Raw genomic sequence first — 144179 nt, forward strand, 5'->3', positions numbered from 1 at the left:
CTGATAATCGTCTGTGCACTACACTCATGACGTTCATCCGACTCTACAGTGAAATACTGCTTCAGCACGTGCTTAGGGCACTACTGAGGTCTTGGAGGAATGTAATATGTAGATCAACTTATAGCTGAACAAATCGTGCAACTTTTATAGTTCGTTTCCTTGCGAGTGATCACATTCACACGAACATCTACTGTATATCGGGCAAGGAGGCATTATCTCACTCACTTACCAGTCGTAGAAATTAGATTCCTGCCATATGACACGCGTAGTGTGGATTAACGCCGTGTACGACACACCAGACATGTTTTCCGATGGAGGATTCGGTTGAGTTGTCGCCTTGTCATCAAACGTTTGCGGTTCCCATTCGAAAGCCACTTCCTTACGGCTGATAACTGAGTACTTGTGCAGAATCAACTGTCATTATAGGTCCCGAGATTACACCTCACTGTTGCAAACGAACGTTACATCACAACACAGACATATTTGAATACAGCGAACAGCGAAAAACAAAAAAAAAAAAAAAAAAAAAAAGTAGCGTGAGGGAGGTTTGAACAAGGCTCGCCCGTGTCGTAACCTAACACCGTGGCCACTTTCTTTTCTTATCTGATTTTGTTCGTTAATGGTCGTTTCATTTATACTTTGCGACGTCATCCGGTCATCCGCAAAACATCCGCGGGCGTTGTGGTTAGATAAGTGACGTTTCTCTTACGACATCACTCGTCGAGAAGCCGCATGTGCAGCAGTAGCGGCACAGAAGGACGGCGCCTCGTTTCTATAGAAGGAGAAGGCGTTCGCGCCTGACAGTGTATAAAGCTGTCGATGACATTCAGATTAAGGCCCCTTGTCCACGACAAGAATATTCGCCGGACCGGCGTTTCTGGCGGCCGGTAGAAAACCGGACGCCCTTGTCCACGGAGACGGCGCCGGAAATACTGCAGTCGAGTTGTGTGCAACGGAGCAGTAGGATGGATAACAGCGACCTTTGCACTCTCGTTGCACTATATTATCTTTACAAAAAGAAACAGCGTCGTCGAAGGAAGTATTGGATGCATCCTGTGCTGCAAGATCGATTTAAATTTGGTGCCTTCAGTACGCTACATGAGAAACTACGACAGGACGACACAAAGCACTTTAATTTTTACAGGATGTCAAAAACAACGTTTGATAAATTACTGTAAATTTTACAAGCTCATCTGCAACATGAAGACGCCCATATGTGAAACTCCAAATCTCCTACTGAAATGCTTGCAGTCACACTGAGGTAAGTACCCAATTGAAATTTATTTATTAGAAACTATTAATTTGCTGTATCAAAAATTAAGACCACAGTTTATAAAACGCTCTTGATAAAAAAGTAGAATGACAGTGAATAGGGTTTTCTTATTTCCATTAAGATGAAAGAAGGAATGTTCGATTTAGAGTTACTTTCCAAAATCAAATGTCTCGGAAATGTTGGATACGGTGGATGCAAGACTTGCATACGTTTCCAAAGACATGTCTTCATTAGGTGGCCTTGTACAAGAGGATACTTGATAGTGTTCTGCAGAGGTGTACGCCGAATAGTTGCTATCTTGATTTGGCCTCGGTGTATGATACGATGATGTACCACCAAAAGTTTGGTATTCCTGTGAGGCGTAGTTCCAGGAATCTTGAGCAGATCTGATGCATGTTTCTGTATTGTGGTTTCGACCTAATTCCTTTTATAAGTTTCATGATTTCGTACTGGAAGTCTACGATATCATCATCGTTAAATGTATCTACATTTGGGGCAATCCCCCTAAAAAAAGGCATACTTCTACTGTGGCCCTGCTCAATAGAGGCGTCAATGATAAGTCATCATTTTTCTGTCCAACTCATTTGTAGCTGTTTTGTTTTTCTGCGGCTTTTCTTTAAATTGGTGACAATATTTTTCAGACTGATTGTCAGCGGGGTTTACCTCGCCACTATTATCCGGCATATTTGGTGAAGTTTCTCGTCTGTCTGCTATCTTTTTAAGAAAATGTAGCTGCTCGTAAAATACATATTTCCGCTTCTTGCTTGCCCCAGAACCGCTCTTATTTACTCCGTTTAATTTCCTATGGCATTTCATCCAGTTATCTCTTATGTTTGCACTTTTTTAACTACCATCTTTCCTGAAAAGAAAAGAAAGCCGAAGTAGAATCAAACCCACATATTTTTCTCATTTCAGGTACCTTGCAACAGGAAATACTTTCACCGATCTCCATTACAGTTTCAGACTGGGAATAAAAACAATTACTAGAATTGTACGTTAGGTTTGTATGAAGATGTGGTTGTTATTGCATAACACATATAGGCCCGTTCTGGAGGAAAGTGACTGGCTGAATATAGCGCGTCAGTTTGAAAACACTGCAAAATTTCTAAACTGCGCAGGGGCCATTGATGGTAAACATGTCAGAGTTATCAAACCACAAGAAAGTGGATCAATGTTTTTCAGTTATTCGTTAGTCCTGATGGCGGTATTGGATACAAATTATAATTTTATTTATGTGGATGTCGGTGCCTATTGTGACTCAAGTGTTTTGAAAGAAACGTCTTTATGGAAAAAGCTGCAGATCAACAAACTGAACCTACCTCCTCCTAGGGCATTCCAAAATATTCCAGGGGAGTTGCCTTGTGTTTTTGTTGCAGATGAAGCGTTTGCATTGCATAATAATTTACTTCGTCCCTATAGCCATGTATGGAAGTGAAATATGAACGATAAATAGTTTGGACAAGAAGAGAATAGAAGCTTTCGAAATGTGGTGCTACAGAAGAATGCTGAAGATTAGATGGGTAGATCACATAACTAATGAGGAAGTATTGAATAGGATTGGGGAGAAGAGAAGTTTGTGGCACAACTTGACCAGAAGAAGGGATCGGTTGGTAGGACATGTTCTGAGGCATCAAGGGATCACCAATTTAGTATTGGAGGGCAGCGTGGAGGGTAAAAATCGTAGAGGGAGACCAAGAGATGAATACACTAAGCAGATTCAGAAGGATGTAGGTTGCAGTAGGTACTGGGAGATGAAAAAGCTTGCACAGGATAGAGTAGCATGGAGAGCTGCATCAAACCAGTCTCAGGACTGAAGACCACAACAACAACAACATATGGTGGGCGAGATCTTGATATCATTAAGCGTATTTTTAACTATCGCTTAAGCAAAGCAAGACATGCTTTTGGCGTAATAGCCAATAAATGGAGGATTTTTCACCGACCTTTAAACGTCTCCATTGATTTTGCGACTGACATAGTGAAGGCTTGTACTATTCTACAAAATTTCATCCATAAAGAAGAGGGTCTTAATACTGTGTGTGCGGATACTATAGGTGTGGACTCTGACCTGCGAGAACTGCCACGTACACAGGCACTACGAGGTGGCGTGTCAGCGAACACTGTCATAAATCAGTTCGCTAATTACTTTGCTTCTGAAAATGGGAAAATTCCGTGGCAAGATAAGTTCGCCTAATGTATTCATATTTTATGTGAAACAAACAATAGTATCTACATCTACATGATTACTCTGCAATTCACATTTAAGTGCTTGGCAGAGGGTTCATCGAACCACAATCATACTATCTCTCTACCAATCCACCCCGAACAGCGCGCGGGAAAAACGAACACCTATACCTTTCTGCTCGAGCTCTGATTTTTCTTATTTTATTTTGATGATCGTTCCTACCTATGTAGGCTGGGCTCAACAAAATATTTTCGCATTCGGAAGAGAAAATTGGTGACTGAAATTTCGTAAATAGATCTCGCCGCGACGAGAAACGTCTTTGCTTTAATGACTTCCATCCCAACTCGCGTATCATATCTGCCACACTCTCTCCCCTATTACGTGATAATACAAAACGAGCTGCCCTTTTTTGCACCCTTTTGATGTCCTCCGTCAATCACACCTGGTAAGGATCCCACACCGCACAGCAATATTCTAACAGAGGACGAACGAGTGTAGTGTAAGATGTCTCTTTAGTGGACTTGTTGCATCTTCTAAGTTCCCCGCCAATGAAACGCAACCTTTGGCTCGCCTTCCCCACAATATTATCTATGTGGTATGTGGTGTCACCGCCAGACACGACACTTGCTAGGTGGTAGCCTTTAAATCGGCCGCGGTCCGTAAGTATATGTCGGACCCGCGTGTCGCCACTATCAGTGATTGCAGACCGAGCGCCGCCACACGGCAGGTCTAGAGAGACTTCCTAGCACTCGCCCCAGTTGTACAGCCGACTTTGCTAGCGATGGTTCACTGACAAATTACGCCCTCATTTGCCGAGACGATAGTTAGCATAGCCTTCAGCTACGTCAATTGCTACGACCTAGCAAGGCGCCATTATCAATTGCTATTTATCTTGTGATGCATGTACCGTCAGACCGATGTTCACCAATTATGGATTAAAGTAAAGTATTCCGGAAGCTAAGTACTTTTTTTACTAGACTCAACTCCTTTAACTGTTCCAGACCTCACGCCAGCCTGCGTGAGCTTAAACGCGTGCCTTTCGGCTACCTCATAGTGGCTTGGCTGTCTTGACAAGTCACAAAAGTTTGACGACGAGGATTTTGCGTTCGTATTGATACAGACTGATTTACTTGTGTAATGGCTTCGCCACCATCTCCAGATGTACTGTCCGAGTTTTATCACTTACAGAACCAGCAGACGCAGGCCTTACTGGATGCCCTTGGACAGCTCGTTCAGGGTCAACGTGCAATGCAAAACGATGCGGCCGCCGCCGCTCCACCGCTCCCGCAGCCACACCACGCAGTTGCACCACCCTTTCGTCCTTTTGATGCGGCACTGGAAAGCTGGACGGAGTGGTCACGCCAATTTGGATTCCATGTCGCCGCCTACAGAATTCAAGGTAATGAGTGGCAGCCTTTTCTCCTTTTCGCCGTGGGCGTCCAGACGTACCGTGTGATAGTGAAATTATTTCCCCGACGCAACGTACCAACTCTGTCCTACGACGAAATTTTGTCTGCATTAGATGCATATTTCAGAGAATCAGTCAATGTAGTTGCAAAAAGGTATACCTTCTTTCGTACAAAACGTATGGCCGGTCAAACTAATCGGGAGTGGGTTGCAACTTTGCAAGGCCTTACTAGGGATTGTGCTTTTGAGTGTCAATGTGGACTCCCTTATTCAGATACTATGGTACGTGATGCAACTGCACAGAACGTTTCTGATGTTCGTATATGGGTACAGATTTTGAAACTAGTCAATCCCTCCCTTCATCAAGTGATGGACGTATTGGATCGGCAGGACACACTTGACTTTGCTCAGGAATCATTTGCAACTTCGCCACCCGCCTGGCTCTCAGCCAGGTGTCCCGCGTCGGCAAGCAAATGCAGTGAAATCATGCCCGCGGTGTGGTACTAGACATTCGCGTGAGAATTGCCCGTCACGCCAAGCTATTTGCTTTTTCTGTAATAAAAAAGGACATGTTCAAAGTGTTTGCCAGAAAAAGCTCCGATCGGATGCTCAAAACCATTCCTGGCCCTATGCTTCGCGCCGGAATCGGAATCGAACCAAGGATACTCCGGCTCGTGAACCGTCGCCCATGGAAATTCATGTAGTTCATTCTACTCCGCCCAGTGCTACTCTCTCTAACAGTGACTGTGTTTGTCCCACAAATAGTGTGTGTCAACATCGCCGGCATTCCCGTCAAGTCGCAAGTGATTCTGTACCAGTGTCAGTTCACGTTGCACGAGACAGTCGCTCTTGACGTCAGCAGGACAATAAACGTTTTGTAGACTTGGGCATTAACGGCAAAGTGATACAATTCCAGCTCGATACCGGAGCTGCAGTTTCACGGATCAATCAAGACACGTACAAACAGCTGGACACACCTCCGTTGCGTGCCGCAAATGTTAAGCTAACTACATATTCAGGTCACGGGCTCCCTGTGTTAGGACAGTGCAGCATTCTTGCAGCATACAAGGGACAAACAAAACTTGTGTCATTGTACGTCCTTCGTTCTTCTTCTGCAGTGAACTTGTTTGGTTTAGATTTATTTCAGTTGTTTAACTTGTCTATAGTCCATCAGGTCCTGTCAGTGAACCAGACTGTGCCTTCAGCCAGTGTTTCTCGTCTATGTGAAGAATTTGCAGACATTTTTGCACCGGGCCTTGGTTGCGCTAAGAACTATAAAGCACATTTGGAACTGAAAGTAATTTAGAAAAGCGATTTAGAAAAGATTGCTGTATGGTGTGGCAGGTGGCAGTTGACGCTAAATAACGAAAAGTATGAGGTGATCCACATGAGTTCCAAAAGAAATGCGTTGGAACTCGATTACTCGATAAATAGTACAATTTTCAAGGCTGTCAATTCAACTAAGTACCTGGGTGTTAAAATTAGGAACAACTTCAGTTGGAAAGACCACATAGATAATATTGTGGGGAAGGTGAGCCAAAGGTTGCGTTTCATTGGCAGGACACTTAGAAGATGCAACAGGTCCACTAAAGAGACAGCTTACACTACACTCGTTCGTCCTCTGTTAGAATACTGCTGCGCGGTGTGGGATCCTTACCAGGTGGGATTGACGGAGGACATGGAAAGGGTGCAAAAAAGGGCAGCTCGTTTTGTATTATCACGTAATAGGGGAGTGTGTGTGGCAGATACGATACGCGAGTTGGGATGGAAGTCATTAAAGCAAAGATGCTTTTCGTCGCGACGAGATCTATTTACAAAATTTCAGTCACCAACTTTCTCTTCCGAATGCGAAAATATTTTGTTGAGCCCAGCCTTCATAGGTAGGAATGATCATCAAAATAGAATAAGAGAAATCAGAGCTCGAACAGAAAGGTTTAGGTGTTCGTTTTTCCCGCGCGCTGTTCGGGAGTGGAATGGTAGAGAGATAGTATGATTGTGATTCGATGAACCCTCTGCCGAGCACTTAAATGTGAATTGCAGAGTAATCATGTAGATGTAGATGTAGATGCAGAGGTGTGCAACAGAGACTTCGGTACATCTTATTATATGTCTACAAAGCTCTTGGTTGTTACGACGAGGAATCATCGTAAAAGAAATGTGTCGGAAGCTGTATCAGTATGAGTTAAAGGAGCTCTTTACTGTAGCAAGATTAAAGTTGTTCGTGACGGTACACAGTATTATAGAAACGAAGTAGACAGTTTACTCTTCATTGCTCACCCTTGCTACAGTACTTATATCTCTGGCATAAGAGATTTTCGTACATACTTCACGATAAAGTATAGGGGCTGCAAAAGAGAAATTAACTGCGGTAGACATCCTATTCTTACGTAGCTGCTGTTGCCGTAACGGGCGGTTAGCAGTTGCGCGTCTTGTTATTCGGACTGCCTGTAACTGTCCTATGTGTAGCAGCTCTGAGCTGCACGTATGTACACCCCGTGTGCCCAGTTGCATCCGTACTCCCCAAAACCTGTTACGGTCTGTGTGACAAATGGTACTTCAGGTGCAACTGTCTTCTACCACTCTTCCTGTTTCGTTCGCGAATACTGCGTCGTGAGAATGACTGTCGTTCAGACAACGTACATCAGCTGCGAATTTTTCTGATTGCATCGTCGTGGTGTTTTCGCGACACGTGCGTGGGACGAACTTATCAAGTTGCACCAGTCTTCTTGCCAAGTACGCTTTCGTAACATCAACAGAAAATCTGTAGGTGATCCAAAACATCCTCTCGTACTTCGTTTGGCACTGGCGTTTGTTGAGGTCTTCCGTAATGCTCTCGCGTTCTGCATTTCATCTTCTCTCTCTCTCTCTCTCTCTCTCTCTCTCTCTCGCTCTTAACGTAGAGGAAGGTATCAGTCATCATAGGGCTCTGACAGCATCTAGGACGACAGGTCCTACAAGGAATGTTAAGCAAGGTAGGAAGATACATTTGCTCAGCATGGGTGACAGGATACAAATTTCAGAATAACTCAGGAGTTAGCATTAAATGTTCAATGATGAGGGCGAAGCTGTGGAGAACGAATGGAAAAAAATTCAAAGGCATCGTTCAGTATGCCCTAGACAAGTACATTCCGAGTAAGGTTCTAAGCGATGGGAAAGATCCACCATGCTTTAATAGCCGTGTCAGAAAAGCGCTACGTAAACAAAGAGAACTTCATCTCAGATTCAGGAGAAGTAAAAACCAAGCTGACAAACAAAAGCTGAACGAAGCGAAAATGAGTGTAAGGAGAGCAGTGAGAGAAGCGTTTAATGATTTTCAAAGTAAGACGTTGTCAACCGACCTATGTAAAACCCTAAGAGATTTTGGTCCTACGTAAAATCAGTAAGTGGGTCGAAATCATCTAGTCATTCTCTCAGCGACCACACCGGTTCAAAATGGTTCAAATGGCTCTGAGCACTATGGGACTTCTGAGGTCATCAGTCCCCTAGAACTTAGAACTACTTAAACCTAACTAACCTAAGGACATCATACAAATCCACGCCCGAGGCAGGACTCGAACCTGAGACCGTAGCGGTCGCGCGGTTCCAGACTGTAGCGCATAGAACCGCTCGGCCACTCCGGCCGGCGACCACACCGGCACCGAAACAGAGAATAACAGAGAGAAGGCCAGAATACTGAATTCGGTCTTCCGAAGCTGTTTCACCGCGGAAGATCGTAACATTGACCCTCCTTTCAGTCGTCGTACGAACATCGAAATGGCAGATATTGAGATAATCGATCGCGGAATTGAAAAGCAGCCACAATCGCTTAGTGGATGGAAACGCTTCAGGACCACATGAGATACCTATAAGATTCTATAAAGATTATGAGAAAGAACTTGCTGCACCTCTAGCAGTAATTCAGCGTAGATCGCTTGAGCAACGAAAGATACCTAACGACTGGAAAAAAAGTCAGGTCATTCCCGTTTTTATGAAAGACCATAAGACAGATCCACACAATTATAGGCCTATCGTTGACGTCACTTTGTTGTAGAACTATGGAACATGTTTGATACTCAAGAATTATGACGTTTTTGGAAAATGAACATCTCCTCTATAAAAATCACCACGGAGATCCTGCGAAACTCAGCTCGCTCTGTTCCTCAATGAGATCCACAGCGCAGTGGACAACGGCCCGCAGGTTGATGCCGTGTTCCTTGATTTCAGTAAAAGGCATTTGACACCGTCCCACATTGCCGTTTAATGAAAAAAATACGAGCTTACGGAGTATTGGAGCACACTTCCAATTGGATTTAAGACTTTCTTCCAGATAGAACTTAACACGCCGCTCTTAACGGAACAAAATCGACAGATGCAAAGGTAATATTCGGAGCACCACAGGGAAGTGTGATAGGACCGTTGCTGTTTACGATATATACAGAGGGGTCCAAAAAAATGTATCCACTGTTTAAAAGTCCATAACTGGCAAACTAATTGACGGAGTTGTCTCATCTTTGGTAGTGTAATAGCTTATAGTTCCGGCAATCGCCACACAAGTGTTGTATTGCGTTGTTTTGTTTTGTCAGATGACAGTCGCCAGCTAGTCAGTGTTTTGTTCTTAGTTGCATGGCTGGCGCAAGGCTTACATTCGACGAAGGGAAGTCAGTTTTGAAGGGGTATTTTAAGTACGAAAACATTAATGAAGTTCAACGGAAATGGCGAAATGAATATCAAACAGAGCCACCGACACGTTTAACGATTCGTCGCATTCGAGACGAATTTGAAGCCGAAGGCTGTGTTAAAGATGTACACAAACAACGATGTGGACGACTTGTAACAGTAACAAGTCCAGCAAACTCCCCACGCATTATTCGCGAGTGGAACAGCGTTGGAGGGATCAGGTAGCGGTACCGAAAGTACCCTCCGCCACACACCATTATGTGGCTTGCTGAGTATGATGTAGATGTTGGAGAGACGAGGGGGCCTCGTTCGGCGTCTGTTTCCGTCTCCAGCGAGCGCTCGCCCCCACTGAAATGGCTGTCGGCAGCTGCTTATCAGCAATGCGTCCCATCTGTCAACATCCGAGGTCGACCGCCAGTGCCGCCCTGCATTTCGCAACCGCCTCCCGGCGTTCTGGCGCTCTTGTAGGCTGCGACAGAGCCACGGAGCTGCGAACGATGCAGACAGCGTGTAGACGACAGCCGTACCTCAGTGGTGCGGGGCAAGTCGACACGGACAGTTTTACCAACACCGACTCAAAGGAAGGCCTCGGCGCTTGTTGGTGACGCCACGTCAGCTAGGCACGGCGAACGCCAGGTCTGTTGCAGGCATACTCATAATGGTGGTGTCTCCCTCTGACACAGGAAAATGTGAAACTATTAGCGGTAGTTGACCAACACACATTGTTCTGAGAAATTTCTGCAGTCAATTAATTGTGCAATTCATTACACTTCTTAACAAATAGTGTACTCCTGAACTTAAATTTCAACCTGTTTTAAGGAATGACATACAAAAACAACTTCATGGTCCAGCACCAACAGAATTCGTGCTTCTTTACCTTATTTGTTAATCTCAGGAAGTTACGTTATCTTGCGATTGTACACGTTGGGGGAGGGGGTGGGGGACAGAATAAGAGGCAAAAGAGAGATACTTGTTTTATCAAAAAAAAATTTTTATCTTATAAAGTTTCTCCTTTCATTTGCGAGAGGGGAATATTTAATGCGCATGTTTAAAAAAGTTTAAGCTCAGCAGCATTTTCGATGTACGAAGCTATTTTGTTTCCAGTTTAGAATCCCTTTCGCTGAAAACGACTGTAATATAATGACTGGCAACAGTTGAACATTTACACATGTAAATTAGCTCACATTTCCAGTGACGATGTCAAACGAAAATAAATAAATAAATAAAAGAAACGAGTTCATTGTAAGGGGGTTGGGGTAAGTTTCGATAACAAAATGGATCAAGTAAATATAGTTACTCGAATGTAAAATTTCCGAAGCATGCAATGGGGCAAAGCATCTTCTCATATTGATCTACGTTTGTTTCGACAGGATTCAGTAATACAGAACTATGATCTTCAGTTGTAGCTTTACGATAGTAAGAAAAATGTTTCATCTAAATAAAACTGCAGGATCCAAAACAATACCAAACATTTTGTCCAAAAATAAGAGATTTATAGTGATAAGCACGCCCAGGCGTTCTGCCTGCAACAGACCTGGCGTTCGCCGTGCCTGGTTGACGTGACGTCACCAACAAGCGCCGAGGCCTTCCTTTGAGTCGGTGTTGACGCTTGGGAGGGAGACAGCCTCAGTCTGGGCTACAAAGGCCACTTCAGTTACGGCGCACGCGCGCCTCCGAAATTTGGATATTATCCTTCCGTCGTCTCACGCCACAGGTTTATTCTCTCAGATTTTTGAAAACTTTTTTTCACTTATATTAGTAACACAAACTTTCCCATGTGAGTAATGAGACGAAAAACAATTTTGTACATGTTATACAAAAATAACGCGCGTTTACATTCCGATCTAAAGTTAATCCTATGTCATAGGAAGAAGGCCAGTCCGACAAAACTTTTGATTTTTCGGTGTTAAAACTTACACAAACGGAAATTTTACATTTTGTAACTACAAGATGAAGCTGTTTTTAGTATTCATGAACGGTTGTAACGAGGAAAAGGAATGAGGTTCAAAACGACGAGAGGACAATCAATACGGGAGGCCGCGCGCATGCGCTGTGGGCCAGTCAGTCTCCCGACCTGACAGAACACAAAAGAGTCCCGAAACAAACTGCTCGTCTCGACCTTCCCTACACCAACGTGGTGCGCTGTAAACGCTTGTCATTTACACCCGCTATATACTGCAAACGGAATTCCCTGTAACTCTCACTTATTGTACTCCCAAAACCGTTACAGCGCGTAAAGCGTGCAGAAAGATTAGAAGAAGGTCAGCGTTGCCGTAATATTGATGGTTTATTGATAGCAAAATCGATTTTCAATCACATAGTGATCATCTTCAGTGCTGGAAGTTAAAAATTTCACACAGCGATCAGTGAATAAAAAACAAAAGACAACAAATACATCAACTGTTGGAAAGAACATACCTGTGGTGTACAAATTAAACTCATAACCCCGGGTATCAAGTTATTATCAGTAGCCAAAGCTTATGAAACGATCACAATAACTGAAGCCGCTGTTTACATTCAGCTATACAGCAGACCTTGGTGTGAGAGGGTCTTTGAACGCCCTCCATGTGGCGTGTGTCACGTGAAGATTTAACAATACTTTATTTGGCAAGAGATTACCACAAAATACCAAAGTGCACTTGAAAATCATTAATTGAATATTTCAAATTTAAAATTGTACATTAAAAAACGCATAGCAAAAAAGAAAGGGGGAATGCACATCTTGCCAACATACACTGGCGTGTTATTTTCCAACAACTTAAAAAACATGTAAGAATAAAAATCAACAGGTAAAATTATATGGTGTCAGATTACAGGACTAGTAAAGAAGAAAATATACAAATAACATGACATCAAATATAATAGAATTTGTCATAGCACAGTAACCGCCATGTGGGGTAGGAAGTCAGAGATACAAAGTTCTTAACTTACGTAAAATATTACATTGAAACCAAGAAGTCAAATACATAAACAGTGGTAATTATACAATATATGTCACGATATAACAGGTCGAAATGCCATGAAACACATTTCGTGCTATAAAAATTTTTTAGGGTGCAGACTAACAATTTTTTATCGTATTTAACGACGTGATGATACACACATCTCATTCACCCCGTTGGGACATGTAAACATTTTATAAATATTTCTGAGGCTTAATTACAAAAATCATCGTAATTATGAAAGCAGAATGTTTCAAAAGCACATTGTGGATGCAGAGGTCGTTTAGTGCAGTCGTGAGTGAAAACTACTGTTACAAATTGCAAAGAATTAGCTATATGTTGGCTAGAGACAAGTGTACGAAATACGCTAGCTTAGTAGATACCTCCACTATCACACCTATTATTTATAGAAAAATTTCTCATATGATACAAACAGAACTTGGGTATAGGGAAACAGTGTTCTCCTTAAAGCGTAAAAGCTTTGTCCCAAAAAAATACATCGCACTCTACTTATACACTTTTGCACAAGCACTGGGTTAGGACCCATCATACACTTACACTTGATACAACAGAACTGAAAACTGTCAAGCAAACTGTTTTGGATACTCATATGAAGGAGATAATTTCATTACATTCCTTATAGCAGCAGTGGGACCCATCATAACATGAAACCTGATTTTGAAAATACCATATATCCAAAGTAGGCCATAGATCAAAAATCCAAGTTGTGGATAAGTAGTAATAGACATAGTACATCCAGAAAAAAACGTCATAAGGTAGGAAACGTAACAGTACAAATTATTCCCAAAATATACATCGTCACCCTTAAATAATTCCGTACTGGAGCGGGACTGACGGTTCAAATGTGGTACACTGGTGTATCGGACATTGGTTTAAGATAACTTTAAAACGTTTGAAAAAAAATCTTGCTTCGTATGCATTTTAGCTCCAAAAAACACGTTCTTCTTGGTTTTTATTCAAGCACGCCTCTTCGATTCTTTTTCGCTTGTCCAAATCGGTTCAAACTTTGGAGGGAGGTACACAAATGGTTAAAGTCAAAACGAAATTATTTTTGTGCAGTAACCTTTATCCCTTTTCGAGATACGATGGTTTAATGTCGAGCTGAATGTAGCACGTAAAATTCATTCTTGCGTGAACAGAATGCTCGGAAACGATTTAAAGTCAATCAGACAAATAAAATAGGTCTTCTTGCGATAAAATTGAAAACTCGCTTTCAAAAATTTAGCTTTATTCGGATTTTACGCGCAAAAAAAAAACACTTTTTGTGGTGTTTTCTTCTCGCGGGGCTCTTCCTTGTTTCAGACGTGTGTGAGTCGGTTCGAATTTTGTAAGAAGATAGTCAAATACATGTAAATAATCGTCGCGTATTGTTTTGTGAAAGCTTAATTCGCTGCGACGATATAAGCGAAGAAAACAGAAAAATTCTAAACTGGATGAGTTGTGACCCAAATCAACAGAAATCTACATCGACTGCCAAGCTTTCGCGGTCTAATGTCAAAATTATGGTAGAGTAAAAGTGGGGAACCAGAATCAAAGACCGAGCGTGGTGCTGCAGTGGTTAGCCACTGGACTCGCATTGGGGAGGACAACGGTCCAATCCCGCGTCCGGCCATCCTGATTTAGGTTTTCCGTGATTTCCCTAAACCGTTCCAGGCAAATGCCGGGATGGTTCCTTTGAAAGGGCACGGTCGAATTCCTTCCCCATCCTTCCCTAATCCAATGAGACCGATCACCTCGCTGTCCGGTCTCCTTCCCCAAACAACCCAACCCCCCCCCCCACCCCCCAATCAGAATCAAAAATGCTGCTATCAAAGCACGAAAACAGGCGAATATGTCCTGGGCAGAGTTAGGACTGTAAAAGAAGGGAACTAGCTTTTCGACTTATCTGCCAGTTTCAAAGACGTTTAAATCAAAACATCGGGACACATTCGCGCTTTTTCACCAGTTTACCCTTCTCCCTCGGCGCTGTGAGTTCTCCTAGACGCAAGGTGTTGGCGCACCTGCGCATTGCTATTTATAGGTCCAAGGTCCTGATCTTGTGTTCAAATGGTTCAAATGGGTCTGAACACTATGGGACTTAACATCTGAGGTAATCAGTCCCCTAGAATTTAGAACTACTTAAACCTAACTAACCTAAGGACATCACACACATCCATGCCCGAGGCAGGATTCGAACCTGCGACCGTAGCCGTCACGTGGTTCCAGACTGAAGCTCCTAGAACCGCACGGCCACAGCGGCCGGCACCTGTGTTCAAAATGCAGAAGATTCACCAGCCATAGGAAACAATATATTTTATCATATGGCTGAAGGCCATCTTGTAATATTTGAGAACGTATTTCTGGGCGGGGATAAAGTTTCTGGATATGAATTAGTTCCTGGAGGACGCTAAAAAAGTTTTTTGATTCCTGGTGTAGGGTGGGTGGGTGAGTGGAGGGTTATTTTTTTCCCCGAGGAAATGAAAGCCCACCCTGTTTTACATCTGTGGCGAGGGGGTGGAACAACAAATATACGCAAACGAATCTGCTTCTAAATACCCGTCTACAATAGGAAGTATCCCAGAGTGGGGATGAACGTTACGTCATGCTGCACGACATGACAAACGCCATGTCGGATGACATGGTCGTATGTGTCATGTTATACGACATTACGTCATTTATCATGCACCATGCTACGTTACTTGACACGATGCATCGTATTACACGACTTGGGTATTAATACGAACTATTAAAAAAGCACGGATATCTGAAAGTTTCAAAGACGTTTAACTCAAACTGTCGTGACATAAGTCGGACAGTTAGTTTCCTTGTTTTAGATCCCTAACTCGGTCCAGGACATACTCGCTATTATTGTGCATTTTCCGTTCCGATAACAATACGATCTTCCGATTTCGTCCCGTTAAGAACATTTTCAGTTGTGTGTGGTAAAAAGTGCTGATTTCGGCCACAGATGTGGTCCTGTGCTCGGTTCGTACTTTCTCCACTCAACGAGAGTGCGGACCTGTGTCGAATGCCTTCCTGAACTCAACGCAGACGGCACAATGCTCCGGATCTCACGGGGGAAGAGGCGGAACTGTTGTTTGGCGAGCGCTTTGTGCACTGAATCTTCGTTGAATTTTATAGAGATGTTCGTGTTCCGTAACTGATAGGCGTCACCAATGTTATTACACGCGTCTGTCCTACGACCTTTCTTGAAAACGGGAACGCCCTGAAATTTTCTCTATCAGTCGATTTGCTTCTTTCTCCAGCGATCTGCGTACGATAAACTGATATGGTAAGAAACTGACAGGAGAAAAGGAAGCCATTTCAAGTAACCTCTGCAGAACTTTGGAGTCGTCCAGTCCAGTACGACTTTAGTCAGTTTCGTATTTCGAGATCACTTACCTCAACAACTGCCATTTCGGAGTTGTGTGATTTTCGAAAGGAGGAGCCGTACTAACTTCTTTCGCTGTCCGTCATCTTGCGATGCTGATCCAGAGTGGTCAGGGAGCTGCTAGATACGTGGATTCGATCCCCTTAGTGACTTTATATAAGGCCAAAGATTACTGGAATTTTGTTGAGATAGGTTGGCAATAATATGTTAACGAAATCATTTACCACTTCTCACATTGCTATCCTCACAGTCACTTCGTAAGTGGGCTGATTAGGTTTTTATGTTGGTAACGCCACGTAGCGCTCTGTCTGAAAATCACTGACTCTGCTGTGTGCAGTCTATGGCTGGTTGGACTCATTGTTGGAATATTTGCTATTGTAGTGTTGGACAATTGGATGTGAACAGCGCGTAGCGTTGCGCAGTTGAAGGTCAGCCGCCAGCAGTGGTAGATGTGGGGAGAGAGATGGCAGAATTTTGAGGGCGGACGATCTGGACGTGTGTCCATCAGAAAGAGTAAATTTGTAATAGTGGATATCATGGACTGATATATATATATATATATATATATATATATATATATATATATATATATATTCATGAAAGGTATAGATTATTGTTAGTCAGGACCATTCTTTTGTAGGGATGATTGAAAGTGAGATTGCGTTGCGCTAAAAATATTGTGTGTCAGTTTAGTGGTGATCAGAATAAGTAAAGAGAGAAAAGTCTGAGTACGTTCAGGTTTGCTCATCTGTAAGAGGTTTATCAGCACAGTCATTTATAATTTTTCGAAGGGAACGTTTCAACTTTAGCTTCATTCACCTATTCTTAGTCGTCTATCACTTCGTTGAAATCTGCAATGAACCCATCTTTATCTTCGTGGCAACTTCCTAGTACGGCACTGAACCATGGCGGCTCCCTCCTACCCCTCACTACTTCCCTCAGCACGTAGTGGTCTATTGCGTATCGTACAGTTTTTATGAATTTTACCCATTCGTGCTCCACGTCTCTGACGTTAGGAATGAGTATTTGATGACATCTCAGACACCCTGGTACTTACTTCCTGTAACTGAATAAACAAAAACACGTTTTCCCACTTATCGTTTCAACATGCATAATGCCGGATGCTACCGCAGCTTTATCAACACCCGTGACCCCTGCCATAAGTCGTTCAAAAAGTTCCACTAATCTTCAGATAATAAGTTCAGAAGAATACAACGTGGATAACTTTGTCGGACATTTTCAACGGCACGGCTCTCCATTCTAACCCCCCCCCCCCCCCTCCTTATAAATCAGAATGGTCGTGCAACAGAACTGCGTCTTCTAGTTTTCTCTGGAACGGTATGACACATCGATTCCTGCACTGGATTGTGACACCCGGATATCCCTTGTGAAGCTTCTATGTCATGTCTGTCTGTAAAATCTGGGTCGTAATTTTCCTCTACACTTTCGTAACAGAAGCACCTCATAAGCTTTAGACTGCCATGAACGACAAGACTGTTTGGCAAGACAGAACAAGCTTCGTGCAAAATGTGGTGACGTATGCAACTTGTTGACTGTAGGCATCTTTCGTTCACTTTATTCACGCATTACGTGTAGCAGTACATTGTGCCTTCAATAAATGTGACAGGGAAGCTTTTCAGAGGGAAAGCGGGAGAGCAAAATATTTCGCGAGATATTCAAGGTTGTCTTTCACAAGCCGTATTCCCGTACATAACGGCGAGCGAAGTATTTTTACAGGAAAAAAGTACCGACTGTGTGAGAATCAACGGCTTCTTATGTCGGTCCACTACAGTCATGATATAGAAACCGAGGCTACGTGAATTACTGTCTCAACACATCCAGAGAACACACTGGAGTTCTTGAAAAGATGTGACATGCGTGGCAGTATTTATGAAATGTAATACTCAAATGTTAAATGATAAGTCTGCAGTTATTATAATTTGATACGGAACTTTAACACCGTATCTACAGGGTGTCCCATTTATCTTGACAGGCCTAAATAACTGTTTGTCCAGATGCAAATTAAAAAATGTTTCAAGCAAATGTTCTTAAGCTGTCAGGGGAACATCAATCAGCACGATTGCCTTCGTTGTTGCTTTGTTTTTTACAAAGATATGAACAGCGGTATGACTTTTTAAATAACCCCCTGTATTTTTTATTCGGTAGTTCATTTCCTCTCCTAAAGACCTATTCAGAAAATGTATCGCAGTGTGCCATTCACTGAAACTCAACGTCATTAATTACATAACATAACACTGACTTTGAGCCCGGGATCACAAACTCGTCCACTTGCTGCAGTCGTCAGAAAACAAATGAAAACCAAGTAAAAACATAACACAAAATTGCCCAGGAGTAGAACTTACAAAGGTGCTCAAGTGGTGACCCTGGACCTTGATACACTGGTGCACTCGTTGAATGAAAGAGTTACTTTCTGCTTCCAGTGTTGCCCGCTGAAGAGAATTAGAAGCAGGCACGATACTTTCTTCCATGTCCTCTGGAGTTGTTGGAATATCGCGATAGACAACGTCTTTAATGCATCCCCAAAGAAAAAAGTTCAGAGGATTTAAATCAAGAGACCTAGCAGGCCAAGTAACTGTTCCTCCTCGACCAATCCATCTGACAGGATGCCTTCGGTTCACGCAAGGCATTATGTGCTGGGCATCCGTCGTGTTGATACCACATAAGCATTCTGGTTTTTAGCGGCACTTCATCCACAAGAGCAGAAAGAATTCGTCTGAGGAAGTTGGCATACGCTGTGCTGTTTAGAGTACCACTGGTCAAATAAGGGCCAATATTTGCAGTACCAAGCATCCCACTCCAGACGTTAACTCCCCATTGACGCTGATGCTCCACCTGTCTAAACCATCGTGGGTTGTCGCTGGACCAATAATGCATGTTCCTTGTATTTACCTGTCCTTTGTTTGAGAAAGAACATTCATCGGTAATTAGAACATTGGAGAAGAAGTTCGGGTTGGCGAGGATTTGCTGCTGTGCCCACTGACAGAACTGTACACGAACGATTCTGGAAATAATTCCCATGCCATCCTTGATGAAGGTTAATATGGTAAGGATAAAACCGGTGACGTATAAGAATATGGTGTACACTGGTTCTAGGAATGCCAATCTCGTGTTCAAGCTGTCGTACGCTCACATGTGGATTCATAGCAACGGAAGCGAGAACAGTAACTTCGGCAGATTCGTCTGTGCGAGTGCTACGACGATTGTGTTGTCGTGGGTTGAAACTTTCCGTTTCCTAAAGCGTCGCAACAAGACGAGAAAACATCCATCGGGAAGATGGGTTCTTGTCAGGATATCACTCTCTGCACTGTTCCGCTGCCTGCGTAGCATTTCACCTACCTTCAACAACAACAACAACAATAAAAGAAACGTGAAGTCTATATAGTTTGTAGGAAGAACAGCCCTTACTGTATACCTACTGTAGACAACAGTATTTAAAACGACTAAACTACTACACTTAATGTACCCGTATATAAGAAAACAGTATTGCAATTACTGTTCTGCTAACCTACATTCCTCATAGATGAGTAAAAATTCCTACCTTCTCTTTGTTAGTGTTCATGATATTCACAAAACTTTTCAACTGACGATGGTTGACGGAATGACGGGTGTGCATTCTACTTACGTTTACATTGTCCTCTGTCAACTGACGCACGTGGATGTGATCCATTACCCCAAGTATCTGCTCTAAGCGCTGGGAGCGTCAACATCAATGTTGTGTTATGTAATTAATAACGTTGTGTTTCAGTGAATGGTACACTGCGATACATTTTTGAATAATTCTTTAGGAGAGGAAATAAATTACCGAATAAAAAATACAGGGTGCCAATTAAAAAAGTCATACCGCTGTTCGTATCTTTGTTAAAAACAAAGAAGCCAATCATGCTGATTGATGTCCCCCTGACGGCTAAAGGACATTTGCTTGAAACATTTTGTAATTTGCATCTGGACAAACAGTCATTCAGTGTGGTCAAGATAAATGGGACACCCTGTATAGCATTTATCAAGTAAAGTACATACGTCGCACAGGAGTAAACGAATCTATTATGAAGTCACCTGAGTTGAATGTCTTGTGTGGTAATCCACGATGTTAAACTGCCTGCAGTTAGTTTGAAGCTACAAAATCTGTCCTGGAAGTTTGTATAAAGCAGCTGAACTTTGCAGAAGAAACCTTTAAATGCGAACATTTTTAGGTTAGGCTTTACCGTGACTGTTACTGACATTAAATGAAACAAAAAGTTCACTGTTACCAGTCACCGTTTTATTTATTTCCAAGACGCGTTTCGAAGGTTTAAACCTCCATGATCGGGTGGATTTACATTAGTAAGTATTACATTTGTGTGTGTGTTGTGTTACGATTTTTGGAGGATTGTGTGTGTTGTGTTACGATTTTTGTTCCTCCAAAAATCGTAACACAACACACACACAAATGTAATACTTACTAATGTAAATCCACCCGATGATGGAGGTTTAAACCTTCGAAACGCGTCGTGGAAATAAATAAAACGGTGACTGGTAACAGTGAACTTTTTGTTTCATTTAAGAAGAAACCTTTTTGTATGTTGGCATCGCGTTTTGTGCCATTACACTTTAAGAAATGGTAGCGAGAAGCGGGAGTTCTAGATGTGGCTTTTTTTTTCACCTACGTTTAAACACAAAACCTGCTAAATGTGGTCGGCCGGAGTGGCCGTGCGGTTCTAGGCGCTACAGTCTGGAACCGAGCGACCGCTAAGGTCGCAGGTTCGAATCCTGTCTCCGGCATGGATGTGTCTGATGTCCTTAGGTTAGTTAGGTTTAATTAGTTCTAAGTTCTAGGCGACTGATGACCTCAGAAGTTAAGCCGTATGGTGCTCAGAGCCATTTGAACCATTTTGCTAAATGTGGCACAAAAGTTCATGGATTGATACCAGATGAACAAACATTCAACCGAACCATTCCAATGTCTAGAATGGCCACCTCTTATGAACTAATCCGGTTACCTACTTATGACCTATCAGCTTTTCCCTACTGTTTAGCCGGCCGAAGTGGCCGTGCGGTTAAAGGCGCTGCAGTCTGGAACCGCAAGACCGCTACGGTCGCAGGTTCGAATCCTGCCTCGGGCATGGATGTTTGTGATGTCCTTAGGTTAGTTAGGTTTAACTAATTCTAAGTTCGAGGGGACTAATGACCTCAGCAGTTTAGTCCCATAGTGCTCAGAGCCATTTGAACCTACTGTTTATATCCATCTAAATTCAGTCAATATGAGGGAAGCTCATATTTCGTTCAACATGCTCGTAATTCTGGATCTGAACGCCAAATTTTGAACATGTTGTTAAATTCAAATTACAATCAAGATGACACAGAAAGAGTTCTCCCACTTTCATCATGTTACGCACGTTCTTTCTACGAGTGTAATGAATGCAAAAAGGAGGCTCATTTTACGACAGGGCATCATCACCTCAAGCTACAACGTAACTGACACATTGCTGTGCGATCACAACGCACACTTACACTCATAACCTACGTGCAGCTGCGCGGTGCACGACCGGGGGTACTCAGTTACAATGCAGTCTAACTTGTTCCCCACGGCATTCGCTTACTGGGTGACGGAAAAGTGTCTGTCTGCATATGTCTACCGTATACGCGCGCTAACGCCTCTCACCTTACCCTCGAAACCCGTATGTACAAATGTGTGTGAAATCTTATCGGACTTAACTGCTAAGGTCATCAGTCCCTAAGCTTACACACTAATTAACCTAAATTATCCTAAGGACAAACACACACACCTATGCCCGATGGAGGACTCGAACCTCCGCCGGGACCAGCCGCACAGTCCATGACTGCAGCGCCTGAGACCGCTCAGCTAATCCCGCGCGGCTCGAAACCCGTGGGCTAGCTGGGTGGCAGCGCGGTCTCTGTGGAGTACCGGTTATCTGAATTTAGCGGATAGGGTCGTCTTTATTCCAGGGATTGCCATCTATGCTCCTCGACTGTTCCTGCTATACTTTCGTATGGGCCATACGGACTCGCAGCTCGCCTCCGAATTTGTCCACCGTCTGTCGTCATGCGTAAGTGAAAACGAACTCAAGTATTTCGTAGTAACCAGACTCTTTAGAGATACACCGCCTTTTCCTAGAAGCGTTACAACAAACCGCGCGGGGTAGCCGCGCGGTCTAGGGCGCCTTGTCAAGGTTTGAGCGGTTCCCCCGTCGGAGGTTCGAGTCTTCCCTCGGGCATGGCTGTGTGTGTGTGTGTGTGTGTGTGTGTGTGTGTGTGTGTGTGTTGTCCTTAGCGTAAGTTAGTTTAAGTATTGTTGTAAGCCTAGGGACCGATGACCTCAGCAGTTTGGTCCCACCTCCCTACAACAAAACCGAGTCTTTCACTTGCCTTCCCTAATGCAGATTCTGTTGCACCGGCCCCTTTCACACCGGTTCTGAATAGAAGCACTCAGTACTTGCGCAATGTGACCTGCTAAAAGTTACCGACTGAAGGGGTACTATCGGGCTCCTTCTCTTTGTCAGAGGTGATCCACATTTAAGTACATCTCCAGCTACATCTACATCCGCACGGATACTCTGCAGATCATATTTAAGTGCCTAGCAGTGGGTTCTTGGAACCATCATCACAATAATTCTCTTTTGTTCCACTGTCGTACAGCGCTCGGAAAAAACGAACACCTATATCTTTCGGTGTGAGCTGTGATTTCCCTTATTTTATTATGATGATCGTTTCTCCCTATGCAGGTCAGCGTCAACAAAATTTTAGTACATCTGGTACATTTTCTGTGCGTCCTTCCAATAAAACGCAGTCCTTAGTTAGCATTCCCCACAACATTTCTTATGCGTTCCGTCCGATTTAAGTTTTTTGTATCCCTAGATATTTAGTTGAATTTGCGGCGTTCAGATTTGACTGATTTATCGTGTAATCGAAGTTTAACAGATTCCTTTTAGCACTCATGTGGATGACCTCACACTTTTCGTTATTTGGGGTCAATTGTCAATTTCTGCACCATGCAGATATCTTTCCTAAATCTTTTGTATTTTGTTTTGATCTTCTGATATTTACTTTTTTTTTAGTTTCGGAAACCAGGTCACAATATTTCACCCCAGTATAGGACCACGTCCAAGGCTTCTTTCTTGCCCAGCCATAGATCGTCGGGGTTGCGCCTATAAGGCTAGTTTTGGCAGGCGAGCAGACGTCCCACTCCGTGTCCTGCGCACGGCCTCTTTTTTTTTTTTTTTTTTTTTTTGGTCATCAGTCTACTGACTGGTTTGATGCGGCCCGCCACGAATTCCTTTCCTGTGCTAACCTCTTCATCTCAGAGTAGCACTTGCAACCTACGTCCTCAATTATTTGCTTGACGTATTCCAATCTCTGTCTTCCTCTACAGTTTTTGCCCTCTACAGCTCCCTCTAGTACCATGGAAGTCATTCCCTCATGTCTTAGCAGATGTCCTATCATCCTGTCCCTTCTCCTTATCAGTGTTTTCCACATATTCCTTTCCGATTCTGCGTAGAACCTCCTCATTCCTTACCTTATCAGTCCACCTAATTTTCAACATTCGTCTATAACACCACATCTCAAATGCTTCGATTCTCTTCTGTTCCGGTTTTCCCACAGTCCATGTTTCACTAACATACAATGCTGTACTCCAGACGTACATCCTCAGAAATTTCTTCCTCAAATTAAGGCCGGTATTTGATATTAGTAGACTTCTCTTGGCCAGAAATGCCTTTTTTGCCATAGCGAGTCTGCTTTTGATGTCCTCAGTCGAACTTATCATCCGTGGTTCCAAGACCGCACCTAATCATGTTTGTCTTCACCTGCGCCACCGCTGTCCTTATTCGGTTCAGTGTCCTCCACGTCTTGCACTTTGCGCTGAATCCACTGGGCACTTTCTGTGTATGTGGGTAATCAGATGATGGTTCTTCTATTATCGTGGTCAGGAACCTTTTATAGGATTTCAGTCGCCCGGGATTACACTCAGTGCCCAAAAGGGGATGCCGATCGTCAATAGCTTGCCTGAGCCTCTCTGTGAATTCATGTGATGTTCTCCGAGAGTTGGAATTCGCAAACCTGGCAGCTCTATAGAGTTTTGGTAAGGAAGCAGGTTTAATGCATCCCGTTGGTAATCGACATGTTTCATTAAGACTTATGTCGACTCCTTTGCATGGGTTGATTCGCACCATACTGAGAAGGCATATTCGGCTGTAGAGAAGCACAAGACTTGTGTGGTGGTTCTTAATATGGAAGGTCTAGCACCCCATTTGCTGTTAGCTGGTTTCCGCAGAATGTTATTTCTGGCAGTTAGCTTTCGCCGTGTCTTTTCGCAATGGTGTCCGTATGTCAGAGATCTGTCGAGCACCTCACCCAGCTAAGTTGGTGTCCTCCAGTATGGTATTTTTCCAAGAGACATTAAGTTTGCGGTTAGCTTGCCAGGATCGAAGGTGGAAGGCGCTGACGTGTTTTGGGAGCGTTTTGGCTTAAGAAAGTTGTTTTTATAATAATCTGACGTTTCCCTAAGAGCTTTCTCCAGCTTCTGTTCAACATTCTCAAAGGTCCTCCCCTGTGCTGTGATTGCCAGTTCACCCGCATACAGAAAATGTTTTGTGTGCTTAGGCATCGGTTGGTCGTTGGTCTATAGATTAAATAGGGAGGGTGCCAAAACGATTCCTTGGGCCAGGCCATTTTTCTGGTTTCACCATCTGCTCTTTTGCCCATTGAAGACAACATAAAATTGTCTATTTTGTAATAGGGACTCGATAACCTTAACAAATCGACAGTCTCTCACTTCATTATATAGCTTATGGAGCAGCAGACTGTGGTTGTTGTATGATACGCAGAGCTAAGGTCGACCAAGGCTAGCGTTGTTATCTTTTTATTTTCGTATCCCTCCTCTATGTGTTCTGTTAAGCACAGAATTTTGCTAGCACATGATTTTCCAGGTCTAAAACCAGCTTGTTGAGGAATAAGTTTCATCTCAGTAGAGTCTGTCATACGATTTAGAGTAAGTCTCTCATACAGTTTGTAAAGATGACACAGGAGAGATAATGGGCGATAGCTCTTTGGTGAATCAGGTGCCTTCCCGGGTTTCGAGAGTGCCACTATCCTCGCCTACCTCCACATCTTGGGGATCTTACATGTTTCCCGACATTGATTGAAGAGTCGCTGGATGCAGCTCTTTGTGCCCGGTCCAAACCGTTTGATCTGCTTCGCGCGCATGTCATCCGCCCCGGCTGCTTTGCCGCTTTTCATATTGCTGAGACCGTTGTTGAATTCCTTCACTGTAAAAGGTGTTAAAATCCTATTAGTTTCTGGTTCTAATGTCCTGTTAATATTTACTTTCTGTTGTTTTGTATTAGCCTTTCCATTCAGGAGAAGTTGATGAGCCACTCGATTAGGTGTTACCGCTGCAGACTGTTGGGACCATTTGGGTCTCCGTCAAGTTTTTTTTAATAAGATTCCAGGCTATTTTGCTGCTATGTGTCATATCCATCCTCTCCAGGGTCTCATCCATCTATTTTGCCGAGCTTCACTTAGCATTTCCATCAAAGCCGTATCACATGTTATTGTTTCTTGACTAAAGGGGTCCTTTTGGTATAGTTCCTCGCACTGGGCTAGGAGATGCCTGGAATCCTGTGAGAGACCTGGGACACACTGCTCTCGGCAGCCTCGTGGTATATGTTGTCTGGAGATTTTCTATAGCATTCGCACAAATGCCTGATAGTTCTCTGGGGTTGGGGCGAGGGTTACTAAGGCTTTACCCACTTTCCCTGCGAAAGTTTCCCAATTGGCCTTTTTAAAATTAAATTTTCTGCGAAACGGTACTGTAATGGTCTTGACTGCTGTATACACCTGTATCTCTACTGGTCTATGCTGTGTTCGAGGTGTAGGTTGATATACTACTTTACTACCGCAGTGTTTTAAGTTTGAGCTGATAATGCAGTTGTCGGGGTATATCCACGTTTCCATATTTTACTTGTAAAGTAGGGGGGGGGGGGGAGTTTTGGATCGTGGAGGATACTGAGGTTTCTTGTTTCTGTCCATTCCTCCAACAGGTGTTTTCGTCTATTTCACTATATCCATAAGTGCTGCCAGTAGCAGTTATGATTTTGGTGTTTTAGTTTGCGAAGTTTATTGAGGGCGTGAAAGCAAACATTTTTCCTGGAGGTTTATCCACGGATATTACCGTAAAGTTTCCAATTTCAGCTGTTAGTATTTTGATATCATTGGCTGTAGACTTTCCGACAGAATTCACCATCATCTCAGCTCTGACGAACGCGGCACTGCCGTGATGAGGATGTGGTGCTTCCACAGCTAGTGGCATTCCTTGTATTTCAGATGTTCTTGCTTCTGCGGCTCTGTGCTTTCCTCGGATGCATAACACATCCCATTTATGAGTCTGGCAGAGTTCCAATAAGATGTCTTGTTTGTTGTTTGTAATACCCTCGACGTTTAGGCTTACAATAGTCAGGATTGGCTCTGAGAAGTGCCTATTTGTCACCTTCTTCCAAGTTGCCGGTGACGGAAGGATTGGCCGTCATCGTTATTCATAACATTTCGAGGGGACGCCGGCATGCTATAATCTGATGCTGCTGCTGTAGCGTGCTCTCGCGAAGGCTCCTTCCTTGTCCCCCTGATCTTCTGACGACTTTACTAGTCGATAAACGACAGCATAATCTGCATACGACGTAACACGGCTGCTCAGATTGGTCCCAAATCGTTTATATAGATAAGGAAGAGGACAGGGCCTATAACACTACCTCGGGGATCACCGGAAATCACTTGCAGCCTTTTTAATAGATGACTTTCCGTCAGTTACTACGAACTGTGACTACTCTGACAGTAAATCACGAATGCAGTGACATAACTGAGGCGCTATTTCATAGCCACTTAATTTCACTACAACCTGCTCGCGCGGTACAGTGTCAAAAGCTATCTGGAAATCTAGAAATACGGAAACAATTTGTAATCCCTTGTCAATAGCTCTCAACACTACGTGTGAGTAAATAGCTAGTTGTGATTCACAACTAGCGATGTCTTCTCAGGCCGTGTTGGCTGTGTGTCAATAGACCGTTCTATTCGAGGAAATGCATAATGTTCGAATACAATATGTGTTCCAAAAGTCCTGTTGCATATCGACCTTGATGATGTGCTCGCATTTATTACAGCGAGTAAAAATATTCTCCAATCTTTGTGAATTTCCTTACGATCGTTCAGTGACGATACTTTCCCGTAGCCAATAACACCGTCAGTCTCTGATATTATACTGTATGTTGCTCAAACTATCCGAGAAATCGTATACGTATATTCAGAACGTTAGCGCCCGCGTTAACCTCTATTTGGACGTACCCAATGTACTCATAGAGCCAGTCAGACGTTTGCGAAGACACTCCGCGCGGTCGTTTCTCAAGTCCAGGAAGGCGGGCACTCACTAATCGTCCACCTGCACCTGTTGTCTGCAACAAGGCACGCGCTCACGGGGTTGCGAATACTTGACACGTAACGCAACGTTCTGTCGTGGGAAGTTCCTTATCGGCTGTTCTCGGAAGTAGCTGCGCGCTGCCAACTTTACGCCTCGCTCGTTCGCTCATTTTCCCCCAGCATTCGCAGAACGGAAGTCGGGTGCGGCTGGATCTGCGGCCTCCCCCGTTGTGGAGCAGGCGTAGCAGGGACGAGACGTGCCACAGCAGTGGAGTAGTACTGTGTGTTCCAGCGGCAGAGCGGGCCGGCCGTGCGTGTACGCTGCAGGTAGGGGCGCGGTATGCCTTCCTCGTTGCTAAGCCCACGCTTTTCACGTGACAAAGAAATATGATCGAATATTTTTTGACAAAGATCTTTGACTTGGCGCTTAAAAGGGGTATTACACTGCCGTCATATTTTTCGTCAAATTTCAAGATGGCGGACGACAACTTGTTGTAGTCTGTCTGTAAACTGAAGAGCGAGCAGCGCTTTTGGTGGGGGAAGTGGCCTTTCCCGGAAGAACCTTGCCACTGGCCTACAGCGCAACCCAAAATCAGTTGCCCGTTACCTATCTAGCAGTGTAGTTCGGCGTGCAGTGATATACGTCGCTTCTGATCGTGGGATCGTAGTTGCCAATCTCAGTCAGTTAACTTTGTGTACTCACTGATATACTTCAGTATCCGGAAGTGATGGATAATCGCCCTGCATTGCATGAAAATGTGCAGAATACGAAGGAGATATCTGCGCAGAACGAGTGTTCGATCGTCTCTAACGTTATTACAGCTTGCGTTAAGGAGGCGGCACAAAAAGAACTGTTGGCTAATATTACCAGTTACCAGTTACCAGTCCCAATCAAAGGGCTTGCATGTTTATGCAAACGTCAGCCTCGCCACAATAGGACGCATAAGGAAGGAACGCGAAAACAAGGCTCATGGTTTACTGGAATCGCTCGAAGAAAAACTAGTAATTTAGGGAGGAAACCCATCGTTATAGACAGTTTCACAAAATCGGTCATTCGACAAACGATGGAGGACTTTTACATAAACCAAAAAATAATGCCCACATTACGGAAATTACTCACTGGCGTGAAACAAAAAATACATTTTCGTTGCAGAAAGACGTTTTACACATTGCGTGAGATGGGATTTATCTGGAAATACTATTCAGACATGTTTACGAAGACAATGACAAAAAAAGCAGTGCGAATCGAACTAATACAACACACGTAATTATAAATTTCTGGTTACTTTTTAAACACTCTTCGTGTTGCAAGAATTGTTAAGTTTTAATGCAGCCCTTCAAAGAAAACTTCTCCCATTCAGTAGAAACACAAAGTAAGAACAAGCCTTAAATTCTACAGACTGATTGCACTATATCTGGTTCGTCTTACGAATAGAGGAACATACATTCATATGAATTGGCATTCGGTTCTATGTTTGTAGTAGAATCTTGACTTCCGTTCTTATGTTAATATTATTTATAATGTTTTGTTTCGAAGAAGCTATCGTCTTTTGTTTTCCTTCTACTCTTAACGCATTTGTCTAAAAATAAACGCAGACGGGACGTATCTGTACACGGCGTCGCAACAGATTTGAAGCGCGCGCCGCGGCAGGGACTGCACTACGTTGTGAAGCAGCCTGTAGAAGCGCCCTGCGACGTAGCAGGGTAGGCACAGTGGGGACTCGCGCGCTCCCTCTTCAGTTTACCGACAGACTATATTATGCGCTGTAGTTGCTAGTACCACAATGGCATTGTGTATGTATTTGGAAGAAAAGCGGCGGAAAAAAAGCAAACATACTTGGATCAAGCCATAGGTATTCCGTCGAGACAGTAAAAGCATTCAGCAAAATTTGTTACGACAGCTGCAAGTGGAGGACGACAAGTCATATATATATATATATATATATATATATATATATATATATATATATATATATATTACTTACGAATGGATGAGAGTGCATTTCAGTATTTGCTCTATAAAGTGGCTTCTCATATTACAAAACAGAATTCTCTTTTCAGAAATGCTATATGTACAGCAGACAGGCAAATTGTGACTGTGATTTCTTGACACACTAGAGCACAGCACTCGAATATCACCTTGCACATTCACAAAAATAATTCCGGAAACATGTGATTTATAAAGCACTGAAGAGAGACTATGTGAAGGTAAATAAATGTTTCGTACATGTTTCATTTTTGAATAATTTAATTAACAGAATTAGTCTTCCAATTTCAACGGCCTTACCGCAGTGGTAACACCGGTTGCCGTCAGATCACCGAAGTTGAGGGCTGTCGGGCTGGGCTAGCACTTGGATGGGTGACCCTCCGGTCTGCCCAGCGCTGTTGGCAACCGGGGTGCTCTCAGCCCTTGTGAGGCAAACTGAGGAGCTACTCGGTTGAGAAGTAGCGGCTCCGGTCTCGTAAAATGACAGATAGCCGGGAGAGCGCTGATCTGATCACATCCCCCTCTATATCCGCATCCAATGGCGTCTGTGTTCTGAGGATGACACGGCGCCCGGTCGGTACCATTGGGCCTTCATGGCCTGTTCCGGTGGAGTTTAGTTAGTATTCCAACAACTAAAAAATTAATAGAAGTACGAAACAGATGAAGCACTTTTCAGCTTGTGGCATCCAGAGTTCAAAGATAGACAAAGTGGAATGGTAAGCTATGAAAGAATTTTTTATGTTAGAGTGTGACCGCATCGTCTATTCTGGCCTGCTGAAAAGCTAGATGTTTCGAGATGTAGAGATGGATGGCTGTAACTGTGATTGTGGACATGAAGTCGTCTGCAGTATATTCCCCCTGCCCATCAACACACAATTAATAACATGGACTGTGCCCTTGCTCACCCCCCCCCCCCCCCACCCCCCCGCGACATCCACCACCCAAGTAAGTGCAAAAAAAAAGGAGCCGAAGGAACACAGCAACTTTGAAGCTATGTTTACAAAGACACTACAGAGCCGTCAAATAGCTGTGGCGACACCAGCGCGCCAAGTGGTTGCATTTCACAGTGAACAGAAGTCTTTTATCATCAAATTTACAGCGCGGCCCTAGATTTGATCGCATTTACTTGACAACATGCGTGTTTCGAAAATGGTTCAAATGGCTCTGAGCACTACGGGACTTAACTGCTGTGGTCATAAGTCCCCCAGAACTTAGAACTACTTAAACCTAATTAACCTAAGGACATCACACACATCCATGCCCGAGGCAGGATTCGAACCTGCGACCGTAGCGGTCGCGCGGTTCCAGACTGTAGCGCCTAGAACCGCTCGGCCACTCCGGCAGGCGCGATTTGACAAAGTTCCCTATTACACCATGAAATTTGTTTGACGTAAATATTTGACATATCAATTTTGACAAAGAAATATGATAGTGTAAGGCTAGGCGCAAACTGAGACGCTTATGACGTGACACGACACTACTGCGCGACACGCACGTGCCCCACAAGTCGCGCGCGTGCAGCGCATATTGCGAAGCGTACGCCATGCTTCGCACGCGCCGACTGACTACACTCTGCACTGACAGAACCGAAGCGCGCGCAACCTATTATCTTTCTCAAACGATTTTACAGAAACTATTCACCGAAAATATTTGATTTTTGCGTTACTTGTAGCGTTATATGTCAACTTCGAGGCGAAGTGCCCATCATCTCGCTAATGACGATTCTTATTGTGATGTACACATTTTAGTAAGACACTACGCAAAACTCAAAAAGTTTGCAACGAAAATTAGGGGTCGCCATGATTTTGCGTTTGGTGCGTATTACACCATATGTTGCTGCGTATGAAATTCAGCTAACATGCTGAATTTTTGTTTAGTCTTGGGAGGCGGTCTCTATCTGCCTCCGATCTCGAGAAATTGGATCCCGTGTAGCGCGCTCACTTCCGATCTCACGCCCGCGAGAATGAATTGAAATACTCGCAACAGCTCTCATATCTCTTAAACCGTTCAAGACATCGAAACGAAAGTTTGGCGAATGATAGCACAGAAGGAGGAGAGTGTTTTGCCAATTCTTAAACATACGGAACTTTCTTATCTATGACGATATGTCAATACTTATGCTTCCCTTTTTATTTATTTCACTCCAGTGACTGTACTTATTTGAGAGTTATCGACAGCTAGCGAAACAAGAGCTTCCTAGTATGAAAATAAACATGAAATTTCTTCTTTTATGTTACTGCAAACCGACACTACGAGGTTTTTCGTAAGCTATTGAGCTCTGTGATTGCCAATTACTTGTTTAATGAGACACTCTGTTTCAGAATTTTTTCGCAATAGCTGCTGTGAGATGAGTTTGGGCAAATTACACTGTGTTTTGACAAAGGAAGTACAATTAACCTAGCCACCAAGAGAAACGTGGCCGCTACTCACAAACGGTGATGCTTCTTTGAATGAGAAAAGGTTAACAACTCACACAAAAATAGATTGCCAATTCTGTTGGAATTTTGGTGGAATCCCCGTAACTCATAGTATTTTTAACACAGAGCGTCTGGAAAGATTTTATTCCTTCTCTTGATCTGAGCCGTTATTAATGACGAGCGTTCCTTCAGGTGGAATGATAGCCACATGTCAGATACTGGTTACTCACCTAGGGCTTGCCAAACTGACAATGTATGATCGCGAATAAAATAGTTGTTATTGAGAAAAATAAACAATTGATCTGTCGCACAACACAATGGTCAATGTATTGTCAGCAGCGGAGGATAATGCGCGCGACAGGAATGCACAAGCTAGCCGTGTGTGCCTTGTGAGTTGGAGTTCGAAAAACGTTGTCATTAAAGTAGATCTGCCTTTGTCAGCAGTACATTTCAACAAATTAAATATATCTAATCATAACACACTTTTAGGATATTCCTACTCTCGCAATAACACCTACCATTTTCTTCATTTGTGTAGCATGTTGTATAGTTTATTAATGCTGATAATGCGCATGCAACAATTGATATGCTTTTTCTCATCACGGTGAACCAATTGAAACATTGTTATTTATGACTGCTTTTCGACTGTTTCTAGCTTGCAGTGGAAATGTGATGTTCTCATGCATGTAGTACAGTGTGTCGTATTACATTATTACATCCATACCCAAGTAATCACAGTGAGACTTCTATACTTCAGATCTTGGAGGCTTTTTACGAGGAGCACAAAGGGAGATTATCCCTTTCTAAATTTTTGTAACAGATCGTACAGATACGCCAGCATACTAGGCAGCGAGAAGAAAACCTTGTTTTACTTTCCTGCCTTGCTTCTTAAACACATGTTTTTATAATATTCCTTGCATCCTTATTCATTACACTCTGCCCCTTCCTGCAATCTAAAAACATCACGGAGGCATATTATACAATTCCAGCGGCCAATGGCTCACCAGTTACTGAAGTATGCATTTTTCTTGACGGAAGAAAAACAAAACAAAACTATACAGATATAAATAACAAAAAAGTATAATGTACTAACGAAGAAAGCTGGTGCGTTTAATTGGCGAAAAACGAAACACTACCCAAAGGCAATAAAATTTAGTACACAGTAAGACAAAATTTATCGTTTGGGTAAGACTAAATGCCCGTTGGGCATTTTGATCACAAATAATTTGGTCGTGAGTTGCCAAAGCACAATGCCATGTATAACGCACTTCTCGTCATAAAATCTAAAGCAAGGTAGAGTCAGAAAATATCTATTAATATAGTGGGCAAATCTTCGAGTATTTTGACGCATTTTGCGTACATCTTTCGTAAATGAACTACGAAAAATGCTAGGGGTCCAGTACATAATTTTTAGCTACGGCAGATTCCATGTAGTACGTAAAATAAATTCATAAACAGTGACTAGTTGCTGTTTGTTCATAAATTAAAAAGTATATTGTAGTGACGTATTTAAATGAGGCATGATGTTTGCGACCTAACTCAAGGGAAGGCATTTTATAACCAAATGCGATGTATAAACACTGGAACTCCGCGCGTCAGTTTACCACTCTAATGGCCGCCGGCCAGCTATTCAATTTGTCCGCTCTTCACAGTCGACCACTCGTGCGGTTGTGCCGGCCTTAGGCCGGTATTACACTATCAAATTTCTTTGTCAAAGATTTGATCAAAGATGTGATCAAATATTCCGTCAAATATATTTGACAAAGATCTTTGACGTAGCGTTAGAAGGGGTATTACACTGTCATCATATTTTTCGTCAAAGTTCAAGATGGCTGACAACAATTTGTTATTAACCGCAGCAGTTCTACGTACTCCAATTGCGTTGTGTGCACATGCGGAAAAGAAGTGGGGGAAAAAATGGAACCATACATACGAGGTTGACAGTCTTAAAAGTCCTGGGATTACAACTTGATAATAAATTCAGTTGGGAGGAACACATCCCAGAACTGCAGAAACGCCTTAACAAATCTGTTTGCAATTCGAGTGTTAGCAGACATAGGCAACATAAAAATGAAAAAGCTTGCATACTTTCATTCCATAATGTCATATGGTATAATATTTTGGGGTAAATCTTCAAGTCAAACAAAAGTTTTCAGAGTCCAAAAGCGTGTAATACGTATTATTTGTGCAGTAAATTCACGGACGTCCTGTAGAAACCTCTTCAAAGAACTGGGTATACTAACTACTGCCTCTCAGTATATTTACTCCTTAATGAAATTTGTCGTAAATAATATATCTCTTTTTCCAACAAGCAACTCAGTTCATACATACAATACCAGGAACAAAAATGATCTACACAAGGACTTAAAAGCACTTACTTTAGTTCAAAAAGAGGTCCACTACTCAGGAACACTCATCTTCAATAATTTGCCAGCAAACAAAAAAATTTAGTTACAAAGAAAGATCATCTTAAAAGGAGCCTGAAAGACTTACTAGTGGCCAACTCCTACTCCACTGACGAAATTTTTAGTAGAAACAAACGATGTATTGTATTTATTCATACTATTAGTATTGTTATTTCAGTTAAAAAAAATTGACATGTTCCACATCCACGAGGATCTCCTCAGCACGGATCTATGGAACGAAAAACTAATCTAATCTGGGTGAAGCCGTGGGTTTTACGACACGATAAAAGCATTCAACAAAACTTCTTACGTGAGCTTACAGTGGAAGACGTCAAGTGGTACATCAATTACTTAAGAATGGATGAGCATACATTCCTGTGTGTGCTCAGTGAAATGTATCCTCATATCACAAAGCACAATATTCACTTAAGAACTGCTACATCTTCAGAAGACAGGCTCTCTGTAACACTCCGATTCCTTGTTACAGGAGAGGGTTATGTTAGGTTAGGTTAGGTCAGGTCAGGTCAGGTCAGGACTCGTCTCCAATCTTCTTATTTTATTTTTGTATTCAGGGTGCCTCACGTTGTAAAGCGCCTCATCAGCTTCATACATCCCTATTAATTTTGTAGTTGTCGGCACACCCCAATTGTATTTACCGGCAATGTTTATAAAAACACTACAGACGACAGAACGCTGCAGCGATGCTAGCGCTCCATGTGGTAACATGTCACATTACAGTGAACAGAAGACAAGCGATTTCTTTGATCAAATCTACAGCGAGGCCCTAGATTTGATCAAATATTGGACGACATTTGACAAAGTTCCTATTACACCATCAAATATCTTTGACAAATATTTTGGACATAGATATTTGACAAAGAAATTTGATAGTGTAACACCGGCCTTACTAACGAAGCAGGGTGCTTAGCTAGAAGCGGCGACTCACCGGCCCGTTACGCCTCAGAGCACGACAGGCAACGAGCGAGTGGTGTCGGCTCGTCTCCAGGGTCTGTGAGTGGCCGGCTGTACAGGTGTTAGCTTCCAGCTGTGTGTGTGTGTGTGTGTGTGTGTGTGTGTGTGTGTGTGTGTGTGTGTGTGTGCTACCCTCCAGTCTCGCCTCATTACGTCATGTCTGTTCGGTCATTATACATTCGTGAAAATCAAACAACAGGACGTGCTTGGTTTTTTCGTTCTTTCAAAATGTCATCCCACTGCGAACGTGGATGCGAGGGTGAGACAGGTCGTCCGGTTCTGCAGAACTACAGCCTATTATGTGAATGTAGCCATTTTTGGCGAATAGCAGTGACGAACTTTTCTCAGTCATCTAATGTGTTCGTGCAAGCACAAGATGGCGAACAGAAAACGTGTCGAAACCTTGCTACGAATGTAAACATACAATGTATTACGCGACATATTTCACGACAATAAATCCTCAGTGCCAATTTCTTAGTTGCCTTTGCGCAATTTCTTTGGCCAACCTGTAAATAAGCGTGTGAGTCCTTAAAAGACGCCGACCAGGGTGAGCTGCAGAAGCGGAGATTCCTCAGGCAGCCTCCACAGGCCGCCTGGATTTCGTCCTCCCGAGCGTCCGTGACGTACGTAGAGGTACTGACGCTTTCTGAAGCGATTTTGAGCAATATATTCTATTGAAATAAATAATTTCGTACCTTATAGCCTCACTTCACTATTTGATTATGAAATTGTTATCTTCCCGTTATTGGTCATAGTTACTGTACTTAGAATTTATGTAGCGCATTTAAATTAATTTGTAGAGTTTCAATTTAATAAGGTACCCACTGACAGCTCTACATGTAGTACACTTTAGGCCGTAAACTGCTGCATAACTAATGCTGTCTGACACTGAAAATAATTCTGAATCTGAAAGGCCATTAAGCCCCGGTAAAAGTAAAAATCCAGCAGCGAACATGGCATTGTAGAACACAAGAAGTCTTTTTGAAAATCTTTGTTGATGCACAGTACGTTCACAAATATCATTTATTAACTAGTGGTAACTGCTTTCACCTGTGGCAAGTAATTCGAGGTGCTGTTTTCAGTCTTTATTTTCTTCTCGCTTCTCGAGTAATTTTCACTAATGCAATCTGTTTTTTTGACATAATTTCATATTTTATAGTCCCACGTCGGTTTCCGATCATGAAGTTGTTATTTTTTCATTACTCATCATACTTATTATACCTCGAAATTTTGTAATGCGTCCAGCATAATTCGTGGAGTGTGCTTTTAAGAGTGTAGCCACTGACTGATGTAGGTCAGCTACACGTCAGGTCGTAAGGTGCTGAACAGAAAGTATCGCTCACATGTGGCAACAGTCTGTCGTCGGTAATGGTAAGGTAGCGGACTGATTCTTTAGTGCTTATCGAGTCATGATAATCTGTATTCTGCTTTCCAGTGCGTTTAACTAGATTGTTAATGGAACGTAAGTAATACCTAGTTATTGTGAATCTAATATAAAACCATTCTTTAATTTCTCATGCATTTAAACATTTCTTAATGAGAAAATTTTCAACATACACTCCTGGAAATTGAAATAAGAACACCGTGATTTCATTGTCCCAGGAAGGGGAAACTTTATTGACACATTCCTGGGGTCAGATACATCACATGATCACACTGACAGAACCACAGGCACATAGACACAGGCAACAGAGCATGCACAATGTCGGCACTAGTACAGTGTATATCCACCTTTCGCAGCAATGCAGGCTGCTATTCTCCCATGGAGACGATCGTAGAGATGCTGGATGTAGTCCTGTGGAACGGCTTGCCATGCCATTTCCACCTGGCGCCTCAGTTGGACCAGCGTTCGTGCTGGACGTGCAGACCGCGTGAGACGACGCTTCATCCAGTCCCAAACATGCTCAATGGGGGAAAGATCCGGAGATCTTGCTGGCCAGGGTAGTTGACTTACACCTTCTAGAGCACGTTGGGTGGCACGGGATACATGCGGACGTGCATTGTCCTGTTGGAACAGCAAGTTCCCTTGCCGGTCTAGGAATGGTAGAACGATGGGTTCGATGACGGTTTGGATGTACCGTGCACTATTCAGTGTCCCCTCGACGATCACCAGTGGTGTATGGTCAGTGTAGGAGATCGCTCCCCACACCATGATGCCGGGTGTTGGCCCTGTGTGCCTCGGTCGTATGCAGTCCTGATTGTGGCGCTCACCTGCACGGCGCCAAACACGCATACGACCATCATTGGCACCAAGGCAGAAGCGACTCTCATCGCTGAAGACGACACGTCTCCATTCGTCCCCCCATTCACGCCTGTCGCGACACCACTGGAGGCGGGCTGCACGATGTTGGGGCGTGAGCGGAAGACGGCCTAACGGTGTGCGGGACCGTAGCCCAGCTTCATGGAGACGGTTGCGAATGGTCCTCGCCGATACCCCAGGAGCAACAGTGTCCCTAATTTGCTGGGAAGTGGCGGTGCGGTCCCCTACGGCACTGCGTAGGATCCTACGGTCTTGGCGTGCATCCGTGCGTCTCTGCGGTCCGGTCCCAGGTCGACGGGCACGTGCACCTTCCGCCGACCACTGGCGACAACATCGATGTACTGTGGAGACCTCACGCCCCACGTGTTGAGCAATTCGGCGGTACGTCCACCCGGCCTCCCGCATGCCCACTATACGCCCTCGCTCAAAGTCCGTCAACTGCACATACGGTTCACGTCCACGCTGTCGCGGCATGCTACCAGTGTTAAAGACTGCGATGGAGCTCCGTATGCCACGGCAAACTGGCTGACACTGACGGCGGCGGTGCACAAATGCTGCGCAGCTAGCGCCATTCGACGGCCAACACCGCGGTTGCTGGTGTGTCCGCTGTGCCGTGCGTGTGATCATTGCTTGTACAGCCCTCTCGCAGTGTCCGGAGCAAGTATGGTGGGTCTGACACACCGGTGTCAATGTGTTCTTTTTTTCCATTTCCAGGAGTGTATTTGCAGCCTTTTGACACTGCTACCACGAAGTCTGCCGTCACAGTTATGGGGAAGCTCTCAATATCGTGACGGGCCTTCTTTCGCCCGGCGTAGTGAAGCAACTCGACGTGGCGTTGTCTCAACGAGTCGCTGGAAGTCCCCTGCAGAAACATTGTGCCACGCTGCCTCTATAGCTGCCCATAATTGCGAAGGTGTTGCCGGCCCGGTTTTTGTATACGAACTGACCTCACGATTGTGTGCTCTAAATGATCGATGGGATTCGTGTCGGGCGATCTGCGTGGCTAAATCATTCTCACGAATTATCCAGAATGTTCTCCAAACCAATCGCGAACAATTGAGGCTAGGTGACGTGAATATGAAGTCAAATGACTGGGTGCAAATGGCCTCCAATTAGTCAAATATAACCATTTTCAGTCAATAGTTGGTCATCTGGGCCACAGTATCCAGTCCAAGTAAACACAGCGCACACCATTACGGGGACACAAGCAGCTTGCACAGTGCCTTGTTGACAACTTGGGTGCATGACTTCGTGGGGTCTGCACCACGCTCGAACCCTACATTCAACTCAGCTGAGCAGCCCACAGTTTTTCAGTCGCCTGGGATCCAACTGATACGGTCACGGGCCCAGGAGAGACGTTGCAGGCAAAGGCACTCGCCACAGCCCATTAGCCTACAGTCACACTTGCGTTTTTTGAAGCTGGACGCTCTGCGTCAAAAGACGCCACGGTTGTAGGCAGGCTGGAGAAGGCCGGTAGTGGCCACACACAGCGTCTCTTTCTGCCAACATCCGACGGGAAGGCGCATCCTCAAGTTCAGACGCTAGTCGAATGGGCCGGGGCCCCTTCCCTGCGTCAAAAGATACTTCTCACATTGCGTTCCCACGTGAACTCAGTAGTAACTTTGCAGTGTGTCAACACAAAGTACTGTGTTTCATTACGGTTTTTTAGATGTGTGAGATGGAAATAATTGAACTTGATAGTGGACATGCACAGCCGTCCAGAATTACATCTGAAAGTGACCAATAATCATCTCCACAAGCAGCACACCTACAATGATCTTCGAGGAAAAAATCAGAAGATTCAATCCTGTCCTTTTATGCATTGTAAAGAAATAATACAATAAGTAATAAAACTTCACGTACCTCAGAGTAATGGGTAGTTTTTCTTCAGCTCTTACACAATCACGTAGTGGAGTGTTTCTTACAGTAATAGCATTCGACACATTAGACAGCAGAGTTTCGTATGACTTAATAGACATCCTGTAGCACCCAAAAAACTTTTTAGTGTTTTCTTTAAGTTTGTTATGTAGCAGATTGAATGTTCCCCTCTCTGATCTGTCCTCAATTGTTGGATGAGACCAAAAACGTCTTTTTTGTCTACGTCGTCTCTGTCGAGTCAGTAGCAATGCAGCACATATTATTGTTGCAGATTGTTTACTTAATACACTCATTTCTCAATGCTGCGATGTCACCCAGGCAGGTGTGAAACGCTACTGAGCCATATATGGCCACATTCACGTCTTTGGTCGCTAGGACGCGTTGTGCTGAAAGAAACTATATACACGTTCGGATGTGGCCACCACCAGGTGACTTTTCAGCTGCATTTTTAGACGCTGCGCGTCCAGCTTCAAAAAACTCAAGTGTGGCCGTAGCCTTAACGCCAAGTTTCGCCGCACCCTCCTAACGGATACGTTCTACGCACGTTCCACATTGATTTGTGTGGTTACTTCACGCAGTGTTGCTTGTCTGTTAGCACTGACAACTCTGTGCAAACGCCGCTGCTCTCGGTCGTTAAGTTAAGGCCATCGGCCACTGTGTTGTCCGTCATGAGAGATCGTGCCTAAATGTGGTAGTCTCGGCACATTCTTGTCACTCTGGATCTCGGAATATTGAATTTCCCAGGTATTTCCGGAACGGAATTTCCTGTGCAACTAGCTCCAACTACCAATCCGCGTTCGAAGCCTATTAATTCACGTTGTGCGGCCGCAATCACGTTGGGAATCTCTTTATATCAATCCCTTGCGTACACATGACAGCTTCGGCAGTCCGCAGCTCGTGGTCGTGCGGTAGCGTTCTCGCTTCCCGCGCCCGGGTTCCCGGGTTCGATTCCCGGCGGGGTCAGGGATTTTCTCTGCCTCGTGATGACTGGGTGTTGTGTGATGTCCTTGGGTTAGTTAGGTTTAAGTAGTTCTAAGTTCTAGGGGACTGATGACCATGGATGTTAAGTCCCATAGTGCTCAGAGCCATTTGAACCATTTGAACAGCTTCGGCAACACCCCGCCCTCTTACGCCATGCGCAGGCGAGACTACCGCCACCTGTGTGTGTGTGCATAGGGCTGTCCCGTGACTTTTCTGTAACGTAAAATGAATTGTGAACCCGGCAGTGTAGCTAATGCCGTTCTGAAAAGCGAACACCAACACTGCAAGTGCTTCAAGCAGCGTCATAAAACGTGGTGGCTGTAAGTCTGGAAACTGCGAGGAAATCTGCTGGCGTTGCGAAACATGGGTCTGCCAGCAGGAAGCGCACAGCCGCCAGGAGACGTCACTGCGTGTCGCCACAGGTCGGGGCTTCCCCGTGGAGCTAACGCAGTGCGGCCAGCCAGACGAAACTGGCTGCCCGGATGTTGACAGGTGAGGGGGAGGAGGGGGTGGGAGGGAGGCGATGAGCAGCAGTGAGGCTGGCGCAACAGCGGTGCGCACAGTGGACTCTGCCTGAAGTATCCTCCGCAACGTCCCGCAAAGTAGTCTGAGCAGTGGACATGTGCGTGCTTGTTTATTTTTGGGACATGTTTTTTGTTTATTTTTTATTTACACGTCAAGTTCCGTAGGACCAAATTGAGGAACGAATCTCCAAGGTCATGGAACCTGTCACGAAATTGTAACATAAAAGTCATAAGAAATAAAAATAAAATGTTTATTAACCCAAAAAAAGTCAAGCCATAAGTTTACGTACACGCAATCAACAATACAACAAGAATCAGCTTAATTTTTCAGGAAACTCCTCAACGGAATAGAAGGAGTGGCCCATGGGGAAATTCTTAAGTTTCGATTTGGAAGCGCGTGCATTACTGCTGAGATTTTTCAATTCTTGTGGTAGCTTATTGAAAATGGATACAGTAGTATACTGCACACCTTTCTCCAGAAGAGTTCAGGAAGTCCGATCCAAATGCAGGTTTGATTTCTGCCGAGTATTAACTGAGTGAAAGCTGCTTATTCTTAGCAATAGACTGATATTGTTAACAAGAAATGACAGTAAAGGATATATATACACTCCTGGAAATTGAAATAAGATCACCGTGAATTCATTGTCCCAGGAAGGGGAAACTTTATTGACACATTCCTGGGGTCAGATACATCACATGATCACACTGACAGAACCACAGGCACATAGACACAGGCAACAGAGCATGCACAATGTCGGCACTAGTACAGTGTATATCCACCTTTCGCAGCAATGCAGGCTGCTATTCTCCCATGGAGACGATCGTAGAGATGCTGGATGTAGTCCTGTGGAACAGCTTGCCATGCCATTTCCACCTGGCGCCTCAATTGGACCAGCATTCGTGCTGGACGTGCAGACCGCGTGAGACGACGCTTCATCCAGTCCCAAACATGCTCAATGGGGGACAGATCCGGAGATCTTGCTGGCCAGGGTAGTTGACTTACACCTTCTAGAGCACGTTGGGTGGCACGGGATACATGCGGACGTGCATTGTCCTGTTGGAACAGCAAGTTCCCTTGCCGGTCTAGGAATGGTAGAACGATGAGTTCGATGACGGTTTGGATGTACCGTGCACTATTCAGTGTCCCCTCGACGATCACCAGTGGTGTACGGCCAGTGTAGGAGATCGCTCCCCACACCATGATGCCGGGTGTTGGCCCTGTGTGCCCCGGTCGTATGCAGTCCTGATTGTGGTGCTCACCTGCACGGCGCCAAACACGCATACGACCATCATTGGCACCAAGGCAGAAGCGACTCTCATCGCTGAAGACGACACGTCTCCATTCGTCCCTCCATTCACGCCTGTCGCGACACCACTGGAGGCGGGCTGCACGATGTTGGGGCGTGAGCGGAAGACGGCCTAACGGTGTGCGGGACCGTAGCCCAGCTTCATGGAGACGGTTGCGAATGGTCCTCGCCGATACCCCAGGAGCAACAGTGTCCCTAATTTGCTCGGAAGTGGCGGTGCGGTCCCCTACGGCACTGCGTAGGATCCTACGGTCTTGGCGTGCATCCGTGCGTCGCTGCGGTCCGGTCCCAGGTCGACGGGCACGTGCACCTTCCGCCGACAACTGGCGACAACATCGATGTACTGTGGAGACCTCACGCCCCACGTGTTGAGCAATTCGGCGGTACGTCCACCCGGCCTCCCGCATGCCCACTATACGCCCTCGCTCAAAGTCCGTCAACTGCACATACGGTGCACGTCCACGCTGTCGCGGCATGCTACCAGTGTTAAAGACTGCGATGGAGCTCCGTATGCCACGGCAAACTGGCTGACACTGACGGCGGCGGTGCACAAATGCTGCGCAGCTAGCGCCATTCGACGGCCAACACCGCGGTTGCTGGTGTGTCCGCTGTGCCGTGCGTGTGATCATTGCTTGTACAGCCCTCTCGCAGTGTCCGGAGCAAGTATGGTGGGTCTGACACACCGGTGTCAATGTGTTCTTTTTTCCATTTCCAGGAGTGTATATACGAGTGGCGAATGACAAAATACCCAGTCAAGTGAACAGGGGTCTACAAGAGGTTCGCGAACTTACACCACTTATTTCCCGAACCGCCCATTTCTGAGCCAAAACTGCCATTTTAGAATGGGAAGATTTACCCCAATATATATAATATTATACGCCATATGGGAATAAAAATAAGCAAAGTAGACTAATTTTCGTGTCGAACGAGCACTTACTTTGAACTCTTTAGTTTCACTAATCATATGCCCATTCTGTGAAATTAAAACGTCAGGTTTTGTTGAATTGTATGTTAGAAACTGTAAAAATGCGGTTCTGAGCTGCCGATGTCTATTAGCCAGGCTTCGTCCCCTCTTGTCTGGCGTCACCCATCTGCGCCTGCTTATGGGAATCGATTCTTAATCCCCACCTACAACCTTTGCCCCCACGATTCCCCCCTCCATTACCAAATTGACAATTCCTCGCCGCGTGGTCTAAGGCACCTTGCGCCTTGCCACTGTTCGCGCGAACCCCCCCCCCCCCCTCCCTCCCCCAACCACCGGTTCGAGTCCTCCCTCGGGAATTGGTGTGGTGTGTGTGTTGTGTGTAAGTCTAGGGAGCGATGACCTCAGCAGTTTCGTCCCATAGGAACTTACCACAAATTCCAGAAACGATTCCTCAGGATATGTCCTGTCAACAGATGCCTTCCTTTAGTCAAGTTGTGCCACAAATCACTTCTTTCCGCAGTATTACTCAGAACTTGCGCAGTTTTTTTTTTTTTCGATCCACCCATCCAGTATTCGACGTTCTTCTGTAGCATCACATTCTCTTCTTGTGTGGGCTGTTTCGTCATCCACGTTTCACTTCCATACAGTCGTACTTTCTATCCACGTTCCTTCGGAAAAGACTTCCTAACACTAATTTATATTCAGTGTTACTAAATTTCACATCTTTCCGAAATGCTTTCCTCCCTGTTGCCAGTCTGCCTTTTACGAGCTTTCTGCGTGGACCTGCGTCAATTATTTTGTGGTCCAAATAAAAAAGCCTCGTCCGCTACTTTTATTACCGCATTTTCTAATACAATGCTCTAAGCACTCCTTGATTTCACTCGACTACTTTCCATAATCGTTGTTTTACGTTTGTTGTCGTTCATTTATAGCCGTTTCGCAATACTCTATGCATTTCATCCAATTAATCTTCCACGATCTTTGCTGTCTCTGAGAATAATTACAACGTCATAGGCAAACCGCAAAGTTTTATTGCTTCTATCTGAACTTTTATTCCCCTTCCAAATTTCTCCTAGGTTCCATCGCAGTTTCCTCAATGTACAGATGTAATAATATCGGCGATGGGCTTCGACCTTCTCTCGCTCAGTTCCGTACTACCGCTTCTCTTTCACGTCCTCCAACATTTGTTAAGTGCACTCTGATTTCCGTACATGCTGTAGGTAACCTTTGACTCACTTCTTTTACCAGTAATGCCATTACAATTTTAAATGGTACGTTCCAATGACTAGGAAGGCGTCGCTCGTTCATCGACCTACAGCACGCTACTGCAAATGCATTCGCTTACTGTGTGTACAATCGTAGTGTTATGACATCGCTAAGCGATTTCTGTTGCTTCTCTGTCCAGTGGTCACCTACTACACTACCAGCAATTAAGTCATCCGTGCGACGGTTTAAACGAGGAATCGCAATACGAAACTTCAGGCAGATTAAAACTGTGTGCCGGACCGAGACTCGAACTAGGGACGGTTGCCTTTCGCGGGCAAGTATTCTACCAACTGAGCCACCTAAGCACGACTCACGCCCCCTCATCACAGCTTTACTTCTGCCAGTACCTCGTCTCCTACCTTCCAAACTTAACAGAGGCTCTCCTGCGAACCTTGCAGAACTAGCAGGCAATGGCAAAGGTCCCGAGTTCGAATCTCGGTTCGGCACACAGTTTTAATCTGCCAGGAAGTTTCATATCAGCGCTCACTCCGCTGCAGAGTGAAAATCTCATTCTGGAAACATCCCCCAGGCTGTGGCTAAGCCATGTCTCCGCGATATCCTTTCTTTCAGGAGTGTTAGTTCTGAAGGTTCGCAGGAGAACTTCTGTTAAGTTTAGAAGGTAGGAGACGAGATGCTCTCAGAAGTAAAGCTGTGAGGACGGGGCATGAGTCTTGCTTGGGTAGCTCAGTTGGTAGGGCACTTGCCCGCGAAAGGCAAAGGTCGCGAGTTCGAGTCTCGGTCCGGCACACCGTTTTAATCTGCCAGGAAGTTTCATATCAGCGCACACTCCACTGTAGAGTGAAAATCTCATTCTGGTAATCGCAGTACGTATTTCTTCAATGAAACAACTTCGGGGAATCTTTTAGTATTTCGCCCATATCTCTGTCATTCTTCATTTCGCTGCACATATTGTCGCACAATGCCCGGAGAGATGGCTTGGCTCCGTTTACTGATTTGACATAAAACGAAACCTTCTGAGGATTCTGCCTCCGAATTCGTTGAAATTGTAGAATCATACAGCTTCTTCTTCTTCTTCTTCTTGCTTTCAGCGATCTGCTCGCACCTTCTTCTGTCTCTCGCTATTTCTCTCCACCCTCCGGAAGTTACTAATGCTGCGACGCCATTCTCTACGTCACTTTTCCACCGCGTGCGAGGTCGGCCCAGTGGTCTTGTTGCTTGGAAACTGCCCTCAAATGCCTTCTTAGGAATTCTGTTGGTTTCAGTTTTAGCCACACGCCCAGCCCATTGCAACTTTTTAATTTCTGGACGACAGTGGGTTGCTTCATTAACTGATAAATTTCAGTTTTCTTTCGAACTCTCCAGATGTCGTTCTCAAACACAGGTCCCCAGATTTTTCTCGTCACCATTCTTTTGGAAACATTCAGTTCTTCTCTCTCTTTCTTGGTAATTGGTAAGCTTTGTGTGTGTTCACCTTTGTCGTGATTGACAAAGCTTTACATTTAACTGAGCTGCTCACAACGTACAGACATCTCGATCCTGAGGCTAGTCTCTCCTTTTATCCAGTGTTGTGACATTTTTACTGCTGAAGTGCGATCCAAGGTATTTATTTAATCCGATGAACTTTTCTGAATCTAGAATGGCGTTAAATTTCAAAGTGTGGATTAGGTTTACGACTCGATATATTTCCTTATATTCTCTTTTCTCTTGGTTTATCAAAAGTCCCATCTTGCTGGCACTGTGCCTCAGAGATCTGTACAGGTGCTTGACCTCTTCTTCTGTTTCTGAGTATGACTACATCATCTGTGTATTCCAGGAGTTTTTCATCACAGTGTTGCAATCGCATACCATTGCAAAGCTGTAAACTCTTCTCTCGAACCACTTTCTCTAATGCAAGGTTATAGAGAACGCATTAAAGAACGTCTTCTTGTCTTAAGCACGTTTCGATTCGGAAGTTAGCGGATGTGGATCCTCTGAACTTCACTGCTACCTGTAAGCCACCCATGCACATTTGTACCATCCTAATGATTTTACAAGATACCCTAAATTATCTTAGTGCGTTGTACAGGCTACTTCTGTGGATGTTGTCATTGTCTCGCTGAAAATCAATCAACATACTATGTATGATTTTGTTAAATTCCCAGTATTACTCAAAGATCTACAGTAGAGTTAACATATTGTCATTTGTGGAATGATTTGGTCGAAATTCAGCCTGGTTCTCTTGAATATTGTTCTTTGTGTGAGAATTAATTTTGTCGAGAATGCTCATCGACAGAACATTGTATGTCAAATGGCTCTGAGCACTATGGGACTCAACTGCTGAGGTCATTAGTCCCCTAGAACTTAGAACTAGTTAAACCTAACTAACCTAAGGACATCACACACATCCATGCCCGAGGCAGGATTCGAACCTGCGACCGTAGCGGTCTCGCGGTTCCAGACTGCAGCGCCAGAACCGCGCGGCCACTTCGGCCGGCCATTGTATGTCATGTTCAGCAGACTGATTCCTCTGTAAATTCCATGTTCCATTTTGTTTCTTGTGAAATGCTCCAAATTCTTTCAGTTTTCCAGTCTTCAGGCAGCGTTCGACTTTTTCACATCATTGTGACAAGGTTATAAATTTCTTTGTGTAGTTTGTTTCCACCTTCTTTGGAGATGTCTGCTGGTATCTAGTTCTCCCCTGCAGCCTCGTTGTTTTTCGGCTTTTGAATGGTTTGTACCACTTCCTATTCTGTGATTCTGTACTGTCAGTATTACTGCTGTTACTCTCGATCATTTTGTAGCTGAAGGTTGTGTGAAGGTCAGTACAATTCAACATTTCTGGAAATACTCTGAATGACACCTGTTGTCTGTTACTGGTAATATCAGCTGCGCAAAATATCTCTTTATCTATTCCCTAACTCCCGAGAATGACTCTGCAAGTAGGGGCTACCTTTGCTTGCCTGCTACATGTACCAAACACAAAATTTCTTATTAGTTGGCCAAATTTATTAAAATATCGATTAATTGAACTGATACGCTTTGATGATTTAATAAAATACCAATCCTTATATTGGATATACAACACTCAGGCAAATTGCATTGAAACATTGCTAAGAGGATGTGCAAACTGACTGATTTTAAGGATCCTGATTAAGGAGCGGAATGGCGCTGTGAGATGGAATAGCAAAGAAATTAGTAACAATTCGCATTTATTCTCTCATTAACAGTAACACACAGAAGTTAAAATACGAGGGTTGAGTGGAAAGTAATGTCTGCACCTTCGCCGCGAGGGGTAGCCGCACGATCTCGGACGCCTTGTAACTGTCCGCGCGTCTCCTCCAGTCTGAGGTTCGAGTCCTCCCTCGAGCATGGGTGTGTACTGTCCGTAGCATAAGTTAGTTTAAGTTACATTGAGTAGTGTGCAAGCTTAGGGACCGATGACCTAAGCAGTTTGATCCCATAAGACCTTACGACAGTTTTTTTTTTGCACCTTAGTAACTCTTCGATAGTTGGCAGGATTGGTATGCGGCAGGTACTGGCTTGTTCCGTAGCGTCTTCTCTACAGCTCGAGTTGGCGGGAAGCCTTAGCATTAAACGGTGGTGTTGATAAAGTGTAAAGTATGGAACCCTGCGCAGACGGTCGGTCATTGCGATTTAAGAAACGTGCAGTCATTCAATTCTTGACAGCAGAAGGTGTCACCCCAAAGGAGATTCATCAGAGAATGAAAGCAGTTTGTGGTGAATGTGTTGATGTGAGTACGGTGCGTCGTTGGGCGTGTAAGTTCGAAGATATTGAGGCGGGAACATCTGACCTGCGTAAGAAACAAAGAATTGGACGTCCTGTGACAGAAACCATCTACATCTACATCTACATACATACTCCGCAATCCACCATACGGTGCTTGGCGGAGGGTACCTCGTACCACAACTAGCATCTTCTATCCCTGTTCCACTCCCAAATAGAACGAGGGAAAAATAACTGCCTATATGCCTCTGTACGAGCCCTAATCTCTCTTATCTTATCTTTGTGGTCTTTCTGTGAAATATAAGTTGGCGGCAGTAAAATTGTACTGCAGTCAGCCTCATATGCTGGTTCTCTAAATTTCCTCAGTAGCGATTCACGAAAAGAACGCCTCCTTTCCTCCAGAGACTCCTACCCGAGTTCCCGAAGCATTTCCGTAACACTCGCGTGATGATCAAACCTACCAGTAACAAATCTAGCAGCCCGCATCTTAATTGCTTCTATGTCCTCCCTCAATCCGACCTGATAGCGATCTCAAACGCTCGAGCAGTACTCAAGAATAGGTCGTATTAGTGTTTTATAAGCGGTCTCCTTTACAGATGAACCACATCTTCCCAAAACTCTACCAATGAACCGAAGACGACTATCCGTCTTCCCCACAACGGCCATTACATGCTTGTCCCACTTCATATCGCACTGCAGTGTTACGCCCAAATATTTAATCGACGTGACTGTGTCAAGCGCTACACTACTAATGGAGTATTCAAACATCACGGGATTCTTCTTCCTATTCATCTGGATTAATTTACATTTATCTATATTTAGAGTTAGCTGCCATTCTTTACACCAATCACAAATCCTGTCCAAGTCACCTTGTATCCTCCTATAGTCACTCAACGACTTCCCGTACACCACAGCATCATCAGCAAACAGCGGCACATTGCTATCCACCCTATCCAAAAGATCATTTATGTAGATAGAAAACAACAGCGGACGTGCCACACTTCCCTGGGGCACTCCAGATCATACCCTCACCTCCGATGACCACTCACCATCGAGGACAACGTACTGGGTTCTATTATTTAAGAAGTCTTCTAGCCACTCACATATTTGGGAACAAATCCCATATGCTCGTACCTTAGTTACGAGTCTGCAGTGGGGCACCGAGTCAAACGCTTTCCGGAAGTCAAGGAATATGGCATCCGTCTGATACCCTTCATCCATGGTTCGCAATATATCATGTGAAAAAAGGGCGAATTGCGTTTCGCAGGAGCGATGCTTTCTAAAGCCGTTTTGATGCATGGACAGCAACTTCTCTGTCTCAAGGAAATTCATTATATTCGAACTGAGAATATATTCGAGAATCCTGCAACAAATCGATGTTAAGGATATTGGTCTGTAATTTTGAGGATCCGACCTTCTACCCTTCTTATATACAGGCGTCACCTGCGCTTTTTTCCACTCGCTCGGGACTTTACGTTGGGCAAGAGATTCGCGATAAATGCAAGCTAAGTAAGGAGCCAACGCAGTAGAGTACTCTCTGTAAAACCGAATTGGAATCCCTTCCGGACCTGGCGATTTATTTATTTTCAACCCATTCTGCTGCTTCACAACCTCAGGGATGTCTATCACTATGTCCTCCATACGGGAATCTGTACGAGACTCAAACGGCGGTATGTTTGTACGATCCTCCTGCGTGAAAGATTTCTCAAATGCTAAATTTAAAATTTCAGCTTTCGTTTTGCTGTCTTCCGTTGCCAGGCCAGACTGATCAGTGAGTGACTGGATGGAAGCTTTCAACCTGCTTACCGATTTTACGTAAGACCAGAATTTCCTTGGGTTTTCAGCAAGATGACGGTGGTAGTGGTTGTATGCTTCGAGCATTGCTCTTTTTATAGCAGCACGAATCTCTACTAACTTTTGCCTGTCCTCATTCTCCCGATATTTCTTGTACCGCGAGTGCAACTGTCTTTGCTTCCTGAGCATTCTCCGAATTGCGCTGTTAAACCACGGTGGGTCTTTTCCGTCTGTAACCCACTTTTTCGGCACATACTTCTCCAATGCGTCATTTACAATTCGTTTAAAATTTGCCCATAATTCTTCCACGTCCATCGTGCCGGACGTAAATGAAGTCGATTCATTTACTAAGTGGGATGCTAACAACTGCTTATCTACTCTTTCTAGAAAGAATACTCTCCTAGCCTTCTTGACCGACTTTCTAACTTTCGTAACCATAGTCGTAATGACAACATCATGATCACTAATTTCTGTCTCAACACTGACACCGTCGATGAGGTCTGGTCTGTTCGTGGCTACCAGAGCTAAAATTTTTCCATTACGCATCGGCTGTCAATCTAGCTGCTCAAGACAGTTTTCGGATAATGTGTTCAAAAGTAATTCACACGACGGCTTGTCTGTATCACCTGTAATGAATCCATAGACATCCCAGTCTTTACTAGGTAGGTTGAAGTCGCCTCCGACTAATATAGCATGATCCGGGTACTTCTGCGATAAAGAGTGTAGACTCCCTTTGAATGATTCTAGAAGTCACGGTGGAACCTGGTGGCCGGTAGTAACACCCAACAATTAACTTTATTTCTCCTAGCCCTGTTAAACGTGTCCAGATAACTTCACAATCACACTTCGACCTCAGTAGACACAATATTTTTGTCAACTCCAATGAAGACACCATCTCCTACGGTGTCTAATCTGTCTTTCCGATACACGCTCCAACCCTCACTAAATATTGTAGAACTTCCTATCTCAGGGTCCAGCCAGGTCTCAGTCCCGAGAATAATTTGCGCGCAACACGCGTTCTGGAGGGCAGTAAATTCAGGAACTTTATTCCGAACACTCTGAAAATTTACTGCTGATATCTTGATAGCTGAAGTGTCTTTACACTGAGCGTCCTGATTTCCCTGCCTGCACGTCGACTGGTGAGTGGCACCTCGCACTCCTACCTAGCCTAAAAAACCCCCATGTGCACGCCACAAATACTCTGCTACCCGAGTAGCCGCTTCCTTTGTGCAGTGCACCCCTGACCTATCTAGGGGCGTCCTACAATTCCCCACCCAATAGCGCAAGTCTAGAAATCTGCAGCCAAGACCGTCACAGAGTCGACGAAGCCTCTGGTTGAGACCCTCCACTCGGCTCCAAACCAAAGGACGCCGATCCACTCTGGGAACGATGCTGCAAATAGAGAGCTCTGGATGCACCCCGCGTGCGAGGCCAGCGTTCTTCACCAAATCCGCTAGCCGCCCGTACAAACTGAGGATCGCCTCAGAACCGAAGCAACAGGCATCATTGGTGCCAACGTGAGCAACTACTTGCAGACGATAGCCGCAGGCAAGGCCGCCTCCACATCTCGGATGAGGCCGAGACCGAGTGCACGTTGGAATTCTTTCCAGACCTGTACGCTATTTCCCTAAGGGGCTCCATCACTCGCCTAACGTTGGAGCTCCCAACAACCAGCAAGCCTTTGCCCACGTGTGCCTGCTCGGGCCCTGCTGAAGGAGCGGCCACCTGCCCACAGGTTGAACGGGCGAGGTCAGCCGGCCAGCCTCGGCATTGACCCTCCTCCTCGAGCAACGCGAACGCGTTGCAGTCCACCACTCACCCTGAGGTGAGGTCGGCCCCAACGCGCCGGGTACACTAGAAGGTGCCTCCGCGGCTGAGTCAGCGGACGCAGCAAGCGACACCTGGGGTGTCTCAAGCGATGCATCAGACACTCCGCCGTCGCTGCACCTCCATGCAGCAACCTGAAGGCGGCTGACTGTGGCCAACAGCACGCTCAGCTGCTCGCGAACCGCGGTCAGTTCCTCCTGCGCCCACACACAGTACGCACACGCCCTATCCATCCTACTGCTAATATCTGGACGTATCTCTTGCGGCAAATAAAACAGCAATATGCGACTGCACAGTTGCGTCACCAGCGCCACATTGAGCTGCGATATATGAACAATTACTTACGAACTAAGCAATCAAATGACCACGACTACGCCACTATACAGATAATTACAATGCGATCGTACCCCTGTCTTAGTACAAATTGTGGTGCCACCGCCAGACACCACACTTGCTAGGTGGTAACCTTTAAATCGGCCGCGGTCCGTTAGTATACGTCGGACCCGCGTGTCGCCACTATCAGTGATTGCAGACCGAGCGCCGCCACACGGCAGGTCTAGTCTCGAGAGACTCCCTGGCACTCGCCCCAGTTGTACAGCCGACTTTGCTAGCGATGGTTCACTGACTACATACGCTCTCATTTAGCATAGCCTTCAGCTACGTCATTTGCTACGACCTAGCAAGGCGCCATATTCAATTACTATTCTGAACAGATAATATTGTGACTCATGTAGCGTCAAGAGCGACGTTCATCATTAATGGATTAAAGTTAAGTATCAAACTAGTTACGTCCGCTTTCTGCATTCTCATTCCTTGTCATGATCCAGACCTCCCGTCAGTATAGTTGTTCCCTCTTCACGCCAGCCTGCGTGAGCTAAGACGCGTGCATTTCGGCCTCCTCTAGTAACACGGTGTTGGCTCTTCTGCCAACACAACACAAATGACAACCGCCTACGCGATGTTACACTCTACCGTTATTAAAATTTGATACTACCCCTTTCTAATTCGAAAATATCCAAAGATCCGAAAAATTTCGCCACACAAACACACAAAGTAATTTGACTTAAACCCGCGGAACTAATACGAAAAACGGAATATACGACTAGTTTTTGCTACTGCTGCTAGCACACGTCACTCTGCAAGCACAGATGAAACTGCACTGGCCTCTGTCTCTGCTAACTGACTCTACGAAATAAACAGAAAGCACTGGCTGTCCAAAACAAAGAACTGACTAACGACTCTATGAATTTATGCTTTACAGCTATCAATAAGCAGTATACCTCCTCTCAAATACGAGAATACGCAAGGATTTTATGTAATTAAATAAGCAAGCGCACAAACGCTCGGAAAGAACTCGGAAAGACTCAAACTACAAAACAAATATGAAAGCTAAATATGCGACTCGCTACTGCACTGCTGCTGTACTCAAGCAACATGTTGACAGATTGATTCAGGACGATCGTCGTATCTCTCAGAAGAAAACTGCAAGCGCAATCGACATTTCACAAGAACGTGTGGCTCACATTATTGCTTTGCTTGGCTCTAGGAAGATCTGTGCATGATGAGTACCCCAGATGCTGACTCCTGAAATGAAAGCGCACAGACCTGAAGTTGGCCAGGAACTCCTCTCGCGTTACGAGAATGAAGGTGACGCCTTTCTCCATTCAATTGTGGCAGGAGATGAAACGTGGGTACACCATTACGACCCGGAGACGAAACGTCAGTCTGTGGAATATCGACACAAAGAGTCGCCCTAGAAAAAGAAATTCAGGACGCGGACCTCAGCTGGAAAAATCATGGCCACAGTGTTCTGGGACGCAGATGGTGTTATCCATGTTGATTTCCTTGATAGTGAAACAACAATAAATTCAGAGCCTTACATCACAACGCTGGGAACTCTGAAACGGCGGCTAACAAGAGTCCGAAAGGAAAAGGGAAATGTTTTCCTGCAGCATGGCAATGCAGTGCCAAACCACACACTTCACGCGCCACCACAGCAGAACTTCACAGACTGAATCTCACCACCGTACGGCATCCTCCATACAGTCCAGATTTAGCACCGTCTGCCTTCCATCTGTTCCCCATAATGAAAGACGATCTGCGGGGACATCATTATGCTTCTGATGAAGACGTTGAGAGGACTGTGAGACTGTGGTTGCGAAAACAGAGTGTCCACTTCTACCGTGACGGCTTAAGAAAACTTGTTCATCGTTGGCAGAAATGTATCCAGTTGGCTAGTGATTATGTGGTAAAGTAAATATTTGTAACTAAAGATCACATTCTAAGAATTATTTCTGCGTTTGATTTATTAAAATATTCCCATCCAAACCCAATTAACGAAGGTGGAGGCATTACTTTTCATTCAACCGTCGTACTGTCACTTGAGATGTTAGCGCGTGAATATCGATACGTGGCACATTATACAGGGCCGCATCTGGACCGACACAAGTCACTCATCCAACGAAAGATAGGATTTAGAAAAGAAGCTTCCCTGATCCACATGAAAGGTCACACGGTCATAGCGCGACTGCCTTTAACGGTCAATTTCACAGAACAATGTCCACTTCTAAAAATCCGTACAACTGAGTAATTTTCTAAATAAGTTTACTGGACCAGAATACATCTACTCTGTCACGAAAATGAGGCATTTCGAACATGAGAGGTGTTTACGGCAAACTGAAGCCTCAGGGTGTACACAGAAATACACGTGGTGCACCTAGGTACGGGCTACTAAGTCCGTGGGAATGAAACACAAATTGGATGGTAAATAAAATAAAATTTAGCTCAAGCATGCCACGAAGCAGACAAAACATTTATACATACTCCACTAAGCTAACTAAAGCTGTACATCAAGTGGCGGCACCGCTCGTCCACGCCAAGTTACAGCGGCACAGTAGATCTCGCCGAATAAACGGAATACTACTGAAATTAACACCGTTCACTGATTGAATTACACTACTGGCCATTAAAATTGCTACACCACGAAGATGACGTGCTACAGACGCGAAATTTAACCGACAGGAAGACGATGCTGTGATATGCAAATGATTAGCTTTCCAGAGCATTCACACAAGGTTGGCGCCGGTGGCGACACGTACAACGTACTGACATGACGAAAGTTTCCAACCGATTTCTCATAAACATACACCAGTTGACCGACGTTGCCTGGTGAAACGTTGTTACGATGCCTCGTGTAAGGAGGAGAAATACGTACCATCACGTTTCCGACTTTCGTAAAGGTCGGATTGTAGCCTATCGCGAATGTGGCTTCTCGTATCGCGACATTGCTGGTCGCGTTGGTCGATATCCAATGAGTGTTAGCAGAATATGGAATAGGTGGGTTCAGGAGGGTAATACGGAACGCCGTGCTGGATCCCAACGGCCTCGTATCACTAGCAATCGAGATGACAGGCATCTTATCTGCATGGCTGTAACGGATCGTGTAGCCACGTCTCGATCCCTGAGTCAACAGATGGGGTCGTTTGCAAGACAACAAACATCTGCACGAACAGTTCGACGACGTTTGCACTAGTATGGACTATCAGCTCGGAGACTGTGGCTGCAGTTACCCTTGACGCTGCATCACAGACAGGAGCACCTGCGATGGTGTACTCGACGACGAACCTGGGTGCACGAATGGCAAAACGTCATTTTTTCGAATGAATCCAGGTTCTGTTTACAGCATCATGATGGTCGCATCCGTGTTTGGCGACATCGCGGTCAACGCGCATTGGAAGCGTGTATTCGTCATCGCCATACTGGCGTATCACCCAGCGCGATGGTATGGGGTGCCATTGGTTACACGTCTGCCTCCTCTTGTTTGCATTGATGGCACTTTGAACAGTGGACGTTACATTTCAGATTTGTTGCGACCCGTGGCTCTACCCTTCATTCGATCCCTGCGAAACCCTACATTTCAGCAGGATAATGCACGACCGCATGTTGCAGGTCCTATACGTTCCTTTCTGGATACAGAAAATGTTCGACTGCTGCCCTGGCCAGCACATTCTCCAGATCTCTCACCAATTGAAAACGTCTGGGCAATGGTGGCCGAGCAACTGGCTGGTCACAATACGCCGGTCACTACTCTTGATGAACTGTGGTATCGTGTTGAAGCTGCATGGGCAGCTTTACATGTACAAGCCATCCAACCTCTGTTTGACTCAATGCCCAGGCGTATCAAGACCATTATTACAGCCGGAAGTGGTTGTTCTGGGTACTGATTTCCCAGGATCTATGCACCCAAATTGCGTGAAAATGTAATCACACGTCAGTTCTAGTATAATATATTTGTCCAATGAATACCCGTTTATCATCTGCATTTCTCCTTGGTGTAGCAATTTTAATGGCCAGTAGTGTAGCTATCGCTGCACGATTATCAGTAGCACGCACCAGAGTGACTGCCGAGAACTCAAACAAAGCTCTCACACATTTCAACTCAGCAAAAAGAGACGCTGCTCAGAGCATTCGTGCTCACCGGCGTCCTGGGGAAGGCACTGCCTCGCCATCTCTTCCCTCCGAGGTCAGCCGGCCGCGTGGCCGAGCGGTTCTAGGCGCTTCAGACTGGAACCGCGTGACCGCTACGGTTGCAGGTTCGAATCCTGCCTCGGGCATGGATGTGTGTGATGTCCGTAGGTTAGTTAGTTTTAATTAGTTCTAAGTTCTAGGCGACTGATGACCTCAGAAGTTAAGTCGCATAGTGCTCAGAGCCATTTGAACCATTTTGAACCCTCAGAGGTCCGCACACGGTGGCCGGAGGGGCTCAGGCAGCGTAAGCGGTTTATGCCTGTACCAACCTCACAGTGGCCACTAATGCCCCTCTCACCCAACGTAACAGTACTCGAAACTCTAGACTGTGGTTGGTTACATTGCTCTTAACATTCTTAGAACCGTGTAGCGGCTCACACGGAGCCGTTAAAACTCTTTCCATACGGCTAGAACATCCTCCACCTGTGTCAACATTTTTCGATTTTTGTCTTTTATGAATAGTTTTTCGCTTTGATAACCTCTCTGACTATTCTTTGTACACTGAAACAGCTTCTTTGAGTGGCTGTTCCTGCTTTCCACTTTTAGATTCCAAAATTCCAGTTAGATATTTCCTTTCCTCTGTACGTTGAACTCTTCTGTCTCTGTCCTGAGTGTCGATGTTACGCAGCCACAGCATCCTGGCTTTTATCCTCCTTTTCACAGTTCTCTGACACTTTTCGTTGAACCATTTCCGTTTCTTAAGTTTCCTTCTTTTTCCCAAAGTTTTCTCTGCTGCATCTGTTATTACTGTCTTTATTCTTTCCCAAGCCTTACCAACACTAATTTCCTCTTCGTAGTTCTCTTAAAGAAGCAGAAAGTTTATCTTCTCTTAGATCGCGAAATACCTCTGTAGGGTACATTACATATGTGGAATTGTGGACAGTTGGGAATGTCTCACGGGAAGCGTGCAAGGGATAAGTCCCTGCAGTCGCGCTATTCATCTGTGTCCTCGGTGGCTCAGATGGATAGACCGTCTGCCATGTAAGCAGGAGATCCCGGGGTCGAGTCCCGGTCGGGGCACACATTTTCAGCTGTCCACATCGAGGTATATCAACAACACCTGTCAGCAGCTGAGGGTTTCAGTTAGTCATCATTAATTCAGTTTTATACTGACGGTGTGTGAAATATCGTATTTACGTATAAGAAAGCAATGTGTTTTAAGTTCAGTCTAGCCGGCTGTCTGGCCTTTGTGTGAGTAGGTGAGAGAGAGACCGGGGGGGGGGGGGGGGGTCGCGCACTAGTGCTTTCGTACTGCTGTATGCACATGCCAAATGATCCACCGGTCTAACATTTTCTAGGAAGATTAACAAATTATTTAGAAACGAACTGAATAAGTAAATCCCGTAGCATTAATCATGCTAACACAACAGGATTATAATTCGAATCTCACAAATTTTTCTTGGTAGTACCCAAATCTCTACACCGGTTCCCGTCAGATCACCGAAGTTAAGCACTGTCGGGCGTGGTCGGCACTTGGAGGGGTGACCATCCAGGCCGCCATGCGCTGTTGCCATTTTTCGGGGTGCACTCAGCCTCGTGATGCCAATTGAGGAGCTACTCGACCGAATAGTAGCGGCTTTGGTCAAGCATACCATCATAACGACCGGGAGAGCGGTGTGCTGACCCCATGCTCCTCCTATCCGCATCCTCCGCTGAGGATGACACGGCGGTCGGATCGTCCCAGTAGGCCACTCGTGGCCTGAAGACGGAGTACCCAAATCTCATTGCCTTAAGGCCTCATCTCAGTGCGGATTCAGATGAAATTTATTAAGAAATAATCACGAATAAGGTCAGCGATAGAGCTTAAAAGAGGAACACATACTTGCGGAGTTCTTTTCTCAAAGCACTAACTAGGAAAACATAGGCGCAAACATTGCAAATTCAGATGCACAAGCCGACCGCTGTGGGCGAGTGGTTCTAGGGGTTTCAGTCTGGAACCACACGGCTGCTACGGTCGCAGGTTCGAATCCTGCCTCGGGCTTGGATGTGTGTGATGTTCATAGGTTAGTTAGGTTTACGTAGTTGTAAGTCTAGGGGACTGATGACCTCAGATGTTAAGATCCATACTGCTTAGAGCCATTTGAACCATTTGAATCAGATGCACTTTTCTTTCACTACACACGAACACGAAAAACTGTTCATTCCTCTTTGTGACGAACAAACCCGGACATCAGGTGCGGCAAAACAATTCAAATTCACTGGTTCCTCTATTCCCACGAGCACAAAGTTAAATTTCGAACAAGTACTCCGAAAGCTGAAACTGCGTCCCGGTTATTCCACGTCCCGTAGACAAAATTAAAGTGCGAGGCTGACCTACGTTAAATTACGCCAAGACCCCCGTCCTGCATCCGACAAAACTGTGCGTTAACTCGCGCGGCCACCTCGCCACTGACATAATTTCTTCATAATTACCTCTCCTGAGCTCACCGGAACGACTCACCAGGAAAGAATGTTATTCAAAACGCAACGACAAAACACCAAGGGCCGATAGAAGCAAAAGACACAAACCCCACGCTCGCACCACTTTGCGTTTTTGAATGCTTTTCATGTTTAATACTGATCAACTTTCAGAATTCTCACATATACAGGCAGAATCACATAATTTTCACCGCAAATACTACGGAAATGCATAGTGCTATTGGTGTGCGGTTTTTACGGAACGGATTGGTCGCCAGGGACTAGTACTGTTAGCCAATAAGCAGATTGTAAGAATACTTAGAAAGTATATTACTTGTGCAAACATAGAATTTTGAAATGGAACAATGCTTACTGACGTTAACAAACTAGAAGTAGAATAAATTAGAATGTCATAAGTGCTGGTCACATGATTATAGTGCGTCTGTTTTACGAGATATCGTATTTTGAAAAGTTCCCGCACTGACCCTTGTTTCTGCCATTCTATCTGTGTAGTTGCTGGGTACGATGTTGTTATGTTCGCTTACAGTGTGCTTGTGCAGTGCGACTTGCTGGTCAGTGTGTGGCAGCCCAAGCAGTATGTCACGATTGGACGATGGTATTAACCGACGCAGAAAAATGATGATGATGTTTGGTTTGTGGGGAGCTCAGCGGCGTAGTTATCAGCGCCCGTACAAAGTTCCAATCTTTAAACAGCCCAGTCTCGCAACTTCCACGAATGATGATGAAATGATGAAGACAACACAAACATCCAGTCCCCGGGCGGAGAAAATGCCCAACCCGGCCGCGAATGGAACCCGGGACCCCGTGGTCCAGAGGCAGCATCGCTAGCCATTAGACCACGAGCTGAGACATTGCAGAAAAAGCCGACATGCTCGTGGTGTATGCAGAGCGTAGGGAGAATGCACTTCGTTCTCGTACAGTGTGTCCGACAAGGTATCCCAACAGGCGTCAGCCATCTCGGTGCTTATTCATCAACATCTTCAGCCAGTTCAGTGAAAGTCAAAGTGTAACACACAGAAAGCGTACCAAAAGGAAAGAAGCGTCTACAAAAGGGGGAGAAATTAATGCAGTTGATGCTGTAGCTGCAGCTGTGCCGTCGCACCAGCAAGTGGCGCGAGTCAGGCAGCTCTCCTACGGACTCTCCTCCATGGACACGTAGCTTCCATCCCTGTCATATCTCTCTCAATCAAGAGCTGCATGGAAACGATTATGGAAAACGTGTTAATTTCTGTACAAGATCATTAAGACAGGATACTGCAGATGTATCGTAGATCTTGTTTAGTGCCGAAGTCACATCTACACTCCTGGAAATGGAAAAAAGAACACATTGACACCGGTGTGTCAGACCCACCATACTTGCTCCGGACACTGCGAGAGGGCTGTACAAGCAATGATCACACGCACGGCACAGCGGACACACCAGGAACCGCGGTGTTGGCCGTCGAATGGCGCTAGCTGCGCAGCATTTGTGCACCGCCGCCGTAGGTGTCAGCCAGTTTGCCGTGGCATACGGAGCTCCATCGCAGTCTTTAACACTGGTAGCATGCCGCGACTGCGTGGACGTGAACCGTATGTGCAGTTGACGGACATTCAGCGAGGGCGTATAGTGGGCATGCGGGAGGCCGGGTGGACGTACCACCGAATTGCTCAACACGTGGGGCGTGAGGTCTCCACAGTACATCGATGTCGTCGCCAGTGGTCGGCGGAAGGTGCACGTGCCCGTCGACCAGGGACCGGACCGCAGCGACGCACGGATGCACGCCAAGACCGTAGGATCCTACGCAGTGCCGTAGGGGACCGCACCGCCACTTCCCAGCAAATTAGGGACACTGTTGCTCCTGGGGTATCGGCGAGGACCATTCGCAACCGTCTCCATGAAGCTGGGCTACGGTCCCGCACACCGTTAGGCCGTCTTCCGCTCACGCCCCAACATCGTGCAGCCCGCCTCCAGTGGTGTCGCGACAGGCGTAAATGGAGGGACGAATGGAGACGTGTCGTCTTCAGCGATGAGAGTCGCTTCTGCCTTGGTGCCAATGATGGTCGTATGCGTGTTTGGCGCCGTGCAGGTGAGCGCCACAATCAGGACTGCATACGACCGAGGCACACAGGGCCAACACCCGGCATCATGGTGTGGGGAGCGATCTCCTACACTGACCGTACACCACTGGTGATCGTCGAGGGGACACTGAATAGTGCACGGTACATCCAAACCGTCATCGAACCCATCGTTCTACCATTCCTAGACCGGCAAGGGAACTTGCTGTTCCAACAGGACAATGCACGTCCGCATGTATCCCGTGCCACCCAACGTGCTCTAGAAGGTGTAAGTCAACTACCCTGGGCAGCAAGATCTCCGGATCTGTCCCCCATTGAGCATGTTTGGGACTGGATGAAACGTCGTCTCACGCGGTCTGCACGTCCAGCACGAACGCTGGTCCAACTGAGGCGCCAGGTGGAAATGGCATGGCAAGCCGTTCCACAGGACTACATCCAGCATCTCTACGATCGTCTCCATGGGAGAATAGCAGCCTGCATTGCTGCGAAAGGTGGATATACACTGTACTAGTGCCGACATTGTGCATGCTCTGTTGCCTGTGTCTATGTGCCTGTGGTTCTGCCAGTGTGATCATGTGATGTATCTGACCCCAGGAATGTGTCAATAAAGTTTCCCCTTCCTGGGACAATGAATTCACGGTGTTCTTATTTCAATTTCCAGGAGTGTACCAATGACGACCAGGTAAACCGCCGAAACATGCACTATTGGTCTGTAGACAATCCCTGCTGGCTTTGTCAGGTGGAACGTCAGCGTGGTGAGGGATATTGAAGCATCAACTCATCGGCCTGTTTTTCATAGAAGGAACACTGAACATCCACAAGCGTCGCGGCCTCCTAAAAGACCATGTTCCACAGATGCTAGAAGACGTACTTCTGCAGACTAGCAGGAAACTGTGGTACCAACATGGTGGCTGTTCCGTGCACGGTGCACAGAGTACTACAGCATGTCTTCATGAATTATTCCCAAATCGTTGTGAATGGTGGTGCTTGTGGTTGTCGGTTTCCTGAATATTGTGAAGTTGTGTTGTTTGTTTTATGTATTGTGAGATCTAGAAAGTGTAGTGTGTTGTTGGTTTCTGTTTCACAACCCATCAAACCACCCATTGACACATAAGGATGCGAACTTCAGATTCATTCTCCACAGATTAAACAGAACACCCACGAACAAACAGAACTACACACAAGAACTAAACACAATAAAACAAATAGCAGTAGAAAATGGTTATACTACCTATATGGTAGACAGGTTAAATCAAAAAATATGCAAGCAGTACAAAAATGAACATACCACGCACACACAAATCCTCACCCAGCATAGAACAACACAAAACACAAGCAATGACCACATAGAAGACACAACAGAGCAACAACACACACACAAAACGAAATGGCACATACTCACCTACAATAACAAGATTGTTCACAGAATAGGCAACATATTAAAGAAGCAGGGACTCCAAATAGGATACAGGACAGAGAACACAACACAGAAAAAGATCAGAACACAAGAAACACGCATGGATTAATTTAACAGATCAGGAATATATGAACTCACATGCAACACTTGCCAATCATCTTACATAGGACAAATATGCAGAAACGTCAAAACAAGGTACTCAGAACATCTCAGAGCTTTAAAAAGCAACAGCTCCCAAGCACATTTGCTGACCACCTGGTAGCCAACAATCACCACCCAACCACAACAGAATCAGACTTAAGAATACTAAAACCCAGCCACAGCCTATGCAGCAAATTCGCCATTGAGGAAAACTTCCATATACAGAAGGCAATAGCAGAAGGAAAAGAGGTCTTACACGAATACACTACACTCTGTAAGGGCACACTATTTAACACATTAAAGGAACTTTACAAATAAAAACAGGACAAACAGATAAAACAAAAGGAATACCATATAAAAGACAACACGCACGCACACACCCACACCCACCCACCCACACACACACACACACAAAAAGATAAAATGCAAACAAAATTCAAATTTGGCGCTGAACTCTCTGGTGAACAAATGAACACTGACTGGGCTGGGACACACAACACACCGCAATCAAACTGTGTTTTGGTGAAGTGTAAAGTGTTGTTACTACGTTATTTGTGGAAAATACTTGTTAAAGGCGCTGCAGTCTGGAACCGCAAGACCGCTACGGTCGCAGGTTCGAATCCTGCCTCGGGCATGGATGTTTGTGATGTCCTTAGGTTAGTTAGGTTTAACTAGTTCTAAGTTCTAGGGGACTAATGACCTCAGCAGTTAAGTCCCATAGTGCTCAGAGCCATTTGAACCATTTTTTTGAAAATACTTGTTATACTTACATGTGCATCACAACACCTCAGCATGATGCGGAGAATGAAAGTGCTTGCTACACGAAAACGCAAGTAAAAACGAAAATAGGCGCGAAAACGTCGTGACAAACTAGATTACATTCTAGAAGAAAGCTTAACTCCCATCAGAAAACTTTCTCATCAACATCGTTTGGTTGCAGATGACAAGCTACCTGTAGTAATTAACACACACGTGATCCAGAAAATTCATACACACCTAATGTGAAGGTATTCACAAAAGAAAACGATCTGTTGTTCGAATTAAAGATGCACATAATTTTATAATCATTTAACAAAAATATTCATATTGCAGAATAAATAAAAACGAAAACCCACTGATGATGGCACAGTGGTGCCGAAACATGTTTGGGTACTGAGAAAAAACGGTGTTTTGCGTAGCTAGCGGACCTCACATCCAACAATTTTAACTGCAGACATGGGCAATACAAGGAGCTGCAAAACAAAATTATGAATAAAAAGTGTATGTTTTCAAGAAAAATACGCGTTGTAAGTCATATTACAATCCGTTTACTGGCTAACAATACGAGCCCCTGATTACCAATGCGTTCTGTGGAAACCGCACATCAATAGCACTTTCGACTTCCGCAATATTTTCGGTGAGAGTTTTACGTGATTCGCTCTGTATGCCTGTAATTACAAGTCTTACATTCGCCACGGTCATTTTGTGACCCCTGAATACATAAACGATCCAATGGAACATGAGATATTAATAAGAATGTAAATCATGCCGACATAATTTATTCGTAAGAAAAGTTACACGAATAAGAGCGGCAAGCTTAAAAGGAGTACCCTCCCGCCCAACGTGTGCTATACCTGCTAGAGTTTACATAGCGTGCACCACTTTTTATTCAGCGTTTTTACAAGTGCCCATTAGCGTAACCAGCAACCTGCGGCTGACTGGTGCGGGTTTCGGGCAGCCGGACTGCTTTCATCAGCCTGGTCCGCGGGATGAGTCCGTAGGAGGGTGATGGATCGGCGGGGGGAGGGGGGTGAACGAGGCCCCCACACTCTACTCCGTCCGCGACGCGTTTTCCAATGTTCGGCATTCCACTGTTCGCGTTATTCTAGTCTGGCCTCTGTGTAATCCAGTCGGTAGACGTCAAACTGAAGCGAATTAGACTTTTTAAAACGAGGAAAGACATGATGCCTTATTCAGCATTACACAAATACCCCGCGCGTATGCTATCAGCTACCAACAGCATTTTTGGATAAATATTTAAAAATGTCGATAATAGTGTTTGTGGATATTACCAAACTTAAATTGAAACACACCTAATGATTTGCCTACGGTCAACAATCGCAAAGTTATTCCTAATAGATTGTCAACTACGATACCTGTCTCATTGTATTTTGCTTTTCCATCCTCTTTCGTATGAACATTGGTAAATAATTCTTGTCCAGCGTGGACGTATTAGAATACTGCGACTTCAGAAACTGAAGATAATGTAGAACGAATTAGCTGCAGCCAGTTGCTGTTAGAAACATTTATTTTTGCTTATCACATTCACGATGCCTGTCGTCCAGTCTTTAGATGTTCCCATTTATTTACGTGTCGTGCACAACGCTGCTATTGTAAATTGTCGTAAGGGAAGAAAGAATATCTGCGACGCACAAAGAAATGTAAGCACCGGAAGATGATGTGAACATAAACTGAATGTACCCTCAAAAACGTGTCCTTTGAGACAGTTTCTTGGCGAGGGGCGTAGGGAAAGGGGTGCCGCTCATATCGAGTGCTTTGCACCATGAACATAAACGTCACAGGTGCCAAGATTTTGACTTTATGCACTTGGAGCGCTGCCGTCGCCCCACGTGACGAGACGACCCTAACACGGGAAACTACCCATCGCAACCCGATCCGAGTTAGTGGTAAGGGGGCCCCGTGGACAGCCCGGCAAAAACTAAACGCAGATCAGGCATGAAAAGAGGAAGAAGGTGTACTGAACTGTGGTAAAAAGAGCAAAATAGAAATAGTGAGCGGTACAAGAACAAGAAGTGCAACACAGGGAAGGGATGTGTTGTGGTAGCCAGTACGGCATCCCAGCGTGTTTGGTTAGAGGATCAGCTGCGCTCAGTAATAAAATTCACTGAGTGAATGGCTCAACAGTGGACTTCAGCGGGTGTCATGGGGCGTCTGCCCTGAACAGCTGCAGCGGACAATGACCAACAAAATCGACTCAAGAAGAAAGAAAGTGGTTACAGTATTGGCCTGCGACGCGACCGTGCCGTGTTGCAAATTTGAGGGGGACAAAACTGCTGAGGTCATCGGTACCTTGGCTTAGACATTACTTAATCTAACTTAAACTAACTTACGCTAAGGACAAAACACACACCAATACCCGAGGGAGGACTCGAACCTCCGACGGGAGGAGACACGCGGACCGTGGTAAGGCGCCCGAGACCGCGCGGCGTGCCGTGTTCAAACCTCCCTCGTGTCAATTTTTTTTTCTTTTCACCGTTCGCTTTATTCAGATTTGTGTCTTGGTCGTGGTGTAACATTCGTCTGCTACAGCGGGGTGTAAGGCAGGGACCTATAATGACAGCTGATTCTGCACAACTACTCTATTAGCAGCCAAAAGGAAGTAGCTTTCGAATGGGGACCGCAGACGTTTGATGATAAGCCGAGGAGTCAACCGAATCCTCCACCGGAAAACACGTCTGGTGTGTCATACACGGCATTAGTGACAGCACGTGTGTCATATAATAGCAGTCTCTTATCGAAGCACCTAATTTGTATGACTGGTAAGTGAGTGAGATAGCCGTACTTGCCCGGTATAGGTGTTCATATCAATGTGAATGTGATCGCTTCCAAGCAAATGATAAAAAGATCGTAATTTGTCACATCAGCTGCAACAAATGAACGCAAGAGCTTCACAATCACACAGTTTCTTTGTGCTCTGTCAAAACATATGTTTTTAAAGTTTTCGAAGTTGCGTTCCGTTTTGGAAGTCTCGACTGTTCAATTCCTTTGTTGTAACGCAGTTCGCACCAGTTCATTTATAGTTTTCATTTCTGTGAGGCGTTTATGTGGTAGCTCGCCTGCTCTCACTATTCATCACATTTACTTGTGACGGTAACGTATTCTTACCATATGATTTATAGTCTATGTACAACCAACGTATAGTATGACAACTGCCAAAACTCCAGAAAGAGAACAAACTTTTCAATGACTGGACAGAGAGATCATAATTTTGTGAAAAAGAATTATGTGGCACAATGGAGGTAAGAACATGATTCGTCTGCATAGTACTCCAACACAGTAACCACTACACTACGATGCTGTTCCTGTTTCTGGTACAGTGTGTTCACGCAGAGTAGGTTCATCCCCAGTTGAAGTCGAATACACGACAGACTCTACGCGTCCGCACAGACGAACTGAAGGTACACGGGGTGTAAGTCGGGCGAACGTGGTGGGCAAGTAGTCGGTACATCTCCACCCGTCCAGCACTCGGGAAAACGTGCGTCCAGGTGCCTGAGTGTGCAGGAGCACGATTGTGCATAAAACACAGCCTTCTAAATGCTCAGGCACTGCAGTACGCAAGAAATCTGTCTTGTCCTGTCCAGTAAGTTTAACTGAAAGTATGCAGGGTCGCAGCAAATAGTCGCCAACAATGACTGCACAGATGTTAATGAAGAGCCTCCGTCAGCGAGCCGATTGGGCGGTTGCGCGGCTGACCACTCACACTGTATTAGTTACGCGGATTCTGGATTCCGGCCCTTGTGAGCGTCGCTTCATCTGTGAATGAAACAACAACTGCCAAGTTTCTGCGCCACAACACATTGCTGAAGGAACCACAGCCAGAACGACGCTTTCGTGTTAACATCCTCTGGTACTGTACATATTGGTCTGTCACTGCTTCCTGGTGCACGTGTGGAAACTGCCGTGTTCAGAGGCGGCGATCAAAAACGTCTTTAGGTCTCGTAATCTGCGCAGTGGGTACCGCTCGTGGTACGAGTGACGCGCCTCCAATGCATTGCCAGCCGACAAACGGTGAATGCCGTGCGTGGTCGCGAGATCTCCGTTGTACGTTTCCAGGCTGCAAACGACGGCAACAGGACTTACAAACCACGCCGTACACACCTTCGCTAACGGCTACGGATATCTTTAATGTTCCTCGTGCTAGCGTGTCACTTCAGAGCAGACAGCACGCCACAGTTACTAATCACGAGTATGCCGTCAGCTACGTACACGAACGGCGAACACTGGCTGTATACTTCCTGCGTGCGTGCTGAAGGATGTCAGGGCCTGTAACAGCAGCGTGCTCGAATAACTCAGTAACTGTGTGTTTGGAACCCCATGTTGATACAGCCTTTTCTTTTTAGTTATATGAGGAGTCCATTCCTGAAGGTCTACCATCGACTTTTGAAACACCCTGTATATTATGCGTAACAAAGTGGGATAAATTTCTTCAAAAGATGGTATATAGGACATAAAATCCCGTCTGAGGCCTACGATCATTTTCATGTTAATAATTGGCGACCAATGCTGTACAATCGCAGTAAATTCATGAGATGCTCAATTGACTCTTTTATTAGAACATGTTACGTGTTTTGGGATTACACCCATCTTCAGACATCTGTTACAAAAAGTACAAAATATAAGTGAACAGCACACTCAACACGTCTCCACGTTACAGAAAATGAGATCTGGTCATATGAGTTACATACCACAAACTTCAACTCCTTCCTAGCCAACCAGGCGTACAGTCTTGACAAGTCAAAGTGTCGAATAACAAATGACTGCGACACAAGCAGTCTTGAAGCAGAGCGTATACTGACGCTAAACAAGTCAATTAGCAGCGAAGCGCCCTCGGTAGGGGGCACTGCATGGTCATGTGCTCCATGCGTTCACATGTAATTTAATAATAATACACTCATCGTATAACATCTAACAGGGTGTAATTACGACTAGCAATCGGAATAGTACTTCGGTACACGTTAACACTAAAGGATTTCTAAAAATTAAATTACATGTGAACGCATGGGGCACATGACCATGCAGCGCCCCCTACCGAGGGCGCTTCGCTGCTAATTGACTCGTTTAGCGTCAGTATGCGCTCTGCTTCAAGACTGCTTGTGTCGCAGCCATATGTTATTCGACACTTTCTTTGACTTGTCAAGACTGTACGCCTGGTTGGTTAGGAAGGAGTTGAAGTTTGTGGTATGTAACTCGTATGAACAGATCTCATTTTCTGTAACGTTGAGACGTGTTGAGTGTGCTGTTCACTTATGTTTTGTACTTTTTGTAACAGATGTCTGAAGATGGGTGTAATCCCAAAACACGTAACATGTTCTAATAAAAGAGTCAATTCAACATCTCATGACTTTATTGCGATTGTACAGCAGTGGTTGCCAATTATTATCTTCAAAAGATGTATTCCAAAAAATTTTCTCTAGCTAATTGGCAAGAAAGCTTGTTGATTGAAAATTAGTTTTCTAACTACATACGTTCATAAAATTACAGGTAGTGCACCAGTGTGCACATTTGGTGAAGATATTTTGAGGGAAAGATTCTTTACGTGGCGTGATACCTGTGTCCTCGCATTATGAGCTGCACAAGCGTTACTTGGTTCATCTGCATTTTTGCGGCATTAGTCACAGTTACCAACTACAGTGACGCAGACTCAATTTCAGGTAAAAATATTAGTTTTTTTTTTTTAAGTTGATATAAGTTAGGGTGTGATACTGAATAACAAATTGTATACGAAGTAATAAAATAAGTGTTCAGATTTTTCTCTCACGTTTCTGTGAATTTATTTTTTAGGATCTGATCCTGAAGTCACAGCCTACCGTTCAAGAGCCGACAATCAAGGTAATATTTGCTTCCGTTATTCCTATAGACATTTCATGGTTCAGAACTTTATTTGATGCCAACTGCTTTGTGTCGCGTTGGAGTCAAACGATTATGATTAACCATCCTTGTAACATTTCTGAGTTTCAGTCTTTCATTGCTTTTGGGATTATAAGCTACCAGATGGAATGCTATTTATTTAAGTGTTGCACGCATATTTCATAGATATTCGTTTCATAGCTATTCGTAGCCGCGATTAGGAAAATGTAAGTATAGTTTTCTCATAAGGTTTTTATAACGCATCGGTAGCCATCCCAAGTGGAACACGTGCTGTGTTGTGCATTACATTTTATGTCGTTGTTGTGAGATGGCGTTCATCTTTGGAAAGCTAGCATTAAAGGTGACAGGAAACCAGCTAACAAGCGACGTCTTTTGGCTCGAACGGGAATTTGTGTTTAAGCATTTCCACACTCACACGTCTCACGTTTCTACCCACTCCTGCGACGGCGTGTGATCGTGTCGGTCTCGGTTTGTACACAGCACTGGCAGTCTTCGAGGAAGGGAGAAGTAACACGCCAGTCGGTCAGTGGTTGACGTGTTTAGTATACGTGTCAGTATTGTCATCCATGTATAGCGAAATGACCGAAACCTTTAATGTTGGGAAGGTTTTAAATATTGAACATCCATTTCTAGGAAAAAAGGCAAACAAAAAACTGGAGATAAAACAACACGTGCTGTCCCTATTTGACATAGCAAAGAATGGAGACTGCGCCCATCAATGCAAAAACCAAGAGAAGTTTAAGTATTCTGCAGCTTCCATAGTACGTCTCAAGAGAGAATACATAATGTACGGCAGACACGTCACCTTTGTCATGACAGCCAGAAATCTACAGAAAGACCAAGACAATCGCCAAGCTGGGACCCGCTTTGTTGAAGAAGTAAACCACAAAACTGCAAGTTTACCGATACAGCCACACTGCATTTGGAACACTGATAAAAGTAAATTTGATTATCGACTAGTTTCTGATGCGACAGTACCTAAAAAGGGCCTTGGTCGAGTCTGAAAACGTTGTAACCCGTAGTAATACAGTGGTTGTTGGATTTTCAATGAGTGGGCGCCTTCTCTGGATGATCTGGAAAACTGCAGCAGATACATGTCTGGGACATGTTTTATCAGATTCACCAGATCAATAACAACAAAATAAATGGAAATCGTGCTTTACTTTAACCTTGTACAGTTTTTGCGATGGCTTGATATTAGCGAAGTTTAAGTTTCAAGCAAAATCTTTTATTAGCCGTACCTCGGTAACTAAACATTTGCGGAACTATGTTTATATTTCAATATTAACATATCTTTAGGAATCACCCTGTGTAATGAGAATTATGACCATACATCTTACAATAATTAGGAGAAACAATGAGACCAGACAACTGAGGCTATGGTGCCATAGCCAAGTCACTACAAGTTATGCCTATGCTTTCCCAAAAGTTAATTCCATGTCCTAATGCAGCATAGATAAAACTACACCAAGATAAATACTGTAAAAAATTCTTGCAATGTGTCCTGCTGTGACACAGTGATAGTATGGCTGATACAAATTCCCAAGTCTGAAAATGAAACATACATATGTATATTTAATCATTGTCATGCTGCAAACTCCCATGAGATAAACATAAACCTCACTGTAGTGTATCAAACACAGCAAGCTTCCATATGGAATACAGCACATAATTTTACTATGTTCCGAAAAAAGAATGTCACTGTACTTTCATGTAGCATTGACAGACTACTAACTTGCTAACATTGTTCCATCTGCTTGGTAATCCATTCTGTCACTAGAGAGCATGAACATAGTACAGAAACACAAGAAACAAAATGGGACGTACTTAATGCACAATATGGTCTAAGGCGCTGCAGTCATGAACTGTGTGGCTGGTCCCGGCGGAGGTTCGAGTACTCTCTCGGGAATGGGTGTGTGTGTCTGTCCTTAGGATAATTTAGGTTAATTAGTGTGTAAGCTGAGGGACTGATGACCTTAGCAGTTAAGTCCCATAAGATTTCACACACATTTGAACATTTTGTAATGTACAATAACAGGCGCTAGATGGCGCCCTTGTCAAGTCTTAACGAAACTAGTCTCTAGTTGAAACATAAACGCTGACTGTACACTGGTATACAATCCAAAACATTGCTATACATTGTTTACAGCTTTGAAATTAGGTAGCACAGCATACTCGATAACATATGATAACAAAGAAACGAAGTTTCGTCTCAGTACACTATTAAAACAAACAGAATATTGTTGTACATACATTACAAAATGCCAGTCCCATGCTTCCCATTAAGCCAAAGCCCACAACCACCTCTGTCTCCTTAAACTTCTCTCTGGCCGGACATGGGGGTTGATATCCTCTACTGTCCTCCACATCCACAAATCCTTGATCGGGCCCATCCTCTGCTATGCCATTCCCGTATGGATATCCGCCCCCCCCCCCCCCCAATCCTATAAATCCCTGCAGATCCTTGAGCGCCATGCACACCACCTCGCCTTCCCTATACACCTCCCGTCCCCCCTGTGGATCCTCTATGACCTGATTCCTTTCCCCCATCTGCTCCTTCCTCGATCATATCCACATCAACTCCCGCCGACTTGATCCCCCTCATGCCCTGGTAGCTCCTCTCCTCTCCAACACCCGCCTGCTGCCGTGGCTTCACTGTTGTGTCCCCCCTACCCTCCACCTCTACACCCTTCATCTCCTTTCCCAAGGTGGATTCCATCAACTACCCCTCCTGGATGATGCCCTCCATTTATCCCTCATATCAACTCTGATTACCTCCCCCTCCCTCCCTCTGTTCTCTTCCCAGGCTCCCTCTCTCATCCAGTTTTTTTCCTGCCTACCTTCTCTTTGACTCCATTCTCTCTCCCCCCCCCCCCCCCCCCGAGTCCTTTTGCCTTCCCCTCCTCTGCCTTCCCCACTCCTTCTTGCGTCCGCCCTGCCCCCTTTTATATATCCTCTCCCTCATGTCTCCTCTATAGCGCAGTTTTGAGTGTCCAGTGTTGTGCATCACCTTTCAGTGTTGCAAACAGACACCATACTACCGCTAGGTGTGTTTTTAAACTCTTGCGAACAGAAACCAAACTGTCGCCGTGTCTTTTAATTGTGACAGTCTGATTACTGTGTATTTTAATCAGCATCACCTACCCTTTGTTTCTATATTTTTACTTTTCAACTTTTTACCATGTTCCAGTTTTCAACAGTCAGTGTTCTATGGCCTGTTTTTATTGTTTTGATATCTCCTCATTATGTCTTTAACTCTTCTGAAGGCTGAAGAGCGGCATATTACACTGCTTCCAGCCTGGCCCCCCTCCCATTCTGGGGGGAAATCGAAATTCAATAAAGAAAAAAAAACTTCCCATTGAAATGTTGTTCCTTACAGTCTTTCACACAGACTATTACAAAACAAATTAAAATCCTATTTACTAGAGATAATAGGTGTATCATGTCAAAACACTATATATCGCAAGTGTAAAGGGCTAGATGTGTTGTGTATTTGAAGGGGAGAAAAGGTTTTTTTTCTTTTTTTGTGTATATTAGCCACCGATCATGAGAAGGCAGTACCAGTGGACAAAAGCAACATCATAGTTACAGCAAAACTGAAACTCCATTCTAGATACTACATTCCAGCAATCTTAAGTAAAGATGAAGACAACCTATGATTGTGGATAGAGAATGTGCACAATATATTAACTAATGCACACATACATATGAAATTAATTTATCACATTGCTATTTATATGAAGTAGTCAATCACAGCATTTAAGACAGTAGGCTACACAATCTGCAAGATCCTTTATCTTATATAACGGGATAAACATCACAAAAGCAAAAGTATTAAAGCAACTCAAAGTCCATGCTATTACACAATTGCAAAGTACATTTAATATCTAACTCTGCCATAGTAATAGAAAAACAACCTGATCCTAAATATAAAAAGTAAGCATCTCAATTTTTTTTATATTAGCCCAGTAACAAGCTGTACATATACTGACCTACAGCTATATAACGTTAACGATATACGAAGTAGTAAATATTTATCCTGATGTAGGTTTTATCCGTGCTGCATTAGGACATGCAATGAACTTTTGGGAAAGCATGGGCATAACTTGTAGTGACTTGTTTGTGCCATCATTGCCTCAGTCGCCTGGTTTCATTATTTCTCGTAATTTTGTAAGATGTATGGTCATAATTATCATCATATATTCCCCAACTGATGTTTTAGATTTGAAAATGAGGACGTAGTTCGTTGAAACTGGTAATGTAACCACTTTTTTTAAAGAAAAAATTTCATGGACTGTGACTATGGCTTTACTATTGTAGTGTCACATAAACATTTAAATTATATTTTGGTCCCAATCCTTATGACAGTTATGTCGGAATATAGAATATTGTAGAGACAATGCTCAGCCACAGCCTGGGGACTAAGTACGTATCCCTTTTCGAGGGGTGGTCGTTTGGGTTTTGCTATGGCTTGCACAAGTTTACAAACATTTTAGCAGCTGGTCGTGGACAAAGATTTATTTCATCTGCTGCTCGGGTACTGCTGTATCGTACGCTTCCACGCCCAGCCAGGCCGACTCACCTCGCAACGTTGAGATGGCTGTGTCGTGTTTTGCAAAGCATAACGCCTGTGCTCGCCTGCGACCGTCACTGCTGCAGTTCATTTCCAGCTTCGCACGCTTACGAACAAAAATGTTCGGTGCGCTTGATTTCTCTCTCCTTTAACAAGATCCAGCCTCTCAGTAAGTGTCGCTCTGCTAGTCAGTATGACAGTGGTCAATGTTGTTTCTGTCTGGTACCTGTTCTCCCTGCACTGATCCACGTGATTCATTAATATGTTCACGGAGATTAATCCTTCCTGTTCATTAATGAGTATCTATGGACGGGGTTCAAAAAAATGTTCGAATGTGTGTGAAATCTTATGGGACTTAACAGCTAGGGTCATCAGTCCCTAAGCTTACATACTACTTAACCTAAATTATCCTAACGACAAACATACACACACACACACCCATGCCCGAGGGAGGACTCGAACCTCCGCCGGGACCAGCCGTACAGTCCGTGAGTGCAGCGCCCTAGACCGCTCGGCTAATCCTGCGTGGCTATGGCAGGGATTGACTCAGGCCCTAAATTCTGGTCAGAGTAGTCACGTTGGTGGCTGTAACACCTGGACAGGTTCCTCTGACCGATATAACCGAGGCTGCAAAATGCCCAGGTGTACTGTGGCAGACAGACGGAACTGTTTGGCCTGACGCCCTCCTCTTCCATCCAGTTCTGAGCTTTCTGCCAGTTTGAGCTTCCCTTGTTCGTAGCAACTGGCCACCACTATCACTTCATCGAAGGCAGAGTACAACCCATGTTCGCAAACTGCTCATCTCTTTCATGCCAGCCTTTCCCGTTTCCTGACCCTGCGCCCACTACCCTCTTCAGGACCTTTGCCGTCTTGTCTCCTGACGTGTCAGGCCTGAAGACAGGGATTCCTGTTACCCTTCCCTCCCCCTAAAGGTCCTCTGCTGCTCCGCAGCACATTATGTGGACTACAGTGTACATGTGCTATGTTTATACCTAACAAACACAAAACCTTAAACCTCCTCTTAGGTCCTAGGCCTTAACATTCACGGATTTTCTGTCTCTGGTTCGTCTGCAACCTCCCATCTTTTCGCTTTTTTCTTTTGTTTCAGCCCACAACTCCTGGAATAACGTGTGGACGCGTTCTAAACGGTTTCAGACGTCCCACATGTACAGACGTCTCAGATGCACAATCATCATCCTTGTCGACAGATGGATTTTTTACTGGTGACATAGTTTCAACAGTTTGATACGGCCCCTGATATCTTGCCAGATATTTATTTGCTATCCATTTCGGAGGATAGGAAGTCGACAGACGTGTACTGCGGCGTTCTTAATGCATGGCTCACTGTTTATTCTCGTTTTTCTAGTGCCTCGGTATTAGCTCCCCACACCATGTTCCGTATTTCGCTTATCACTCTTGCAAACTCTTTAGGGATTCTACCGTTTTACCCTTCTCGGCTTTTAACATGTCAAACGGTGACGGCATCTCATGACCATATTCTACCTCATACTGCGACAATCCTGCACTCCTATGCTGCTTAGAGTTCTATTCTGAGACCACATATCTTAAACAGACATCCCAATTGGTATGCCGTGCGTCCACATAGTATCCTAACATTTTCCCTACAGTTCTATGAACCCTTTCCATTCCTCCATTAGCTTCAGGATATACATGACTATTTGTCAACACAGCCAGCACAGTTCTGAAAAAATCCGACATCAATTTGGTTGCCTGATCTGTCTTATCATCTCAGGTACTCCGAATTTCAGTATGCACTTGCGCCTCTGTTTCTTCATGTTGCTTGGGCGTCGTGACCATTTCCATGTATCTCGAAAAATGGTCTGTAATCTATACTAGATACTTTACAGGTCTTACGTTGAAAGAATCCAAGGCCTCAGTCCTGATCAATTCGAACTGTGCTAATACTTAGGGTAAACTCTGCAATGGTACTCTTGTCCGAGACAAATTCACTCTCTGTGCACACTGTATGCTATTCGGCACATATTGATCCACGTCCACCTTCCTATTCTCCCACCAGTTCCTCTCCCAGTACTCTCTTGGTGTTGGCAGAGCCACATCCCCCACGACTGGCTAACAAGTGATCAAGCGTTTCCTGTGACACTTCAAACCCCAACTGTGCTGGTACCTCCACTCACGGTTTCAACTTAGTTTCTGTGCACAACAACCCATCCTGCACACAAAACTGTGGCTGTTTACGAAACTTTTTGCATTTTTCATCCATCTCCTGTACTGTCTGCCATACTTTAAGCTCATTACCTCTTATTTTCAATACAGCTACTTTCCTACACAATTCAAAGTTTCCATGTCACTTTCCTGGTTTATGTATGACCCCGAAGTCACACTTTATCGTACTGCCCACCTTGTCAACCTACTGGATGAATTCTTCGACCTTAGCAACCATTTCAACGCTGCATGATCCATTATCACCGAAACTTGTGTCCATTGAGATAACACTTGAAGTAGGTGATTCCATATACGTGACATAACGTTTCGTTTTCTGTCATGGAGTAATTCTTCCCTGCAGAGTTCGTTTCCTTTGATGTATAGGCTACTGAATGTTCCACGCCCTTAACCTCCTGACCCAGCATACAACAAAGTGCATGTTAGGACACAACACATAACATAATTAATTCGTTATTGAAATTTGGAATCACTAAGAGTGGACTCGTCGTCAAAGTTTCTTTCACTTTCTTAAGAGCACACCGGAAATCCTCTGACCATACACACTTTGAATGTTTCTGGAGCAATAATTGCGTTAATAGTCTGGCGATATCCGCAAATCCTTTTAAAAACCTTCTATAATAATTTGTGATGCCAAGTCCCTTCGCTGTTTTGGGTACAGGAAATCCACGTATGGCTTTTACTTATCTTGAGCCCATCTTTTCCCCCTCCTTACTAATTTGGTGACAAGGGTGGGCCATCTCCTCTAACACAAAATTTCACTTCTCTGTACTCAACGTTAAATTTGCTGCCCCCCCTTGGCCACTGTATGCACTGCATCACGTCACTCGCAAAGACTGTTGTATTATAAGGGTACACCGTGCGCTGACATGGTTTCAGTGCTGTGAGAGCCCCATCCAGCAGACTCTGAAATGTTGCAGGCTCGTCGCGTTTTCCAACCAAAAAGCATCCTGATGAATTGATAATGTCCCCAAAGGCGAAGAAAATGCTGTTTTAGGTCGGTCTTCCAGAGCCATTTCTAACTGACGGTAGCCGGTTTTTGAGTCCATCGTCGAAAAATACTTGCACTGTCGTAAATAGTCTATGGTTTCTGTGATGTTCGGGAAAGGGTATCCATCACAGTGTTGGTATTCAAAGAACGACAATAGCAACAAAACCTATAGTTTCGTGATCCAGCTGTTGATTATTTGGGTGCAACGACAATTCTGCGCCCCCTCCCGCTATGGGCTATTGCTTCCCTTAATAGTCCCTTCCTTCAGATGCAGATAGATGAGATGCTCCAGAACTGGCTGCAGGTACCTCGGTACCCTGTACGTTTGTAGCAAACTGGTGATTCATTGCAAATTAGTATTTTGTGCTGCGTTGTTTGCGTCGCTGGCAGCAGCCGTTTTGGAAAAAATAAATGCATAAATTCCAAGAGTCATTTTTCCATCTGTTTCTTATTAATCCTCTCTAGGTGCTTCCCCTTACATTGTAATGCAGTTTCAGTGGCGTTTTACGATTGTTTGTGAGCATCGCCACTCCAGGATACCACATTAGCCAGTAACAAACCGTTAACTCAACCTTCCTGGCACTGTATTTATCTACAGATACAGAGCATTTTCCCCATTTAGCTTTTGTACACTCACTTCTCATTGAGGAACCTGCCTGATCCAGCACTTCATCTACTTCCAATGGTCCCACACCATACACAACGTCTGTACCGATAAGTTAGACATAACAGTGTAGTAGAGTGGTTTGCCAATAGCCTTAGGTACGCGATTGTGTAAATCGAGCAGTAATGTGATTGTTCACGGTTTGAATGGTTTTTCATATCTAATAGACTCTCCCTACACTGACAAATGTTTCCTCTACTGAAAACGTTTTTCCATTAAGCTCCGCAAGGCACTGTGAAAGTCGATTTTGGTACAATGCTGATGCAAGAAATCCGACTCCAGAACCGCGTCATAGCCTTCGCCTGTGGCACACCTTCCACACACTGCCATGCCTGAGCAAAATCCACGTCCAGAAATCCCAACGGTGACATCTTCATCCCTCACTCCATCCCATCTGTACTGTGGTGGCTTACACCACCAGATTCCCACTGGCAACAGGTACATTCACCGTCCATTCAAAAACATCCAGCAATTCCTCTTCCCCACTTCTCACACCATCCACCTCTGCATACAATCTTATAGCATCTAATTTTGCTACGAATATCTGTAGGTGGATCTCAGGTTCCTTTTGGCGTTTAACGCCTGCTGCTTCTCTGGTCCTGTACCTCTGAAACTACCATTACCACCATTCTGACCTCTGCCCCTATTCCCACAGTTTCATGGCTATCGACATCACTTCCACATATGACCCATCTGTCCACAGTCGTAACATCTTATATTAGCTGAAGACGCTGCTCGTCCAACTTGCAACCCGGTCAGCATATAAGCTTCTTCTCATTCTAGTGCCAATCTAATAGCTGCACACAAACCAAATGGAACCCCTGTTCGCACTCTCCTCAATATTTCCGAAGGCAAATTTCTTAAAATGCGAAAAGTGCATTCTGAACGTCCTAACACAAAATAATTTTATTCAGCATAGTATTTTTCCCCTACTTATATCTACAACCATTAACATTGCTCATCCTGTGCACAAATTCTTTTACCAGTTATTCATACCTCTTTGATACCCTGTGCGACTGTTCTCTAAATGTCTGGTATTATTTTGCTTGCTATATCTTTGAACTAGCCCCCTTTTAAATTCTTCAAGTGTTTCAGCTCCCTCGAGAGCTTCCATACAATCCGCAGAAGCTTTATCTTCTCCAGTTACTTTTAATTTTGTTACCCTCAATAGTTCCATGTCAAACCATCCTACCATCTCTGCCAAATTTCTAAGACTACTGCATCACCAGTTTGGGTAAACTGGTGGAGACAGTTTGGGGCTACTCTGTGTGGTGCCAGTTAAAGACATCTGTACTCTCCAATAGTTTATAGTGGCACCCCGCCATACCTCACTAGAGGAAGCAGCAGCTTGGCAGCGGCATTCGGCCGCCTAGTGAGTGTTGCACCCCAAAATGCTGACAGAGCACAGCAAGGGCCAGGTGTTGGCTCACGACACAAGTGCTTCCATCAGTGGTGACTTCAGCTTGGGGCGACCTCAGCTGGCACTGACCGTCTGTGTTGTGGCACAGCTCGTGAGTGCTGCACAGTCCAGAAGGCAGCAGGCTGGTGGGGTAATGGGACGGACCTACTGCCCCCCTCCCCTCTCTGCACCCCCTGCCCCAGTCTGTGGCTGGCCAACTGCTTCCCAGGGCTGATGCTGGCCTGTTTTGGCGATGGCTCAAGGTGCCACAGGGCAACCTGCCCTTATGCGGAGTCGACCTGTAGCCTGCAAAAAGGATTCCACATGGTGTTCACACGATGCACTGCCGTGGCGTCAGAGCTATGACTTCATTACAAAGTGGCTAAGTATATATGTTGTTTGGGCTTTCTATGCTTTGCAGCAAAGATGCTAAACACATCGGTGGCTGCTGGTGTGGAAAGACTTGTGTCATCTACCAAGTGGGTACTGGTCCCCCTGCTTAGCCGGGTGGTAACATGCTTACCTCGCATGCAAGCGATCCCTCGATCGATTCCCGGCCGGGTCGGACAATTTTTCCACTCGGGGACCGAATGTTGCATTATCCTCATCATCATTTCATCCTCATTGTGATATCATCCTCATCACCAGCGTGCGAGTCGCCGAATGTGATGTCGACTGAAATAAGCCTTGCATTTGGCAGCCAAACTTTTTTTTTATTTTTGGGTAGTGCTGTGTCACATGTTTCCATCCCTTGCCTTGCAGTACTGGGATGTATGTATTACGTTTCATACAGCGTAACACTCACACTTGGTTGCAGGTGGAGCTGTGACTATGCGCTTTCAACTTTGCTCATTTGTGACCAAATGTGGGTGGTATGCTGCATTGTGCTGAGCCACCTCAAACAGAATGGCCTCTCCCATGGCAACTGTCACAGTTTACAAAAATATCGATCATTAGAACTCAACTCGCAGTTTTCTCACATGGCATCCTGAGACCATTAATGTTAAAAATTTAATATGTACCTGTACGACAAACTCTACTCAGACAAGCTTTGATGTTGTCGTAAGTGACATGTAATAGACAATATTTATGAAATTTTGCGTGATGCAAACCTGCCTGTGCCTCATACAAGTAAAAAATGTTCAAATGTGTGTGAATTCCTAAGGGACCAAACTGCTGGCCTGCTGGCCGGTGTGGCCGTGCGGTTCTAGGCGCTTCAGTCTGGAACCGCGTGACCGCTACAGTCGCAGGTTCGATTCCTGCCTCAGGCATGGATGTGTGTGATGTCCTTAGGTTAGTTAGGTTTAAGTAGTTCTGATGACCACAGATGTTAAGTCCCATAGTGCTGAGAGCCATTTTGAGTCATCGGGTCCCTAGACTTACACACTACTTAAACTAACTTATGCTAAGAACAAGATACACGCCCATGCCCGATGGAGGACTCGAACCTCCAGCGGGAGGGGCCGCGCAATCCGTGACACGGCTCCTCTAACCAGGCGGCCAGTCCGTGCGGCATACAGAGGTTCACTGTGAGGGAGGGGAAAGGCCTGCTCAGGGATCCCGTGTTTTAGAACCGCCGACAGCGGACCTGGCCCGCCTGCTGGACTCCGGGGTCGGCGCCGTGGTGTGGCTGGTGGCGGGCGACACGCGCCTGGTGGCGCACAGGGCCGTCCTGGCTGCCCGGAGTCCGGTGCTGGCCGCCATGTTGCGCGACGACTCGCCGGAGGCCAGCAGCGGCCGGATCAGCATCTCGGACGTGGAGGGCCCGGTGCTGCGCCAGCTGGTGGCCTACATGTACACCCTCCGGGCCCCCCAGCTGCCCGACGTGACCCCACAGCTGGCGGCCGCCGCTGACAGGTACGGCCTGCCCGCCCTGAAGGCAGCGTGCGAGCAGCAGCTGGCCGCGCAGCTCTCTGCGGGGACTGCGGCGGCTGCAGCTGTGCTCGCGGCTAGGCGCACCTCCGACAGCCTCAGGCAGGCCGTCGCCGACTTCGTGAAGGCTCACCTGTTCCACGTGATGCCACACACGGTGCGCGGCAAGCACCGAGATGTGACTGAAGCTAGCCACCAACACTCTGATCCATTTGCTGAAACGAGGTAAGTGACAGACGAGTCACTCGTCTTTGTCGTTTCCAAAGCTACAATATTCACCACCGAGTATCCACAAATGCGTCTGTGATGTAAAATTCACTTTCAGTGATGTTCATTTCCTTGTGTTTCATAATGCCTTTCTTGATTCCTCATAAAAGATATGTGGTGTGTGTACTGTAAGACCTTCGGTAAACAAACCATCAGATTATTTGACTTGTCGCTCTAACGAAGTAGGCGAGTGTCAGCAATATGTCTCTTGGTCTTATTGTAGCATGTTTATCTTCTGCCGTTAGGTCAGACGATAGAAATGCCACTTGCACGCTTAGAATAGCAGATTGACGGTGACCAACTTTAAACAGAACTTGATTAATTTTCACACACATTCCGGTCAACTGACAACCGTCCCAACGTTGACGTTGGGAGTGGCCGAGTGGTTAAAGGCGCTACAGTCTGGAACCGCACGACCACTACGGTCGCAGGTTCGAATCCTGCCTCGGCATGGATGTGTGTGATGTTCTTAGGTTAGTTAGGTTTGAGTAGTTCTAAGTTCTAGGGGACTTATGACCACAGCAGTTGAGTCCCATAGTGCTCAGAGCCACTTGGGGCACCTGTCAAAAGGGGTAGTGTTTGCCATGTAGTCGCACATCCACAATCGCTGTGTACACATTCACAGACGGTGCAGTATGGCACAGAGGAGAGGCCTAGCAGAGTCTCTATGGTGGAGGGCCATAGGAAGAATGGAAGCAGGACAGTCGCAAAATGATGTGGCCCAACGGCTTAATGTGAATCGTTTTGCTGTTTCACGAACGTGACGACCATTCGTAGAGACCGAAGCTGTACTCTGAAGACCAGGGCAGCACCGACCACGTGTGGCATCAGAAAGAGAGGACCGCTATTTGGCTGTAAGGGCACAACGGCACCGCCGTAGTACTGCTCAGCAACTGGCATCTGACCTCGCAGCATCCACTGGACGTGTTGTATCGAGTCAAACGGTGTACTAAAGGCTTCGGCAGAGTGCTCTTTTTTGTCGGAGACCTGCTGTATGTCTACCTCTGACGCGTCTTCACAGAAGGGGGCGTCTAGAGTGGAGTCGAATGGTGGGCCAATGTTCCTTTCAGAGATGAGTCCTGATTTCGTCCGGAGAGTGATTCCCGACGGATTCGCATCTGGAGGGAACGTGGAACAGCATTTCGCGACCCAAACATTGTGGAAAGAGACCGATATCGAGTAGTATCCCTAATGGTGTGGGCAGCGATTATGCTGACCCTTCATGGAATTCTACAGGTGAATCGGAATGGTTTAACTGCTGTCAGGTATCGTGACGAGGTCTTGGGACCTGATGTACGGTTGTTGCGAGTTGCTGTGGGCACAGACTTCGTATTGCTAGACGATAGTGCTCGACCTCATAGAGCATAGGTGGTTGATTTTTCCTTGGAAACGGAAGATACTGCACGCGTGGCGTGGCCTGCTCGCTCTGTCAATTAGAATCCCATAGACCATGCGAGAATTAGTAGAAGTCCTTGGGAAACAGAAGAGATGTTGAATTTAATTGATGAAAGGAGAGAATATAAAAATGCAGTAAATTAAGCAGGCGAAAAGGAATACAAACGTATCAAAAAAGAGTTCACAGGAAGTGAAAAATAGGCAGGTGTGGCTAGAGAACAAATGCAAGGATGTAGAGGTATATATCTCTGGGGGTAAGATAGATACTGTCTACAGTAAAATTAAAGAGACCTTTGGAGAAAAGAGAAACACTTGTATGAATATCAATGGCCGCAGATGGAAAACCAGTTCTAAGCAAGGAAGGGAAAGGAGAATGGTGGAAGGAGTATATAGAGGGTCTATACAAGGACGATGTACTTAAGGGCAATATTAATGAAATTGAAGAGGAGGTAGATGATGATGAAATGGGGGATATGATACCGGATGAAGAATTTGACAGAGCACTGGAAGACCTAAGTCAAAACAAGGCCCCAGGAGTAGACCCCAGGAGTCGACAACATTCCATTAGAACTACTGACAGTGTCGGCAGAGCCAGCCATGACAAATCTCTACCACCTGGTGAGCAAGATGTATGAGAAGGGCGAAATACCCTTAGACGTCAAGAAGAATATAATAATTACAACCCCAAAGAAATCACGTGTTGACATGTTTGAAAATTACCGAACTATCACGCTAATGAGTTACAGCTGCAAAATACTAACACGAATTCTTTACATACGAATGGAAGAACTGGTAGAAGCCGACCTCGGGTAAGATCAATTTGGATTTCGTAGAAATGTTTGAACACGCGAGGCAATACTGACCCTACGACTTTTCTTAGAAGATAGATTAAGGAAAAGCAAACCTACGTTTCTAACATTTGTAGACTTAGAGAAAGCTATTGATAATGTTGACTGGAATATTCTCCTTCAAATTCTGAATGTGGCAGGGGTAAAATACCGGGAGCGAAAGGCTATTTCAAATTTCTACAGAAACCAGATGGTAGTTATAAGACTCGAGGGCCATGAAAGACAAGCAGTGGTTGCGAAGGCAGTGAGACAGGGTTGTAGCCTATCCCTGATGTTATTCAATCTGGATATTGAGCAAGCAGTAAAGAAAACAAAAGAAAAATTTGGAGTACGAATTAAATTCCATGGAGAAGAAATAAAAACTTTGAGGTTTGCCGATGACATTGTAATTCTGTCAGAGACAGCAAAGGACCTGAAAGAGCAGTTGAACGAAGTGGACAATGTCTTGAAAGGAGGATATAAGATTGATATCAACAAGAGTAAAACGAGGATAATGGAATGTAGTCAATTAAATCAAGTGAGTTTGAGGGAATTAGATTAGTAAATGAGACACTTAAAGTAGTAGAGAGTTTTGCTATTTGGGGAGCAAAGTAACTGATGATCGTCAGAGAGGATATAAAATGTTGACAGGCCCTGGCAAGGAAAGCGTTTCTGAAGGAGATGAATTTGTTACCTTAAGTGTTAATTTAAGTGCAAGGAACTCTTTTCTGAAAGTATTTGTATGGAGTGTAGCTATGTATGGTAGTGAAACATGGACGATAAATAGTTTGGACGAGAAGAGAATAGAAGCTTTCGAAATGTGGTGCTACAGAAGAATGCTGAAGATTAGATGGATAGATCATGTAACTAATGAGGAGGTACTGAACAGAATTGGGGAAAAGAGGAATTTGTGGCACAACTTGACTAGAAGAAGGGACCAGTTGATATGACGCGTTCTGGGGCATAAAGGGACCACCAATATAGTACTGGAGGAAAGCGTGGAGGGTAAAAAATGTAGGAGGAGACCAAGAGATCAATACACTATGCAGATTCAGAAGGATGTAGGTTGCTGTAGTTAGAAATGAAGAAACTTCCACAGGATAGAGTAGCATGGAGAGCTGCACCAAACCAGTCTCTGAACTGAAGACCACAACAACAACAAGAGCATGTCTGGAATTCACTAGGGATACGGACTGCATCACGTCAGCATCCACCAACCACTCTCCAAGACTTGAGAGCTGCTCTGCGGGAAGTATGGGTGTTATTGCGTCAGCATGAGACTGATGACATCCCGCCGTTGTCAGCCCTGTATTGCTACCAGAGGTGGCCACACCCCGTACTGAGCACACCGAGCAGTTGTCTGAATTTGCGTGAAAATCCGTTAAGTTGCAAAAACCAAGAACATTTTTGTCCACCGTAATGCATTTTACAGCTGTTTACGTTCTGTATTCTTCACATGGTTTCTGCGTTACTATCGCTTGTTTTGTGACAAAATGAAGGAAACCTTGGAAAATTTTCGTTTGTTGCTTTAATTTTGGACACAAGTGTAGATGATTTTCTATTTCTCGATCGGTTATCTCAATATTGTCCATTTCCAAGTTCGTACGACGATTGAAAGGAGGGACCGTCTTACAATTTCGGAAGACAGAATTCAGTATTTCGGCTTTCTCTCTGTTATCTTCCGTTTCAAAATGGGGTTCAGATGGCTCTGAGCACTATGGGACTTAACTTCTGAGGTCATCAGTCTCCTAGAACTTAGAACTACTTAAACCTAACTAAGCTAAGGACATCACACACACACCCATGCCCGAGGCAGGATTTGAACCTGCGACCGTAGCGGTCGCGCGGTTCCAGACTGTAGCGCCTAAAACCGCTCGGCCACACCGGCCGGCTCTTCCGATTCGGTGCCAGTGTGGTCATTAAGTGAGTGAATAGATGATTTTGGCCCAATTACTGATTTTACATAGGACCAAAACCTCTTAGGGATTTTACTCAGATCGGTTGACAAAGTTTTACTTTCAAAGTAGCTGAACGCTTCCCTTAGTGCTCTTCTTACGCTCATTTTCGCTTGGTTCAGCTCTTGTTAGTCAATTAGGCTTCTACTTCTCTTGAAATTGAGCCGAAGTTATCTTGTTTACGTAGCAGTTTTCTAGCACGGCTATTAAACCATGGTGGGTCTTTCCCACTCCTTAGGACCTAACTCGGGACATACCTGTCTAGGGCATACTGCACGATTCATTTGACTGTTTTTACATTTTGTTGACGACATATTCGTTCACATCACTGAATATATGTTGCTGACTGCTCAGAACACCTTTAAATATTTAGATATTTAATACTATAGTGGTTTTCTGCAACGTATAAGACCTCTTTATTTTTGAAGAATGAACAGCTGATTTCTCTGTTTCAGCTCATGTAAATCTGAGAGTACGAACAAATGACAAATGTGAAGCAGTTTTCGTAAGCGTATTCTGGTAGCGCAAGTTTGCTTACGGTACAAAAGTACTGAGTCTGGTCCGAGATGCCTGCATGGCACTGTCTACACCACAAACACCGTTTCAGACTACTGTTCAGACATTCTAGGATATTTCTCTAAATTTTTTATGGCAAGCTCTGCGTCAAAATTAATAAACGCTTTATCACTGTAATTGTCTTCTCAGGAGCTGTCAAATGCAGTTATAAGAAATATACGGTTCCATTTAGATATTCCCAGAAAAAAATTAGTGCATCCTTTTATAGGTTTCCAATTCACTCAAGCTTTATTGTAGCATCAGTACAAAGGGAGTAAATGAAAATATTACATTTACAGAACAATAGCACAAGCGGTTGTGAGATAACTGGTATCGACCCGTAGTGAAACAGCTGCCTGTATTAGTACATGTTGTAGCTTCCACAGGTGGCAAAGCAGGCGCTAATTCCAGCATGCAGTCAATCGTGCCAAGCGAGTACTGTCTTGGGATGCACTTTTCCAAGGTTGCTCGACCTGTACACATAATTCTGTAGGAGTTTGGTTGACGATTTTCAATAGCCATTTCTCGACCCATCTTATCGTGCATGTACTTGATTGGAGACAAATCTGCGCATCATGCAGGCCAGTGTCTGGACAACCATTATCCTGTAGGAACAATACAATACCTTCCTATTGCAAAAAGTAAAAATAACAGGTATATCAACATTGTGCACATACCGAGCGCTGGTTAGCGTCCCTTCCAGAAACACAAAATATGAACAGGAGTTGTAGCTGATTGCATCCCATACTACAAGGTCTACAGTGCGGCCTGTGTGTCCCGGACGAATGCACTCCACGAGACAGCACTCTCCAGGTGTACGACGTACAAGCGAGCGACCGTCACTTGTGTTCAGGCTGTATCTGCTCTCATCACTGAAGGCCGTGGCACCTCACTCTATTTTCCAAGTGATGCTCTGATGGCAACAGCCGAGCCATGCACATCGATGCTGCTGCACGGGTGGAAGATGGGTTACAGGTGCACATTGCTGTAGCTCCCCTACTAATAAGCTGCTTGTAAGAGTTCGAGTCGACGCATCTGGGCCCACAAGCCCTCTTTTCAGTGCACGGTAGCTCTACATCATGCCACTGCTGCCCTTAAAAAATATGGCGACCCTGGCAGGCATCTGTGCTGGATGGATGTCCAGAACCTCGTCTACTGGTGTGAGAATGTTCACGTGACCACTGGTACCAGCACCGTTGCACAGCTGATTCAGCACACCCAACTCCTGTGGCAGTTCTCTGAAAGGACCATCCACAATTTGATCCCTTTCAAACTCACTCAGTTGGCTGTAGGAAGCACGAATTCACCTTCGTGTCACGGTTGCCTGTGTGCTCCACACATATGCACACAATGGGCCGTCTGGCTGTGGGCATTCCTTATTAAAGGGTAGACACATATGACATAGATCAGAATGATATTCAATGTCTTGCTTGTTGGGCAGTGTGAATCAAGCGGATGTACTGGGCAATGTTTCAGTTGCTGATACTTTTAGTGGAAGTTGATGTTTCACTGGAACAGCTTCACACTATCACAAATTCTGTGCCCCCTTCCTTCTCCGGATTCACTTCCCCATTGAGTTCCAAACGTGCTGTCCTCCTGGTTTGGCCGGCCAGAGTGGCCGAGCGGTTAAAGGCGCTACAGTCTGAAACCGCACGACCGCTACGGTCGCAGGTTCGAATCCTGCCTCGAGCATGGATGTGTGTGATGTCCTTAGGTTAGTTAGGTTTAAGTAGTTCTAAGTTCTAGGGGACTTATGACCACAGCAGTTGAGTCCCATAGTGCTCAGAGCCATTTGAACCATTTTTTTGTCCTCCTGGTTTATCGCCTGTGCATCCTACAGTCTGGTCCCTGCACACTAGCTACAAACACCATCTCATGATCATAAAGCACATTGTGTTTATTTAAAGGTTATTCTCGTTTTAATTTCTGGTAATTGTAGTTACATGTTCAAACTATGCTCTCTGCTAGTTGTAGCACAACTACAGCATAACCGTTGAAACTTGTACGTATCTTCTATTTGTGCTTTATTTTGTACAAACTGTTGTTTGATATGAGCAAGTCAGGATCTGCAGTGTGTAAAATGATTAGTTAAATGACTAGTCATTCATATTAGCCGACCCACTACTGCCTTGGGCTGTGTGTGTTCTGTTATCTGTGTGTGGACGAACCCTCTGTAGTGAGCTGCCCCCTGGTCTGCACGTGAGTACACTCTCCCAAGCAGTGTGTATATCTGTCGTGCAGCACGGCAGCCGCCGCCGCCGCCGCCGCCGCCCCCACCGCTCTGCCCCACAGCGACCGCAGCCACCACGGTGGGACACCCTCGCCTGCCTGCCACACCCCCACACCAGATGACGCTGCTATCTCTCTCCTGCGGTGAGTTCCGCCACTACACGTGCACGTTCTCCTCATTCACAGTACGTCTTATTGGGCTTTAACTAAGTGTTATGAACAAAAAGTTTAATGTCACTTTACTGTATCTGTATCTTATAAGAATGTATCGTATAAGAATGTATCTTATAAGAATGCATCTCCTCCTAAACTATCGGATAAGACTCAAGCAAACTTACTATCTGGAAAGAAATACTTTGGTGGTAACAACCACCCACCTCCCAAAGGGGTGAGGGTGGGGCAGAGAAAGTAGCGTAAAGCATTCAGTGCAAATACCTAGTATCTATTCATACCATAATTGGGAGTGAGAGCATTTAGCGACTTTCAGGAAACTCCAGAAGATAATTTCCGATCTTTATGAAACGATTCCTCCTGCCCCCTCCCCCCCCTCCTACAAAATGATAAAAAGAAATTAATGTAACAGCAGCCCTCGGTCGCAAAAAAGAAATCTTTTTACCTAGGTTTCGGCACTTCATCAGAAGTAAAACACTGACACTGACATGTCACATATAAAACTAAATATTAAGCGATAAAACTTTAGTTACAAATTTTTTAAAAAAAATAGTACATAGAATGGAAGCCACTATAGGCTTGTCACACATGTCGAGCTACATTTTCGTTGTTCTACCAGTACACTTTCTGCTTCAGACAACGTTTTAATTTGTTACACCTTTACTAGTAACTCCATTCGCAACAAAAATGGCTCTGAGCACTATGCGACTTAACTTCTGAGGTCATCAGTCGCCTAGAACTTAGAACTAATTAAACCTAACTAACCTAAGGACTTCACACACATCCATGCCCGAGGCAGGATTCGAACCTGCGACCGTAGCGGTCACGCGGTTCCAGACTGAAGTGCCTAGAACGGCACAGCCACCCCGGCCGGCCATTCGCAACACTTTTGCAGACAGCATGCACATATGCCACTGCATGTACCAGCAAAATTATATCACTCTATGACCTATTACTGAGGAGATATTGTGTCGTTAACAGTAATGTAGGTCAAAATAGGTTTCTTGAAACTAAGCGCAAATTACCCTTAGTATACTCATCCAGTGCCTGATAACGATACTACTTATCCACTTTCTAGAAACACCTAACGTAATTTCAAACCTTTTCCAAACCTTTTTCCGCTTAGATACTGAAAGTCAGATATTTAACACATTCATTCATTCGTAAAACAATCAGTAGGTTGATTGCTTTATACAGTGCAGTTCGATTGTCTGTAGACTGAGGGACTGACTGATTACTTACTGTGTGGAAAGATTCACTGTGGGGTTGAGAATCAGCTACCGCCCAGGAAGGTGGGAAAGAAGGAGATCGTGCTGAAGGATAACTCAGGATCACCTGGAGCAGTTTCAACCAAATTTGTTAGGACACGAGTTATTTATTAACTGCATAGAAGTACTACTCCCGCTATGAGTGTGATGTGGATGAGTAGGCGTGATGTAAAATTGTTCGAAACCGACCTTTTGGTACATGCTTCCCGTATTTTGTTGACTTCAAATACTTTTAAAAGTGTGGAGTCCAATTTATCTCCAGTTTGTGCCATTCAGTGCGTCAATCAGGTCTCGCAAGTGAGCACTGCAGCGAGTCAATAGTCGTGTAACTGTGTGTCAGGACATAAGGTCAGGCCACATGGCTGAATACCACATGTAAATTTAACACCCCTGTGGATTCGTATGACTTGAAACAACAGAAAATCAGAGACATTACTGTGCAGCCTATACTTGTATGTTCAACACCTCTTCTTAAGCCCCTCTGTCGATTTCTACCAATTTTTGTACACCCATTAGCTACTATCTGGAATGAAATGCTGTGGCGGTAAAAACCACCATCCTCCCATTGGGGTGGGATGATAACTGGGCGATAGACAGAGAAGGGAGCTGCAGGTGATCAGAGAGAGGGGGGGATGAGGAAATATAAAGCAGGGGAGGAAATGCACAGTGGGAAAGGAGGAGATGGACAGACAGAGGGTGTGGGCAAGATGGACAGAGCGCCAAGGACAAACAGAAGACTGGAACAAATAACTATCTTGGCAACACCATGTTGATAAGCTACGGTTTTTTTTGTTTTTTTCTTTATAAAACACAGTTTACAGTTGCATGGAAAAGTATTTCCTTTCATAAATTTTTTTATTCGAGTAGCTATGTATCAGAGTGATTCTCTACAACAATCTCTGAGTTCAGTTCAGAACAGAAATAATTCAGTTAATGCAGTTATATGGAAAAGATGCTCCATAGAACAGTCATTTTATGCAAATAAATAGTTGTAATGGAAGTCTGTGATACTCAAAAGGAAATAATAAAGCAATAGTAAGCAGGAAAAGAGAAACAAAGTAATAGACAGCAATTGAATAAGGGTATGGCATGTTGGGTGTGTGTTTAAATTTCACATTGTGAGGTGGCACAATAAATGTAGGTCAATTTCGCACCTTACATAAGAGTTTTATACATCGTAATGGGAAGATGAATATTACACCTAACTCACTTCTGCGGTAATGAGCAGATTTGCCTATAAGTATGTAATGCAAAAGGGATGACACTCAATCGACAGTATTAACACACAGCTCCTACATAATGCATGTCAATTAGCAGAAGGTGAAACAAGCAGCGAGAGGAAACGTTTTGTGTGGAAGCCAGTGCGGGCAGATGCAGAGGCCTCAGCATAGGAGGCACTACAGAAAGCTCTTAAGGAGGTGCATCCCACAGTGGGAGTCAGTGACCGGACAGGTGACACATACTGAAGAGCAATTAACGGACCACCAGAAGTAGGACAGAAAGAAGCTTTAGAAAACTGCGTTTCTGAATTCCAAATGGATACGAACAAAAGCAGTGACGCAGCTGATCACGTGAACAGCGAATGGCACACATGTGAGTGGGCACGAAACGTCCGATTGACGGAAACGAACTAGGAAAGAGGTAAGTGCCAAGATTTTGACACAGTTCAATGGTAGGGCCCTTGCGATTGGCAGAGAGAATTTCCACAAAATAAGAGGAACACTCCTATTGGTCGAAAAAAGCCGTGACGTGGAGAACGAAAGAACCCAGGTGGGGAGAGAGTTTGTCTACGAGAAAGACGAGAGCGGAATTTTCGGGGACTCTTCTCTGAACTGGCGTCAAGTGCAGAACGGGTCCATAACTCTCTGTACGACGCAGAGGAGAAATTTGAGTGAACACTGCGTTCACTGTTGTTGACATTGAGCTAGATATTAGCTGAAGCGTCGTTGAGCTCCCACTGTGGAGAAACAAACCAGCCAGCTAGTTAATTTTAATCTTCGTTGATCCATTAAGGATTGTGGGACCACGGCTGGCATGAACTTCTTGATGCAATAATTTACCAACAGCCGTATGTATAGTAGAAATTTATTTTATTTTATGAACTTCTATGTGCTACCAGTTTCGGCATTACATTGATGCCATCTTCAGGCCCCACTCGTCATAGTCGTAAAATCGCTATACACGGAAGGAGCCATATAACTGGATCCGCGAATCAATCATCCTGCAACAGCTCTTGGTGGCCAGGCGACACAGTCATCGCGGCTAAGGTAAATACCGGGAGCAGAGGTGTAAACTTGTTGGTTCACCAGCTTGCGTCCACTGTAAACTGGAGCGACCTTGGATAATCTTTTGCTCAACTTGTCACAAAAATAACCATCCTCCATAGACTTGATTGCCATCCTAAATAGTACCGAACTTTGAACCGGAATCGGTTGATTTATAGTAGTACTGGCCAACATCTACATCTACATCTACATTTATACTCCGCTAGCCACCCAACGGTGTGTGGCGGAGGGCACTTAACGTGCCACTGTCATTACCTCCCCTTCCTGTTCCAGTCGCGTATGGTTCGCGGGAAGAACGACTGTCTGAAAGCCTCCGTGCGCGCTCTAATCTCTCTAATTTTACATTCGTGATCTCCTCGGGAGGTATAAGTAGGGGGAAGCAATATATTCCATACCTCATCCAGAAACGCACCCTCTCGAAACATCATGTCGTAGTCGTAAGAATAGTTTTGTAAAGAAACTTCTTGTTAAAATTTACCATTGTTGGGTTAAGGATTATTTCACTTACTGAAGATGAGACGACGTTTGACAACCAGTCGTAACATTGTCACATTTTAAACGGTGTAATTGCGTGTATTTCTGTGATAAGATTGCAACATTAGGCCAAAGTTATTTACAGCTTACACAGATGTTGTTCTGACCTCCAGAAACCTTACAACATGAATTTCGTGTATTTTTCTATAAATGACTTTTTTAGTTACTATGTACTTACCATTGAAAATTTGTACCATACTGTGTCTCGAATGCGGATTCCTTTATCACAAGCGTCATCTCAACCACATGACAGACCTGGCTCAAACATCCGTTGTAGCTAATATTTCCACTTCTTTCCCAAACATTAGAATCAGAGATTTTCCCACAGAATACGTGGGAATAACTCCACTGGGTGAATGGAGTCTATGCGGTACAGTGGTTTCCCCTGCTACAAGAGATGAACATCGGAACTTCGCATGGTAGTGTTTGGAAGTTATTCATCAAAACATCAGCCTCATTGGATGTGGCAGTCATATCTGTGGGCATGCTGAGAGGGCCTAATCTTTAAGGTGGTTGTCAAATCAGCCATCTAATTTCCAAACTTATTTTACTTGGCTGTCAGTTTCGGCGATTTAATGCGCCATCTTTGGGCCCCTGACTGACGTGTAGGAAGATTCCGCCACGGTTCTGGTCGAAATAGAGGCCACCACTTAAATACTGGTATCTGGTGGCTATACTGATCACTTCAACCATCAGCTGAACAGTTGTAAGATGATGATTGAAGTCCACATCTGCAAAGCCTGAATTTACTTGTAGTACACAAAAGCTTTGTGGAATTGACTCTTGGAGAAATAGTTTTTATCATCAGAGTGACTTCTAAGGACACAGAATTGAAACACATTCTTCAAGTGAATTGAACCAGTCATCCTGACACTAGTTTCAAGGGATGGTAAGTTTAAATATACTCATTTTAATGTTTCTCAAAATGAAAAACTTGAGGTGGCTGCTTATGCAAAGCAGGAAATGTCGATTATAATGCTCATCTGGCACAGATTTTAAACTGTCACCACAGATACTCTATACTGCATCGCGATTGACTCTTTCATTCCTTTACAGTGCCGTTCATTCCACATTCATTGTGGTAGTGTTTGGAAATTATTCGTCAAAACATCAAAACGTCAGAAATACTCACCACAAGTGAGTGATGGTTTGGCATTAGCTTGTTGCTGCTGCCAGCTATATTCAGATCCAATATCATTATTATATTTTACACCAGTCGAGAGAGAAAAAAATGAAAGCTAAAAATTATAAATCAAAAATTAGTTACAAAAACCACAAAGTTAGAGGAAAATAATAGTAAATCCGTTTGTTTACAAAGTGTGCATGGCATTTTTGTGACTAAATGATAAGTTTCCCCAGGCTGCTGTTAGTATCCCTACATAAAAACTAAACTAAACTCTGTACGAACAGACCTTGGAAGATCAACGGCGCCGACCGTCCGCCATGTCATCCTCAGTACACAGGCGTCACTGGATGCAGATACTGAGGGCCACGTGGTCAGCACACTATTTTCCCAGCCATTGGCAGTTTTTCTGGCTGGAGCCGCTACTTCCCAGTCGAGTAGCTTCTCAATTGGCTTCACGAGTGCTGAGTGCACCCCACTTACCAACAGTGCTCGGAACACGGTCACGCATCTGAGTGCTAGCCGAGACCGACAGTGCTCATCTTTGGTGATCTGATGGGAACCGGATTACCACACAGGCGTTGCTCCTGGTGATGTTCTTACTTACACTAATCTAAATATGGTGGAGCAACCTGTAACAAGACGAAGCACATTGTTGGTTACATTGTAGTGTTTATGACTGAAACACTGTTATTAATGAGTTTGTGTGTGTATAGTATTGGAAAAAAATTCCAGACAATTGTTGAGAATGCTTACGAGAAGAGTTTCGTTTTGATGCATGTAATTTTTCGTCAGGTTTACAAGTTGTCCACCATATCCACTGACATCAGTGACAGGAGCGCTACCCACCAGACTGGCTGGTGCACTGTGCCCTGTCAGAACTCATATGGGTGCAGGAGGAGGCTGTCCTAGGTTCACAGCTCGGGTGCACCCCCACTGTTTGACGCCACTGCTGCACCCACTACCCAAGTGCAAAGCAGAATCTCCTCCCACTGTATATGACGTGCGTGGTTGCTTCAGCAACAGATTTAAAGTACAAAATTCCCCTTCTTTTAACAGGAAAAAACAATGAGGCACAGAAGCATGCATATGAGTGGCCTAACAGAATATAGACTTCCAGTTATTTGGCCATCCAGAACATCTGTTAGATTGAAGGGCGACGGATCTTGTACTGGAAGTGATGATGAGTCAACCAGCTTAAAGTGCATGTTTCATAGTATGTACAGTAATGATCAGAACATGTGGCAGACTAAATGTGGTACTCTGAATGTGGTTACAGAAGTAGTTGTAGAGATACATCAGCAACAGAACTAGCCCGATATTGAGGTGCCCGATCCCATAGTTAAGTGTCTTACTCATATTTGTAGAATTTTCGAATCTGTTTTAAAACTGAGTAGCACCGTCGCTAGTATACCTGTCAGAGCGGGGTCCACGTGAGCCGGCGCACTCACCAGGCGCGTGCAGAGGTGCGCCACTTCCGCCAGCGACACGTCTAGTAAAGCACCGTGTTAGTCAGAACGCCTTCCAGGCTGTTGGCCACAGTACACTTGTTCATAATTCACATTTTCTGCCTTGTCGTCCCACAAGAATGATCTAGAAGCATTTCATACTGCTGGAACACTAAGATAAAGTTTGAGCATATGATGTGTATTATTTTTAATTAAAACAGCGACATTATCATCTCCATGTGGACATTATATTTACAGAAAAAGAAAAAAAATATTTTCTCATCATAGTAAAGTTGCTACATCGAAGTAACATCTTGCATTTCTCAGGAAAACTATCAGCGGTGTCGATCTACAGAGTGTTTGGGAACCTGGAGGTACTGGGAGCTATATGTAGGATGTTAATGATGATAAGTGCATGCTGTATATACTCTCATAAGCAGAAGCTTTTGCCGTTCCTTTGAGATATCACTGGTCTGTATCAGCTATTTCGACTATATGATTTGCTGGCAGAGTAGCTTTCTCTAATACAGATTTGTAAAGCAGTTTGCAACTAAGTGGACTGACATTTTTGTTGCCATATCAGGAAACTTTTCTTAAATACCTGGAGATGTGATTAGTTTTACGCATCACATTTCCAATAGTTAGAAGCTATTGAGACACACAGAAGATTGATTGTATGAAAAATTTCTTCCAGTGGGGGACAACGACCGAGTAACAGTAGGATAAAGGAACGTAATGATGGGAAACAATTTGCCAGAATGTGACTACTGAATTTCTTGAGTGATGGAAGGTAGGAATTTTTATCTGAGAGTGGATGGTCGCTTTGAGAGGATGATACCACTGTATATCTGTTCTTCAATGTAAAGAGTATAAGGGAGACAGTTATAGATTTATAAGTTGTCACCCGACAGATGTGTTTCTAGAAATGGTCTCAGCTCCACTTCTACGATAATTTTCTACATCAGAAGTCTGTCTTTGCAGAAATGTGTGAGAATTTTCTTTCTCTTTGGCAGGAACCTTTCTGCCGAGGAGAAAGACACGAGGCTGATTTTGGCAGCTAAGAACGGAGCAGTGCAGCAGATGCAGGCACTGCTGGCCGCTGGGGCGGACGTTGGGGCCGAAGACAGTGACAGGAACACCGCCCTGCACTGGGCAGCCTGGGAGGGCCACTTGCAGGCAGTCGGGTGCCTTCTGGGGGCCGGCGCAGATGTGGACGCCGGCAACTGGGTGGGGAACACGCCGCTCCACTGGGCAGCGTGGGGCGGCCGGGAAGCTGTGGTGCGCCTGCTAGCCTCGTCTGCCGCCGACCTCGACGCCAGGAACCGGGACGGGATGAGGCCGCTGCACGAGGCGGCCAAGCACGGGCACGCGGCGGCGGTGGCTGCGCTGCTCGACGCAGGGGCCGACAGGCGGGTCACCACTGGCGAGGGCTACACGCCGCTGGACCTCGCCAGGCAACACAACCACGACCACCTGGTAGACATACTCAGCAGTCCGACAGACTCCGCCTGATCAAAAAGAAACCATCTTCATTACATTACTTTTCAATAGTTTTGAAATAAAGAATACAGAAAGTTAATCCTGCAGTTATTCTTTCTACTCATGTTTATACAGGGTATGTCACCTAACGTTACCGCTGGATATATTTCGTAAACCACATCAAATACTGACGAATCGATTCCACAGACCGAACGTGAGGAGAGGGGCTAGTGTAATTGGTTAATACAAACCATAAAAAAATGCACGGAAGTATGTTTTTTAACACAAACCTACGCTTTTTTTAAATGGAACCCCGTTAGTTTTGTTAGCACATCTGAACATGTAAACAAATACGTAATCAGTGCCGTTTGTTGCATTGTAAAATGTTAATAACATCCGGAGATATTGTAACCTAAAGTTGACGCTTGAAACCTCCGACGTTCAGTAGCGTGCCACACATTGCAAAACATCTACCGCCAACTGTATGCAACAGGTCATAGCACGCAAACGGGTCCGTAACAGGCCCATCACAGGAGAAGCGGGTGCAGTTGGTGTGTTAGCTGCTGTTGCCATGAACCCACCCATGAGTACACGGGACATTGCGAGAGCTGGTGGACTGAGTCAAAGTAGTGTCATGCGCATACTGCATCGTCACCGCTTTCACCCGTTTCATGTGTCGCTACATCAGCAATTACATGGTGATGACTTTAATCATCGAGTGCAATTCTGTCAATGGGCATTAACAGAGAATGCGTTGCAGTTCTACCTCTTTACCGATGAAGCGGGTTTCACAAACCACGGGGCAGTGAACCTACGGAACATGCATTACTGGTCCGTGGACAATCCTCGCTGGCTCAGACAGGTAGAGTGACAGCGACCGTGGACTGTAATGTATAGTGCGGAATCATTGGCGACCACCTCATTGGTCCTCACTTCATTGCAGGGGCCCAAACATCTGCAACATACATCGCGTTCCTACAGAATGATCTGCCAACGTTGCTCGAAAATGTCCCACTGGAAACGCGTCGACGTATGTGGTATCAGCATGGTGGTGCATCTGCACATTCCACAATTAACACTAGGCTGACCCTTGACAGGATGTTCGACGGGCGTTTCATAGGATGTGGAGGACGCATAAATTGGCCAACCCGTTCTCCTGATCTTATACCTCTGGACTTCTTACTGTGGGGTACGTTAAAGGAAAATGTGTACCGTGATGTGCCTACAACCCCAGAGGATATGAAACAACGTATTGTGGCAGCCTGCGGCGACATTACACCAGGTGTACTGCGGCGTGTACAACATTCATTACGCCAGAGATTGCAATTGTGTGCAGCAAATGATGGCCACCAAATTGAACATCTATTGGCCTGACATGTTGGGACACACTCTATTCCACTCCGTAATTGAAAACGGAAACCATGTGTGTACGTGTACCTCACCCCTCATGGTAATGTACATGTGCGTCAGTGAAAAATACCAATAAAAAGGTGTTAGCATGTGGACGTAATGTGCTGTTCCAGTCTCTTCTGTACCTAAGGTCCATGACCGTTCCCTTTGGATCCTTACATAATTCGGTGCTCTCCGATACACACGATCGAACAGCGTACGAGTGGTACTCAAGCGTCAACTTTAGGTTACAATATCTCCGGATGTAATTAACATTTTACAATGCAACAAACGGCACTGATTACGTATTTGTTTATATGTTCAGATGTGCTAACAAAACTAACGGGGTTCCATTTAAAAAAAACGTAGGTTTGTGTTAAAAAACATACTTCCGTGCATTTTTTGTAGTTTGTATTAACCAATTACACTAGCCCCTCTCCTCACGTTCGGTCTGTGGAATCGACTCGTCAGTATTTGATGTGGTTTACGACATATATCCAGCGGTAATGTTAGGTCACTCACCCTGATACGTCATACACTGAAGAGCCAAAGAAACTGGTGCACCTAACTAATATTGCCTGGACACCCCACGAGTTCGCAGAAGTGCCGCAACACGACGTGGCTCGTCTGAAGCAGTGCTGGAGGGAACTGGCGCCATGAATCCTGCAGTGCTGTCCATAAACCCGTAACAATAGGCGGGGTTGGAGGCCTCTTCTGAACAGCATGTTACAAGACGTCCCAGATATGTTCAATAACTTTCGTGCCTGGGGAGTTTGTGGACAGCGAAAGTGTTTGAACTCAGAAGAGTGTTCTTGTAGCCACTCTGTATCAATTCTGGAAGCGTGGGGTCTCGCATTGTCCTGCTGGAATTGCCCAAGTCCGTCAGAATGCACAATGGACATAAATGGATGCAGCTAATCAGACAGGATGCTTACATACATGTCAACTGAACATGACCCACACTATTACAGAACCTCCACCAGCTTGAAGAGTCCCCTGCTGACATGCAGGGTCTATGGATTCATGAGGTTAACTACATACCTGTACACGTCCATCCACTCGATACAATTTGAAACGAGACTTGTCCGAGCAGGTGACATGTTTCCAGTCTTCCAGTCATCAACAGTCCAATTTCGTGTCGTGAAGTCATCAAGGGTGCACAAGCGGGCCTTTGGCTGTGAAAGCCCATATCGATGATGTTTCGTTGAATGGTTCGCAGGCTGACACTTCTTGATGGCCCAGCACTCAAATCTGCAGCAATTGGTGGAAAGGTTGCACTTGTGTCACATTGAACGAATCTCTTCAGTCGTCATTGGTCCCGTTGCTGCAGGGTGTTTTTCCGGCCGCACCGATCTCAGATATTTGATGTTTTACCGGATTCCTAATATTCACAGTACACTGGTGAAATGGTCGTACGGGAAAATCCCCACTTCATCGCTACCTCGGAGATGCTTTGTCCGATCGCTCGTGCGCCGACTATAAAACCACGTTCAGACTCACTTATATCATGATAACCTGCCATTCTAGCAGCAGTAACCGATCTAACAACTGCGCCACACACTTGTTGTCTTATATAGGCGTTGCTGGCCGCTGCGCCCTATTCTGTCCGTTTACATGTCTCCGTGTTTGAATTCGCATGCCTATACCAGTTTCTTCGACGCTTCAGTGTGTAACTACTCAGGTAACATCATAACAAAAGCGACCAAGATAGATTTTATTTTCCAACATAAGTGAAAAGGGCAAGTTTCCCTTTGCATAAAGTCAACAAAACTGGATAAATACTCAGTTACTAACAAAAAATAATCCAATATAATATTTCATTACAGAAAATTACTTAATGTTTAGTGCTATGTGAATCTACCATAAATTTCACCATACCCAGTTCACTACCATACAAGGTCAGTGGGTGCAATACATCTTCTGTTGAAACTGAAGACTCAGTGTACTACTGTGCATATCCTGCAGACTTTGCAGTGATTTAAGTCACTGTAGTTAGACAAGTAAATTCAGTTTAGCAGAAGAACGTATAAGATGTGTCTGCTATACTGAAGGCTCGTGAGATACTGTCTATAATTAGAACGCAACATTCCCAGCAATGTTTACACCACACTATGTGCTTATCACCTAAAATCACACTGACAGTTTATTTTTATTTAAAACGATTGGAGAGGAGCACCTAATCGTATGTTTTCCATACACCTCTTATGTAATTACGAGATGCATTGTCATGTATCTTGCATCATACTCTTGTAACAGGATGCTAAAGCAAATTTTTCTCTTTCCGCGCTTTCATTCTCTGCATATTCCTCAGCCCCGCGTCGCATGAGCAGAGTGTCTGCAGGGGCTGGCACGCAACCCGCCTTGCAGCAGCTCTGTCACGACACCGCCCTCACCGTCCAGGCGACGCGACGGTCGGGCTGGACTGTGGAACTGAAATACGGATTTGTGTAGGAAAGCCAATCAGAAAGCGGTACACGTCACATGCCGTGTGAATGCTAGTCCATTCCTAATGGATATAGCCCAATGATGCTCATAATATTTTCCAAAATGGCTATAAATAACCTTTACAATTTGGCAAAATAGGTAACAATACATTTTGATTAGCAGTCTCCAATAAGCAATGTCCAATAAGGTATTTCCACTGACTTCCAGGTAACAGCTATAGCCTTTTGTACAAGCTATGATATAATGGAAATGATTACAGGGTTTATGAAAAAGAATCATCCGATTTCGTATGTCTATATTTCTAAAACTAATAAAGATATTCAATGGATTTTGTTTTTTTGATGAATGGGAAACTAAAAAATTTTTTTCATATCTTTTAAGGGCGGTAGGACGGCAAACGGGCCGACTTGGAGCAGGAGAGGCATCACAGGACATTTTAATTTCCAGTGTCTATACTTTTACAAATAAATTCATAAACCTTTGTCAGCATGACCAGGAAGGATTCAGAATTCACACTCAGAGCAGTGGAAGTTCGAAAACATAACGAAGTAATTTTTTTACATGTGAAATTTCATCATTTTTTTCACTTACTAATGGCAGCATTTGTTGCTACAGGTACACTTTTCTTTATAAGTAAGAGAGATGGTTCGATGAATTTTGCACAGCATAGAAACCATACTTAAAGGTATATGAAACTCTAGAATTTTCCAAATGTGTTAAAAACTGTGGTAAAAATTGAGGTAATTAACTACAACATTTGTGTTTTTTCTAAATGTGAAGTTTAAAATACAACAGATCATTCGTTTTTTCATAAATTAAATAAATTCTAGAGTTTCATACACCTGTAAGTACGGTATGTATGCTGTGCAAAATTCATCGAAGAATCTCTCTAACTTATGAAGAAAAGTGTATCTATAGCAACAAATGCTGCCATTAGTAAGTGAAAAAAATGATGAAATTTCACATGTAAAAAAAATTACTTCGTTATGTTTTGGAACTTCCACTGCTATGAGTGTGAATTCTGAATCCTTCCTGGTCGTGCTGACAAAGTTTTATGAATTTATTTGTAAAAGTATAGACAGTGGAAATTAAAATGTCCTGTGGTGCCTCTCCTGCTCCAAGTCGGTCCTTCTTACGTCCTACCCGCCTTAATAGGTATTCAATACGGCCCCCTTGAGATGCACAGCATATGTCAATGCGGTATTCATATTATTTCCGCACTGCAGTGAGCTTGTCTTAGTTACAGCTCTCACAGCTGCTGTTATGCGATGTTTCAGTTCATTCATTGTTGCTGGTAACGGAGGCACGTAAACAGAGTCTTTTATAAACCTCCACAAGAAATAATCACATACAGTCAAGTCCGGTGACCTTGGAGGCCAGTAATGTAATGGTGAATCATTTGATTCAGAGCGACCGATCCATCGTTCAGTGATCCTTTGATGTAAAAATTCCCGCATGTCCAGATGCCAGTGTGGCGGTGCCCCATTATATTGGTAAATGAACTTGTTCGAATCAGTCTCCAACTGTGAGAAAAGAAGGCTCTCAAGCATATCAAGATATGTACTTCATGTAATAGTATTCTCCAGAAAGAAAAATGGACCGTACGCCTTTTCCTATGCAACTGCACAAAGCACATTAAATTTCGGAGATTCCCTCTCAAGTTGTACAACTTCATGTGGTTGTTCCGTGCCCCATATTCTCACATTATGACGGTTCACCTTTTCATTTAAATGGAATGTTGCCTCATCACTAAACACTAAGTGTGGAAGAAAACTGTCATCTTCCCTCTTACCAAAGAACGAAATTACATACATCCACACTTTGTTGTTCGTCACTTTCATGAAGAGCTTGCAGTAGCTGAATTTCGTACGGTTTCATGTGTAAACGTCGACGAAACACACGCCAGACGGACGTCGGGGGCATGTTGTGCTGTCGAGCTGCATGGCTGACGGATTTCTGCGGACTCCTTGTGGAACTATGGCGGATGCATTCGACGTCTCTGTCAGACACTCAGGGACGGCCTGGCTATATGTATCTACACAAACAACCTGATTCTCTGAATTGTTCGTGTCATCGTGTAATGCCTTGTGCTGTAGGAGGATCCACACCATACCTAGAACAGTTATTAGTGATCCGCACTGCGCAAAACGTAAGACACAAAACGCTTTCTGTTGTCCCGTAACAGTTTTTACTAGAAATGAAGTGGGCAAACACTGCTGCTACCTAGCGGGAACCATGTAAAACTCGAGATTGTGCTATTTCCAAAAGTACATTGTTCAAGCACAACCTCAAATAATATAATACTTATGATTTTCCTTTTAAATCGGATGATAGTTTTTGATACATCCTGTATTTTCAAAAATGGTCACACAGATTGAGAGAACTTTACAGTTTGACAAAATAAATAATAATACAATTTGATTAGCAGTCTCAGTAATCCAGTAACTGATTTCCCAGTAATAGCTATAGCCTCTTGTACAAGCTGTGGTATAATGGAAATCTAATATAATTCGATATGAGACAGACTGTCAAAAACAAAATGATCTTTGAAGAAATATATACCAATGTTCCACTTTGATTAAAGTAAAAATGGCTGGCACGGTGACGAGATGCACTAACACACTCCGAAATGAGAGACAGCATAAGCAAGAAATAAACTTAATGCCCTGTCTGTAGTTTCGTCTCTGTGTTCCATGGTCACTATGAACATAAGACAGCAATAGCTACATCAGAATCGTGCAGACGAAAGATGACACACATCAGATCAAATGGTGCTATTGTGGTGGTAACCAAAATAACAAAATTCCCTACTTTGACCCATAAATCGAGTAAGTAATTCTAATTATATTATTGTTATGTTAATTAAATGGACTGTTGATATCGTTATTGATGGAAATTATGCAGTTTCCCTCACCTTCGTTGAATGTTAAAGCGAAATGTTTTTTTCAGAATTTTTGGAAAAATACGCAAATTAAAAAAAGATTGCATCAGCCTGGTTCCGAGAACTGCTGAACATAGACCTTGACTGTGGATATTGTATCACAGACACAGTCCCTCTGACTGTTCAGATATGTCACGAAACTCGCCCAAAGATGTAAACAACCATGCTTGAGCATTAGACGGAGGGGGTCCGACAGACACTCAGTTCCAGTCATTCCAACAGGAAAGAGGTACACGGTTCGTGTTGTCTGTAGTTAGCCATCCCTAGACGGTCAGTACCACGATTAGATCGCGTCCGCGTTGTTACTTTGTGCCAGGAAGGACTCTCAACAAGGGAAGTGTCCAGACGTCTCGGATTGAGCCAAAGTGATGTTGTTCGGACATGGAGGAGATAGAGAGAGAGACAGGAACTGTCGATGACACGGCTTGCTCAGGCCGCCCAAGAGCTACTACTGCAGTGGATGACCGCTACGTACGGATTATGGATGGGAGGAACCCTGACAGCAACGCCACCGTGTTGAATGATGGTTTTAGTGCAGCCAAAGGACGTCGTGTTACGGATCAAACTGTGCGCAATAGGCTGCACGATGCGCAACTTCACTCCCGACGTCTAGGCGAGGTCCATCTTTGCAACCACGACACCATGCAGCGCAGTATAGATGGGCCCAACAACATGCCAAATGGACCGCTCAGAATTGTGCGGCGTTTCAAATTAAAATGAAAGATGTGATGGTGTGGCCCCCAACTACGTACCCTCCGACTCAGAGTTGAAATATTAAAAGTTTTGCCTGGTTTCGTTGTCCTGGGGCTGGGATATGTAGTTGCCGCATTAGAGGACAAATATCGCTGAGTCTACAGTATACGACATGAATCGAATGGTCGAAGGTTTCTATCACTCGCCAATTGCAAATTATGAAAGTAACATATAAATTTATAAATGAAAGATTGCAATTAAATAAAATCTGCACGTACTATCTTAACGACTTTAAATGATGAGTACGATATCAGAAGTAGTTTTGAGAATGCGGTATATTTCTGCAAAACACTTCTTGGTGACGATGGTCCAGCAGATAAAGAAATATAAGTTGAATAACAAGGAAACAATAGATTCCTACAGCACGCAATTAGTTATGAACAACAACACAGTTCGTGGGATATTCACTTCTAAATGCACACTCCGTCTTCACTGTAGAAGCCACGGAAATCTGTCAAGTGCACAAGTCGGCACTCCAAAGTATTTCTATCTGCCGCGACCACGCGCAAACTGCTCCGCACTCTCCAAGTCTCTGCTGCGACCGAGCGTCACGTCCAGCACTTCCCCTGTCCTGTCCCGAACTCCCGTCTCCTGTGCCGTCCTGTCCACAACTGCCGCACTGCCAGAACCACCCCTTCACGAGCGCTGTGATTGGCTAGAGCGCTCCCGCCATGTCTTCAAGCCAATGCACAAACAAAAAACACTTTCGAAATACTGGATTTACATTTAAATACTTGAAATTAAATAAATATTCCTACGGCTGGAAAATAAACACGCTCTAACACACACTGTTACATACATAAACAAATTAAATAAACATATTGTGGTGTCACCGCCAGACACCACACTTGCTAGGTGGTAGCTTAAATCGGCCGCGGTCCATTAGTACATGTCGGACCCGCGTGTCGCCACTGTGTGATCGCAGACCGAGCGCCACCACAAGGCAGGTCTCGAGATACGGAATAGCACTCGCCCCAGTTGTACGACGACTTTGCTAGCGACTACACTGACGAAGCCTTTCTCTCATTTGCCGAGAGACAGTTAGAATAGCCTTCAGCTAAGTCCCTGGCTACGACCTAGCAAGGCGCCATTAGCCTTACATAGTTTGAAAGTTATCGTATGAAATGTCTCAACAAGAAGAACGGTGTATACAACAAGGATAAATAAAAGTTAAGTATTCGAGGAGCTGCATACTTTTCTTATTAACTTTCACTACTTATCCTGTTCCAGAAGTCACGCCCGTCTGCGTTAGATAGCTTCCATTTCGGCCTCCTCTATCTACAAGGTGTTGGCACATTTAACAACACATCACATATATCAAAGGAATAGAACAAAAGGTAGGCCAGTAGCCTAATGTCTCTGTGTTTTCTAAAACACAGAAATAATTGACCAATTTCTTCATGAACAGCATATATCTGATATAAACAAAGACATAGATGAATAAATATATTTATAAGCATGCTGCTAACGTTTTTTTGTGTAACTGTGGAGTACTTATGGCCTGACGCGATCGATAGTAATCGGCCACTTTGACCTCCAATAACTCATGTACTATTCAAGTTACATGCCTGTAAATCATACCAATTTAGGTATACACTAATAGCTTTCTAAAGACACGTAGATCGACGAAACCGGATGAACCATTTATATTTTGGAAATTCGTTGCTGGGTGTTACTTGTAAATTTATTGTCAGATACTAAACTTTAAACTAATAAAGATATTGAAAATCTGATTACACCATTAGAATCATCGTGCAATTAATGGTAATTTACATGTTTCTTTTTGAGGTATCGCGATTCAACTGGCTACTATTAATTTCTATACAAACTGTGAAATGTCTGCTATTAAGGTTTCACAAAGACCGCCATCTCTGGCCCTCTTGGTACACAGCGTCACCAAGGAATTCCCAGTCATATGATTGATGTCCCTGTCGTCCAGCTAACGTTGAGCACCACGTGTTTTCTGCCGGGCCCCGGCTGGCCGAGCGGTCCGTGCGGTGGTTTCAGGTCGCCACAACTCGTGCGTTACCTCACAATTCGCATCATGTTCTCTTCACTGATGTCGCACATGCCTTCATCCAGACAATCGTCGAAGACGTGTTTGGAGGCAATTCGGTCAGGCTGAACACCATACACACACTGCCCAGTGAGTGCATCAAGGTTTTTGGTGGCATTATGTGGGGCCGACGTACGCCGCTGTTGGTCATGGAAGGCACCGTAACAGCTGTACGATACGTGAATGCCATCCTCTGATCAATAGAGCAACGATATCGGCTGGATAGAAGCGAGGCATTCGTCTTCATGGACGACAATTCGCGCCTCCACCGTGCACATTTTCCTTCAGGATAACGACATTACTGGACTAGAGTGGCCAGCATGTTCTCCAGACATGAACCCTACGAACATGCCTGGGATGTATTGAAAATTGCTGTTTATGGACTATCGACGCCAAATCGTCATTGAGGAAAATCTTAATCAACAGTTCCTTGATGAACTTGTGGATAGTATGCCGCGATAAATACAGGCATGCATCAGTGCAAAAGGACGTGCTACTGGGTATTAGAGATACTGGTGTGGACAGCAATCTGGACCACCACCTCTGAAGGTCTTGTCGTATGGTGGTACAACATGCAATGTGTGGTTTTCATGAGCAACAAAAAGGGCGAAAATGATGTTTATGTTGATCTCTATTCCAGTTTTCAGTACAGGTTCCGGAATCACGGAATCGAGGCGACGTAAAACATTTTTTCATGTGTGTACAGCAGCTGCAGACAGTGAACCCTCCATACTCGTGTACAGTCGTGCTCAAAAGTATCTGAACGATCTGAATTGCATTTCGCCTGATTCGCATGCAATCCGCATAACGCACCTGTCTAGCAGATCCTCTAACCGCTCCTCGGTACTGTCGTCTTATTATTGAGAAAGATTCCAACAAGTCATCACTAGAAAACTCTGCTCTGTATCGCAATAACTCAAGATGTAAAGATCGCCATATTGCAGTGACATTAAACCCTGCAAAAGTGGTCTACAGATCATAAAATATGGAAAGACACTTCCTCAATCACGCTGCTCTGCTACTGTCGAGGAAAACTTGAATTTTTCAGCCTAAAACAGATCACCATATACCATACTAATGTAGTAAACACACAGTTAGTATCCTCCGCCATACAAAATTATCACTTCTGCATCCTACATATAGCTATCGACCACCAGACTATCGTGAAGACACCGTGAAGACAGACAGATCCCAAAAAAGAACATAAGTATCTGCACCGTATACACTCCTCGCAGCACTAGAAATCTCCTGTGAGGTCGGGCGGCCATCCACTGCAGCTGTTGGCGATGGGGCAACTGCCCCCCACTTAGCCCAGTGTGCCACCAGAGCGCTCTCCACAGACAGCTATCACTCTCAGAACTGCTGCACAAAGGCTGAGCCGGTTCGTCTCGGCACTAAGACGTTACATTTTTTGACACTGACTTGCTTGCTTTCTTCACCCATCACCAGATTCTGGGATTACAAGAACATATGTATTTTCATATGGTTTTCCAGAATATCATACCATTTATGAGATCGTTCTCGATATCAAGCACATAGCAGTATGCTGCCAATCGCTTGCATAGCATAATTCCGAAGACAAAGAAAGGAAATTACGTTTCTAGAAACCCAAAGCTTTAGCAAGGTGCGGCAAAATGGAACTAGAAACTAATCTCATCTGCGAAAATCTTTACCTGAAAATTCGAAAAAAAGTAGAGGAAACTGATATTTTCACTCACGGATACATATGTCAATGATGTAACAGATTCCAAATCACCCTTCTGCTTTACAAACTGAACTAACGTGTTTCTCATGCCCAGAGAACCAGCCAACCTGTGTCCCACCCTCCTTCACCATCTAGACGCAAACAACACACAACCACAATCGATGTTCTCTCAACCAAATAAGATGGGAAATGCGCAGAAGCAGTCAATCGAACAATTTACATGGGAGGGCAGTGCAAACACACGTCCATATTGAATCTCAAATTTCCATAGAGAACCACGTGATCACAAAAGCATACCGAGTATTAGTTCGCTATTCAAGCGTCGAGAGGGCGACACGGCCAGGTCAGCTACATTGCTGTACCCCAGCCAGTCTTTCCACTTGGATGGCTCCCGCCTTAAGCCAGAAATATCAATCATTCTCACCACAGGTCACCGCCGACACGTACTCCCCGCACACCATGCAGAATCGTCCTAGGAAGGCTGCCATATGTAATTTATCACTGTAGTTACAGTTAAATATTATGATTGCAGCCTCTTATGGATGACATTCGACAATGAGCAAAGTATCGGAAATACACCCTTCTGATTGCTGCGGCTCTGGAAATAGAAATATCTGTACCATTCTTATGACTGGACATAATTTTCCAAGTAAAAAAAAAAAAAAAATCTTTCATTACCTTTGTGACTATCGCAGCTTGTCACTTCAAATAGATACCTTCCTTACAACGGTAGTCATTTTCTTTGCACATGTCGGTCACACACATACTTTATAAGCATGCTGCTCACGGCGAATCTATCACGCATCCCCTACTACTAAGTATAATGCTCACCAATAACTGATTGCTGGTGATATGAAACAATACTGAGCGAAATCGGCGATTAGTTGACATGTCACATAAACTTTTTTTTGTGAGTGGTACCACTGTGCCTTAGAATGAGAGGCATGATCATCTTACAATCGATTACATGTTAAAACACGATCCAAAAGGCTATGTTACTGTCACAATTGGTCTTGGTTCTACAGGCGCACACAAGTATCACTAGTGATATCGACGTTAAAAATTATACAAGCTTTATAACTCGAAGTACGGTGTTGATTCCGAATGAAGTGGTTTTCCACGCAAATACTGCGACACTGAATATAGGTAGTGATAGCGAGGTGTGCATTAACAGACCGACAATGCAGGTACACGTCGACGGTGGTGTAAGTTCGTGATAAAATCACCAAATGCAGAAAGTGATTCAGCTTAGGAACATGGTCTGAAGCCAGTACTTGTAATTCCCTCGCGCCGCCGCTAGATATTTCTCCAGTATTTCTAACACATTCTATCCTTATACCATGTCACAAGTTGTGCAATGTAGCCACTGATTTATAGACAATGCAAACTACATACACATACTGCAGTGCAAAGGAGGTTTGCATCTCTCAGGGTGCATCCAAGTCTTTCACCCAAACATTCTATCATATATCACCCAACAGAGAATAAAAAACTATGGGCTATAAAAAAAAAATCTGCTCATTTTGTCCAACAGAGAAATATATATATATATATACAGGGATGGCATTGGTCCACTCAGTGATCATAGTCGCTTCCGCAGACCAGTCTAAAGTGTCATCTCCTGTACGGTAGGAGGACCAGACCCCACAGACTATCATCAGTCGCAAGAAAGACTCCTGTATTTTTGATACATTGTTTTTTTCTGCTATAATACCCTAAGTAGTGTTGGCACAGCTTTGTACACTGCCACACTTTTCTTCACCTCGATTTCGAGGTCTGTGTCATATTCTAAAACGACATAAACACGTTTCGATCTATTGGCTCTCACAGAAAACTGGACAACGCATAGTGTAAATCGTGTTGCTGCTGCTCCCACAACACACAAACACACACACTGGGTGATTGAAATAAAAGACAGTCACAAAATAAGGAAATTGCCAGAGTATGGCGGCATTGTGGAGTGTTTCCAAACTGCTATCCAAAGGTGACTGATGTCCTCTACATTTAAACTCATCTTTCACAGTGATGGGATAGCTGATGGCTCGACATTCCATTTAGATTTATTCCTCGTATTGCAGTCATGCACATGATCACTGTTTCGGTGCTAGCCATTCCCAGAGGATGTTTCCTTCTACCAAGACTCTTTCTCCATCTGAAACAAGCGATGTCAATCATTATGTGGTAATCAACACCGTACCAGTGGATAGATGAGATGGAAAAAGACACCGTCGATGTACTGTAATCATAAGCATTTGATTCGATAGTGTGGTTAATTTTAGCAATTTTACAGTAATTTTTTCGACACCGACCAATGACGCGGTAGTGTGCTTCCCTATTTCTATGTCACTGCTAAAGCTCCCCTCTTCTACTTTGTGGATAGCATTAAAAATGTAGATAGATGACTGTCCAGCACGTCAATTCATTACTAATTCTCGAACATATACACCAAACTACACCAGACAGTGATCTACGTATTTCTAGCACATCGATCATAGTGCGTAACTTACGATCTTTCCCTACACGAATGGAGGTGAAAGAGCTGTCTCACATTCTTAGGATAAAATTAGAGACTGAAAGCTCCTCTCACATTGTCGTTGACGAACACATCCTGCAACACTGTCATCAATTTAATCTGCAGCTGACCAGAAGTAGACCGCTACATTCCACGTTTTGTGTAGGAAAAGATCGAGCCGAGTCCGTAACTACTGTTCCGCACCAATCTTGTTCACGGTACCGATCCAAGTGCACAAGACTTCCCCATATGCGCGCAAGTTGAAGAGATTACCACCGCTTATCGGTGTATAGCAGTAGATATGAAAGTGTTGTCGTGTAATAGGAGATGGTTAAGAAAAAGAAGAAGAGGAAGAAGAAATGGTGGTTTTTATGCGTAATGGAGCTCCAGGCGGACGAAGTTTGAAGAATTTTACGTAAATCGAACCTGTTATCAATTGTAAAGTATTGTTATAGTCTCTGGGGTCAGTACCAAGAAGGTACTGGTAAGAGATAACATACATTCTTAAGGGTACGTGATTCTGCACTTAAAACAAGCTACAATATTAGAGCGATGTGGTGTCTGAGCTATTAGTCATGTGGAATGCAATGCTGTTGATATTCCGGCGTAAGAAATATATTTTTAGCACATGACATACATTCTCCTACGATAAACTATGGTGACAAACTGTTGTTTGTTTGTTTGTTGTGGTCTTCAGTCCAGAGACTGGTTGATGCAGCTCTCCATTCTACTCTCTCCTGCGCAAGCTTCTTCATCTCCCAGTACCTACTGCAACCTACATCCTTCTGAATCTGCTTGGTGTACTCATCTCTTGGTCTCCCTCTGCGATTTTTACCCTCCACGCTGCCCTCCAATACTAAATTGGTGATCCCTTGATGCCTCAGAACATGTACTACCAACCGATCCCTTCTTCTAGTCAAGTTGTGCCACAAACTTCTCTTCTCCCCAATCCTATTCAACACCTCCTCATTAGTTATGTGATCTACCCATCTAATCTTCAGCATTCTTCTGTAGCACCACATTTCGAAAGCTTCTATTCCCTTCTTGTCTAAACCATTTATCGTCCATGTTTCACTTCCATACATGGCTACACTCCATACAAATACTTTCAGAAACGACTTTCTGACACTTAAATCTATATTCGATGTTAAAAAATTTCTCTTCTTCAGAAACGCTTCCTTCCCATTGCCAGTCTACATTTTATATCTTCTCTTACTTCGACCATCATCAGTAATTTTGCTCCCAAAATAGCAAAACTCCTTTACTACTTTAAGTGTCTCATTTCCTAATCTAATACCCTCAACATCACCCGATTTAATTCGACTACATTCCATTATCCTCGTTTTGCTTTTGTTGATGTTCATCTTACATCCTCTCTTCAAGACACTATCCATTCCGTTTAACTGCTCTTCCCAGTCCTTTGCTGTCCCTGAGACAAACTGTTATATGAAAGAAAAACTATTTCCTTAAAGCATTGATTCTTTGTGACACATGCACAAAATAGCTTTCCAGAGGTGTGTAGCGCCCACTATTCCCATGCGATCACGGTTCGCAAATTATACTATGCTCGCATCAGTCCTATATAAAATGATCGTTAGTAACGTCCGCCCCGATAGCTGAGTGGTCAGCGTGACGGATTGCCGTCCTACGGTCCCAGGTTCGATTCCCGGCTGGGTCGGAGATATTCTCCGCACAGGGACTGGGTGTTGTGTTGTCTTCATCATCATTTCATCCCCATCCGGCGCGCAGGTCGCCCAATGTGGCCTCGAATGTAATAAGACCTTCAGCAAGGCGGCCGGACCTGCCCCGCGAAGGGCCTCCCGGCCAATGACACCAAACGCTCATTCCATTTCCATAGTTAGTAACGCAGAATGCCTCTTACAGAGAAAGAGTCAGGCGCATAGCAGCGGCGTTTCACATGTGAAATTACACATCATGCCGCCAATAACTCCATAAACAGAATACCTGTGAAGTAGGTGTATGGACGGGGATGCAGTACCTCACAAACACCTGTCGTTAACTCAGAATCATTGTATTTATGAAACCGAAGACTCGATTTTATGCGAAATATGCGGCAGGGGAACGGAGTGCGTAGCATAAATCTTCCTTCGTCTAGAAAAATGGAAATAGTTGAAGGTGCCGAAACACAAGGACATATTTCACCATCATCACACATGTGATGGGAGTCCTCTCATGACAGAGAGGTTTGGTGTTAACGATTGCAAGTAGATAGCGCTCTGAGATACACACAGAAGCCGCGGTTGTACGTGAGTCGAAAGCAGGTTATGCTACACAACTAATGCATCACGACATTAAAACGGAAAAAAAGTCAATTGACCTGCAGCAACATGTCCCCCTCTCTCTCTCTAGAATGCATCATCAGTGCGTTTGAGCTAGGTGTTGACAACTGAACTGCTGCATTTACAAGAAATTTTAGAACACGTGGCGAGAAGTGAACTGTATAGCTGGCCTGTGTGTGTGTCCAGCCCCAACGGAGGTGTGTCTGTGGAGAGGCCAGGCTGGTCCCGCAGCCGTGCAGTGGGGCGGCAGGCCTTCCTCTGCACGGCTGACTGGTCCGGCCCCGGAGCTTCGTCAAAACAGTCTCACTGTGCTGGTGCTGCGAACGGCCACATGCTGGGGGAAGCTGCAGCCGTGAAGAAAGGAGGCAGGATTACACCTTAGCATCCTGCCGACAATGAGCTCATTAGAGATGCAGCACACCCTGGGAGTATTGCAGGGATGGCGAAGGAAATCGGCAGTGCCCTTTCAAAGCAACCATGTTGGCATTTACCTGGAACGATTTAGGGAAATCGCGGGCAACGTGTACGCTTGATGGCTGGATGGGGATCCGAACCGTATACCTCCCGACTGTGAGTCCAACCACTGCACCACCTCTCGCAGCAGTTTTCCTTGTTCCCGCAAGGGTACGCTTCTGTCCTGTACAGTTAAACTGATGGCACCCTCTCGGGTAAAATATTCCAGAGGGAAAATAACCCACATGTTCGGATCAATGGATGTTACCTCCTTTAATCTAGGAGCGGCATTAGAAAATTTAAATAGGTTAATGAATAGGTTGGTTGGCTATAGTGGGAATTAGTGAAATGCGATAGGGTGACAACTTGCTTTGGTCATGTCAGAACAACACATTCTAAGTACTAAACTCCGTCCGAACAAGCAGGCCGATGTGGCCGTGCGGTTCTAGGCGCTTCCATCTGGAACCGCGTGACCGCTACAGTCGCAGGTTCGAGCCCTGCCTCGGGCATGGATGTGTGTGATGTCCTTAGGTTAGTTAGGTTTAAGTAGTTTTAAGTTCTAGGGGACTGATGACTACAGATGTTAAGTCCCATAGTGCTCAGAGCCATTTGAACCGTTTGAACCGTCCGAACAGGCATTGGAAGGTCCAACGGAACCGACCGGCCGCCGTGTCATCCTCAGACCACAGGCGTCACCGACGCGGATATGGAGGGGCATGTGGTCAGCACACCACTCTCCCGGCCGTACGCCAGTTTACGAGACCGGAGCCGCTCGCTCCTTCTCAATCAAGCAGATCCTACGTTTGCCTCACTAGGGCTGAGTGCACCCCGGACAGCGCTTATCTTCGGTGATCTGATGGGAACCGGTTTTACCACTGCCGCAAGGCCGTTGGCATAAAAACAAAATCAGATAGAGGTAAAGCAGGAGTATGCCAACTAACGAATGAGAAAGTGGGAACTCGAGTACACTAATATGAAGAGCACAATGAAATCTATCGCAGCGAAGATAGACACAAAGCCAACAGGCACCACATTAATACGACTTTATATGCGAAGTATCTCTGCAGATGAAGAAGAGACTGACGGAATTTACGATGAGATAAGGCAATTCTTCAGATATTTAAAGGAGGTCCGTAGCTCGTGGTCTTGCGGGACCATTCTTGCTTCCCGCGCACGGGGACCCGGGTTCGATTCCCGGCGGGGTTAGGGATTTTCCCTGCCTCGAGATGACTGGGTGTTGTGTCATCTTCATCATCATTCATCCCCATTACGGTCGAAGGAAGGCAATGGCAAACCACCTCCGCTAGGACCTTGCCTAGTCGGCGGTGCGGGTCTCCCCCATCATCCCCTACGCTCCTCTGAGTATGGGACCTCATCATCATCATCATCATCATAATTTAAAGGAGATAAAGATAAGGCAATTCTTCAGATATTTAAAGGAGGTCCGTAGCTCGTGGTGTTGCGGGACCATTCTTGCTTCCCGCGCACGGGGACCCGGGTTCGATTCCCGGCGGGGTTAGGGATTTTTCCCTGCCTCGAGATGACTGGGTGTTGTGTCATCTTCATCATCATTCATCCCCATTACGGTCGGAGGAAGGCAATGGCAAACCACCTCCGCTAGGACCTTGCCTAGTCGGCGGTGCGGGTCTCCCCCATCGTCCCCTACGCTCCTCTGAGTATGGGACCTCATCATCATCATCATCATCATAATTTAAAGGAGATAAAGATTTTACCAGGTGTAGAAGCATGAAACCGGAATTTCCTTATAGATGGTGCTAGCCGTCAGTGTAGGGCCCGTGAGACGGCGTCGGCAGCCACACCTGCTTCCTGTAACGGCTGAAGACGAATGTCAACACTCACTAACGCAAGTTCCGTACATCGGTATCTGTTTCAAACCCGTAAAAGTTTTGTGTCTTCGAACTACGATTTGCGGACAGCATTGGTTTCCTGTTATCATTTGAAGAAAACTGCTGCAGAATCGCATCGAATGCTTGTCCAAGCTCTCGGCGATCATGCTCTTGGGAAAACACAGTGTTTCGAGTGCTTCAAAAATTCAGAAGTGATGATTTCGACGTGAGGAACGACGAGCCCTGGAAACCACCGAAGAAGTTTGAGGACAACGAATTGCAGGCCTAACTGGATGAAGATGAGACTCAGACTCAACAGGAACTCGCGGAACAATTGAATGTGTCGCAGAAAGCTGTTTCTATTCGGTTGAAAGCTATGGGAAAGTTCCAGAATGTGGAAAAATGGGTTCCGCATGAAGTGAATGAAAGACAGCAAGCAAATAGAAAGACCACTTGTGAAATGCTGCTCGTCAGATACAAAAGAAAGTCGTTTCTCCGTCGAATAGCGACCGGTGATGAAAAAAGGATGTATTTTGAGAACACTAAGCGTCGTAAACCATGGGTGAATCCAGACAAACCATCGACATCTACTACAAGACCAAATCGCTTTGGGCAGGCCGGAGTGACCGAGCGGTTCTAGGCGCTACAGTCTGGACCCGCGCGACCGCTACGGTCGCAGGTTCGAATCCTGCCTCGGCCATGGATGTGTGTGATGTCCTTAGGTTAGTTAGGTTTAAGTAGTTCTAAGTTCTACGGGACTGATGACCTCAGCAGTTAAGTCCCATAGTGCTCAGAGCCTTTTTTGAAATCGCTTTGGAAACAAGACAATGCTCCGTGTTTGGTGAAACGGTTAACACTGATAGCTACCAGCAGCAAATGATCCATTTAAACAGAACAATACGCGAAAAACGACCGAAATATGGAAAAAGGCAACAGAAAGTCGTATTGCTCCATGATAACGCCCCATCACATACGGTGCGAGGGGTTCAGTTGGGCATGCGGGCCATTCTCAAGATTTGGTTTCGTCCGATTGCGATCTGTTTGCACCACTGGGACACGCTCTCGCTGAACAACGCTTCAATTCGTATGAAAATGTAGGAAAATGGCTCGCTGACTGGTTCGCTTCAAAAGAAGAACTGTTTTTTGGCGTGGCATTCATGGCCTTCCGGAGATATGGGAGAAATGTATAAATAGCAATGGAGATTATTTGGAATAAAATATTGTTTATCAGTTTCAAACAACAGACGTGTAGTTATTGCAACTAAAATCCGGTGTCATACTTCTACATCTGGTATTCTGGTGTGCCACTAGAATTCAGTAGTAGGAAAAGTAGGAAGTAGGAAGCCAAAGAAAAATAATTGGAGAATGTAGGCCTGGGGAAAGGAATGAAAGACGAATCTGCCTGCAAGAATCGTATGGTCATTGCCAACACTTGGTTTAATAATCATGGAAATGTGAAAGAGACCTAGTTACACTGAAAAACTCAGTGGTCCTGTCGCTAAAGCCAAATTCACCTGCTGTGTCGTATTCGATGAACGAGACAGCTGAGTCTGACAGCCTGTTCTACCTACGTTCGATCTTAAGCGGTATTTTATCATGAAACTTCCTGGCAGATTGAAACTGTGTGCCGGACCGAGACTCTAACTCGGGACCTTTGCCTTTCGCGGGCAAGTGCTCTACCAACTGAGCTACTGAAGCACGACTCACGCCCCGTCCTCACAACTTTACTTCTACCAGTACCTCGTCTCCTACCTTCCAAACTTTACTTGCTCCTAAAGGCAAAGGTTCCGAGTTCGAGTCTCGGTCTGGCACACAGTTTTAATCTGCTAGGAAGTTTCATATCAGCGCACACTCCGCTGCAGAGTGAAAATCTCATTCAGTTATCTTATCATCTTTAATTTGCTGTAACCGCGTCGACACGATGCAGCAGTCACGGGAATTGTCATAAATAATCACTAACCTATTTCGATGTTTGGATAAACATCTCATAACACATAGTTTCAAAACAAAATTCATAATATCCAAATGGGACCCCGTGTCACTGTTCTTCATCGGCTCTTTATTCTGGAATTCGAAAGCTGATATCTTTAAAATGGTTCAAATGACTCTGAGCACTATGGGACAACTTCTGAGGTCATCAGTCCCCTAGAACTTAGAACTATTTAAACCTAACTAACCTAAGGACATCACACACATCCATGCCCGAGGCAGGATTCGAACCGGTGACCGTAGCAGTCGCGCAGTTCCAGAATATAGCGTCTAGAACCGCTCGGCCACCCCGGCCGGCTGATATCTTTAACCGGCTCAGCTGTATCGATGATTGCGGTTTATATGACACAGAAAACTGGTGCGTATAATAATCAAAATAAGTATTGCGTCGCTATCCCAGGCGCTTAGAAATCGCCAAGATATCTATAACTGAGGTTCCTTAGGCTAGTATCACACTATCATGTTTCCTTGACAAAGGAATACAATCAAGTACTCGTCAAATTTGTTTCACAAAGATCTTTGACGTGGCGCTAGAGAGGTGTATTATACTGTCGTCATATTTTTCGTCAAATTTCAAGATGGTGGACAACAACTTGTTATTACGCACTGCAGTTGCTTGTGCCACAACTGCATTATGAGTGCATTTGTAAGAGAAGCGGAAAGAGAAAAAGGAGACGTACTTGAGTGAAGCCTTGGGTTTTACGTCGAGATAGTTACAGCATTCAGCAAAATTTGTTACGAGAGCTGCAAGTGTAGGACGTCAAGTCTTATATATAAAAAATTTGGAAATTTGTGCTAAGTCCTGTGGGACCAAACTGCTGAGTTCATCGGCCCCTACGCTTACACACTACTTAATCTAACTTAAAGTAACTTACGCTAAAGACAACACACACGCCCACGCCCGAGGGAGGGCTCGAACCTCCGACGGGGCCAGCCGCACGAACCGTAACAAAGCGCCTCAGACGGCCCGACTACCCCGCGCGGCTCTTATATATAAATTGCTTACGAATGGATGAGAGTGGATTTCAGTATTTGCTCAGTAAGTGGCTTGTCATATTGCAAAATAGAATACTCGCTTGAGAAATGCTATACATGCAGAAGGCAGGCAAACTGTGAAACTGCGATTTATTGACACAGGAGAGAGCTATTGTACTTTACAACACAGCACTCGAATACCACAGTACACTTTAATCAAAATAATTCCAGAATAATAAATAATTGCCGCAGCGTTACCAGCGGTTCCCGTCAGATCACCGAAGTTAAGCGCTGTCGGGGCCGGTTTGCACATGGATGGGTAACCATTCGGTCTGAGGGAGCTGTTGGCAAGCGGGGTGCACTCATCCCTCGTGAGGCGAACTGAGGAGCTACTTGATTGGGAAGAAGCGGCTCCGGTATCGTGAACTGACATACGGCCTGTGGGCTGAGCATGACACGGCGTCCGATCGGTACCATTGGGCCTTCCAAGGCCTGTCCGGACGGAGTCATTGAAGCGATTTATAAAGCACTGAAGGAGGAATATCTGAAGGTAAATAAATGTTGAGTACACTACATGGGCGATAAGAACTATTTTTATTTTTGAATAATTTAATTAACTGAAGTACTGCTCTAACAACTACAAAGTTAATAAAAAATACGAAACAGATTAAGCACTTTTTAACTTGTAGCATCCTGAGTTCAAAAATACACAAAGTAGAATGGTAAGCTAAGAAAAGAAAGATGGCTGCATGTTTCCAGATGTAGAGGTGGATGGCTGCAGCTGTGAAGCCACCTGCAGCATATTCCTCCTGCCCACCAGCGCACGATTAATGGCATGCCGTGTGGCCATTGCTGACCCCCCCACCCTAGTCGCAACAAGGTTATTAAAAAAGAGTCGAAGGAACACTTTGAATCCATGTTTACAAACACACTACAGGATCGTCAAATATCTGTAGCGATGACGGCGCTCCAAACGGTTACATTTCACATTGCAGTGAACAGAAGACGAACGACTTTTATGATCGAAACTACGGCGAGGCTCTAGATTTCATCATATTTCTATGACGAGAGGCGACATTTGACAAAGTTCCCTATTATGCTGCCATATTTCTTTGACGTAAACATTTGACATATGAACTTTGACAAAGAAATATGATAGTGTAATACCGGCCTTATCAACTGAGAACATCTGTGGAGACTGTCAGCTCTTCACATGTGCGAGCTGACAGCAGTAAACAAAACACTTGAGGAGGTGGCGACTGTCTTTATCAGGCCATCCATCAGATAGCCGAAGTACGTCTAAGAACTTCCCTGATGTCGCAATGCCACGGGTGCGAGTTCTAATTAGCCACACCTTGAACACACGATAAACTTTGCACTTTTGTAAGGTGGTTTATCCCTAGGATCCTCTGTTTACTAAAGGACTGAACGAAGCGCAGTTTTAAAGCAGATGAAATGAAACGAAAAAAGAGGAAATGTTTATTTTATGAAATGAGAAAATAAATTAAGTGGTCCTTCGAAGATGATACGTTTCCTACAGGTAACTGAAAGAAACAGGAACAAGTGTTACAAGGGAAGATAAGGACACAGTCGGATTCAAACTGGGGACCCCTCCGTCAGAGGGTTCAATCCCGCGTCCGGCCATCCTGATTTAGGTTTTCTGTGATTTCCCTAAATCACTCCAGGCCAATGCCGGGCTAGTTCCTCTGAAAGGGCACGGCCGAATTCCTTCCCCATTCTTCCCTAATCCGATGAGACCGATGACCTCGCTGTCTGGTCTCCTTCCCCTAACAACCCAACACCCAACCCTCCGTCAGAAACACACTCGCCGCAGTCGTTTCACCAATGAAGTTTCTAGTGTCTTTTGATTTAATTTTTCGACATATAGCATATTCCATTTCTCACGAACAGTTGTATCAAAATTACAATCGTCTTTAGTTTCCGTTTAAGTAGATATCCTCGGTGTAGCAAAGCAGCTTAAATCCGTTAATAAGCACAGTTAGCAGCCGAGAACCGAGACGTGCACTCAGCGTCGGAGGCTGCCCAGTTGTGATGGTGGAGTGGAATTTACGTAATTATCATTATTGTATGACAACAGCAGCATCTGCATTTGAACAACAAACCTCGGTTTTGTCATGAACGCTCATGTTATTTTCAGTTACAAAGTATAATGGAAAGTAGAAGGGAATGGCGTCATTTGAACTGATAGCATCGCGTGACAAACTGATTTACCGTTCACGAAACTAAGGCCAGTCGTTTCACGAATGAAGTTTCTTGTGTCTTTTGATTTAATTTTCGACATATAGCATATTCCATTTCCCGCGAAGAGCTGTATCAAAGTTACAATCGTCTTTAGTTTCCGTTCAAGTAGATATCCTCGGTGTAGCAAAACAGCTTAAATCGGTTAATAAAGGCAAGGCCTCTGGTGCAGATTGTTTACCAGTCAGGTACCTTTCAGAGTATTCTGACGCAATAGCTCCATATTTAGCAATTATATACAACCGCTCCCTAACGGAAAGACCCGTATTTAAAGACTGGAAAATTGCTCTAGTCACACCAATACCCAAAAAGGGAAATAGGAGAAATTCACTGAATTACAGGCCCATATCACTACCGCCGATTTGCAGTAGGGTTTTGGAACATATGCTGTGTTCCAACATTGTAAATTACCTCGAAGAAAATGATTTATTGACACATAGTCAGCACGAATTCAGAAAATATCGTTCTTGCGGAACACAACTAGCTCTCTATACTCATGAAGTAATGAGTGCTAACGACAGGGGATGTCAAATTGATTCCATGTTTTTAGATTTCCAGAAGGCTTTCGAGACCGTTCCTCACAAGCATCTTGTAACCTAACTGCGTGCCTATGGAATATCGCCTCAGTTCTGCGACTGGATTCGCGATTTCCTGTCAGAAACGTCACAGTTCGTAGTAATAGATGGAAAGTCACCGAGTAAAACACAAGTAATATCCAGTGTTCCCCAAGAAAGCGTTATAGGCCCTCTATTGTTCCTAATCTATATCAACGACATAGGAGACAATCTGAGTAGCTCTATTAGATTGTATGCAGATGATGCCGTCTTGTAACGTCATGAGATGAGATAAGGTATCTGTATGGTGCGAAAAGCGGCAAGTGACACTGAATAAAGAGAAGTCTGAAGTTATTCACACGAGTGCTAAAAGAGATCCGCTAAATTTCGATTACGCAATAAGTCACACAAATCTGAAGGCTGTAAATTCAACTAAATACTTAGGGATTACAATTACAAATACCCTAAATTGGTACGATCACATAGATAATGTTGTGGGTAGAGCAAAGCAAAGACTGCGATTCATTGGTAGAACACTTTGAAGGTGCAACACATGTACTAAAGAGACTGCTTACACTACGCTTGTCCGCCCTATTCTGGAGTACTGCTGTGCTGTGTGGGATCCGCATCAGGTGGGACTGACTGATGACAGTGAAAGAGTTCAAAGAAGGGCGGCTCGTTTTGTATTACCGCGAAACAGGGGAGGTAGTGCCACAGACATGATACGTGAATAGGAGTGGCAACCATTAAAACAAAGGCGTTTTTCGTTGCGATGGGATCTGCTCATGAAATATCAATCACCAGTTTTGTCCTCCGATTCCGAAAAAATTGTTCGCACGCACCTATATAGGGAGAAATGATCATCACGATAAAATAAGAGAAATCAGGGCTCGCACAGAAAAATTTAAGTGCTCGCTTTTCCGGCGCGCCGTTGGAGGGTGGAACAGCTCGAAGGTGGTTCATTGAACCTACTGCAAGGTACTTTATTGTGAGTAGCAGAGTAATCACGTAGATATAGATGTAGAGAATGGTGAAGCTACACTTCTCCCGTGTTGGTGTAATCTGAATTCTAGGACTGTCTGAAAATTTTCACTGTCCTATGAAAGTAATAATTGTTCCTGCTGTGGCCGAACACATTTTTTCGAAAATTGTTCACTTTTCCAGTATTTGCCTCGATTTCACTAAAGTAGTCGCAAAGAAAAATGGTGTCGGACGTCGCTACAATTACATTTCGGCCTCAGGAGCGGCCGATAAACCGCAGACCGCCTGACCCAGGTGGAGCCTGCACTTGCTGGCTGACTAGGCTTCAACTGAGAGCTGTTTGTAGGGTGTTTGCAGATACCCTCGCTCTCTGCTGGAGGTCTGCCCACCACACTGCCCGCTCTGCTCCCTCCACACTCCGGACCCAGACCGCAGCTGCGCTAGAGAGAGCCAGTCCCCGTCTCACAGGTACTGGAGTCAGCTCCAGAAAGGAGGGGGCAGTTTCAGTAGCTAGTTCCGACCTCTCATGACCGAAACTCGGTGACACCCTAGTTCACGTCTCTACGCCGTGACCTGCTTATGCGATTTTCTAGCGAAACTGATAAGATGAGGAAGGACAGCAATTTATGCCGTATCACAGTCTGAATTTGGCTCTTGAACAATTCAAGGAACAAATTTAAAGTTGTTACAAGTGTTACCAGAATACATGCATTTCTTCACAAATCTGTCTCACCATAACGATTCGAAAATGTCCTATAAATTACAGTAACACCGAGTGTATTAAAAAAAGTTACATTATTTACATCAATCGAAATTCACCTCTACGTCAGGACTGCAGCGACGTCAGCTGTAGAGGGCACGCCTCATCTGTCTGACTGATTACGTATTCATGACACTGTCAGTCCGAGGGCGATATGCAGTGTGTGATAAATGAAGAAAACTTGGCAAGCCAACAGAACAAAAAACGCATTTAATTGTTTGAACGGTTTCGACACTGGTATGCTGGTATCATACGAGCGTATGCTTTAAAATTTTTACAACATATTGTCCATCACTGCATATCGTATGTTGCAAAAGTAATGTAAAATATGTTGTAAAAATTTTAAAGATTGGATTCCATTATGACAGCATGCTTTTTCAGTGATCTCGGCTTTTGAAACTTTTTTCACTTACCACACATGGCTCACTGATGGTGGTCTTATTCAGAGAGTGTTGAAATGTGCAGTCCCACAGTGCCCAGTTCAGAAAGGGCACAGAAAGAATTTCGACGTTTCGCATTTCTGACAATAAGAGGTGTCTGAAGGCTACGATAGACTCTTATACGAGGTGCATTCAAGTTCTAAGGCCTCTAATTTTTTTTCCCCGAACTGGAAAGAGATAGAAACATGCGCATTGTTTTAAAATGAGGCCGCGTTCATTGTCAATACGTCCCAGAGATGGCAGCACCGTACGGCAGATGGAATTTTACTGCCAGCAGCGAGAATGAGAACTGTTTTAAATACTTAAAATGGCGACGTTTTCCTTACTTGAACAGCGTGCAATCATTCGTTTTCTAAATTTGCGTGGTATGAAACCAATTGAAATTCATCGACAGTTGAAGGAGACATGTGGTGATGGAGTTATGGATGTGTCGAAAGTGCGTTCGTGGGTGCGACAGTTTAATGAAGGCAGAACATCGTGTGACAACAAACCGAAACAACCTTGGGCTCGCACAAGCCGGTCTGATGACATGATCCAGAAAGTGGAGAGAATTGTTTTGGGGGATCGCCGAATGACTGTTGAACTGATCGCCTCCAGAGTTGGCATTTCTGTGGGTTCTGTGCACACAATCCTGCATGACGACCTGAAAATGTGAAAAGTGTCATCTAGGTGGGTGCCACAAATGCTGACGGGCGACCACACGGCTGCCCGTGTGGCATGTTGCCAAGCAATGTTGACGCGCAACAACAGCATGAATGGGACTTTCTTTTCGTCGGTTGTGACAATGGATGAGACGTGGATGCCATTTTTCAATCCAGAAACAAAGCGCCAGTCAGCTCAATGGAAGCACACAGATTCACCGCCACCAAAAAAATTTTGAGTAACCGCCAGTGCTGAAAAAATGATGGTGTTCATGTTCTGAGACAGCGAGGGCGTAATCCTTACCCATTGCGTTCCAAAGGGCACTACGGTAACAGGTGCATCCTACGAAAATGTTTTGAAGAACAAATTCCTTCCTGCACTGCAACAAAAACGTCTGGGAAGGGCTGTGCGTGTGCAGTTTCACCAAGACAACGTACCCGCACATCGAGCTAACGTTACGCAACAGTTTCTTCGTGATAACAACATTGAAGTGATTCCTCATGCTCCCTACTCACCTGACCTGGCTCCTAGTGACTCTCCGTGGCCGCACATTCACCAGCGTTGCTGCTATTGCCTCAGCGGTTTTCCAGTGGTCAAAACAGACTCCTAAAGAAGCCTTCGCCGCTGCCATGGAATCATGGCGTTAGCGTTGTGAAAAATGTGTACGTTTGCAGGGCGATTACGTCGAGAAGTAACGCCAGTTTCATCGATTTCCGGTGAGTAGTTAATTAGAAAAAAAATCGGAGGCCTTAGAACTTGAATGCACCTCGTACAATAGTAAAAATATAGATGTTGAAGTGAAAATAATCTACGTTATGTACAAAAAAAGAAATAGATGTTGTCCAAGTCGTGTGAGCCAGCGCTCACGTTTAGTGGGCTTTATCCACAGACGGCGCGCCCGGCAATCGGCAGTCGAAGTAAGAGATAAGCTGATACGCGGGAGCCCGTTATCGGAATTGCCCGCACGTCAAAGCAGCGCCGGACGCTTCCATTCTGTGTCCACCAGGAGCAGTGACGGCGGAACTGAGGGTAGTGGGCGCCTTTTTGCCCTGTCTGGGAGGTGAGCGCCTGAGGGAGTAGCGGAGTAGGCAGCTGCTGGGGGCATATGCGCGACCGTAGCGACTGTGGGGGAACAACACTGAACTCGAATGCAAACAAAGTCGTCCATGATACGGTATTTCTCGCTCTGAGTGGGTTCTGGAAACATTACTCGAATGACGGGCCTTCTGCCACACACGATATATGGCAAATAGCAGACACGTATGAACAGGTACAGTAGATCCTCTCACATCACGAACATGTGTCGTGTACTGTACCTTGTTGTAGAGTGGTTGTTAAGAGAAACTCGTGTATTTTATCTTCTCAGACATCTGCATAGCTTAGTGAATGCTCTAATTACCATTACGTCGTACTGACGGCGAAAAGTCAATAGAAACTAAAACCTCGTTTGCTCCACAGCCGGCCGGAGTGGCCGTGCGGTTCTAGGCGCTACAGTCTGGAACCGAGCGACCGCTACGGTCGCAGGTTCGAATCCTGCCTCAGATATGGATGTGCGTGATGTCCTTAGGTTAGTTAGGCTTAATTAGTTCTGAGTTCTAGGCGACTCATGACCTCAGACGTTAAGTCGCATAGTGCTCAGAGCCATTTTGCTCCACAAGAAGGAACAACAGGGCACTAATATTCTGAACATACACTGAAGAGCCTTAGAAACTGGTACACCTGCCTAACATCGTGTAGGGCCCACGCGAGCACGAAGAAGTGCTGCAACATGACGTCGCATAGACTCGACTAATGTCTAAAGTAGTGCTGGAGCGAACTGACACCATGAATCCTGCAGGGGTGTCCAGAAAACCGTAAGAGTACGACGGGAACAGCACCTCGCAAGGCATCCCAGGTATGCTCAATAATGTTCATGTCTGGGGAGTTTGGTGGCCAGTGGAAGTGTTTAAACTCAGAAGAGTGTTCCTGGAGCCATTCTGTAGCAATTCTGGACGTGTGGGGTGTCGCATTGTCCTGCTGGAATTGTCCAAGTCCGTCGGTATGCACAAGGGACTTGAATGGAAGCAGGAGATCAGACAAGATGCTTACGTACGTGTCACCTGTCAGAGTCGTATGTAGACGTATCAGGGGTGCCACATCACTCCAATTACACACACCCCACACCATTACAGAGCCTCCACCAGCTCGAGCCGTCCCCTGCTGACATGCAGGGTCCGTGAATTCATGAGGATGTCCGCATATCCGTACACGTCCATTCGCTCCGTACAATTTGAAACGAGACTCGTCCGACCAGGCACCATATTTCCAGTTATCGACAGTCCAATGTCAGTGTTGACGGGTCCAAGCGAGGTGCAAAGCCTTGTGTCGTGCAGTCTTCAAGAGTGTGGGCCTTCGGCTCTGAATGCCCATATCGATGATGTTTCGTTGAACGGTTCGCACGCTGACACTTGTTGATGGCCCAGCATTGAAATCTGCTACAATTTGCGGGAGCGTTGCACTTCTGTCACATTGAACGATTCTCTTCAGTCGTCGTCGGTGCCGTTCTTGCAGGATCTTTTCCCGGCCGCAGTGATGTTGGAGATTTGATGTTTTACCAGATTCATGATATTCACGATACACCTGTTGAACCGTGATTTATTTTCAAAGAATATCATTAAGAATTTATTTTATTTACTAGCGATTCATCAAGAACATTAACACATTTAATCACACTATGTAAGCATGGAAGTAGTTGCCAGGGAGTAACTGATGAAATCATAACCAAATTCCTTTTAACAAATGGGAATTTTTTCACTTTAATAGTCCCCAAAGCTTTTTTTTAAACGAAGCAGATTTAAAATTATAATCAGAAAGCACCCTCCAAATGTCAAAGTTACAATTTATTCAGAGGCAGAAAGAAACAAGTTTTGACTGTACGAGCTTTCGGGCAGAGAACCTTGCCGCTCCCTTTTGACACGGCCGTAGTTATGACCGCTCACAACAGCCTCTGAAAGACTACACTGGTGCAAATCTGCAACACACCAGATAACTTTAAACTAAGTTTAATAATTTGCACAAGCACACCAAGTATGCGACCCCGTAGGAGGGATGGAAATGGTACAAAACACTAACAATTAAAATATTAACTTTGCCACCAAAGGTGCAACTTGATTTTAACTTCTAAGAAAAGTCTTACAGTGAAAGGGTGGCAACTTTATATACTAAAATGATCATTTAAATAAAAGAACATGAAATGCAATCTTATATAAAATTCTACAAGGTTGGCCAAACAATAGTTAAGATGCTCTACAGTACACAGATACCGCCTGTCAAGATCATAGGTAATAATATCAAAGTTTCCAAAGATCAAAACATATTTCAGGTATAAGGCCGTTACACTCCAAGCAATAAATTCGTTAACAAACCAAATACGACAAACATGACAGAGCCCGCTACTAATGTACGGTAGATTGATAGGGAGATTACCGAACAACCCGAACTGCACGTTGCTCTAACCCGCCCCTACTCCACAAGGGAAAAACGGACCACCCAATTTATAAACAACCACCTTCTCGCGGGTGGGCAAACGGAGAAGAATGGTGGGACGACCCGAAAGCAAAACGGCTGCTGACCTCACCAAGAAAACAAGTAGAATTTAACAAGAGTAAATCAAACAAAATATCACCAATCACTTTACTTCTAATAAAATGCGATTTCTCAGAAGACTTGGCGCAGCACCCCCAAATCGCTCTCCCGAATCGTCCGCTGCCAGCCGCTTCAATGGACACAGGAAGGCGCGCCGATCTCCCGTCTCACGGCGTCGCAGCTCGCACCGGCCAGACCGATGTCGTGGGTTGACTCCTGTTGCTCTCGTGTCGACTGCAAAGTCACTACCCCTCGCTATATGCCGCGGCCCACTGGACTGACGTGGCGACCTCACATGCGCCGACGCTCAAGATGGACAAGTCATCTTGTGTCTCAGTGCGCGACCGACCAACCGATCGATTCAACCGCCAATGACCGTTGCCTGAGGAAACACGAACAGACTGGCGGCCTAACGCGCAGACTCAGATGCAGGAACTAAACCCCGACCGGGCGACCACTCGCTGAGTTCTCTTACTGGCGGAGTGGAAAGACTCTCATTTTGCCGGCTTTAAAGGTTTATCTGAATGACAGACATACTAGCACTCCGAACGACAGACAGACACTACCTGCCTAACAAATGCGGACGAGAGACAGACTAGCAAGCTGGGGAAGAGAGACTGATTCAGATTGACTAACTGGCGAGCTCATAGCGCCCCTTAAATGCACGTGAACAGGCAACCTTTCCCCTTTCCCACCAGAGGGAGACACCAAAGGTGCAATTGCCACAGCGGCGCCACCGCCAGAAACGGAGGGCCACTGCTTCACACTACGAGTTGTGGCGCGCTCTTCAAAACACTAATTTTTACCACGGCTCATCTGTGAAATGGTCTTACGGGAAAATGCCCACATCATCGGCACCTAGGATATGCTGTGTCCCATCGCTCGAGCGCCGACTATAACACTATGTTCAAACTTACTTAAATCTTGATAACCTGCCATTGTAGCACCAGTAACCGATCTAACAACTGCGCCAGTGTTGTTGTCTAATAAGCCGTATTCTGCCTGTTTACATATCTCTGTATTTGAATACGCATGGCTATACCAGTTTCTCTGGCGCTTTACAGAGAGGATGAGCTGTATTCTGAGAGCATGTCGGCGTGTACAGGTACGAATAACCTTATGATGACAACAAGAAAATATGGAATAACTTTGATGCTTCCTTTTTTTCGGTTTGCCAAAATGAAGCTCTCGAAATATATAGCAATGCAATGACAATATCTGGAAGTAAACAGAGAATCTCGTGTTATTCTATTACTAAATGTCGGGATCTGGTGACGTTTGCATAAGAAGGTATCGTATATCTGTAGCTACTCTCACTGTAAAAATACTATGAATCGCAATGAGCATCACACGAATCCGAAAGCAGAGCTGTGAGTAATAGAATTGCATTCATTTCAAGGGTTCTGGGAAAGTGTAGAGTATTCGGGACCCACACAAGGCACTTCAGTACCACCTGTTGTACAGTATTGCTCCAGCGTTCGGGATCCATGTTAAGCAAGGCTGAGAGCTGCCGCTGCAGCAGTACAGAGCTGGTACAGACGTGTGACGCAAATGACTGGTGGACTGAGATCGTCAACGTGCGGTCGGTAGGACACGTTGTCAACTGTATCTACGAGACCACAACACTGGCTCTACTGCCTTCAACATGTGTCTCTCACAGGAGGGCCAGGATAGGCGGAGAGAGGTTAGGGTGTGTACCATAGCGCTCTGAAAGTCTTCCCCCACCACTATAAAGTGGCCCAGTGCAAACCCCGTCGAAAACTGAATACAGATCGATCATGATAGGAAGAAGGTGTACCGAACTCTGGAAAAAGAAACAAAATAGAAATGGTGGACGGTCCATGCTCAAGATGTGCAACGTCGAACGACTTGCGAGAACAATGGCGTCGTGGCTATCTGGTCACGGCGTCGGACTACAATGCGCGAATTTCGCTGCCCATTATTATTACTATCATTTGTCACAAAATTATGAACTGCCCATCGAGTCATTGACGTGTCTGTTCTCCTTCCGTAGTATTGGCAATTGTCACATTACACATTGGTTATAGAATGTGAGTCATGTGGTAGGGCTATATTACCGTCGGAAATAAATGTGCTGATTAGTGAGAGCCGGCGACACGCTACATACACCGCTCACAAAATAAAAATAAAAACAAATAAACGTAACAACAAGAAAATACGAGGGTCATTCTGTAATTAAAGAGACAAACTGGTCTGGAGAAAAAAGCGTTTATTTTTACAAAACAATACTTTTTCCACTCTTCAGCCCCTTGAACATTTACGCACTTGTTCCAATGGGCTACAACTTTTTTATTCCAGCTGCAAAGAACTCTTTATGTTTGAACCAATTTCCCACAAACTTTTTCATGTCCTCGTTGTCCTGGACCCTCTTCCCACATAATGCCTCCTACAGCGTAAAAAAAAAAAAAAAAAAAAAGCAAATCACTAGGTGCTAAATCAGAACTGTACGGGGAATGAGGCAGTACTTCCAAGCCAATTCTGTAGACGGTTTCACTGGTTGGTTGAGCAATATGAGGATGTGCGTTGTCTTGCTGGAAAATCACACCTCTCCTCTGAGATCCACAATGTCTCTCTCTTGTGGCTGTCTTCACCTTGTTTAAAATCAAACCCGAGTAGTATTCATTGTACAATGCTCTTCGAGATAGTCACTAAAAACTGGACCTTCAAAATCCAAAAACACCATCAACATGACTTTTCCTGCTGGGGCTTGGGTTTTGAATTTTTTCTTGACAGGTGAGCTGGTGTGCTATGTGGTGATTTTTTTTCTTTAAAAAAAATTATATTTTGATTAAATTTTTATTCTTTTGTGAAGATTCAGAAATCTGTTGTGAGTTTTGCAACACTTCTTGGCGGGAAGAGCAAAGACTTTTCAAAAAATTAAGTACTGTATGTGATAGTTTATATGTCACCTGAAATCGTTTGCAGAAGGCGTGGCGTTCTCAAGATCAAGAACAGAGTTCGCATTGACACTTAATTTATTTGTGTCGTGATCATGTTCGATCACGACCGGATATGAGACATAGCAACTACGAACAGAGAAACCTAAGGGACCAGACAGAGCTGGAAATTTTCTTTGCTATGCTACACCACGCATTAAAAGAAATTGGATTTAAATCACAAACAAGGTAAATATCAATGCGCCTTCTGCCTTAACTACGACGTTTGCCGACATACAGTCGGTCCCTGGTAGCTGTACGAAAACTATAAAAACACCGTTATTTCTGTTGCCATTAACAGGAGATGGATAACACAGAAATACTTTAAGTAATAAGCAGGCTCTACAGCATTTGAGAGCACAATAACTAATTTAATTACCTTTGTCAGTATTGCTAAGAAATGCTTCAAATGGCTCTGAGCACTATGGGACTTAACATTTGTGGTCATCAGTCCCCTAGAACTTAGAACTACTTAAACCTAACTAACCTAAGGACATCACACACATCCATGCCCGAGGCAGGATTCGAACCTGTGACCGTAGCAGTCCCGCGGTTCCGGACTGAGCGCCTAGAACCTCGAGACCACCGCGGCCGGCTGTCAGTATTGCTAACAATAGTGTCCGTACAGTTTTAATGTTCTATCTTGGATATTTCATCTTAGATGCACACATAAATTCTTACATAGCACTGAACAATAATAATATTTTATAATAACTAATTAGTGATTGCGGACCGCACCACATACACGTCCGCCGTCTTAAAAAAAAAAAAAAACATATCAGGACTGTGGTAACAGAAGAGGATTACAATTCGTCAGCTGCCAAAAAATAAGAAACACAAAATATCGCTATCGATACAATTTATGAACAATTAGTATTCTGCGCCGTGGCGCGTAGGATATTCTTTGAAATATCATGTGGTCGCTGCTCAGCGACGATCTAAGAAATTTTTACACAAATTGTATGGCTTTCATGAGCCTGTGTGGTTAGATTATAGAGTGTAAGTCCATTTAAGCTATCGAAACACATACTAATATCACACTGCCTCCCATGAGGAGGGGAGGAATACCGGAGGTATTACTTCCGTCCACGTGTCACTCGTAACATTAGTGGCTTTAAATACATGTCTATTGTTGAAATTGAGTAGTCATATAGTGGTGTACACTTGACGTTTCATAAAGTTACCATAATAGAGAAAATATTCATTGTTAAGACCATTAGCAAAAATTGTCTTTGTGCAGTTCATCTGCATCTGTGTTTTGGTCACAGGGTCTCTTAACATCTACAACAACATGGAAAGTATTACTACTCACAATAAAGAGCTGTATACATTAAGTGGAGATGACAGGCACTGTCGCAGAGAAAAAAAAAATACATACACATAGAAGTTCCTAAATCCTAAAATGCTTACAAACTATGAAATTGACATGACATTTTCATTATTCTTTCACGTTTTCCAAATTTTCAATGTCTCTACAATCTCGATAGGCTCGTGTTTATTTCATAGTAATATTCCTTCTTATTTTACACACATTGTACATTGGTTTGTGGATCACACTGTGCCGTCGAATTGTTTGCCAAGAATCGCTCACGATGTGAGTCCCTTTTCTACCACTTCACTGAATGGATTCGCCATTCTCCGTCAACTCATGGAATATGGAACATAAATAGAGAATACTCTGTATTAATATTGCTTGAAATTATCGGTTTATTTACAATGGATTCAGGATGGGTAAGGGTCATTTCTTTTTTTCTTTCATTTCGCACTGATTTCTGCTCTTGTTTGTGACAGCGGTTAACCAAAAAATCAACCTCGTTCTGACCGTGACCGAAATTTATTCTATCGTGACCATTTTATTCCTTGCTTAATACAAATCGTTCTCTTTCAGTCTCTAAAATACGATGATTTGCTATAAACGTATAGAACAATGACCTTCAGAGTAGTATGAAGTCTCAATTATTGCCGGGGCGAGCCACGCGGACCCGGCCATTAAAGTTTCACATATCCATTATTTCGTCATACGCCGCTGCGCGGCAATGTTGACAGACCAACACCGGCCAGTATCGTGCGCGCAATCGTAGATTGGTTGTGTGTTGCGTTGTCCGCCGACAACCGCTGCGTTTAAAGCACATTGTTTGAGGATTGCCGCTGTTGCTTCACCGAGGAAGCCTGCACGAAGTCATCTCGACGTACCACTCAACTGTCCGTAAAGGACTCACAGGTAAGTGAAAAGAAGTTATTTTGCTGGCTTGCGAGGGCTGCATGGCGAACGATACTTATTCACTGACCGTTGCACACGTCTTTCACTTGACTGTTTTTCATTCTCGTCGTATAAACTCAGCTACCTTATTCTTTACCGTCAAATTCTTATTACATTTTTTAATTGTCTCAAATACAAACTAGTTGACTTCCGCTTTGAGAACACGCCTCTTTTTATTACTCTTTTCATTTATGTGTCCGTTAACTTGTGTTTACTGTGATATTTAAATTGAGGACAGCCTCCAGACAAGGAGACTGCCCCCTTTTCCATGCGGAATACTATTCGCTTAAAAATATACGGGCGATGACTGACTACTCGCGCGTTACAAAGACTACAAACTCAATTGCATTCCAAACAAGTGGCTTGACTCTAATTGGCTTCAACAAGCAAAATTTAACTGATCTCGTCGCGAACCTACACGATTTTTATGTGAGTTGCTTCGCCCAGACAGTACAAGTAAACCCCTACGAGCTGATCCTTGGAATAGGATGTTTGAAGGATTATCAGGGGTCGGTATTGTGGATAAGATTTTATAAAGGAACACAAATATTAGCATTTGAATAATCTAGACATAAAAATTATCATACTAAACAAGAAACATTTGTATGCGAGCGCTTATGCTGCTGCAATTACTTTTTGCGTAGAAAATATAATTGATTCATTTACATGCCTCTACGCATGTGCTTGATTGACCAATTATTTACTTGGTTACTTGACTCTGTAGCCTTCTACAAGAAGCTGTCATCCATTATTTTTTTGTTATTAATCGCTACATTTAGTCTTGCGGCTTGGATTTCCTAAGTATAATGTTTCCATGGAACTTTTAATATAGCGTTGTCTCTATCCCTTCTTTTACTTGCTACACCTTCGAATTTGCGTCAGCATAACTTATCTGCCATAGACTTAAAAACTCTGTTCCTAATGTTTTCCACATTACTTCTTCTAAGCATCGGATCTTACCCATTTTTCTTTAGCATATTATAATTTACTCTTTTTTTTAGGTAATGAGTCGCTCTCATTACGATATCCTCTGATATCTCTGATTCTAGTCACGAAAAGTTATGACCCTTAATTTTACACAGGACTACAACTTGTCCTCCGAGAGACTTTAGTTTCTCAAAAAAGACGAGCATGCATCATATATACTAACTTAAAACAAGAACTAAGTTTACCTGTATTCAATTAACAGATCGGTACAAACTTTTCTCATACAGTCAGCACTGTATGATGACCACCAGATTGTTATTAACTGCTGGCTTGTCACTTTTCTTGAGTTACCATTCAACGTCGACGACTTACCTTGTTGTGACTGTGGCACAAAGGGTGGTAGACAAGGGTCTTGTCCCGTGTACGATCCACTTTGCGCATAATAGGTTTGTGCAGTCTTTTGCCGTTTCGGCTTAAGATTTCCTGCATAATCATTTGAGTGGCCGGAAAAGTTTATTCTTGTTGGTGATCGGAATGCATTTTGGGCCATGTAGTGTATTGTGTTGTCATTATTAGCAAAATGTTGTTGTCCTCCAATTGTCCCATGCCATTTATGTGATTTCCACTCACGCGTCCTGTTAAATGCTGGTCAGCTGTAATAATTTCCTTGCTGTGGTGGTTTGTTTCCGTACTTATTTTGTAGATAGTTGTCTGTTGAGTTTACGTACTGTGGTCGTTGTGTACTATCCATTGGATTGTACCGTTGTTTATTATTATCCTTCGGTCGAAACTGTCCATTTCCGTACGACACCTGTTGACTTTTGTAGTCGCCGGACGGTTGGTAGTAAGCGTCGCTACCGTGCGCTCTTCCGTCGTTGCCATTGTTGACCGCGTAACCTCCACTGTTTCGCCTGCTCACTTCATTCGGAGCGCTGCCAACATTTGCTACCGCGTCTTCGCGAATCAAATCCAGTGAGTCCAACGTGTTAAGAAATGCTTCGGTATCGTCCTCGGAAACATTAACTAATTTCTCCCTTATAGAGATGGGCAATTTAGTTTTCAAAATCATGATCACGTCTTTATTTGTAATTGGCGAGTCCCAGAATTTAATTTTTGCTAAATATTTTTCGAAATATCTTATGAGACTGCTGTGTTTCGAATTGAACATTTCGGCATTGAACACTTCTTTTCTTAAGCGCTTCTGAACACCATCACTCCAAAATTTGTTCAGAAACATCCGCTCGAATTCATTATAGGTCCTGCACTTATGTCATTTCTATTCCCCATAAGGCGGCATCTCCTGTTATATACCCTGTTACAAACTGTATTCTTTGCTTGTCTGTCCAACTGTTCGGAAATACTCCAGAGAAGTTTCGCAAAAATACGATCGGGTGTATGTCACGTATTTGCGGGTGAAAGGTTGGAAATGTTTTGTGTTTCAATACACTTTCTTTCTGTATTTGGGTTACGAGTGTTGGCGGGCTGTTCACTTCAGTGTGGTTATGCACAGTGTCTGTCGGACTGTGGTATGACGTGTGATCAAGTGGAGTGTTGTAATGAATTTTCCTATTGTAATTTCGGTATGGGGACTGATTCCATTCACTACCCATCGGATGTGAGGGACTTTCCACTTTGTTCTTTAGTGTCTGCACATCTTCAATGACCTGCTGCTTCCATTGAGGAAGGTCTTGTGCCAAAGTTCGCCTTACCTGCCCTAGCTCAGATAACATGGTGTCTCCCGATTTTCCTAGTTCCGCCAAAAGATCGTAAGTAACTTCCCTTACTACTTCCTTCAGTTCTGTCTTTACCTTTTTTTCTATCAGATGGTCTTCGGTTTTTATCCACTCTCTGTAGTGGTCGGATAACACTTCGGCGTGAGCCTTTACCGTAATTTTTACCTGCTCCTCTATGTCAAGTGATTCTACTTGTTTCGTCAAATCATCTATCTCCTTTCCTATATTAGTGACAACCAGTTTCACGGCGCTGACCTCCTTTGACATGGTTTCACAATTACCCTTTAATGCTACAGCTGGGTCATTCCATGTCAGTTCAACCAGGGGCTCCAGCTCATAGTATCAGATTTGACTGAAATTCAGTACACTAATTCTCCATGTGTGCAACACTCGTGTACAAAGTATTAGTTTCCCCTGCTAATTAGTTCCAGAATTATGACTTGTGAAAGAAGGTGGCGTGACTCAGAAATTGCAACCCGCATCTGGCAATCTATCTTCAGACCCAAATTCAGGTCTTAGTAACTTTGGAACTGTTTCACACAGTCCAGTGAAATTTTTACAAGCCAGTAACATCCATTTAGAGAGCACACCCCATGAATCAAAACACCAACAACATATTTCTGAGGGAAAATAAAAAATTCCAAAATGTGATTAAAAAAATGTAATACATTAAAAGGTACATATTGCAGGTGCCCTCTATGCCAAATATAATTCACTCATAGGGTATACATTTTTTGTGGTAAGCTTAAAGTGGCCAAAACACACACAGAACTCATCATGCCCATATCAGTCTCAAAACCTTAGTTACATGAACACGAAAATACAAAAATTTGAAAAATTACCTGAAAAACATGGATTTTCGAAGTGTGGTAGTACAAAAGGGACAAGTGTTATCCAAGCCAAATTTCACACACTGCATAAGTAGACTATAATGATATATATCTCAAAATTTCAGCATGTTATTGCAAGACATTTGTGTACAATGGAAGTTGACAGATGTATTTGATGATGTGGCCATTGTTCCACGACACAATTTTGTAAAAACATATCGTAAACTGTTCTGCCTCTTCTTATCCTCTTCCACAACTGTTTAATTTCCAAGCAACAACATATAGGCAGAATAATACAACCTATCATTAATGTTTACTGGACCTTACCTGCTAAAAACCAGTCGATTGTGCTTCGAACAGAAGTTCTCCCACACTTTAGCTACTGTACTCTGTACATTGGGTGGCAAATTGTACCATCTTCCTGACACTGTGGTAGGAACTGGAACTGTCATAAGAATATGTTCAAAAGGAATCCAACACCTGTCTGCCAAACATGATCAATGAAATATATCTTACTGGTGCCATGAAGTTCACAAATACATCACCTTCTGCTTCACAGCACTCTGCAACACATCCCAAGTACCATTTTTCTTCATAAACAGCAATAACATAGCAACCTGGTTGTATGTTGCTGCTTTAGCTTCTGAATCCTGAGTCAGACACATGTTGTGCATTAACCTATAGTTATAACCGGGTAGTCTTCTCATCTGCACATTGTCGGAGTCTGCTGGAGAGAAGTGATGATGGCTCCTTGTGCCTGCAACAGTTTTAACGTGTTCTAGTCTGCTTTTTAGCAACTCTTCGACTGATTTCACCTCATCTTTCGAAGCATAGAATGATTGTATGCCAGAGATATTTTTCTGTACCCAGGTAAATAATTGAAGAGGTGTTAGAATGTGACCTTCTGTAGGGTGCTGCAGACTAGCTCCTGATGCCATGCGCTTAATGGTAGCGCCAATACCATCACATACATTTTTACCATGACTTGTAGTGAAAAAATTCCATTCTGCGTAAATCTGAAAATCATGGTAAAGCGTGCATAAATTTTTGAGATTTTTACAGTTTTTGTACTGACTAGCTGCCCCATTACTGAAGTATTTCACAAAATGTATGTGAGGCAGCTTGTTTTTCACATATGCCATGACAGTGCAAATGTAGGAATGAACTGCAATGGCATCATGAATTAAACAGTCACTAAAAACGCACAGGTTCATGACAGACACATCACCTGATTCACCTCTATAGTAAATCGCAAATGGCTGGAGAGTTGCTTGACTGTTGTCCCAATGATATCCTTGGATGGCATCTTGAACTATAAATGCATAATTTTCAGAAAAGTCTAGTATTACTATAATTTCATCTTGTTTCAAATTATCCTTACAAAACTGGAAATAAACCAATATGGCTACGAAGTCTTTCGCAAAGTATTTCTTGAGTAAAAATCTCTCGGTGTACATGCCGCGCCAATTCAGGATAAAACTCCAAGCTTTCGACCACTACCTCCATGGTCGTCGTCAGGGCTAAAACTGACTGTCGTGAGCTTTTTTTTTTTTTTTTTTTTTTTTTTTTTTTTTTTTTTTTAGAGGTGGAGCCCCTCCACGCCCACACCGGCATGATGGCCAACACAAAAGGTCTACTGCCATCTCTGCATAAGGGTTAGTATTCACTAAAGTGAGGTGTCGCAGGATGTGGGTACTGCGATGTCTGCGTCATCTGGAGATAGATTGGTCGAAATCTGACGAAGGGTAGCGGTTTGAAGGGCAGAGGAAAAAAAGTGCCAAGGCAAGAGCCAAGGGAAAAAAACCTCTGCGAAAGTTAGGTCGGGCGGCAAGAGCAGTAGCGGTTGTCTTGCTGCCTGCGATAGGTTGTGTAAGGATAGGCTTTGTTAGTAGTGGGTATCATGCATGTCGATACCTTGACGTTGTGCGTTTGTGCTAGCTAGCGAGGTTCCCACTTTTATATGCAAAGGACGGCTTCTGATTGGCTGGAATATGTCATAGCAACGACGATATGGCGCGTAGTGAAGTTGTGCCCTCTACTTCCATAGATGTAGTTTCTATCCCGCGTTGCTTGCAGCGCCATCCCTTGAATCAGGAGGTAAAGCGCGAGAAGTTTTTCTCTGCGATTTTGCTATATCCAGTGCACTCTTACAAGTGTTGCTAAGCGCATAGCCGTTGTCTCTGTTAAAGTTATTATCGTTAAGTCTAATTTCGACTGCTTCCCAGATCACAGAGTCCCAGTAATTCGATGCGTGGGCTATTACTCTGGTTTCTTCAAATAAAATCTTATGCTTGTTAAGCAGGCTCTGTTCAGCCATCGCTGATTTTCCAAATACCTGTATTTCAGGTGGCGCTGGTGCTCGATGCAGTGGTCGCCAGCGGTTCTTACAGACTGGCCCACGCAATTCTTGCCGCATTCGCAAGGAATAGTATAAATTCCCGGCACTCTTAAGCCGAGACTATCTTTGACTGGTCTCAATATTTCCTTAAGTTTCCTAGGTGGTCGGAAAACTGGTTTTATTCCTTGCCTCTTCAGGACTCTGGCTATCTTGCTCGTTGTAGCGCCGCAAAAAGGAAGCCGCGCTATGTGTTGGTCCTCTTCTTGTATATGGCCGGCATCATGTCTTACTTTCTTGGACAATACAGATTTAATTTCACCGGCTGAATAACCATTCCTCTTGAAAACAGTCGTCAAATGGTTAATCTCGGGACCGAGGTGGTCCTTTTCGGAAACAGTCCTGGCTCTGTGTACTAAAGTATTCAGCATATCTCTCTTCTGAGACAGATGATGGAAGCTATGGCTATGCAGATATAAGTCTGTATGGGTTGGCTTCCTGTACACAGAATGGCCCAGTCGTCCATCCGGCTTTCGCTCCACCAACACATCTAAAAAAGGTAACTTCCCTTCCTTCTCTACCTCCTGACTCAAGGGATGGCGCTGCAAGCAACGCGGGATAGAAACTACATCTATGGAAGTAGAGGGCACCACTTCACTACGCGCCATATCGCCGTTGCTATGACATTTCCAGCCAATCAGAAGCCGTCTTTTGCATTTAAAAGTGGGAACCTCGCTAGTTCACGACAGTCGGTTTTAGCCCTGACGACGACCATGGAGGTAGTGATCGAAAGCTTGGAGTTTTATCTTGAATTGACATGGCACGTACACCGAGAGACTTTTACTCTGGAAATAAACCGATTGTTCTGTTGCTATGAAGCTGTGTGTGGTCAGTTTGTCCGTTTTTTGGCAACACATTTCAACAAAATCTTCCACTGTACTTTGCTTTGTTTCAAAACTTGTGCGATCCATGTGTATCCATTGTTTATAAGAACAAGTTCATCGTCATCCATAAGGAGTTCACCATACAGTTTATTATTCATGTGTTCTACAAGATTTGCCTTACCAGGACACTTTTCACACCTGTGTATCATGCACTGGTAGGAACTGATGTCACACACTAGCAGCTTCATTGCACCTTTGTATTCCAGACCAGAATCCTTTATAGCAGCAAACATCAGTTTAGCATTATGATGGGTCTCACATACACAAACATTGTGTGTGCCCCTTGCACTTACAGGCACAACCCATTTTGGCTGAAGATTGAAAAAAGATGATAAACCTACTTTGGTATTGGGATACTTTTCCTTGAATTCTACGTAGAGTTTTGATATGTTGCATAGCATCAGTCTTTTTTTCATCTGTACACGTATATTTCCCATTTTCACCATTACATAGTCTTTTTTCCAGGCATTATTTGGCTGTAGTCATTATTTTCATAAAACTCCGACACTAGCCCCTTTTATTTCTGAACTCAATTGTTTACCCTGAGCCTGCTGAAGTTGTGGAAGCACTCCTTGGGTTGCTTTTATTTTCCTAGCTTGCTTTACCATGTATGTAGAAAGATTGAATTCCTTTGCAGTGTAGTCAATAGACCAGCTGGAAGGTGCTACTTTTTTCTGGCGTGTGGATATGGCACATTTTTCTTTCAAATGATACACAATTTTGTCCAAATCAGAACATTTCTGGCATGATTTCTGTTCTTTTGGAGCACATAGTTCTTCCTCTTCCACCATTAGTGTGTCAGCTATTTTGTGTTTTAATTCCGTTTGAGCTTCTTGTAGTTTTCTTCTACCATAGCTGGGCCTGTCTCTTTCCTAACTTCGTGTTTCTTCATGGGAGACAAACCAAGCAGTCACTGAAATATTTAATTGCTCATCTGCTGTGTTTGTATGTAAATTATCAGAATAGTCTTAATTTTTTAGCAGTGTAACACACCTGGAACATAATTTTTATCCTGGTTCCATGTTAAGCCCCATGCACTGATTCACTTTCAATACTGATTTTATATCAATTTCTCTGAGGCTACACTTCACTGTCTTCTTATGAATCCGAAATGGATCAAAACAACTTCTTTGTAGGAAAGAATACTCATCCAGAAACACTTTCAAATGATGATAACAAACACTAAAGTTACCTGGAACTGTACTTCTTGTGCCCACAGGGTGTATCCCGGATCTCCACAGCAACAAATCGTGGTCCGATTCATCCAGATCGTACAGTACAAAGCGAATGCCACATTTTGTTCCATATGTTGTTTTATGACATTCAGATGCTTGTGCTTTATCAATACCGCAACTTGTTTGAACAAAAGCACCACTGGTACACTCTTCTGCCTCCATACTGACTTTCCACAACAATACTGACCAGTCTGAAGTAGAATCTTAAAAACATGATAACCTGTAAATGTTGCCTGTTTCCTTTGTTGTTCCTGCCTAACAATGACTCATTCTGTCCCTGAAAACTACCATTGTTTAACTGTCTGTTGCTTAATGGTTCCCAACAATTGCTGCAGCTTTATCTGAAACAAGCTGTCTGCATCATCACTATTACTTGCTAAATCGTGTTAAAAGAAACGTAACCAAATACATCTCTGCCAACTTTTATTTTACACAAATGCCTTGCAATAACAAGTTGAAATTTTGCCACACATATATATGATGGTAGTATCTGTTCCCGAAAGAACAGTTACCGTTGATGACCATGCAGCTTTGCTAGAAATGAAATGATAAATGGACACCCTAGCTGCAAACAGGCATTGATATACTTCATTGGGGACATGTTGAAAATGTGTGCCCCAACCTGGACTCGAACCCGGGATCTCCTGCTTACATGGCAGACGCTCTATCCATCTGAGCCACCGAGGGCACAGAGGATAGTGCACCTGCTGGGACTTATCCCTTGCACACTCCCTGTGAGATCCACATTCCCAACATGTCCACACCACTACATTCATAGTGTGCCTAATAGATGTTTGCCCATCATACTCATTACTCGGGGCAGATTAATCTACCAAGTCTCGTGCGAGTTCGGGCATAGCGTGTGCATTCACACAAGAAGGTCAATGGCCGGGAAGCCATATTTTAACTATATATGATGGTAGTATGTGTTCCCGAAAGAACCATTGATGACCATGCAGCTTTGCTAGAAATGAAATGATAATTAAATGGACACCCTAGCAGCAAATAGGCATTGATCATTGGGGACATGTTGAAAATGTTTGCCCCAACCGGGACTCAAACCTGGGATCTCCTGCTTACATGGCAGACGCTCTATCCATATGAGTCACCGAGGGCACAGAGGATAGTGCACCTGCAGGGACTTATCCCTTGCATGCTCCCTGTGAGTACCACATTCCCAACATGTCCACACCACTACATTCGTAGTGCGCCTAATAGATGTTTGCCCATCATACTCATTACTTGTCGCAGATTAATCTACCAAGTCCCATACGAGTTCAGGCGTAGCGCGTGCATTCGCACAAGAAGATCAATGGCCGGAAAGCCATATTTTAACTATAGTGCTGAATGAAATTTTAGATTTCTCAGTATGTGCTTGTTCTTGAAATCATGTAGTTTGCATCTTTTTAAAATCTTTTACTCTTTCAATCCTGAATTTGATGTTATGTTCTATAATACATACTTTATTAAGAATTATATGAATTTTTGTAAAAAGACAGCTATAGGTAGTTGGAAAATAAAGTTTTTGTCTTCAGTGAATGGCAGTGCTTTATTTTTTCTTCCTTAGCTGGGATGACCACAGCTATTTTCCTAACCGTATATGGTTTGGACTGTCACCTCGAGATGAATGTTGTCTTTTATTCTACGGAAAGAGAATTAACTCCAGTGCTACTTGTTTTGTTTTAGTTCTGTTGTGGCTCAATAAATCTAACCAGTCATCAACAGGAAGAGAGAGAGAGATTGTAACTTGTAGTAAATGTATCCGTGCAGTGTATTCTTACTAACTTGCAGATACTATGTGAATTCCAATTTTAAAACACATTTCGTGTTAATAACGAGAACATCACAGCCCATACACAAAGAGATCCCAATACTGTGAATTTAAAATGTATGACGCTATGTCATTACCACCATTCTGGTTGGTAGTGTTTTGGGTGCAACCTACAGGGATACACACACACACACACACACACACACACACACACACATATATATATATATAGTATCTGTTCCCGAATATATATATATATATATATATATATATATATATATGCAAGAGAAAACACCAACTGTTACAGAAAACAGATCTCATTGTAAACTTCACGATTTTTTGTAGACACATTTATCTCATTTTGTTCCAGTCTGGTGAACAGTAGTAGCTGGAATTGGGCAGAAACATATTTATCCCGCTCAATCAGTCCCCGACTTTTTAGAATTTTCTAAAACTCCACCAGGATAAAAATGACAATAAGAAAAATGAATGGGTAGAATCTCACATATAAGAGGACAGAAGCAAAAAGGAAGAAACACTCACACTCTCCCATTGTAAATGTTTCTTAACTCTCTGAAATGCAACCTACTACATATGTAGATACTTTGAAAGGATGGTGGTCACTGTGTCCAACCACAAATTTTCAATTTTTGTGTGTGTGTGTGTGTGTGTGTGTGTGTGTGCGTGTGTGTGTGGTAGTTTCTCTCAACTAACCAACTAACTGTTGACTATTTGTTGCGTATTTATGACAAGAGCTGATACTTCATGCATTGTTGGTGTTGTTTGTGGAAGTGTTGTGAATTTATCTCTGTAGTTCTTCTTTATATGGCTATTTTCGGAAAATAATTTTTTACATTTATGAGCTGATCTTTCGTAAATCTACAGGTAATATTAATTTTTTATTCGATTACAATTTACTATGTGGTCAGAGGCATTAACCACTGCCCTTCTTCACCATCCAGTATATTTTCTATCCCATCCAGCATGTCTTGCTAAAAATGAATAAGAGAGGAAGAATGTTACTGAATATTATTTGATGAAGATTGATACTGAAATGGAGTAGTTTTCCAATAAAGACTTCCGTTGAGGGGTGTACAAAAGTTTGTGTTTCTCCAAAAACAGTTTCATGGCTGCTGCCTCATCCTCTGTATATAACAATAATTTATTGTCTGAGATCAAGGCGCTCAAGCCACACATAGATGAAAGAATTTGACACAAAAGCAGTAAACATCAACCCATTCACTCATCATTGAGAAGATGTGCAGTTTACAGTCCAAGGAAAACCCTGGTCAAAACTGTGTGATGTGTTCAGAGTGCAAAGTGCCTTTGTGATGGAGAGCAGGCAAGAACTGTTGCAACAGATACCATGAAGATTAAAAGGAAGCTATACCAAAGTTGAGCCACCAACTATGTGCCGACAGTTAACTACGGTGACCACATTTAAATGCTAATATTTTGTTGTTGTCAAGGTGAATTTTTTTCCAAATCTAATGTAGAAAACATATAACAATAATAAAAGTAAGTGTTAAAGTGGATCGAATTTAAACTAGAAATTTATTGTTCGTGCCCATCTACGGTAAATTTTTATGGCACTTGCCTGCCCCTCAAAGAGTTAATCAAAGTAGAAACTAATTTTCAATTCTACCAGATGATACTCGACATACATAAATTGCACAATATCATTGTATAAATATTTCATTCTGGGACTATGTGAAATTGTTAATTTTGATGTATAGTGTGACTTGAAAATAAGGACATTATTTAATCTTACAACAAGGAGAAGTAAGTGAAGTTTTAACACATTATGAATAGGTAACAAAACTCTATTATGTATGCAATGGTTTATTGGAACTGTTTAATATCAACAGCTACACCTGAAGATGAGGATAGTAACCCTGAAACTGATCATGACATGGTAAAAAATTGATGACTTTAATACAATATAGGTAAATTTATTCTACTGTTAAAGAAATGCTACAGGATCTGGTTAAGAAGTGATACAGGATGAGATTAATGATAAAAGTGAATAAATCTTGTTTATTAACACCAACTACACATCACATAATAAATCACATTTACTCAACACATTGGCAATCAAACAAATACACTGAACCCAAAATAGATTTTAGCACTCATTACATGCTCTTAAAAGTGGAATGCATTTAGAATGTAATACCAGAATAATAATTCTTAAAAACATTTCTCATGGAGAAACAGTGGTCTGACTCAAAATTAAAATGTATTGAAAACAGCCTTTACTGCAATAAAATATTCATTTATTATGGTAACCGATTTCGGTCAGACTGTGATACCATGTTGGTAATTATTGGCAGTGAACGAAGCAGTTGTTATGACTCCATGAGTGTCAACTGCTCAAAAGTGCATTTAATGTCCATGAAGTCTTAACACCTGCTCCGATCACTGCCACTGCCTGTCATCATGGTATACATGGCCAGGAGGAGCTCATATTTTGACCAAAAGTGGTAACCATTGTAAGTACAATGGAAGATCAGACAGTAATGCACAATAATCTTATTACCAATTGTGGTGTCACCGCCAGACACCACACTTGCTAGGTGGTAGCTTAAATCGGCCGCGGTCCATGTAGTACATGTC

The 144179-nt window shown here is 44.1% G+C and overlaps 1 protein-coding gene across 1 annotated transcript; it reads left to right on the top strand.

Moving 5' to 3' along the window:
- The first annotated feature begins 27472 nt into the window (after nt 1–27472).
- LOC124717283 (CARD- and ANK-domain containing inflammasome adapter protein-like) lies at nt 27473–95981 on the top strand. Its single transcript, XM_047244098.1, has 6 exons — nt 27473–27602; nt 68323–68492; nt 68623–68670; nt 80110–80635; nt 87651–87782; nt 95481–95981. The coding sequence occupies exons 2-6, from the start codon at nt 68405–68407 to the stop codon at nt 95977–95979; spliced, it is 1293 nt and encodes a 430-aa protein (XP_047100054.1). The 5' UTR covers nt 27473–27602; nt 68323–68404; the 3' UTR covers nt 95980–95981.
- The last annotated feature ends 48198 nt before the right edge of the window (nt 95982–144179 follow it).

Source organism: Schistocerca piceifrons, chromosome 9 (assembly GCF_021461385.2).
Source record: "Schistocerca piceifrons isolate TAMUIC-IGC-003096 chromosome 9, iqSchPice1.1, whole genome shotgun sequence".
Classification (NCBI taxonomy): Eukaryota; Metazoa; Arthropoda; class Insecta; order Orthoptera; family Acrididae; genus Schistocerca; species Schistocerca piceifrons.

Coding starts and splice junctions, on each gene's coding strand:
- LOC124717283 (XM_047244098.1), top strand. CDS start 68,405: ATGAGCTGCACAAGCGTTACTTGGTTCATCTGCATTTTTGCGGCATTA. Junction 68,493..68,622: donor TGACGCAGACTCAATTTCAG/GTAAAAATATTA, acceptor TTTATTTTTTAG/GATCTGATCCTGAAGTCACA. Junction 87,783..95,480: donor GCTGCTATCTCTCTCCTGCG/GTGAGTTCCGCC, acceptor TCTCTTTGGCAG/GAACCTTTCTGCCGAGGAGA.